This window comes from Terrapene carolina, unplaced genomic scaffold, assembly GCF_002925995.2.
Source record: "Terrapene carolina triunguis isolate 2854851 unplaced genomic scaffold, T_m_triunguis-2.0 Scaffold131, whole genome shotgun sequence".
Taxonomy (NCBI): Eukaryota; Metazoa; Chordata; order Testudines; family Emydidae; genus Terrapene; species Terrapene triunguis.
Window position 1 is genome coordinate 18,322,411 of NW_020664482.1, and position 142,695 is coordinate 18,465,105.

Genomic DNA, 142,695 nt, shown 5'->3' on the forward strand with positions numbered 1-142,695 from the left:
CTTTTTTTTGCTGCTTGGGGCAGCAAAAAAGTTAGAGCCGGCCCTGGTCAGAAGTGATATCCGACAGACATTAGCACTCTCGACCTTCCACCATGCTTGGGAGAGCAAGTGCAGTGCCAGTGTGGTTTGAATGCCCGTGCACCATGGGTAACATTTTGGTACGCAGACATGTGGTGTGTTATGGTGTCGCAATACTAAAATTCTCTAGTACAGACAGGCCAAGTTCATTTCATTCACAAGCTGTAATGATGAATGCAGTCCATCTTCCTGCAAGGAGCTACAGTGAGGACTGTGAAACCCTGCAGATAAATCTAGGAAATCTGCCCCGCAATCCATGGTCTGCTGGTTCATGTGTGGACCTGGAGAAGTTAACAGACAGCACTAATCATTTCTGCTCTCTCCACTTGAAATCCAGAGGTAAGAGGTTAGCACCACACTAGGCAATCCCTTAATAAGGATGTTAACACCATCCCTGTAATTTAAAATATCACCTTTTCATGAGCTCATTTATCATAGTGAAACTTCCAGGATGCTCTGAATATAAAATTCTATGCATGACAATCTAATACTTAAAATATTAAAGCAAATTATAAATGGTCCCAAAATTTGGCAGCATTAACTCAAACAGAATATCCAGTGTCTCTGGTAGACAGTAATCATTTATATATAAATGGTGTGTGTGTGTGTGTGTTTTGGGGGATTGTGGGAGGGACAGGGTAGGGAGCAAACTCAGAACAAAGGCAAACATTCAAAACAGACTGAAGCCTTTTAAAAATGTCAATTCTTTGCATTCCTAACACATGAGCAAATTCAATCACAGTTTACTGGATAAAAGGAGATTGCTTTGGAAGATCACAAAAGGGGAACGGAATTCTGCCTGGAGTAAAAAGTGGGCATAATTCCCCTGGAATATCTATCTAGTGCTTTACATCCATAGCTGTCAAACTGTTTTACAAAGGTTGGTAAGTGTCAATACCCCCCACCCCATTTTACATAGATGGAAACTGAGGCAGAGAGGTCACCCAGTAGTCAATTGGCAGATCCTGTAAGAGCTCAGATCAGTTCCCAGTCTAGAGCCTTATCCAGTGGTCAATGCTGCCTCTCCACTGAAGTCAGTGTTAACAATGCCTGCTTCTACAGCGTTGACTTTGAACCTGAGAACCCAAACGACGCGTGAACACTCCAAAGTCCAAGAAGTATAGTCTCCAATCCTTATGTCTGTCATGGAAAGCGAGTGTGGCAGCTGCAGGTCATTGTGTTCAGGAGTGCAAGATGTTTGATTAATTTTGTTTTAAAAATTGACTTTTTCAGTACAGTGCTGGGAGAGTATCTCCAATAAAATAATGATGGCTACCCCCAGGATCTGGATGGAAATTTTGCCGAAGCACTCACTACAAAATCGGATGCAGCCAGCTGGAGGGATGGAAGGTATGTTATGTCATTTTAAATTCCCTTCCTACCCGCTCTTTACTTTAAGATAAAGAGTGTTCCTTTATAGACCTCTGCTCTGTCACAGCCCTTCCCTTTGTAATGTTCTAGGTTGCGCATTTGTCACCATTGTCTGCAACTGGCTGAAATGCCAGTCTTGCTCAGGTGTGTGTCACAGGCCACCTAAAAGAGAACTTTTCTTTACTTCACATGCTAGAAGAAGCATTGCAGGATTTCTCTTTCTTCTTAAAATCATGAGACTCTATATGGCAAGCGTGCACAGAATGAGAATGACCACAGAGTCTTAGCTGGCCAGGGATCTGTTAAAACTTTTAATGTGTGTCTATATTATATAGAACACAAAAGCTATGTCAAAAGACCATTAAGATTGCGAAGTCAAGCACTCAAAAGTTAGGCAATGCCAGAATTAAAGTTGTTTGCGCAACTGTTATTTTGCTCCCTTGTGCATATGCATTAGGAGTCAGTTTTTATTACATGATCTCAGTACCCCTGACTCATTCAATGCACAGAATGGATGATACTCAATTAAATGACCAGCTATTCAATATTGTTTTCTCGTTATTTAATATGAGACTGTAGGTTCTCTTTATTGCACACTATAAAAACTTGGCACTGAAGACAGAATTATTAATTTTCATATGAGCTTCTCTATGGTGCTTAGCACTACAGTATCTGAGTGTTTCGCCAACATTAAATAATTTATCTTTACAACACCCCTCTGTGGTCAGGAAGTGGTATTATCCCCATGTTACAGATGGGAAGGTGAAGCACAGACAGGTAAGGACAAAAGTTTGCACTAATTTTGGGTACCTTGGTTGAGACACTAGAACAGGGGTTCTCAAACTGGGAGTCGGGACCCCTCAGGGGGTCGCAAGGTTATTACATGGGGGGTCGCGAGCTGTCAACCTCCACCCCAAATCCCGCTTTGCCTCCAGCATTTATAATGCTGTTAAATATATTTTAAAGTGTTTTTAATTTATAAGGGGGGGTCGCACTCAGAGGCTTGCTATGTGAAAGGGGTCACCAGTAAAAAAAGTTTGCGAGCCACTGACCTAGGATCTGATTTTTCAGAGTATTTAGCATCATATAACACTTCATAGGTTCACAGTACAGCTGCCATGGACGTCACTTGCCGATGAATGCTCAGCATTTCTGCAAATCAGACCCCAAATTTCAAGTTAGGCACCCAGAAAATGAAGAACACACGATTAGTGACCAGCTGTGAAAAGTTTGGTTTAAGTGATTTGCCTATCATCACAAAGGAAGTCTGTAGAAGAGCCAGGAATAGAATCCATTTCTCTAGGGCAGCATTCAACCAATTTAAGCATGACACCACTCTTCTTCTGCCTGCAGTCCCCTGCCTCATTCACTTCATACCTTCCATCTTTGGCCAAAAATGAGGCAGGGATTCTACAGACCACAGTCTCATTTCACTACACAACCCTGATTCATCTCCAGAGTAGGTCCATCCTGTGCACTGAATGAGGCAGGGGTCCTGTGGGGAAAAAAGTATACATGATCATGTCATTAAAGACTGTATCATAATCCATATGCTCCAGGGACTGCATTAAGGTTGCACAAGCAACCTTAATTCTGGCATTTCCTAACTTTTATGTGCTCCTTTGCAACTTCAATAATGGTCTATTGCCTCCCTCACCCCCCAAAGTTATCATTTCCTGTTTTTTTTAAAAAAGCAAACCAAGCGAAAAATTCCATCATGTGGCACCATATTGACATCCATGTGTCACCAATGGGGTTGGAACCTTTAGATCCACCAGACTGACCTCTACCACTTAAGCTAACTGCTAGCAGTATTAGATTGTCATCTTCTACGTGGACCAGCAGTTGAGGGAGATGGGACACTTTGGCAGTGGGTTTCACAGGTTATTTGCTGACAGCAGAGGAATGGTGAGGTGAGACTCGGGAATTGTGTGTTCTATTCCTGGCTCTGGAGGGGAGTATCCTCTAGTGAGCACAGACTCTTCTATCCCCTCCTCTAACCTGTTCCAGTCCTGTCTCTTGAGCATTAGCCTGCTAAACCCAGGGTTGTGAGTTCAATCCCTGAGGGAGCCATTTAGGGATCTGGGGCAAAAAAATAAAAACAAAACTGTCAGGGACAGTACTTGGCAGGGGACTAGACTCAATGATTTTCAAGGCCCCTTCCAGTTCTATGAAATAGGTATATCTCCGTATATTTTTTTTTCCTCACTGCTGGCTCCTCATTCCAGTCCCATTCTCCTCACCTAGCCAGTCCCAGTCACCACTCATCAAGTGTCACACTTGCCCAGCAAGTCCTAGTCTTACCCCTTTGGGCTCCTCATCCCAGTCTGCCCTACAACTCCTAGTCCCCTAGCCTTGCCCATCCCAATTTCCCCCCTCCCAGCTTTAAAACATCCCATCTTACAGGTTTTTCCATTACAACATAGTTCTCTTTCTGCCCTTAACCAACTCCTTTAATGAAACAATGTGTTCTACTGGAGAACTAAGTACTTATAGCTGGTACTGATGGATCTGGTTAAATTTTATTAAATCAGATTTTTGGTTTGGGGAGTGAGGGGGTTGGCATTTAACTAGCACTGAGTGGCTATACCCTGGTGGGGTCAAGAGAATAAGAAGTTGCTAGAGGAAGGGTGGTCCGGTGTTGAAGGCATTGGCCTGAGACTCATGAGACCTGGGTCCATTTCCTAGCTCTGCCACAGATTTCCTGGATGACCTTGGGCAAGGCACTTAATCTCTGTGCTCCATTTTTCCTCATAGGTAAAATAGTGATTCCTTGCCTCCCAGGGTGGAGTGGTAAGAATAATGTCATTGGTATTTGGGGATGCTCAGGTATAACTATAATGAAGAGGGCCATAAAAGTACCTAGACAGAAAATATTGAGGAGTCAGTCAGTCAGTCTCTCTGTGTCTGACATTACGGTACATTTTGGTCTTGCATGGATCAGGTTTTATTCCCCTGTATTCACATGCAAGTTGTTCTCTTCAGTAAATCTTTGTCCTTCAAGAGGTAGAGGCTGCGCTGTGGCTGGCCCTTGGGTAGATGTGTGAAAGGAAGAGCCAAGGTGCTTTCTCCACCTTACACACTCCCAGTCCTCACACTCTCCTTAGCAAAGGGACTGTCCCTGCTAGTGTCTCTGAGGGTGACTGTCCCTTAAATGGGACAAGGAATGTAGAAAGAAGGCAGAGTCAGAGACCATCTGCATCTACTAGCCTGTGTGGTAATGGAGGGGAACGTAACATGGACCTTTCTAAGGGATACGGCAGTGGCTGTTCTCCCCCAGGCATTCCAGTAGGCACTGTGGGTACATTTCAGAACTGCACTACTGACCTGAACAGCCACTAGCTGGGCCAAAGGCTGTTAATAGGAAACTGGGCAGCCCACACACTGCACCCCTGTGGGGTACCAGTGGGGAGATAGGACAGTTAAGTGAATGTTTATAAAGCGTTTTCATAGAATCATAGAATATCAGGGTTGGAAGGGACCTCAGGAGGTCATCTAGTCCAAGCCCCTGCTCAAAGCAGGACCAATTCCCAACTAAATCATCCCAGCCAGGGCTTTGTCAAGCCAGGCCTTAAAAACCTCCAAGGAAGGAGACTCTACCACCTCCCTAGGTAATGCATTCCAGTGCTTCACCACCCTCCTAGTGAAATAGTGTTTCCTATTTTCCAACCTAGACCTCCCCCACTGCAACTTGAGACCATTGCTCCTTGTTCTGTCATCTGCCACCATTGAGAACAGCCGAGTTCCATCCTCTTTGGAACCCCCCTTCAGGTAGTTGTAGGCTGCTATCAAATCCCCCCTTATTCTTCTCTTCTGGAAACTAAACAATCCCAGTTCCCTCAGCCTCTCCTCATAAGTCATGCACCCCAGACCCCTAATCATTTTTGTTGCCCTCCGCTGGACTCTTTCCAATTTTTCCACATCCTTCTTGTAGTGTGGGGCCCAAAACTGGACACAGTACTCCAGATGAGGCCTCACCAATGTCAAATAAAGGGGAACGATCACGTCCCTTGATCTGCTGGCAATGCCCCTACTTATACAGCCCAAAATGCCGTTAGCCTTCTTGGCAACAAGAGCACACTGTTGACTCATATCCAGCTTCTCGTCCACTGTGACCCCTAGGTCCTTTTCTGCAGAACTGCTACCTAGCCATTCGGTCCCTAGTCTGTAGCTGTGCATGGGATTCTTCCGTCCTAAGTGCAGGACTCTGCACTTGTCCTTGTTGAACCTCATCAGGTTTCTTTTGGCCCAATCCTCTAATTTGTCTAGGTCCCTCTGCATCCGATCCCTACCCTCTAGTGTATCTACCACGCCTCCTAGTTTAGTGTCATCGGCAAATTTGCTGAGAATGCAGTCCACTCCATCCTCCAGATCATTAATAAAGATATTAAACAAAACCGGCCCCAGGACCGACCCTTGGGGCACTCCGCTTGAAACTGGCTGCCAACTAGACATGGAGCCATTGATCACTACCCGTTGAGCCCGACGATCTAGCCAGCTTTCTATCCTCCTTACAGTCCATTCATCCAGCCCATACTTCTTTAACTTGGCAGCAAGAATACTGTGGGAGACCGTAGAAGATGTAGAAGTGCTAGGCAGCATTAATTACATGTGGCAATAATAATAATAATGTATTGGGCTAGTTGATAATCCGTCTGGCATAATTTTCTAAAAGTGCTCTGCTGGGAAAAATGGGGTTCTACAATGAACGCACCCTAAACCTTTCACACATCAGCTTAACCCCAGTCAGCCAGACTTTCAAGAGATAGCCAACCAATTTCTACTCCTGGGACCAAATCTTGTGGTCTTTATTCAGCAAAATTCCCAGTGACTTGTAAGGACTGACAGATTTGCTGCTTACACATAGAAGAGAAGCTGTGAGGACTGAGAGGAGCAATAGAGGTTGCGAGATTACCAATACCTGGGAAAAGAAACAATGAGCTGGTACAGCCTGTTATCCTACAAATAACATGTGGCCGCACTGGACAAGCGTCATCAATATGCCTAAGCACAGAACAAGCTCCAGACATTTCTCCAACTCGAAAAAATCACAGGCCACCCAAAACACCCTCAGTTAAGAGTTAATCTCAATCCCTACCCCCTAGTATTTCACATGGTTGCAACTGCGAGTATGTAAGTGCCCCAAATTCTGAGACTCTGTTCAGTGCAAGAAACAATTGTTAGCAACAGAGATACACACACTCACAATCCACCAGCCCACACTCTCCCCGGCACAGAAAACCCACAGATACCTAGTGATCACAGGAGGTCCCTTTAATTTGAGGGCTTTGATTGCTTTTGAACAAAACAGCTTTGAAATAGTTGTACAGCAGATGAGTATGAGAGGAAGGATCGGAAGGGCAAGTGCTTTTTCTTCATTAAGTGCAGCTGCATTGAAAGCCGTAGTTAAAGATCCAAAGTACAGCATGTTTCACCCTGTTCATAGGATAAATTAGTTCAGATGGTAGAAGATCCCACACAGAAACATTCTGTACATACCTACTAACCAGCATACTAAAACTTTGATTTAATAAAGAGCAAACAAAGATTTCAAGACTGGAGTGGGACCGTGGTGAACGCATGAAATGACTGGTTTACCCAGGAAGCAGTTTAATTGCACATCTGTTTTTATAGTTAAGTATTACAGTTGAAAGAAGTAAGAGCCTAACCAGACCCTCAAGCCTCTGCCCCAAAATTCAGAACAGCTGTTTGAAAAATGGCTGTGACTGGGCATATCTCTATTTCTCCAAGAGGATTTGAACACTTTTTTTTTTTAAATGTACAATTTTATTATTGGTCAGCTCAACAAAAGTACAGAAGAAGAAAGTCTTACATGCTACTCAGAGATTAAGAGGTCATTCAGCCAGCTGAGCAATTTCCCAGCTGGGGCTGATAAATGCAGCATTGTCTAGAATTCATCTGTCTTTATTACACCCTGCCACAGAGGTAAATGAGAAATATAGGATTGTCTGTCCAGCAAACACTGGTGCTGTCCTGCAAGGGGACAGATGATTTACTGCAACGTCAACAAAGAGAAAATAAGCCAAGCGGGGAAGAGTAGATATACGGATAGGGAGAAAAGGCATTTCATTTCAGCGGTGCTCACCAGCACTGTTAGAGTCAGGGGTGTCTCAGCATTTCAATTATACACTTTCATTTTCCCAGGTCTGTAAAAGTTTCATTCCTGGCTAAAACTAGGCCCACACACTTTCTAAGAGGATGTCTGCTCAGGATTTTGAAAGTTTACAGATAGTTTATATATGACCATTTTTAAGAAAATAGTACAAATCAACTTAATAAATTACATATGAATCTATGAATCTATATATTCTTTTTCCCCCAGATTCAGTTTCTTACACTCCTTACTGCAGGCTTATCAGGGAGCTCAGTATCCATGATACAGGCTGTGTGGATGCAACGCTGGACAGCCTGGATAATAATGCAATCAAGGAAATGGGAAACTAAATTAAAATAATAGTAATTTTATATGGCTTGCCTTTCAGAGGGTGTGGCCTGCAGAGAAAGTGTAGGAGAATTTTAGCTTTTCAGAGGGCTACGTTTTTCATTGTCAGCACTGGAGACTGAAACCCCCAGAAGAATGGGTATAATATGGGCAGCAAATACTTTCCCATACTGCCCTGCAGGTGTGCCTCAGGGACCACTTGTAGGGGTGAGTGAGTAGTCCAGTCCCTATTGCCCCTTCAGCCCTCAGCCACTCTGCTCAGACTGCCAACATGGGCGCCAGTAGTTGGCACTTGCTTTTTTGAAGTGGGCAACCATCCACTAGGAACTAGTCTGAAGATGCAAAGCTAAATTTTCATTACATTCTTAAAGGGAAATGGCTCACTGAGGCATGGACATAGGGAATGTAAGAAAATCTCTCTCTCTCCCCCCTCCCAAATTAACATTGTTAGCACAAAACTTTCGTAGTCATTATTTGGAGAGTGAGGCAGATAAAGCTTCTATTTCCCCCTGGTTTATTCACTGTGTATTCCCTACCATACCTCTTCACTTTCTTGCTGAGAGGTAGTGTGTGGCCCTTCTGCTAGGCCTCCTGTGACCCATGTGCATAGGAGACAAGTGCTACTTTATCACAGCCTTACCTTTTCTTGCCATACTACCTCCCACCTGCGTGGACTTGTCCCAGACTGATCCTTACCGAGATGCTGGAACTATTTGTATACTGAGCCCTGGTCTACACTGGGGGGAGAGGGGGAAGGGTCGACCTAAGATACGCCGACTTCAGCTACGCGAATAGCGTAGCTGAAGTCGGCGTATCTTAGTTCAACTTACCTGGCTGTGAGGATGGCGGCCAGTCGACCGCTGCCGCTCCCCCTTTGACTCCGCTTCCGCCTCTTGCGAGCTGGAGTTCCAGAGTTGATGGGGAGCACGTTCGGGGATCGATTTATCCACATCTAGATGAGACGTGATAAATCGATCCCCGATAGATCGATCTCTACCCGCCGATCCAGTGGGTAGTGAAGACCTGCCCTACGGGTGCTGAGAGCCAATGGACCAAACTGTAAACCCTGTATATAATGGAAACCACTTCAAGCCGGGGGTGAAGCAGCACCCCTACTTCCAGCACCTATGATCCTTACCCCTACTATAAGCAGAGGAAGCAGCCCCTCCCAGTACAGTCCTTCTCTCTGCAGTGTGGAGGAGTGAGATGGTTTTCCAGTGCAAGCTTTCACAACTTGTGTGTCACCATCCCCCCGGGGGTCATGAAAGTTAATGGTGGGGGATATTGCAAAGCATTGAAAATTGTATTACAATCAAATCTCACCCCCCCACTCCCTGCACACCGTTACCCTTCAAGCTCAAGTATGCTGTGTCAACCTTTTGAAACACACACACACAAATTAGATAGGCTTATTGTTATCACGGATGCATTTTTACATGTACAGTAAACATAAGGAGTTGAAAAGATTAGACTTTGAACAAGAGGCCACCACTCTGAAAAGGGTTGAGAAACACTGGCCTGCTGGCTAGAGCAGTGAACTGAGATTTCTGGTTCTTGTCCTGACTCACTGTGCGATCTTGGGTAAATCACTTAAAACTTTCGGTGCTTCCATTTCCACATTCGTCAAGTGGTGAAAAGACTTACCTACCTCACAGAGGGTCTGTGGAGCTTAATTTGTGTTTGTAAAATGCTTTGAGCTCCTCAGAGGAGAGGTGCTATGTAAGTGCTAACTAAGGCATTATACCATAGCTTTGCCTCTGTTCTCACAGAAAAGAGCCAATAGAAAGTCACTAGATACCAAGCGTAGAAATGACATTTCTCATTCCAATCCACAGTATGGTGAAGCCAGGGATGCTTAGGTACAATTACAATGTTCTCATCTTGTAAATGACACTGATTCTAGAGACAAAAGGAATCATTAGATTACTACTCAAGAAGACAGTGGAGATTTTTTTGTAGCAAAAACACCTTTGGGCATTAAATAAAAACTTGTGCACTCTCCAAAGAAACTAAGTTAACCAATCTCTCCTCCACGGTTAAGACTTCTTATCTGGCAGCATGGTCAAATGGCAGGACTGGTTTACAGCCCATGGGCTCTAAAGAGTTAAAGAAAGGCTTGCACAAACTTTGCTCACAGTGTAGCTTGCAGCCTCTTTGCTCTTGGTCTCTCCTCCCTCTCTCCCTATTGAGGAGAGGTAGAAGCAGTGCTGGAGAGCTACCTTTCCTTCTACAATCTAACAACTGCCAGCAGCAGCTGAAGGAGGGAACTGTCTGGCTAAGGCTGTTTCCATTCAAGCGTTCAGGCACATGAATAGAAGACTCCCCGCACCCTCCCTTGCTGAATGAAGGAAGAATATCAGCATTTATGCTGTTAAATCAGTCTGTCAGCTGGCATCTCAAGAGCTGGAATAAGAGTCGCCTCTGCCTATCACGCAGCAAAACATTTACTTCAAGAGCAGAGAAGGAGAAAGTGCACTTCGCATGCTTGTTCGAAAGAAGATATTCTAGCTCCAACAGTAAGACAGCAAATATTTCTTCCAGAGACCTAGCTAGTGGGGGGAGATGTTCCTAGACAAATTCTCAGCAAGTCCAAGGTCTGAACCAGATGCTCGAATGATTAGCCCCACCAATCCTGCTTGCTAGGAAAGGTAATTATGCTTTTTAAATTCTCTATTATTTTCCTACATGTTGGCACAGCTGAGGCTAGACACATTAGTTTACACTCTGGCGTCAAAACAAAAGTATACCATCTGCCAACGAAAGAAGAGACCCCTGCCCCCAAATTCCCACTGGGGAAAATGCAAGAAATGGGTGGAAATGGCATTTCAATGCTTTTTTGTGCTTATTTGACTTTTTTTTTTAAAGTGTAACTTATAAAGCACACTGTGCTCTGTACCAGGGTCTTTCTGCTTCTGCCAGCCAAGCAAACGAGGATTGAACTACTAGCTTAGGAAAGCCCACGGTGGTGGTTTCAAACTGCGCCTCTTACTGTAATAATTGTCCTGATCAATCCTGTTCTCATCTCTCTGTGGTAGTTTTAGTACTGGATGGAACAGCAACACAACACAACAGTTGTCCTCAGTTTCAATGATCGTTTGCTACCTATTAAAACTTAAACTGACAGTGGAAAGAAAGTAAAGGAATGGAAGCATCTAGCTAAGATAAGAGCATTTACTGCAGTTGTCTAGCTATGCATTGGTTTTATCCTAGCCGTACTTACTGTGTTGCAGGGTTTGAACATCATTATTTCTCTTCCTTTGCTATATAAGCAAGGCAAACAAACTAAATCCTGAGCGTGCTGAGACCCCTCCACTCCTATTGGCTTCATTGGGAGGTGAATGAGTTTAGCACCTTGGCCCTCTGTATGTCTGTTACGTATGATGAGGGAAAGTGCTCTGATGTTAGTTTGTTTTAAGCCTCCATTTCCATTATTGATTTTTTTTATTAAACTACAGAACTTGCTTGATTTAAATAATTTCTCAAAAATAATTATAAAATTGTTATCTGTTTGGAATCAAGGGGCCTCATCCACTAACATCAATGGGGAGCTGAGGGCGTGAGCAGCTCTCAGGATTGGACCATATTTTCCAAGTAGGTCAGAACCTGTTCTGAATTAACAAATATTGATCAGCATCTTAGATCTTAGGGACTTTGGTTTCTACTTCTGATGCACTGCACTTTAATAAATGTCTGTTAGTCTGACGATTAATTTGGAGGCTCCCAAGGCAGGGCAGGGAGGGTCTTTGCCTACTCAGTTCTGAATCAGACAGTTCAGATCTTAACCTGCTTTGGAAATTGGCTTTGTGCAGCATCTTTGCATATCAGATTTGCTTACCTGCTGTTACACAACCCAGCCTCCATGGCTAGCTAGCGGGATGAAACGGCTATAGAAAATACCTTGAAATTCTGTTCCTGTGCCTTTTCTGCTAATAACAGAGTCTTTGTAAAACTAAAGCAAGTGTCCAAAGAGATCTGCACATTAAAATACCTGCTAGTCATTTCAAATTCTTATATTTAGCAGTGAAATGCTCTTTGGCTGACCTTGGTAACTGAATCCTTTCTGGAAAAGATATAGGTAATTTCCCTACTTTCAACAGTCCAAATGAAGCTGAAGTCTCCTGATGTTACCTGCAATTCTATATTAATCAGACAAAAGTAATAAAAATCCATGCTAAATCTCCACTATTAATCTCTTACTTTTATTAATTCAAACTCTTGGCTTGGAATTAATTGTTGCACTTGAACTCCTAATGTGCTTAGCATTATACAGTCTAATTTTCAGAAGCAGGTAAAGCCATTAGCCACTCTGGTCCTTAGGGAGAGAAGCAGACTTCAGTTTTCTCTACCAGCTGAGACAGCTGCAGACATGGGGTAAGGACAATGTTCTGCGCTTTACTCATAGCATATCAGACTACACATTGATTTCACTTCGGCAGCGGCAGAGAAATCATATAGTATTAAAGCAGGTGTACTTAAACAAGCTCCCTCCATATCTTGTATTTCCTACTAGCTACATTGAGTCTGTTCTTTACGGAGAAAATTCATGCTTTACTCAGGCAAAGTGTGGGAATTATGGGAGTGAAATTTACTGCCCCCAGCCACTCAGAGCCAAAGTGCATGGCTGTAGCACAGCCTCATTCCTCAAGTCCTCTGCTGCAGCCTGTGTGCTGAAATAGCAGCGGCAGCCCCCACAATCACCACACCAATACCACTTAGTGTGGTAAGATGCCAGCATCCTTGGGAACAGAGACTCTTGGCCCCGCCCCTGCTCTTCATGCTGGCCTATGTGGGGACAGCACTGAGACCGCGTGGCACATAGGGGAGTGGTTCCAGCATGGAGCTCACATAGTCCAGGGTGCTTCTGCTGGCAGTCTCCACCAATGTGAACTTCACCCCATACTGGATAGGAATTCATTTGTACTATCACCGCCCAGATGTCTCCTCTCTTTCTGTTTTTCATATGAAGGATAAAGAGGCACGCCTCAGATTAAGAATGGAAAAGTACTGAGTTTTTTAATAATGTGTGAGCGGTGTTACTAACCACTTTGTTTTAGAGAAAGGCACCCATATTATATTTTACATATATATTTGAGGTGGTCCAAATAATTAGAAATGTGGGCCTCACAAGTCTTTATATAGTATTTTATACAGATACAGGCTTATGAAAACACATTTCCAAAGTCACCAGTGATTTTGGCTGCCTCAAGTTTTGGGTGCTCAATTTGAGACAACATAAAGCAGTCTGATATTCAGAAAGTGCTGAGCACCTGCCCTCTGGAAGAAAGCCCCTTTAGGGCATCATTTTGGGCTCCAAAACCAAGGCACCCAATATCACTAGCTACTCCTGAAAATCTAGGCCTTGTTCTTTACATTTTTACATTCTGGTTTTCCAGGAGTGTTGAAGTATTTAAAAAACATGGAATGGACCAGATTTCTCTCTGGTGCAACTGCACTAATTCCAGGGGAATTGCATCAGCAACAGCTTTGCCCCAGTCTGCCTGGACAGGTTAATAAGTAATAAGAATGGAAGAAACTTCGGAAGAGAAAAAAGCTGGGAATCCACCAAAATATCACAAGAACTCCTGCTTTCAAAAGTGGATTTCAAAATTGGAGGTGGAGAGTATCATTTGCATAGGTGTAAACTTAAACTGAAGGAGTTACTCTGGATATACACTAATGTAGCACATCTGGCCCATGGACTGCTCCTGAAGTTTAAATGTCATCCTTATGCTCCTAATTCAATTAAAATAATATGTGCCAATGCTACGTAAAACCAGACTCAAACACAGGGATCACAATCTGCAGAAGTCCAAGGGGTTTGTTTGTTTTCAGTGGAGCTTTTTTGCTGAAGCCATCTGGGAAGTCTGGAGATCGATAGAAAATGGTTGGGGGAGAGAAAAAGGAATAATAAAGCCTGTTTGAAACTTTCAGCAATAATATCTTTCTAAGGACAATCCAAACACTTTGAAAATACATACCATTTTATTTTATCCTCTGCCCTCAGGAAGGCCTACAGTTATGTGCTGATAAACCAGCCTTGTTTTAAAACTGCATTTATTAGAACAATGCTGTCTGTGCCAATGTGAGTGAGCATTTCTCAGCATTTCCTATAAACCTTTGATTTCTTGTAACTTGGCCATGAGAAATTCATTTGGCATAAAATGTGATCGTCTACAATGCAAATTAATTATTTTAGCTACTTGGGCAAAACAAGCTTTTGCTATCCTGACGGCCCAAAGGTTGTGTCCTACACTGCTGATGAGAGAATTTCAAAGGAGATTTTCAAGAGCACCGAGGGGATTTAGATGCACAAATTCATTGACTTTTAAAGGGACTTTGTCTCTTAAGTCTTTTAGGTGCTTTTTGAAAATCCCACCTTTCATTCCTAGTGCCATCCCTTCACATGCCAGTGCCACAGAAATGCAACTTGCTGGGGATGTTGCATGCTTACTCCCCAGGGATTTGCACTATTCAGCAGTAACCATCACTACGCTGCCTCCACCTCTAATCTGGTCTACTGTGAAGCAGCATTCAATAGACAAAGAGAAATTGCACTGCATAAATATTAAAGTTAACACTGATCTGAAACATTCTGCCCATTGCAAATAGCCCTAGAACAATCAAACTCCCAGGTGTGCTGGAAAAATGGTTTTATTCCATTTTTCCTTCCCCCAGATCATGGGGCCGATGGGGGCTGGTTTAGGGCCACTTAGGAGCTGGCTCAAGGCCTGACAGGACTCACAGCAGCATGCTCTGACCATGCCCCTTCCTGCCCCTACGCCCCAGTGGGTGGAACACAGCCTGATACCCAACTCAGGAATTACTCCAGGGGAATCCCCAGCTGACTGTTTAAGCCAGCAGTACAGCCCTGTTTGACCATTCTATCTTCCAGCAGGATCTGGCCCACCATTCCTTAAGTTATCTTTTTTCTGTTTTTAAACTGTTTGAAACAAAGGGGGATGCTAGCAAATGCTGGGAGTGGTGTGGAGACAGTGTGTTCAGCCCTTCGATAACCCCCGAGCCAGCAAAGTGGTAGTACTGATGGGACCCACAGTGAATTAGAGCTAGCCTTTTTCCCTCCAGAGAAGAATATGGCACTGACTTGTCGGCAGAACTGGTTAATAAATAAATAAATAAATAAATAAATAAACTTTTCCCTCTGAAAATGTATTTATATCAAAATTAAGATGTTTCACTTCGTTTTGTTTCAATAATCTTGAAATTAGGGCCATCAAGCGATTAAAAAAAGTAATCGCGATTAATCACACTGTTAAACAATAGAATATCATTTATTTAAATATTTTGAATGTTTTCTACATTTTCAAATATATTGATTTCAATTACAACACAGAATACAAAGTGTACAGTGCTCACTTTATATTTATTTTTTATTACAAGTATTTGCACTGTAAAAAAAACAAAAGAAATAGTATCTTTCAATTCATCTTTATCATGAAAGTTGAACATACAAATGTAGAATTATGTACAAAAAAACCTGCATTCAAAAATAAAACAATGTAAAATTTTAGAGCTTGCAAGTCCACTCAGTCCTACTTCTTGGCAGGGCCGGCTCCAGGCACCAGCCTGGCAAGCAGGTGCTTGGGGCGGCCACTCCGGAGAGGGGCGGCAGGTCCAGCTTTTCGGCGGCAATTCGGCGGACGGTCCCTCACTCCCGCTTAGAGTGAAGGACCTTCCGCCAAATTGCCACCGCAGCTCGCGATCGCAGCTTTTTTTTTTTTTTTTTGCTTCGTGGGGCGGCCAAAACCCTGGAGCCGGCCCTGCTTCTTGGTCAGCCAATCACTCAGACAAACAAGTTTGTTTACATTTTCAGGAGATAATACTGCCTGCTTCTTGTTTACAATGTCACCTGAAAGTGAGAACAGGTGTTCTCGTGGCACCATTGTAGCCGGCATCGCAAGATATTTACGTGCCAGATGCGCTAAAGATTTGCATGTCCCTTCATGCTTCAACCACCCTTCCAGGGGACATGTATCCATGCTGATGACAGGTTTTGCTCGATAACAATCCAAAGCAGTGTGGATCGACGCATGTTCATTTTCATTCTCTGAGTCAGATGCGACTAGGAGAAGGTAGATTTTCTTTTTTGGTGGTTTGGGTTCTGTAGTTTCTGTATCGGAGTGTTGTTCTTTTAAGACACCTGAAAGCATGCTCCACACCTCGTCCCTCTCAGATTTTGGAAGGCGCTTCAAATTCTTAAACCTTGGGTTGAGTGCTATAGCTATCTTCAGAAACATCACATTGGTACCTTTTTTGCGTTTTGTCAAATCTGCAGTGAAAGTGTTCTTAAAATGAACAAGTTGTGCTGGGTCATCATCCAAGACTGCTATAACAGGAAATACATGGCAGAATGTGGGTAAAACAGAGCAGGGATCATACAATTCTCCCCCCAGGAGTTCAGTTACAAATTTAATTAATGCCTTATTTTTTTAACTAGTGTCATCAGCATGGAAGCATGTCCTCTGGAATGGTGGCCGAAGCATGAAGGGGCATACGAATGTTTAGCATATCTGGCACGTAAATACCTTGCAATGCCAGCTACAAAAGTGTCATGCAAATGCCTGTTCTCACTTTCTGGTGACATTGTAAATAAGAAGAGGGCAGCATTATCTCCTGTAAATGTAAACAAACTTCTTCTTCTTCAGCCAATCACTAAGACAAAGTAGGACTGAGTGGACTTGTAAGCTCTGAAGTTTTACATTGTTTTGTTTTTGAATCCAGTTATGTAACAAACAAAAAATCTACATTTGTAAGTTACACTTTCACAACAAAGATTGCACTACAGTACTTGTATGAGGCGAACTGAAAAATACTATTTCTTTTGTTTATTGTTTTTACAGTGCAAATATTTATAATCAAAACTTTGATTTCAATTACAACTCAGAATGTCAATATATATGAAAACGTAGAAAAAGTCCAAAATATTTAATAAATTTAAATTGGTATTCTATTGTTTAACAGTGTGATTAAAACTGCAATTAATGATTATTAATTTTTTGAATCACGATTAATTTTTTTGAGTTAATCACGTGTGCTAACTGTGATTAATCGACAGCCCTCGTTGAAATGTTTTCTTTCAACTTTGTTTCATTTAGACTTTTACATTTTAATATTTAATGTGTGCATATTAGATATTTTACATTGCGTTTCAGCATTAACAAAAAAATTTTACCTCATCAAAACAAAACATTTTGAGGTTTCCTAAGAGAAATATTTTTGGAATTTCTGTTGCATGAGAAATTTTTAATTGTTACAATTTGGAATGAGATCAGGTTTTGAAATGTCAGAATTTCCCACGGGATGGAAATCCCTTTTTTGACCAGCTTTGCTTGTGGGAGGTAAGTGGGCATTTTCACACAGGACCCAGTCCACATTGGCAGAGCTTCAGCAGTCTTCTTCACAGTGCTCATAGGACACTCTGTGCCACCAGTATCCGAGTTCTCGAGTTATAGTTGAGACATGCAGAGTTTTATGTGTAGGAAGGCTGTGGAGTTCATATCTTTTCCTCCATTAGTTTTAATGGCCCACATCAGTGTAATCAGTGGCTGTTTCCCTAACCCACAAACAGGGCCGGCTCCAGGCATCAGCGTAGGAAGCAGATGCTTGGGGCGGCCAATTCAAAGGGGCGGCACTCCGTCCAGTATTGGGGTGGCATGTCTGGGTCTTCGGCGGCAGGTCCCTCATTCCCTCTCTTACTCTTTGAGCTGCCGCCGAAGTGCCGCCGCTCGTCTTTTTTTTGGGGGGGGGGCCGCTTGGGGCAGCAGAAAAGCTGGAGCCGGCCCTGCCCACAAAGCACAGAATACTAGAATAGGAAACAAAAGTGAATTCTGCAGGGTAACAGTACCCTTCCTCTAAAGGTGTAAAGAGCCTTTGTAAACACATAATGCTCTTCTGGATTGCCAAATGGCTCACAGGACCACGTCAGCAAATTCACTTAGTACCCCTGGAAATGCAATGCTCTAATAGCGATCAGATCAGATATCAGTTTCATATTATCCCTTTATCTGTCAGGTTGGTATGATGAGAGTACAGTACAAACTGGGTTTAATAATTCTTTTTGTTCTCTCTTTCCCTTTTAGAAAGGAAGAGTTTTTAACTGATCCTAATGACAGAATCAGTTCAATGTGGAAAGTGGAAAAGACCCCGTTTTTTTCCAAACTCTCCTTCATCTAATCACTGACACCCATAACTCTGGAGAGTGGAGATCATCAACCATATTAGCAAGAGATAAAACAAGCTTGCCAGATCACCCAGGAATAAATCATCTGCAATGTGATAGGTTGGCAGAAAATTCACTTCCTTTGTTCAAAAACGAAAGCCTGTATAGAGCTAAGCCTGGCAGCAACTCAGATCTGTCAGTTCCAGAAGAGGACTAAAGAGATTTGGGCAAATTAAAATTCTGACAGCATAAGAAGTTATAACAACAAAAAATAGTCTCTAACAGGGGCATGTGAGAAGTGACTTCCAAAGGCTCCTGTAGAGCAGTTTGCTTACCCAAGAGGAGTGAAGGTCTCACAACCAACACAACTGTGCTTTCTCTACAGAACTCTGGTCAGAATCCACTTTCAGGTGTAAATTCCCTTTCTGGATTTTCTTCATGAAATGGGTGAAGGAAGGCAACATTTTAACGGTGAATAGAGAAAGTGGACAAAACCTGAGAGTGAGCAATGACTGAGATTTATTTTAAATACCGTGGAAATCTTACTGGCCGTGTCCACTTGCCAACCCTGTCTACAGAAGTAAACACAACAGCAGATAAATATGCCAACCTGTACATGTACGTTGGTTTGTTCCTAACGCTCCTGGCCATCCTTCTCATACTACTCTTCACCATGCTCTTGCGCTTGAAGCACGTGATCTCCCCAATCACCACCTCTCCAGAAAGCACAGAAAATGTTCAGCAGTTTACAGATGTAGAAATGCACAGCAGGATTCCTAGCATTCAGTGAGACAGAAGCAAAAGGCAGGAAGAAGGAGCTGCATGGTTCACCAAGCACCTTTTGTTTGGCAAAATAGGCGTGTGCTTTGTGGGGAGGAGAACCCCCACCTGCCCACTCTGCTCTGCAATGTACTGCACCTGACAGGGCAGGATCATTTGACTCATTTGTGAATTGACAGTCATAAAATATCCAGTAGGCTTAGGACACTCCTGCCCCCTGAAGACTGCAAGCAATGTGTGTTGAGAAGTTTGGTTTCTAGGAGAATATAGAGCACATGTCCTAAATAAAATCTAGACCACAGAAGTCCCGTTGCTCTCAGGAGAGACTCAGCTCCTCCTGAAAAGATTTAATGCAAATGATAAAAGCTACTATAATGACAGCCAAAAAACCAAAAACTTACAAGAATATTTTCTGAAAGATGTATTTGCTGAGTTATCTTCCCCTCTATTGCTAGAGGAGAGTCCTCGCCTGATAAGAGACTTGAACTCAAAGTTAATTTGTGGCGCAGGCTCAAAGAGCCCACAGGGCACATATGAAAAATGAATAGTGGTGTGAAAATCCCCAGACATCCATCCCATTCAAGAAGGAAAATCTTAAATGGTGTTTTTTTCCACTTGGAATAGCACATTTGCAAAATGCAATTTTGGAAATAGAGACGTGTTCCTGCTATAAGGCCAATGTGCATCATATACTGGGGCTATTACTTTCAAACATTAAGAATCAAACAAACAGTGAATAGTGCATTCCAATTATCAGAAGGCGGCAGTTCATTCAGAATGAAAGAAAATAAAAGGTAAAGGTATGTGCATGAAACAAGCAGCATGAGTCATATTCAGAAGAGACACTGCCTCTGGGTCCCTGCCCTTCCTTTGCAGGAATTGCATTCCCTAAAACTAGGTTCATTTCTTTCAGCTTTCCCAATGCCACTCAGTAATTAAAATACTATTTAATGTTACTGAATTAAGTGGACATTGCTAACAGTGATAAGGTTGTTCTGAATTTGGACCTCTCTCTCGTCTCCATGTAGTTTCCCCCCCCAGAAACACGCCAAAACTCCCAATACTTTTCTCCCAAGGATACAGGGACAGGGGAGAAGGGGAAGGGAAGAGAATGCCAAGACCTGACACTGCAATAATAAATCAGCATGCACAGCTCTGTACTCTGGAGTTATCCTAAATGACCAACTAGTGTGCTTACAAAATTAAAGGAAAATATGAGCACTGAAATAGGAGAGCAAGATTCCAACTGATCAACTGAAACAGTAAGAAAAAAATGTCTAAAATTATGAAATGATATGCTGGGAACGTCCTTTTAACGTCTCTCTATATAAACATATAATACCTTATGTAAAAAAATAAGGACTTTCTTCACATGGATCAGAAAGATGGCAATCAAATATAGCATCTCACTTCTGTTGGGCCACTATCTCGTGTAACAACACTTTTTAGACAGGGATAATTTTAAACTCATATGTACTGGGCAGGTGCTTCCCCATGGATTTTAACTAGCACATCTTACCTCCTTTGCTCCTGTCTAAATCTAACCTTGTGATAAAGCTCCCTTGTGCTTTCCACTTTATATACAATTATTTGCCAATTCTGCTCTCTCCAAGGGCCTGGAAAGTGAAAACTCCCCACACACAAACAGTGCTAAAATTAGCAATGGCACTGACTCTACAGACCTGTAACAACAATAAGAACTTGTTCTTCCAATGCTTCGGGAATTGTGGTTTCTTTATCCTTATGGGTCGGTTGTTCGGTGGGTTGTTTTTGAGTAGGAGTCTGGCTTCTTTATCTCTCTATGGGGAAGAACAAGATGCTAAAACCACACTGGTCATGAATAGTCTACTGCAAGGATTAGCAGTATTGTCACTGCTGTTTTGACTGGAAGACTGTTTAAAGACTCTTTCTCCATATAGAATAGCACCTTTTGTACTCAATGTACTCCATGAGATGCAGGCTCAACATGGAAAACGGTTAGTGCAGTAACTATGTAAGCAAACAAAACATCCAATATATTTCAGCAATATCTCCCACTGTATTTGCCTGGAAGATAAATGTAGGCCAGGTCATAGGTTATCCTGTACTCTTGTGCCATGGGATCATCACTTGAGCATCTACTAGACCAGTGGTTTTCAAACTTTTTTTTCTGGCGATGCAGTTGAAGAAAATTGTTGATGCCAATGAGCAATTCAGGGTGTAGGAGGGGGCTCTAGGCTGGGGCAGGGGGTTGGGAGGAGGGGGTCAGGGCTCTGGGCTGGGGGTGCTGGCTCTGGGGTGGGGCCAGGGATGAGGGGTCTGGGGTGCAGGAAGGGGCTCTGGGTTTGGGAGGGGTCTTAGGGCTGGGGCAGGGGCTTGGGGCGTGGGTTTGGGGTGTGGGCTTACCTCCGGCGGCTCTGAGTCAGTGGCACAGCCGGGGTGCAGAAGCAGGCTTCCCGCCTGTCCTGGCACCACAGACCTCGCTGTGCCCCAGAAGCGGCTAGCAGGTCCAGCGCCTAGGTGGAGTGTGAAAAATCGGGATGGGGGTGGGGGGTAATAGGAGCCTATATAAGAAAAAGACCCAAAAATCAGGACTGTCCCTATAAAATCGGGACATCTGGTCACCCTAGTGGAGGTGCACAAGCAGCTCCGCGTGCCTCTTGCGCGCAGCCACCAGACCCCCCAAGCTCCCATTGGCCGTCTGGTGCTCAGGGCAGGGGCAGTGTGCAGAGCCCCATGGCCCCCCTACCTACGAGCCGGACCTGCTTCTGGCCACTTCCGGGGCGCAGCGCAGTGTCAGAACACATAGGGACTACTAGTTTTTACTGGCCAGCCGCCAGGGTCCCTGGGTGCTGAGCAAGGTGACCCAGTGCCTTGCATTCCGCGACTCAGTACTGGGTGGTGACCCGAACTTTGAAAACCACTGTACTAGACAGGACCTTGGCTTAACAGTTCATCTGAGGGATGGTACCTCTAAGAGTGCAGCACTCTCCCTGTTGTGATGCTCTATCAACACTGCTTAGGAGTCCAGATTCTACTTGTTGTAGGATTTAAACCTAAATCCTGCTAAGACAGATTGCTACTAACTGAGCCATGCTGTCATGTATGTTTAAGGATATAAAAATAGGTTTACTTGATACAGTTTCATTCTTTCAGCAGCAAAAGCACAGAATACTGGCTAGTCCACCACCATCTTTTTCAGGACCCTTTTAAAAGTGTACAAGAGCCATAGGATTCTGACATTCCTTAACCCATGTGGCAATTAATAGTCTCTATGAAATAATAATCTTCTATCACAACCACCCAGAGAAGGAAAAGTTTTGCTCCCAAGAAACAGAGAGAGCTGCAGATATATCTATTTAATGAAGATATTTTAGTACAAAGAAAAATGACACACAAATTGATTTTGGGCCCAATCCTAATAGCAATTAATTCAGTGGCAGACTGGGACCCTTAATTTTCTGTTAAAATATTTTAACTCATAAAAGTACTCTTATTCAAAAATTATATTTATTCAATATATTGTAAATGAAAGGTTGATCCATTTATATTTAATCATATATTATATTTGGGCAGATAATATATTTCTATACAATACTGCCAGGAAAGGCAGCCAGAGCTACCAACATACAGCATCACTTTTCCCTTCCGATGTTTTGTGTCTCCATTTCAGACAGCAAGTAGCTGTTCAGCTCAGTATGCCCTATGCCCTGGTATGCTCCCTCAATAGGCTATTTACATAAGACCTATATATATTTTTGTTAGAAAACACATATTCACACTGTATGCACTACTTGTCTTTTTCAAGGCTAGCAAATTTTAAAGTCTGCATTTCTCAAAGAAACAAATAAAATATATGTTCTCCATTTGTAGTCTTTTTGTTCCTATTTGTAATTTTCAGGAGCCTGGGCCTTCTGGGGAAAGGCTTTATTTGTTTGCTTCCCACTTGTCCATCTGCTAAAAATTATTTTTATAAAACCTAAGAGAAATACTATAAATCAATTCTGAATCAGCTGGCTGCTTTATACTATTACCATAATGTGCACAGGGCCAGCAGCTCATAGTAGGGCTCACATGGAGGAGTCATATACTCCTCCAGTGGTCCCACTGACTTCAACTGAATCATTAGGACTGCTGGAGAATCACAGAAGTAAGGAACTACTAGATGAGATTAAATGTAAGCCCGGCTGTGCACCCATGCAGGAGAATAAGGGAATGTAAGGAGCCCCCAGACTCTGTGTGGGCTACCTGTATTGCCAGAGCCTTTGCAGATCACTTCCACCCTAGAGCAAAGGACCAGGCTTCACTGACTGAGTCCTAATTTGGTTCCAACCCTTCTCCTGATAGAGGGCAACTACACATTGCTCCTTCCTTAGGCTGGATTGTAAGGTTACAGTCCAGCCCTGTTCGAATCTGATAACCTTACTCAAACTCACAATCATCGGGAAACAGAAGCCATCACAACTGCCCTTCATAGTCCTCAAAAATTCTCCCATCATATTTAGTCTAAAGGTTGCCAAGAATCCTCCTCCCACCCCACACACAAATTGGACATAACTGGACATCTAACTTCTTATGGGATTTATTGTTCTCTTTCCCATATGCATAACTCCCATCGACATTACTGATAACACTGCATTAATAAACCCTTGAGTGGGGAATAGGGCAAGAATGGTTTACAGTATATGCTCTTAAACAAACAGACATCTTCCCATCATTTTTATATAATATATGATGGGATATACCTATCTCATAGAACTGGAAGGGACCTTGAAAGGTCATTGAGTCCAGCCCCCTGCCTTCACTAGCAGGACCAAGTACTGATTTTGCCCCAGATCCCTAAATGGCCCCCTCAAGGACTGAACTCACAACCCTTGGTTTAATAGGCCAATGCTCAAACCACTGAGCTATCCCTCCCCTCATCACAGGCCTCCAGAGGTGAATTTAACTTTGTAACAGCAAAGGGTAACCATCAGACTTCAGGAAAGGAAAGCTTTCTTTTTTTAGATGGGACAAGGCCAAAAACACGCTCTTCCCAACTCTGGTTGAGAAAAGCAAATGGTATGAAATCGCCCATTAGCTTAGTTGCCTTAATCAGGGATGAAGACTTTGCTTTGCTCTTGGGCCTGGTCTTCACAAGGAAAAAAGGAGTGTTCTTTCCTGGTGTTAGCTAACATATGGTAAAATCTGAGATCATCCACCCTGAAGGCTGTCCCTCGTCATGACAAACATGACTGTAAATTCTAATATAGAGAGGACACACATGCTTGTTCATAATCATGTTTAATCCTGTGTCCAGCAAAAAAACGTGTGTCCTGTCTACAGTCATGTTTCACCACATAATGAATGTATTTTAAAACAGCAAAAGATTCAAATACAAACATACCTTCAGGGCTAAAAATCCTGATTCACAATCTGTCCAATCACCCTCTATGAACTTTCATGGTGGGGGGTCTCTGATGGGAAAAAATCCACAAGTGATGGTGGCTGCTTGATACATTTAGCATGCTTGGAAAGGATTGTAAAAATGACACATAAAAAGCATTCAAGTGTATTCTTATACATACTGATAAATACACAAGAGCTGCTGAGAAAGGATTTAGGACCTCTTCCTCTATAGGAATCAAGCAAAGCTAGGGGATCTCCCATATCAGTTTTCAGCTGCTATCTATCTACCTGTGAAGATCTGGGTATGAATTTAATATTTTACAGCAGCATTCATTCATGACACAAACATTACACATGCACTGGTGCTGTTTTACAGTCGTGGCTTCAAGACATTGAGCATAAAGTTTAGACTCTATGATGGGCTGTGTGTCCTTCATCACCCTCAGATCTGTAGAGACAATGAAGGTCCAAAAGGAATATGAGAAGTTTACAGATATTAAAGTTCACCTGGGTGCTTATAAAAAAAATTACCATTTGCCTAGGCTTCAAAATGAACAAGCAAAGAGCGGAATGAAAAGTTAACTCCTAGATTACTAGATTCTCCTCCCTGGATTGCTTTATATGCAGATTTCCCTTAGTCCTTTCACAACAGAGGAAGATTAAGTCCATCTTCCAAGGCAGTTAACGTTCTGTATGAACAATAACATTAAACTCGTTTTTGGCAGAGTGATTTTTATCGAAGGTGTTCTGGGATCTTCTTAGATGTAGGCAGAAGGAACTCGTTCGGCAGTAGATTATATTTAGCTAATAGTGGAGGTGGGTCAATGACAATCAGGAAGGCGTCTATCCAATTCAGATACAATTTATAAATACCTATATGGACATCAATGTGAATTTAGTTTTATGTAAATTTATAACTGGGGGGTGGGGGATTAATCACATGGTACTAGCCATCACATGGATAAGACCTCAGGAATGGTCTTTGTTACTTTCTCTGATTATTTTATTGTTTGCAAGCTATAAGTGTCTTTCGCTTATTCTAGGGTGGTCACTTTAAAATTATTTCTCCAATAAGGTCCAGAATGACTTTGTACTCCTAGCAGCCAACCAGTTGACACTCACTCTCATGGTTTTACAGACACAGGGATCTATCCAGATGACCCATTTAATGGTTTGGTGCTATTGGACTTACCTAGTATAACAATTTCTAATAGACTACAAACTTACTAAGACAGCCACATTTTTAGATTGCAAACTATTAATGGAAAATAAATAACTAGGACATACCCTGGTTTCAATTTCTGGCCTCATTTTCTCAGTGTCTGCCCTATCAACTGCAAGCACTAGAGAGGCAGTGAACCCAACCCTGGAAATGTGGAGTGTCCCTCTGACTAACCTAGACAGAGGCACTGATGGCCCCTACAGGAAGCCCAATCCAGTTCTAAGCTAGAGGGAGGTGACACCTAACTTCAAGGATCAAGTAGAAGTTCAGGGATCTGGCTAGAATAAGGACTCCTGAGAAATAAATTTTATAGGAACTTCATGATTCCAGTCATTCTTTCAGTCACTTTTCTGCATAAGTGAGTCAAACCCACCCAGGCACAGAGCCTCTGTTCTCTCTCCACCCTGCACTGAGGCTCAAAGTCTGTGGCGCACTAATGTGGCCACATATGGTTTGAGAAAGGTTACCTCCCTCACAGCCATGTTAGGTCCTAGACATTTGATCCAAATCATTGGCCCATTCACTATAAAATATTTTAAACTTGGCATTTGAATGAAAAAAATGATACCTGAAATCCTTGAACTAACTCAAGTCCCACCTTGAGTCCCTCTTCGCTGCAGAGTGAACCTGGGCAGATGTTGCCCCTCATTCCCCGCCCCGAACCACACATACAAGAACCACATCCCGGATTTTGGTGATGCTTTAAATCTAAGCTGGCTAGCTTGTCTATGGCCATAGGCTAAAGCCTGAGTGTCACCACACCCACTCAGCAGCGAGAACACAGGCTAGATTACTTGAGAGCCAAAAGTCCTCCAATTCCTTCCCACAATTCCCCCTGGTGCCCAGAGAGACAGACAAGTTCTTCCACAATTCACTGGGAAAGAATCATAGGGCTGCTTAGCCTACTGCATGGTTCATGAGATATGCCCCCAGAAGTCTTAGCAAGACCCAGGTGAGTGGAGCACCAGTGAGGACACAGTAACTTTAGTGCCACTTTGTAGTGTGGCTGCTTAGACCCAGGCTAGGCAAACACGGGTGCCAATTAAGCAAATAAGACATACCTATAGTTAAGACATACTATAGTTTCTAATCCCTTAGCAACTTTAATTCAAACTAATTCAAGTTGATTGCAAACCAAAACAAAAAACAAAACATTGTTCTGTCAACATACGTCTGGTTTGTCTGATGCTGAAGCACATTTAAATGCACAGAAAGCTCCCATTTGGGTCATTGATGGACTGCTGCTATACAGAGACTGGCAGCCAGGGGAATTTCCTCCCCACCCCAACTGGCAACAAGAGTGAAACTAATGTGAGTTTCACAGTTGCTCACAGATTTTTTCACCCTACTGCAGCTTTGAAAAATTCTGAGCAGCCCTAGATGCACTGAACCTGCCAGTCTGTGAATTCATGAAGACAACACTACACTGGGTTTCACTTGGCTCATGTTGGAAAGGTTATTTTCACAACCATGCAAAAGAAAAACTTTTTTTATTTTGCGCTGTTGCTGTTAAATACATAGACATGAAAAGGAAGAAAATGAGAGTTCTAAACATGCCTCATTTTCGTTGATGTACTATTGTAGCATGTACTGAATTTCAAAGCTCTTTGCAGTTCTACTGTAGAAGCAACACTGAAATGACAGCTGGCAGATAAGCACAGCAGAGACAGACTCTCCACACACAGACCTGCAACTAGAAGAGCCATAATCGGAGAAAAAGGCTGGCCAGGATCAGAATGCCAAGACTGCTTTGCCTTTGTTTCACTTCTGCTGGTAACTCCATCAAGTTACAACCTGATTCAACATTTCCCAACCTTACCGCCTGCCTCTGGATCCAGAATGAAGTTATTTGCAACAAAACAATCAGAAAACTGTGTGTATGTAGTGTACTGGTTAAGTGTGTGGTTACTAAGGCTAGGAGATTGTTAAAAAATAATAATTGCAAGATGGGATTTTTCCTCCCTGATGACTTTTGCCTGGTTGAGAGTTCGTGAACCAACCCCAAAATATAAACCATTTCTGAAAATTCAGTTTTCATTGAAAATTTTGAACAAAAAATAGATTCACTCTTGTGGTGTTTGAAAAAAGTCTTTTCACTCAATTCTGAAACAAGCTACCTAAGGGAGAGTTCATGTGTTAGGCCGAGGGCATGGAGACTAATCCTTGAGCTCTATTACCACTCTGGCTACTGAGGAGCCTTAATAGTTCAACATCATTGCCCCTTTTTTCCAAGTTGGGGAAACGGAAGCTCTCAGATGTGACTTGCCCAAGATCACCCACTAAGGAGCAGCCAGCATTGCGATACGCACACATTGACAACCAAGCCTTCTAGGTCAGAGTGTGGATTCTACACTTGTGTAGAAGAAACACCAGGTAAAAGAGACAGACTAGTAATATGTACAGTGATGGTTGCACAAAAAAGGTGCATCTCTGTGGACATTTGTGTTCAAAGATGTGCAACATCTAGCTTCCTCCTGTAGGCTATGTGCTTTACTAACTCAACGCAGACTGCTGGCAAGACATGCATGATAGGTCATCGGAATGATTCATCACAGAGCACAAGATACACACGTGTAATCAAAGGGTACGTCTATACTTACCCGCTGGTTCGGCGGCAAGCAATCGATCTTCTGGGATCGATTTATCGCGTCTTGTCTAGACGCGATAAATCGATCCCGGAAGTGCTCGCCGTCGACGCCGGTAATCCTGCTCTGCGAGAGGAGTAGGCGGAGTCGACGGGGAAGCCTGCCTGCCATGTGTGGACCCGCGGTAAGTACCTTTAAGTTCGAACTAAGATACTTCGACTTCAGCTACGTTATTCACGTAGCTGAAGTTGCGTATCTTAGTTCGAACTGGGGGCTTAGTGTGGTCCAGCCCTAAGAAGACAAAGCTAGAGCCCAGATGTCCTTTTCCTCGGTCACAAAGAAAGAAAGCCAGAAACAAAACAGGGACCAAACCAAAGCTTTTTTAGTATGTGTATTTGTGCTGAATATAAAAAGACAGATGTAAAACTTACATAGCATGGTAAGTGCCCTATAAAATCAGTGGGAGTCAATTCAATTAATAAGACTCAAAACTCAGAATTTTAATGAGAATCCATTGTATGCCTAAATGTGCTACTGTTTTTTTGCCCTAGTGCTTAGCTTTGCGCAATATTTATCTCATCATAAACTGCACCCTCCCCAGAAATGGTCCACTAAGTAGATGAGGATAAATACCTGTTGAGAAATTATAATACATTTTCTTTTTTAACACTGGCTGGCCTAACAGACCAGTGAAATATGGGACTAATCTTGGACTAGACAGCACTATTCACGGGCAGTCCTTTTTCCATCACAAAAAGAAACCACCACCATAAGTGGCAGTCGCAACAAAGAGCCAAAGGACTGAATAGTCATGACACTCAGTTACCCTCTTACTGCAAGAGATGGTTCTTCCAGGTCAGGGTTTGAACACAGGAGTGGGCCAACTTTGGGGTAGCTTGCACTCTGGCTGCCCATATCATACTTATTGTGTCTCCCCATTTAACCTCATGGACCTTAACATATCTACTCTGGAAGGATGAAGCACAGAGTCAGCCCAGCTGGGAATGGAACGTGTGGTTCCAGAGACTGTAGGCATTTCTCACTTGTTACTTAGATTTATGTTACCTCTCTAGCAGTGGAATCTGAGAAACAAGCAATATGTAAACCAAATTACAGCAGAAAGCAAATAAGAAACTATAGCCTATTACCAGGCAAAGTCTTCTGAATGCAGAGAGCCTGAGATGTCTTTTCTCCCAGGAGCAACCAATTTTTAACAAGTCCCCTTTAGCAAGCTGTCCCTTGGGCTAGGATCAACTACAGCAGGTGCCTGGTTTATCCATAAACCTTTATATAAACATTCAAATGCATGTGTGTATGTATGTAGAGAGAGACTGTCTTGAATACATCTCCCCTCGCAATTACGTTGACATATCAGTGCTCTGGCAACAATCACTTACATAGAAAAATTAATACCAGGAAGATATTTAATATAATTTTGGCTTCTTTGAATGTGATTTAAAGATGAAAGGAGGAGGAGCCAGGCCCATGTGATCAGTCAGCACTCCATGGGCCATCACCACATGCTCAGGGACCAATTTGAGAGCCACTTTCATAGGGGCACTTTTCAGTTACTGGGTTTGTCTTTTTTTTTTTTTTTAAGGGTAGAGAGATAGGCAAAAAAAATGGCTTACTTTTTGTAGCCTCATGCATAGGTGTGTACTAGTTCTTTTACCTTTTCCTCCCCCACCCACCAAGAAAAGCTAAACCCAGTAAACAACATCCCCATCTACTTGGATCATTGGGAGCTACTGTCCGACTCCCAGGAGATTTCATACATTGTCACTGTGGTGATTATCATTTGTATTATCATAACGGGCAAATGCCCACTTATGTGGAAATCGGGGTGGCTTGCTAATCTAAAATGAGCTGTGTGTTTATTTATACTGGCCTGTTCCTGGAGTAAGTCAGGTGTCATTTCAGCTAGTAATTATCTTTTCTTAAAAAAAAAAAAATCTGTAAATAAATACAACATGCAGTACACCTCCTGGGAAGGCTGCTTATCCTCTCTCTTTAGTAAGTCTGGAAGATCCTTCACTCGGTGTTTGTGAGTAAGCAAGGCCTTTCTCAGGAGTGAAGAGTTATAATTAGCTTTCACCAGAGAGGTAGATATGGGAATACAGGTTTCAGGAAATTTTCACATTAACAGTGTCTCTTTAATAAGTGCTGCTAGTTTAGAAACGCAGAACAGAACACTGTATTGACTACACTGGTGTCTAGGAATATGTTTAAGTACAGTGATCTCATTCTTACCCTGTTCTTTAGGAGTACTCTAATCTTTCTTTTCTATAACCACCCTCTGCTGAGTTGAATTTGGAAAGACTTGCGGCTGTATTCCCTACTCGTTTATTTTCTTTTTAGTCATTGCCGTCTTTTGACTAATCCACAGCACAGATTTGAAATGTAACTGTCATTTTCAATCTCCTCAATAGCACCAACCAAGTCTGTGCTGGATATTGGAGAGAAGAAGAGGTCTGAAGCACAGGACTGACAGTCGGGAAATCTGGGTTCTCTTCCCATCTTGGTCACAGACTTACTATGTCATCTTTCTCCCCATCTGTAAAAGGGGGGAGATACTACCTCCCAGTGGTGGTTTGAGGCTTACCTCATTATTTTTTATATCTGTTGTTGGAAGACATATTGTAGATGTGGAGAGAAAAATGTTAAATGTAAACAGTCTGCAATGCAGACGTGCTCCTGGGAATGAAGAAAAGAGGCAAGCAAACAAAACCTCACAGACCCTGCAGAGATGGTTGATTTCAGAAGGGGAAATATTGATTTCATTCTAAGCTTTGCTTCCCCTAGCCTGGCTTCACCAAAACAGATTTAAGCATGCCTGCTTTTCAGGTGCAAGAACATAAATTCTGCCCTCGGGTGGCTCTCAATGATATCACAGTGTGCGCTGTACAAGCCCCAGAGCAAAGAATGTGGCCTGTGGAGCTGTGGCTAAGAATACATTCAGTGTATGCCCTTGTTTGCCTTCATAGTTGCCTGTCTAAAGTTAACAGCCAGTTGATTTTTATTTTACTGTTTGCCAGCGCTGCATACTAAGTGCATTTAATGTTGCTGAAAGCTGCTAAATTGGCAGCAATGGGAACTGAAGTCCTTTCTACACAGAACAAGTTCAGTATGGGCTTCTCCCTTACTGCCGCATCCCGATGCTGAGACACTTCTGTGGTCAGAGCAATTCAGGGCCCAGGAACATCCTGTCTTTGCCTCTCAGTTGGGACTGGCAACAAACGTGCTAAAAGTAGTATTGACTGTGATGTGGTTTTATGATATGACTATATTGACATCAGTACAGCTATTCCCTACAGAACGGGGAATAACTATTCTAGTCTAAATCAGCTTTATAACAGTACCTGCAGCCATATTAGGGCTTTTAACTGTGTTTTTTACCAAAAGTTATATAAAGTCATACCTCTAGCCAAAATAGTTATGTCAGTTAAATTAAGTGTAAAGTTATACTAGTATAACTGCATCTACGATAGAGCTTTTACCAACACAGCTATGTCAGGGGGAAAAAATAAAATCATACCCTAACTGCCATAGCTATGCTGATAAAACTCCTACCGTAAGTGTAGACCAGGCCTTAAACTTAATAAAAGCCCATAGTGAGGCTGAGAGGAGGTCAAATAAGTTATTTGATATTCTCTTTTGTCTCCTATGATAGCAGTTTCTCCCTCTCATGCCCAGAGCATTTTAATGTAGTGAGTGGATGGCATATACTTTCTCTGGCTGGCTAATGTATTAAGAAATGCATTATAATTGGAGTTGTTTAAGATTTTTAGGATTTCTATTCGGAATTAGTTCTTTACAGAATGAGGGATTTTTCCATTGTGGGATTCATACCATAATTAGACAAAATGATGGACTAAGCCCCAGTGGAAAGAATACACTGTAATTGGTGTTCATTTGTGCTAGATAAACCCACAGAGACAACTCTCTGGTTCTTTTTATCATAGCCGCTTTTGAAGCGCAGTGTTCAGCTTGAAATCGGTATATCATTGTTACTTAAGTATCTACAATTCTCCTTAAAACTTGATCCCTCTAACTATGTTTTTAGGCTAATAGTTTAACAGGAAGTAAGCAATCTTGTCTTCTACCACAAGATGTCCTGAAGAAAATACAATCCTGTCAATGGCTATCCTCAGAAGCACCATATTGGACTAGGACCACCATTGGTCTGTTTCAATATTCCTGTGTTCCTCTGTGTCCTAGAGCTAACGTCCCTGGGGAAACTTTTCACATGCTCCAAATCCTATTTGTCTGTGTGATCTAATCAAAGCAGACTATGCGAGAGTATGCTCCAATATACACAATATAGAATCAAGCCAAAAGCCAACTGAGTATGGTTGTTGACAAAGACCACCCCTGTTTAATCTAAGCAAATGCTACGTGTGGTCATGTTCTACTGAAAGAAGATAACATACGGTACCAATATTGAAACTTATTTATTGCATCTGGCATAGTATCAAGAATGACTGTTATCGAGGAATTAACCTTCAATACCTATAGTCCAAGCCTAAATAAAGTAGAACTTAGTTTAAGATGAAAAACTTGTCTCAGAAATCTTTGCAATCATGCTGTTAGTGTCCTAGATAGCTGGAAACAACAAGTAACCCGGTAACATTCACCTTGACCACAAATGTATTTGTATAGAAAAAACACAACCATATTGTTTGTATATGCAGTTCTTGTAGCTAATTAGCACCTGGGGGCAGGTTGTGTATAAACAGAAAACAATAAGGGACCTGAAATATATCCCCAGCTGAACTCTGCACACTATCAGCTGCAGCACCAGGCAGGACTTTTATATGCCTCTTCATCAATCTTCCACCTTTTAAATAAAAGGAAGATTCAGATAAAGAGAATCGAAATGGAACAATTTTATGCATCGTGACAGAGCCATGAGACTTAGTGCCCTAGAGAAATAAAGAAATGTAACACCGTCTGCTCTGAGACAAGGTTAGGCAGTTTTCTTGTGATTTTACATACAAATAATTTCTTTGACATCAAAAAAGTCACCATTAAAAAAAAATGAACTTACTAGTAACTGTGCCAACAGTGTCTTCATCAGAACTCCTCTTCAGCAGGCACTTACAGATGTATCCTCTGTATGATGCCTCTTCCTTACCACATACAGCACTTATAGGGAATCAGCAACTGACCAGGGGACTAGTAATTGGACATGGATCATTTCACAGAGGCGGCTGATCAATTTCAGATCTGGCTGATAGTGATCTAAAGTTGTTAGAATCTGATCGTTTTTCAGTGGTCTGTGTGATGGTGATCTCAGACCAGTTCCTAGTGGACAAATGTCTATTTCCCAAAGCCAAATGTAGTGGCATTGTCTCTGCAAAGTAGCCAAGGACTGATAACACCACAGGGAATGGAGAATCCGGTCACTCCTAGTGGTAGTCCCTCTGGAGTACAGCTGAGGCACACTCCCATTTCTATTCCTACTGCCCAGGCTGTACCTTTGCATAGATTAAACACCTAAGTCTATCCACATCTGTCAATCCATTATTTTCACACAGACTGCAACTCACTTAAAAATCAAATAAACCAGTAACTAAGCTTCAGTTGGTGGCAATTTCCCTTTACTTGGCATGACCGTACAATTTTTCCACAGTTGATCAGTATTTTAAATATGGTACTGTGACAAGAACAATGGTTTTTTCCACACTGAAAGCGAGAAGTGAAGTTACTGTAGTTGGAAGTGTAGGTAAATAGGCAGCCATGCTTGTTTTAGGCTGAGACAAACAGGACAACTGTGAGTTCAGCAATGTTCACTCTAGGGAAAGAGTAATGCAAAATAGTCTTGTTTTGACATTAGCACATCTAGCAGGAATCACTCTCCCAAATATAACAGACTTCTGTTTTAGATCTAAACTGGTTAAGCTACACCATGTCTGAATTTGACCCTATATGTTTGAGTGAATTCTAGCAAGACTGATCATTAGACAGATGACTGTCTGGAATTGCAACACATTTGCTGATTTCTGACTGAGAGAGAACACCATATTTGTAAAGTACACACAGAGCTTTCCAAATTCATTACATATATAAATGGACTTATCTGGATTATTTCTCCTTCCTCTTCCAAAAAAAAAAAAAAAAACCTGCCTACAGCTCAAAACTTCATAATTCCCTATTTATGTGAAATTTATGTTGCGCTATCCACCATCTGGTTTGCCTCCACATAACTGATATTTTTGACATTGCTGGTGATGAAAATTATTAAAATTTAAAGAAACACAAGAAGTGAGTAGAAATATTTTTTAGCACAGATTCTGTTTGGATCAGAATCTCTAAACATATATAAAAAAAAGAGCGCTGGCACAGACTGGATAGTTCGAAGATCCTCAGTTTGAGATGCCTGAGTGAGGCTCATACAGAAGTACCAAAAATCGCCACTTTCTATTGATGTTAGACTGCCTTTGTGGAAGAGTTAGTGGTTACAGGGCAGACCCCACCTGGACAGATAAATACATCACAAAGCTGTCATTGCTATTGGCACCCTTGGTGGCAACTTCATAGGCCCAGGAATGAATGGACGGGCCCACCAAGCTCTCCTCTCATCTCAGCGAGGAAAAGGCAGTGATGGGGGAGCTGGTGCCACCAATACCTGTCTGGTACTTGTTCTGTAGATAAAACGAACTTAAATTCCTCAGTGCCACGAGACTGGGACTTTTCATAAGAATTATATTCACTAAAAGAAAACACAGTATCAGGTTCAAGCCCAATTTAAAAATTAAAAGAAGAGGACAAGCAGAGTTCAAAATAATTAATGTCCACCTTAGATGTCACGTTGAAGTGTACATCCCTCAGGCAGTTTTTGCTGTCACCAGACAAGCTCTCAGTCAGAACATAGCACAATTCTCAAAGTCTCGTGCAGATCCCAATATCTGTCTGTAACTTTCTTGAGCACCTCCCAGTGGCTGGGTGTGGCATGGCAGTCCTTTTCTCATCCCCTGGTGCCTCTTGCAGCAGCAGGCTGTTGAACTTGGTTGACAGGTCTTCGGTGGCTCAGTCCTCTAGCCTGGTTACAGTCAAAATGAACCCCTTCCAAGATAGCAGAGTCCAACAAAAACTGTCTATCTGTCCTCACCAGGGTCTTCAGCCCCGACTCTGGACCCTTTAAATTCAGCTCTTTGCTCAGGCTTTTAAAGGAGCCTTGTCCCCTGCTCAGAGGTTACACCACTTTGCTGATGGGGGAACCCAGCCCCACTCACTATTCCAGGTTCCAACACCCACTACATATCACTCACTTCAATTAGTTGCTGCTGTTTCCCTGGACCTCTTCCCAACTGGCCCCTTTATCTTCACCCCTGATCTTAAGGTTAAAGTTCTCACGTCCTCTCTCCCCCAAACTTAAGCAAATGCAGCCAGTCAAGCTTCTGTGGCCAGAGAGAAGCCCCTTTCCTTGCCCCTTTGGTCCCTGCCCAGAACTGCCCTGCTAAAACCATGCAGCTCCTTTTATCTGAGCCTGCTGGGCTGCTGATTGGCTGCTTCCATGAGACCGCCCTAGCTGGCCTGGAGGACCCACCTTTGCTGGGGCAGGATGTAGTAGGACCACAGAATCTCCTGTAGGGAGCCACAAAGGCCAGGTACAACCCATCACACTGTCCATCCACCGTGAAATGAATGTAAAACACATTCAGATTCTCTCTACATTTTGTTTTTACAATGAGCTTGGAAATAACAAATGGATGACAGCTAATGAAAGGGACTGAAAAGAGTAAAAAATAGTCTATTTGATGCCTTTTGAGCCTGGTGTAATGTCTGTCTGAATGTGCAGCACTGCCCTCTATTGGCTACACAATGTATCATACTTGTTCAGTGCTTTGCTACTTTTTCAGTTTCCTCCTCAGGCATTTAGCGGCACTTTTAGTTAACTAGATGCTTAAGCTATTTCCACACTGCATGTACATTGTATAGTCAACAGTGGTGATGTCTATACCTCTCTATAGGTAGGGTTATACTGAAAGGAGGAACAGAATATTTTAGATGTACAGCAGGTCTTTGTGCCTGTGAAAATGCACATATACCACCTCAGGATCTGATTACACTTATACTAACACAGCTGCCTTTGGAGAATAAAGCACTGAGATTTCAGAGAATGTGATTTGCCTGGATGAAAATTAATTTAAAATAAAATAGGTATATCCAAGGGATTGTGTGAAAACCTGAACTGGTATTGGACTCACATCGTGGATTGCTGCTGATGTATTTTCTGGTAGCTGGGATACAGGAATATCATTTCACAGAGAGCAAGAAACAGTGCCAAAGTGTCACCAGCTGAGGTTCCCTAGAGGATATGCAAGAGACTGGTTGCCAGGAAACGTCAGCCATATTGAACCTTCACAGCCAGGATAGCTCTCCTTATGTTACAGACTCCCTTTCAGCCCTTTGCAGAGGCCTGTATTTTGACCACTATCCAAACTATTTTGTTTCCTTTTCAATTTTATGCATGTCTCTTACACGGACTGTAAGTTATTGTTTTCTCTTGGTTTATTTGAGGCCCATTTTCCATTTCTGTAATACAGCATTTTTATCTACATGTTTGAGAGGAAACTACGCATCATGTGTATGCCCCAAACCAGATCCTCAGCTGGTATAAATCAGCATAGCTCCATCGCAGTCAGTGGAGTTACACCAATATACATTAGTTGAGGATCTGACCAAGTACAGGCTAAATACCAACTTCTGTTCACGTGAGCCAAGTCAGAATAAAGGGGAATACCCCAATCCATTGGCAGGGCACAGAGCACCAGCACAGCTGTACTGTACTATGGATTATACTTCAGCCCATGGACTCAGCCCCAGGCATTCAAGAGTCATGAGACAGGCCTCAGAAAAAAAAATAACTAAATTGATTTAAAAATCATACTTTTTAAAAATTATTTCATTCTTTTTATTTGCTCGTCTTGGAGCTTTCGGGGGCACTCAGTCACATTTCAAGCTTTTCTCTGCAGCCATAAGGGCGAGAAACCAACTTTAAAAAAATAATTTTCACATGAATCCAGGAGCTGGGGATATAACATAGACACCAAATATTGCAAGACTCACAGTAAAAGTCATGAGTTGGCAACACTGTGGACTATAATAGTGGTCACACTATCTAAATCCCCTCCTTATGTGGAGGATTAATCCAATCAATGCACTATCCCTCTGCCACTGCCCAGTTCCCTCATGCACCTTCTCCCATCCTCATCCCCCCACACAGCATTCCCACTGTTTTTGGGGCCCTGTACAAGAAGGAAAGGATTTGTACCTGTTTTCTGATGTAAAGCTCTCCATGGAAATGTACCCACCTATTTTCATTTATTTATAATATTTTTAATTTGTAATATGTTTACAGTTAGATAAGTATGCAGATTTCCTCCCCTATTTCAATTTCCTTCCTGCATGCAATATTTCATACATAGACTATTAAATGCACTCCAGAGTAGTAAGGGCTCCATGGTGATAGGCCATCAATCTTGGGTGTTTTAGATTAAATAAATTGAGGACAGATTATCTTTGACAGGCTGGTGATGTAAGGTCAGGTCTTGCAAGGTGCTGAGTACACGCAACACACATAGAAAATGAAGGTGATTAGCATTAAAAAAAGTATCAGGCCCATTTTATATGGGAAGAACTCTGCTGTGCTTTCCTAACTTTGAAACATGTTTTGATAACAGAGCTTTGGTTAATAACTACAATGGAATAAAAGTTATGTACATTTGGGATCAAAGTTAGTTCAAAACTCATAACACATATGGGGCTTACCAAGAGGTCAACATACTAGCTTTTTCTTTAGCAACGTGTAATATTTATTCTTACTTAACATGGCATACTCCTGAGAAGCCCTAGGGGAGTCACAATTCAAGCCAAATATAGACCACCGACAGGTATCATTCAGAAGGTTTTAGAATACAGCATAAAATGATATCTGGATGAGCATACGCTATAGCTTTTTGGGACACGGACACACAGATGGCCAAAGCAATCTTTGATAATAAGGAAGGAGGGCTTATTCATTCCCACAACACTAACAGCACGTATGCCAAACCTCAGCACTACCAGTCATCTGAATAATAGACAGTCTGAGACTAGTGAAAACTCTCAATTTTTCTGAATATGCATTTTAATCTACTGATATGAAGTTTTAGGAGGCAACTAACAAGACTGAGCATCAATATTTTGTTTCTGCTTACTAATGTATTGGAGTGGCTTCGTGTCTGTACCTTTATTTTAGAAAAGACTTTCCCCCACCTACCTTTACATGATATTTCACAACTATTAGAATGTTCTATTGAAAGGTTGTTTTTGTTTTGTTTTTTAAAAATATCACTTATGTATTCTGAAAACGATTTAGAGACTTACGGACTCCGATGCAGAATCTGATCTCAATCACACCTGTGTAAATCCAGAGTATTAACATTCAACCTAAACTCTGGCTTCCCCACATCCATGCCAATATTGTATCACATCATAATATATACTACATTCAAATACAACCTTCCTAAATATCCATTAATCAGTACAGTCTGCTTTTTTAAAGTTAAACAATTTGCAGTTTGGCTTGTGCTAAATTAAAGCAATGGGGCATTAATTATCATTGCCAATGAACCATCAACATGACAAACATTTGTATAATCAGATTCACTAAATCTTTTGTGCATCTTCCTAAAAAACTAGTTGTTGTGTGTGACCTTGTCATATTAACTAACACAGGAAATAAATAGGATTAGTGCTTATTTTTGATAGTTCCTTCTCACATGTACAACTGTATATTGCATTAGGCTTAAGATAGTGTATTTGTGGTTCAGTTTCTGTGGCCAATAAAGGATTATTCTTTGCTACAAGGGTTGAGACTTGTATATATGTATTAGATATAGGGTTTTTGTTTGAATAAAAAAATTAAAAAAAACCACACTACCCAAGAAGAATTTTGACCCCCAACAAGGGAGAGGTGCCAAAGACTTCATGAAGTCCATTAGGTCTTCACTGATTTTATGTGGAAATCACTCTGATACTGCAATGATGGGCGGCAGTAAAAAATCCTAAGGTAGATAGAATTCCTCCTGCCCTGCAGGAAGTAAGAGTCATAGCTAGAGGAACTTGGGGACATTCAATGGAAGTCACCCATTCCTACAGGCAGGAAATCTCCAACAGAAGCAATTTTAAAGTGCCAGGATTCTCATCCTGCAAAAGCTTATGCATATGACTAGCCCCACTGTACTCAGTTTTCAGTTAATATTGCTCCTCTCAGCAGTAGAATTGCCATGTAAATAGGATAAAAATAATTTTCATCATAGTTTTAAAATGATTATTTATAGTTTTCTCCATAAACACTCCTGCTATCCTTGCTCATGTAAGTAGTCCCATTGACTTCAATGGCATTTGACACATGAATAAATGTCACAAGCTCAATCCCTATAAAAGTAAGATATGAGGAAACAAAAATTTTACCACATTCTCAGATGCTAGCTGTACTCGGTTAGCATTCCATGTGCTAACTCATGCTTATCTACAGTGACTGACGCATCATCAGCACAGGTTGTACTGGAACAGGGTACATAGAGTGGGATGTTTGCGTCATGGGCGCTGCTCTTCAGAGCCCTACAAAACAAAATTAAGACATTGTAAAACTTTTTGAAAACATTCCCATGTTCTGTGCTCATATGATAATATTACTGCTTTTCAGGAAGGTTTTAATTAGGAGACTGCTTAGCACATATGGAAATCTAATGCTCTGTACAGTACTGTATAAACAGTAAAGGGATGTGATTATCTTGAAAATCTCATTTAAATCTGACCATTTTGATATTGTTACAAGTTAACTCCGAAAAGGACTATAATTTGAAAGACAGAGGGGAAAACTATTTTCCCTCTGTTTATCTGTAAGTTTCCTTTGTGCTTTGACAGCACTTTGTGTGTGGCCCATTGCACTTCCTCCACTAACACAATGACCTCACTCTTGCCAGAGGAAGACAGTATCAGATTGCACTGTCCCATAAATAGGGCTTCTGATTTTCAGTTTTTATAAACACCAATAAAACACCCCCACTTAAAAAAAATAAATAAACTGGAGTTTATCCAATAAACACCAGCAATGGTTACTTGTACCTAAGGCTCGTCTACACAGAGCAGTAATGCAGACTACAAGGGAGTGATTTCTAAAGCATATACTATAGTAGAAGCAAATATAATAGAAGCCCTACCCATATACCATATGTGTAAGATAGTCCTCTCAGAGCACCCCCTTGTGGTACAACATGGCCCTGCAGATACTGGCTTTAGCTCCAGCTGGGGCTTTGTAAGAAGTCACCCACAGACAAGAATACCGTAAACTAAGATTTCTGCTTTGTAAGGTTTTATTTATTAAGTCTCTAACAGCAAATCAAACCACTCCTTCACTCCTCCAGTCCAGCCCTTGTTCCCAGGATCCTATAGCCCTCCTCCTACGATCTGCTGCACTGTTAACTCACATAGGTTTTTCCCTTCTTAAGTCAGAAATGCCACAGCTCTCCTTTTGGGCTCTGTACTGATCATTCAGGCCAGCTGCAGCCTTTACACAGCTCCATCAAAGCTAGCCCCTTTCAACTCTATAAAGCAAAACAGGCCTCATCTCCCTTTCTGGAAGCTTCGCTTTTATTACCAGGCCTGAACTAATTTACTCATATGACCTCCCAGTCATAGAGCTACTCTAATTTTCTGCACCTGGGGAGGCAGACGAGTCACAGGTGGGAAAAGGGCCAGTCAAGCTGTTACCTTGTGACAATGCAAAGCACAGTTGTGCACAAGTTTGCCTGCTGTTTTGTACTGCGGGTCACTTTGTAAAAAAAAGTCTGTAATGTGGACTCATCTCCCATCCCAACACCTCTCTAAACCCACTTCTTGGTTCTCATAGGATTGTATTCTATGAGGCCATCAGGAGGTATGCTTTTCCACAGGCCTTGCAAGAGGATGGTAAAAAAGCAGAGGCAAAGCTGAAACTGAAGGCAGGAAAGTGCTTAGACAGAAAAGCAGATGCGTAACTCTGACCATGTCTGGTGATGATAATCACAAACCTTCCAAGAGGCCCTTCTAAACATCAGCCGGGGCCAGAGGGGTGAGAGCAGAAAAACCCTTTTACAGTTATTTTTCCTTTTAAAATTACAATTTGCAATTTAAAGAGAATGTTTTAAAATTATTTAATTTCCCTTTGATTTGTTAATCCTCACACCTCTCTTCCTCCCCCTCGCCCCCCTGCAAGCATACATAGGTAAGTAGAAGTAATCCCATTTTTCAGGGGAAGACACAGAAAAGGTAAATAGTTTGCCCAAGGTGCAATAGCCTGTCAGTGATAGAGGCAAGATTAAAACTCAGGAGCACAATAGATCCTAGCCTGGTGCTCAGTCCACTAGGCAATGCTTGCTGTCTCATTGCTGTTAATTTTTAAGCTCTTTGCAGAGTTACATGTCAAGGTAACGTGCATTCTTGGCTCTCCTGAAAGGTTTGCCTTTTATAACCTGAAGCATTTAAAATCTTTTATGTCTCCTTTGTGCACAGGATTTTTTTGAGGTCAACAAAGGGTCACCAGACACTAATTTCCAGGAGAATATGCATCATTTCTGGGATTTATTTTTAGTTAATGCTCTCTATCTGCAAGACCACATACAGAGCCAGAGTTATTTATGCTTACAGGATTCTAAATAAAATATAAACCCAAGAATTGAAACCACATTTGTCTCTTTTCCTTCTGTCTCTCATATCATGATAGTTTTAAGTGTGTGCTGTTTTGGTATTGGTGAAAGGCTTTGCTTTATTTGACTTTCAGGTAGTGGGTGAAGCCCCAGAGGAACAATAATGGCTGTTACAAAAAAAAAAAAAAAGAGGGGCCGGAAAGACAGAGGTCAGCTAAAGGGATTGTTGCCAACTCTTGTGGTTTTAGTGCAAGTCTCACAATATTTGGTATTTTTCTTAAAGCCCCAGCTACTGGAATAAGGCATTGCAAAAGAATCTCAGCTTTCATTTTAAAATGAAGTAATTTTATTTATTTTGCAGAGAAGAGCTTGAAAAATTGGCCCAAGAACACTTTGAAGGCTCAAAAATCATTACACAAAGAAAAAGAAAACAAAAATGTATGATTTAAAAAAAAACTGTGATTTTTAAGTCAATATGATTTTTGGGGGCTTGATTCATGATTATTTAACAGGGTTGGCCATATTGTAAATGCCTTTGGACAAATATAAAGGGCTGAAGTTTCGGGTTCACTCAAAGGGTACCAGAAGAGGACAGATAGCAGAGACCTCTGGACAAGACCCACTGCTCTGAGGTGTCAAGGAAGACAGTGAATGCTACTGAAGGGAAACTATGGTCATTCTGCTTATTTTCTTATCTGTACTTAACTTCCTTATTTTACTTTCATATCTCTACTAAAACTACACTTCGAATATGCATTATCTTGCTCTTCTAGATACTCTGGATTTTCTTCATACACAACAAGTCTCAGAAACTGCTCCACTAAGAACCTTTTATGGTGTTGGTTTGTTCCCGTGGGCTCTTACAACTGTCACTGCACCAAACTCTTTCATCCACTGACAGAGAAGGGAGGAATTCACCTGGTTTTGAGAAATTGATGCTCACCAGAATGTATCTATTAAAAGCTCATCCTTTCCTACATATACATGCAAATATAATATTACTATTATTTTAGTATACAGTTCCACCCCCAAGTTTCTGATTGGATGGTGGAGGAGAATGACATCTGAACTAACTGTGTGTTTGGTTAGCATTTTCCTTTAGAAACATTGTACTAGTGAGGTAGTTTAGCTCCTCCCCAGAGAATAGGTAGTTTGCTCTGGAGAGAGACAACTGGAGACAGGTATCAGATGGGACCTCCAGAGGAAAAAAAAACGGGAAGGAAATTAAAAGAAACAAAGTAATCAAGAAGTAGATAGTAGCAAGTTCCAGTGGGAGCAGGAGCAATAGAATTAAAGGGTGTCTACACTTCAAGCTGAAGGGTGATTCCCAGCTTGAGGAGACATATTCGTGTTAGCTCTGATCAAGCAAATGCACTAAAAAGAGAGAAACCAGGTATGTACTTGTGGTGGCTAGCCCATCCCGCCGCTCACGCTGCCATGGCTACATTCTGTTTTTAGCACACTAGTTCACTGAGAGCTAGCCCAAGTATGTCTCCTTAAGCTAGGAATCTCACCCTCAGCTCAACATGTAGACATACTCAAATGTGAGCAGCCCCACCTTGAAGTCATACATACCTGAGCTAATGTGTCCTCACTGGTGCTGCACAACATTTATTTCAGGGTTTACACGTGATGGGCAGGGGTTACACTGGGGGCGTCTGTTTGTGGGTAACGTGTGTGATGGACCATGACCATTTGTCACGGGGTGACACTGGCCCCTGAGGGAGCTGGCTCGGGGCTTGCCCAGTGTGGGACTCGCCGCCTGCAGGTCCCTTGCTCGGGTCAGGCCCGGCTTTGCTGAACCGAGGGCGCCCCCTAGCGGCCGCTCGCAGCCCGGCTTTCCGGGAGAGACGCCGCTTGGCCGCCCCCGGCCCGGCTCAGGCGAAGCGGCCGGCCTGGAGCCGGCCATGAAATCGGCCTTTGTCACCGTGGGGACGACCAGCTTCGAGGAGCTGATCGCCGCGGTGACCGCCCCGGAGACTCTCCAGGTGAGGCCGAGGCGCCCTTCCCGCAGGCGGCGGGGCCTAGTGCGACCTTGGGCCTGCCGCGGCTCCCGGCTCGCGCCGCAGGCCCCTAGCCGCCCTGGCTGCTCCCTGCCCGCGCGGGCAGTGTCGGCTGCGCCCCGGGGCTGGCTCCCGCGCTGGGGGGACGTTCCCCTCACCCGGCGCCGGCTCGGCGCGGGACTCGTGCGCCCGAGGAGAGAAGCGGTGCTGGCCCCCGGGCCGGCCCAACCCAGCCCGCCTCGTCCCCGGGCCAGGCGGCGCAGAGCCCAGGGCGATGTAACCTCCCCTCCCCCCGTCTCGCTGTAGGTCTTGCGGAGCCTCGGCTACGGCCGACTCGTCCTGCAGGTTGGCCTAGGGGCGGCGGCCCCGGCCCCGTTCCGCACGGCGGCGTTTACACTGGACGTGTTCCGGTTCAAGGAGTCGCTGGCTGAGGAGCTTGAGAGAGCAGATCTGGTGATCAGCCACGCAGGTAACGCGGCTTCGGGGGGGGCGTTTGAGCGTCTGGCGGAGGCAGGTGCCCGGGGTCAGGGAGGCGAGCTCTGCTCTCTGCTGCGGAGAGGCTGCCTGCTTTGGGCCAGAGCAGGGCCACTCTGGTGAGCTGAAGTGCTGGGTTTGCTGGATTTGCTCTAGGGCAGGGGTCAGGAAAACTGACAGCCTGAGGGGCCACTGACAAGTTTTAGAGCTTTTAGCTTTGTCCCTGTGATGAAGTGGGGATTGTCTGTAATAGTTTCATGACACCGGTGCGTGCCTCAGTTTCCCCAGTATGCTGCATTATTACCCAATGGGTGGAAAGGGGCTATTTGCTCTCAGGGCAGGCTAACAGGCATCGGTATGAATATCACCTGGCTGTCTGAGCTTCAGTGGGGCATTGGAAAAGGACTGGCAGACATTGACCCCATGTCAATGGAGAATTTGAGAAGATAGTGGCAAATCCAATCACTGGGATAGTGACAACTAGCAGCCAATGACCCAGAAGGAGAGAGATTTCCCCACCTCTGCAGGGTAGCTCAGCAACATACCAGCTCAAGGACAAAGGATGGGAAAGCTGTGAGGTGGGGGATAAGAATTGATGGCTGAAAGGAGACATCTCTTACCTGGGAACTGACTAAGGAGGTCAGAGAGAGAGAGAGCTTGAACCCTGTGGGTCACTACAGCTTGGCTGGACTCTGAGTTAACTAGAATGGTGTGTGCCATGGTTTAAGCTTCATTTCTCTATGCTGACCTAAAAACGTCCTATGCTGTGTTCCAGTTGACTAATAAACCCTAATGTTTTAACAATGCAGTTGGAGTATGTCTGCAAATGCTTGGTGAGGTGCATTAATTCCCGAAGAGTGGACAAGTCCCCACCAGGACTCTAGCTCAGTTGGACTCACTGAACAGAGCTCACAGTGTGAAACGGGAGTGCTGGAGCCCCAGAGGTCGAGTCTAAGGAGGCGGTGAGGCCACAAGGCCTACCCTGTGCAGGAGGAGTGAGACCCCTTGGGGGACTGGCGTGCTGAAGGTGTTCCTCCTAGAGAGTTTTCCAAAGCTAGAGGCACAGCACCAATTCTAGGGATCCGTGACAGTCTCCCAGTTAAAATTTTGTAAAATTTTAGTTAAAACTCCCATTCAAACCAAATGACAGTGGAATCATACAGCATAATGGGAGTATGGCCTGAGTAAATACTTAAGGGTTAATTGTTTTTTACTGCAAGAGTGCAAGGTGAAACTTGGATGCATATGTGCAAATACTGTTCATGTTACTGATTTCTTCTGTAGGTGCAGGCACTTGTTTGGAGACACTGGAAAAAGGAAAACCACTGTTGGTGGTTGTAAATGAAAAGCTGATGAACAATCATCAGCTAGAATTAGCCAGGCAACTATACAGAGATGGACACCTCTTCTACTGTACTTGTAGGTATGGCACATATTTTCATATCATTTGTGCCTCCTCCTAAGGGTACAGCCAACTGTTCTCACTTTGTTCCCTTAGAAGAAATTGACAGCAGCCATCCTGACTGAATGAGTATTATTATTAGTAGTATTAAGGTAGTGCATAGGACCCCTAGTCATGGCCCAGGACCCCATTGTGCTAGATATAGTTTTCACAGTTTTATTTTACAGTATCACTTACAACACATAGATTTATTGGGGGGGTGGGAGGGATCTCTTCTCTGCAACTGTACATCAAAGGCAAAAATCAGTAACTCTTCCTCAAACAGACAATGACTAGATTGGGCATAGCTCCCTCTAGAGCTACCACTGCTACATATTTTTCCCAGGGTAGATTACTACTAGAGTTACGCTTGGTGCTACTTTCACCAAATAGTTGAAAATCTGGTTCCAAGGTTATCATTTTTAAGGGCACTACTGATTCTGATTAAATAACAACACTCTAAACAGAGCAAAAGTGAAGGAGTTTGAGTTGTAGTTATTCAAACTGTTCAGAAAAACAAACAAACAAACAAATCCAAACCTCTGAAGTTGGTAGAAAGCAGCACTGGCCAATAGATCTAAGTAACATACCTTGTAAGGTCAATTTAATAAAAGGCCCTGTCTCTTCAGAAGCTTCTGTTTGAACTTATTTAGGTCTTCATGTTGAATACAGCCTTAAAACAACATCAGAAGTTTGGGTTGATCAACCACTATCCTACCCAGAAGGAGAGTTGTTGAATAACCATTTAGATCTGACACAAGCTCTCTTGTCTTGCACACTGATTGCTCCTGCTGTCTAACACCTGGTCAAGACTCTATATGGCTGTCTGTAGTCAGGAGATCTTAGGAAGGTAAAAACAGGATACAGATTGGATAATGTGAAATGCATTCACAAGTGTCTTAAATTTAAGTAATCTTATTACTTATATAATGCATGGTACTATTAATGAATAAAATAAGATGAAGTCCCTCCCTCAAGGATCTTAAACTTAATATAAACACAGATAACACAATGAATATTATTGTCCTTCATAAGTGAAAATCATTCAGGAAAAATTAAGAAGGGAGAGTGGGAAGGCTTTAGGATACATGTTATATGTTTTATGATTCATGTTTGGGAACTTTGGGTTATCATAGTAATTTCTTATGTTTTGGTAAATTTAAATCTATTTCATGAGACATAAATAACCAAGTGAAAATGTTTAGTGGAAGAAGAATTTTGAGAAGGGATCTGAAGGGCAGACAAAAAAGGGAGTGTACGGTGGCTTTTGACCTGGGACAGCACCTAACCCACTCTGAATCTGGGTCCACATTGAAAGGAAAAACCATTGGTCATGTTACTCCTGGGGGAATTCTACAACAAAAAATCCAAAATTCTGCATATTTTGTCAAAATAATGCAATATAATCACACCAGTTTCATTTATTTTGGTAATTTATTTAAACTACTATACAGGAAAAAAAATCACAATAACTGTTCAGCATTTCCTAAACACATGAAAGTTAAGTTACAACTACTTGGTAACCAAGACCCTGCATTCCAGTTATAATCCTGGATTTTCATTTACATTACTTTTATTTTGGTGTTCTGTAAAGTAGACTGCCACTTTAAATTGCTCAGACTTTCACACATGAGAGTCACACAGTTTGCTAATCATTGTCCTGCATTTATTTTAAATGGATAAGTAAAATAGATCCTGAGCTGTAATCTAACCCCATTGTGCCTCTCTGCCAGAGGAAAAAAAGTGAGAAAGCCCATAGACCTTCCTAGCTGAGGATTCTGTTACTGTCATTTACAATAAGGCTCCTTTACACCACTCTGACAAGGTAAAGGAGCCTTAATTGACTAAGACAATGGAAACATTAGCAGCCTGCCTCAGGGACAGAGCTTACTTCACACTGCCCTATGCCAGTCCAAGCCCAGGATGCAGCAATAGCGAAGAGAGGGACAGAGTGAGTCTCTCTCACTCATTTGCACCACCTTACTCTCTCTCCACGGACACACACACGCATATCCAGCCTCCCTTCCCTCCCCTCAACCCCCCACGGTGATCTGCTCTCTGCTGCCAGCTGCTCCCAGCAGATGCCCCCGGGCTGCTGCAGAAGGGGCATGTGTTCCCCATAGATTTCTTTGCTCCCCCATTTTTCTGCGGGGGAGTCAATAAATCTGCGGAAGGTATGAATTCTGCGCCCCCCCCCACGGCACAGAATTCCCCCAGGAATAGTCGTGCTGAAATAGTATCATTTTCATTATGCTAATTCTCTTTCCACCTATGGTGTCTCTTTTCCCTCTAATGTGTGTTCTTGTTCCTAATCTAATGCCAAAGGGACTCATGTGCATGCATGCTTTAAGGCAGGATTAGAAAAAATAGTGAAAGACAAAATACCCCCATGTGAAGTATTTAATCGTTCATGTTGCCTTTGTTTTTGCTTTGTTTTTATAGCACCCTTTTGGAGTCATTGAAGTCAATCGATTTGTCAACACTGAAACCCTTTCCTCCTGGACAGCCAGAAAAGTTTGCTGCATTCTTGGACAGAGTTATTGGATTTGAATAATCCAGAAAAATGAAAACGTTAGTATGTGATCAAATTCTTCTAATGTCACTTCCTTAATAGGAAAATCCACTTATTCGAACCAACACTTTTTGTATCAACTGAACATAAATATGCCTGTTCAATTTCAACTGACATTAAATATTTTCCCATTTAATGCCAATTTAAAATCTACTGGCATCATGCTTCAAGTAACACAGTAGAGGTATAGGGTTATTTTTTGTTTGACAGCTCTATCTAAAGGACTTATCTAGCAAGAGCCAAGGAGAGCCAGAAACTAAAGACCCACAACTTGACTCTTGCAGACAAGGTCTAGATGGCAAATCCAGCTAACAGACAAAAAGATGTTTCCTTGCAATTTTCAGTCTCAACTGTGTGTAAGATCTTAAAGAGAAAGAGAGAAATCCTAAACGAGTAGCACAGTAGTTCAGACTACAATCAAAAATGGCAATGGGTGGGGAAAAAGAGCGGGGTAGAGGAGGCACTTCTGCGCTGGTTTGTTCATTCACATCATCAGAACACATCAATTACAGGCAAGTTTCTGATCAGGAAAGCATAAAACTTTGCAACAGAAATGGGACTGGAAAATTTTGAACCAGTCAACAGGTGGCTTTACTGGCAGAAAGCGTGAACTAACATTGCATTTAAATGGAGCCATGGTGAGAGAGATACTGGTATCTGAACTCAAGCACTGGACAACAGATGTCTTACCCTCAGTCTTGGCCAAATTCTCTTTGAAGGACATTTATAGCTGATTTACTTTACAGCAATCCCAGAGGAAATTCTGGCCTTTAAAAAGTCATAATTAGCAGCAAAATAGCAAAGGAAAGAGTCACTGTTCTTGTGTGTGCAAGCCAAACTGGCAAAGATAAAATGAAAATTCTTGTGATTGAAAAAAGGAAAATGCCATGTTGTTTTCCTGGTGTCCCCTCCCTGTCTACGATCTATAAAGCAAACAGGAATGCATGAATGATTGTCATCAGATTCACTGAATGGCTTATGAACATTGACCAAGAGATGGGGGGGAAAACAAAAGGAAAATTGCAGTGATTCTCAATTGTTCAGCCCATCCTATACCGGAATTTACAAATGTGAAACTGAACTTTCTGCTGCCCGGTACAATTTCTCTACACCAGATTACAACTGAAGGGGTCATTCACAATTTAAAGCTCCATTATAGAAAGATCATGGTGCATAAAATCTTCATGCAAACTGATGGTGGCACAGCAAATGTGAGAAAGTCCACAAAAGATCTTGGTGTTTTGGATGGTGTTTATGTTGCATAGTACCAGGCTGGAGGTAACAACTTTGTCAGTTGTAACTGAAAAGTTGGTTTTGCAGCTGACATCAAGGAAATCACACTCTTATCTTGGAGGACTTTTCAGCTGAACTTGGTGAGAGTTATGTCCTGGGCTGATTTACATGAATACTCTAATACAGATGCTGACCTTGAATGCTTAAGTCAGATGACATAGTTAAGATCTTTGTAGATCAGTTTTGGAGCCTACTGAAGTGAACAAAACTGGGGAGGAAGATGCAGTCCTAAAACTAACCAAAGAAGTTGTTTTTAGAACAAGCTTTTGGTTGTAGTGAAGTGAATAAAATTATTACTAAATCCATTCTACAGTTTGATAAAGCCCTAATCTCTGTCAGGTACTAACAGCATCATCTGATCCCATCTACAAGGCCAAATAGTGTTTTAACCATATTGGGAATTAATGTGAAACCAGGTCCTCCACCACAGCAGCTTCTTTTATAATATAGCCTGGTCCACACTTGGAACAGAACTGTACTAGTTACACTTATGTTGATACATAGTTTTTATCAAAGTTCTAACCACTTCTCCCAGATCACTGCAGTGTGGTTGGGTTTTGTTTTATACTAACAGTCAGATGCAGTGGTACACTGCTAAAAAGTTAGTCTTTGACAAAATTCACTAGCACAATTTTCAGGAGGAAAAAAAATCCCTGTCCACACTGACTGACACCCTGCTAGTTACACCCATATCAACAACCACGTTTTAGTGTGGTTCTGATCACTGTAAGTAGGATACAAGCCAACCTAAGCCTAAATTAATGTGCTCTTCCTCTAAATGTTCTTTAAATGTGTTTGTATGTGAAAGCTGACAGTGATGCGGTTCCAAATGTCACAGTATATGTGAACACAAACGATTGAAACAAATTAGTTTTATTTCATTAATGCCTATTGAGCTAGGCAGCATACATACTTAATAAAAAGACAGTCCCTCCTCCTAAACATTTATAATTTGTTTTGATATTTCCCCCCAAATTTAGCTGTGTGATTTTGGACATGCAACAAATATGTGAAAGGGACAGAGCAGAACAGAAGCTTTTGTTTGGAGTATTAAAGAGCTGAAAAGAGGAAAATTGGCTCAACTTAATAATTTCCTAAAAAAAGTATGAACACACTCTGCAACAGATTTCAGAATTCTTCATTTCAATTATGTGAACAACTAGTTTTTTTACATGTCATAGCATCAAAAAAGCAAGGCAAGGCATCTGATGTATTTATTCACAAAAATGTACAGTGAAGTAAGGTTTGTATTAGGGCTGTCAAGCAATTAAAAAAATTAATCGTGATTAATCACATTGTTAATAAAATACCATTTATTTTAAATATTTTTGGCTGCTTACTACATTTTCAAATACATTAATTTAAATTACAATACAGAATACAAAGTGTGCAGTGCTCACTTTATTTAGTTTTTATGACCATTTTTTTTACAGTGCAAATATTTGTATTTTTCAGTTCACCTTATATAAGTACTGTAGTGCAATCTCTTTATCATGAAAGTTGAACTTACAAATGTAGAATTATGTACCAAAAAAACTGCATTCAAAAATAAAACAGTGTAAAACTTTAGAGCCTACAAGTCCACTCAGTCCTACTTCTTGGTCAGCCAATCACTCAGACAAAATAAGGTTGGTTACAATTTGCAGGAGATAATGCTGCCTGCTTCTTGTTTACAATGTCACCTGAAAGTGAGAACAGGCATTTGCATGGCACTGTTGTAGCAGGCTTTGCAAGAGATTTACGTGCCAGATACGATAAAGATTCATATGTCCCTTCATGCTTCAACCACCATTCCAGAATACATGCTTCCATGCTGATGATGGGTTCTGCTTGATAACGATCCAAAGCAGTGCAGACTGACACATGTTCATTTTAATCATCTGAGGCAGATGCCACTAGCAGAAGGTTGATTTTCTTTTTTGGTGGTTTGATTCTGTAGTTTCCGCATCAGAGTGTTGCTCTTTTAAGACTTCTAAAAGCATGCTCCACACCTCGTCCTCAGATTTTGGATGGCATTTCAACATCCCCAACAGTAATTTTCTGGTCTGGGAAGTAAGTCCTTTCTTGCAGCTGTTCAAACAGCCTGGAGTTCCTAAAGATACGAGCGTCATGCACCTTTCCCGGCTATCCCACGTTAATGTCGGTGAAACGTCCCTTGTGATCTGCCAGTGCTTGCAGCACCATTGAGAAATACCCCTTGCGGTTTATGTACTGGTTGGCAAGGTGGTCTAGTGCCAAGATAGGGATATGCATTCCATCTATTGCCCCACCACAGTTAGGGAACCCCATTGCAGCAGCCATCCACTATGGCCTGCACATTTCCCAGAGTCACTACCCTTGCTAGCAGAAGGTTAGTGATTGCCTTAGCTACTTGGATCATAGCAGCCCCCACAGTAGATTTACCCACTCCAAATTGATTCCAGACTAACCGGTAGCAGTCAGGCATTGCAAGCTTCCAGAGGGCTATCGCCACTCGCTTCTCAACTGTCAGGGCAGCTCTCATCTTGGTATTCCTGCGCGTCAGGGTGGGGGAAAGCAACTCACAAAGTTCCAGGAAAGTGGTCTTATGCATGTGAAAGTTTCACAGCCACTGGGAATCATCCCATACCTGCAACACTATGCAGTCCCACCAGTCTGTGCTTGTTTTCCGGGCCCAGAATCGGCGTTCCACTATATCAACCTGCCCCACTGCTGCCATGATGTCCCAATTGCCACATCCTGTGCTTTCAGGAACGTCTGTGTCCGTGTCCTCACAATCGTCCTCGTGCTGGCGGCTCCTAGCCAGGTTCTGCACATACTGCAGGATAATGCGCAAGGTGTTTACTATGCTCACAACAGCAACAGTGAGCTGAGTGGGCTCCATGCTTGCCCTGCTATGGCATCTGCACGGGTAACCCAGGAAAAAAGGCACAAAATGATTGTCTGCCATTGCTTTCACGGAGGGAGGGAGGGAAGACTTGACGACATGTACCCAAAACCACCCGCGACAATGTTTTTGCCCCATAAGGCATTGGGAGCTTAACCCAGAATTCCAATGGGCAGCAGAGACTGCGGGGACTGTCGGATAGCTACCCACAGTGCCCAGCTCCGTGAGTCAAAGCTAGCCATGGTATTGAGGACGCACTCTGCCGACTTAATGCGCTTAGTGGGGACGTACACGATCGACTGTATAAAATCGCTTTCTAAAGATCGACTTCTATAAAATCGATCTAATTTCATAGTGTAGACATACCCTTAAACTCCTGTTTTTCTACTCCAGACATAGCCTAAATGTTTTCTAGACTCCAGGTTTGATTTATTTATACAGCTGCAAGTCCGTGTCAGAGTTCATGCAGGTTGAAATGTAAAAGTGCCAATAATTCCACCAAACAGAGAACAGAAAGTACACCTATATCAAATAAATAAAACATTGTTTTGAGAGTCTCAGTATAATGTATACATATGCACACATATACACAAAGCACCAATGAAATGCAGCATCCTCTAAGGTGGGAGGGTGGTAACCAACTAGTATACCACACAGTGCACAACAGCTGAGGATGGAAATTTTAGTCCAAGCACACCAGGAAAAATCACTGCTATTTCAAGAAGTGTAATTGGTTATTTAATGTCTATGGAGAGAAAACAGGACTTTGTTTTAAAAAAAAGGTTTAATTTAAAATAAACTATATTTTAAAATAATTTTAACCAGGGCTAAACAAGTTTTGTTAAACTCTTGGTCTCATATCCACAGACACCAACATTGTTAGATGCGATCAAACCCAGCACTAAAAGAAGCTATCACTTGTACTAAGGCAGGCTGCCTCTAGTCTAAGGACTTGGCTTCACTGCAGAGTTAACCTGAGTTATAACTTGAGTGTTGCCCTCAGATCAAATCCCATCCACACACAAAAACTATTAACTCAAGCATGGTAGTTCTTTTAACTTGATTTGGCTGTCCAGTCAATGGAGCTCAAGTGAACACAACTCAGCTGGCAATTCAATCACTACAATCTGAATGTTATTTCACAGTGTGGCTGCTCTCATTTGAGTTAGGCTAATTTGAGGCTTTAACTGCAGTGAAAACCTGAGTTAGAAATTAACAGACTGTACAGTCACTGTGGCCAGCCAGTAGGGGTGGACACATGAAGTAGGCTATCTTATTACTAGAGCTAGGTGGGAAATGGTTTTCCCATCCCATGAAAGTTTTAAAGATCTTCAAATTTATCCTGCCACAAATTGTGACAAATTATAAATCTCATATTTTTATGGGTTTTTTTGGATTAGGTAAAATGAAATATGTTTCACTCTATATGCATCCGAAGAAGTGGGTTGTAGCCCACGAAAGCTTATGCTCTAATAAATTTGTTAGTCTCTAAGGTGCCACAAGTACTCCTGTTCTTTTTGCGGATACAGACTAACACGGCTGCTACTCTGAAACCTGTAAAATGAAATGTTTCCTTTTGATAATTCCAAAACTTTTTATTTTTATTTCAACCTTTTTTAACCTTTCTTTTTGGGGATTATAAATTAACAGAAATTTTCAAAACAAAAAGTTGTTTCAAACCAAAAATGAAACTTTTTGTTTAGAAAATGTTGAAACAGAACATTTTGACAATTTGAAACCATTTTTTAAAATAAAAAATTCAGTTTGGGAAATTTGTCAAAGCCAACCCTTTCCCACAGTTTCAGTTTTGACAAATTAGCATTTTCCAGTGAAAAATATTTAGTTGGAAAACTCAGATCATCTCTACTTATTACTTAATTGTTCAAATGTCACAAAAAAGAAAAATACTGTTTGTATATCATTCTAATATACTGTATCATATATTCTCCTCCTTGCTCTGACCTGAGCTTTAGGTTGGGATGGAGACGGAAAAGATTTGAGATGATTCATTAACACTTTATAAAAAATGAAGTTATGTGCTTTACAATGTTTTTAGTACCTGCTCCTCCAAAATTGTTCAGGTCTTTAACTGCTGGGGACACTGTTCATATTTCATCCTGGATCATCTAAAGACTTGTAACCTTCTGATTTCTTGTTATATGAATCTCTGTACAAGTCACCATTTATCTTCTATTGATCAGACACTCTAGTCTTTTCTGAGCACTAGTATTTTTATGTCCAGGGCATGGCATTTTCATCATTTTTAAAGGAACAGTCTTTGATACGTTTTTACAGTACTAATATTAATGTTTTTCATTTTTTAGGTAAAAGGACTGGTTTGCTTTCTATTGTAGGATTCTGGTAATCTTTTTGTAGTGTTTTCTACTAAACCATCAGAGGCCTCTACATTTGGGGGGAATCATGGCTTGTGGGATCTGGAAGTGCATTTAGTTTGCCAGTTCAAATCCAGCCCAAATCAATAGTAAACAAAAGTTTCAAAGAGGGTTATTTACTTTAATTTAAAGAAAAACAAAACCAGCAGAATAAAAGCATGCCCATCCAGGCTCTAGGTGATCTTAGCAACAATTAAAAGCACAATCCAAAAATAATTACAAAGAAAATAACCAAATCAAAGTTCCAACCTGCAAGTTGCTCCCAGTGGTCTAGCCTCCTATGCCTCCTTGGAGCAGCTGGCAAAATCAGCCCATAGCAGCCATCAGTCAGCAAAATTATTAAAGTTCCTACTCAACCCTTTCTCTTCAAATGAATCTCACTCCTCCTCAGATGTCTTCTCAGACAGGCTTTGCAATATACCTATTGCAAAGGAGTTTTTAGTCCACAACAGGAAGAGGGGCCCTCAGAGAACATATTAAAAATCCCCATTCAAATTGGTAGTATCAACATGGAGACCAAGGATAGAATAGGCATGCACACTAATGTTCTTCCACCTGGTGAAAGTACATTGTTAGTGTGGTGTAAGGCTTGCACGTCCATTGCCCCTGCAGTATTTGTTCTGCAAATAAATAGAACTCTTCAGCACTTTCACCATAGGCACTTACAGGAGCATGGAAAAAGAGAATAAGAATGACAAAAATACCAGCAAGAGGGCTTTTAGAGGGGTTTCCCCCAAAGGCAGGGGAGAGGGATTGGCAATACCACCCATCAATTACACGATACTACTCTGCCATTATTTTGTCCTGTAAATGTCAAGCAGATAAAAAATGGGGCAGGTTTAATTGTAAGTAAGAGTTGTAAGCCTTGACAATAGCCACATAGACTATTTTGTTTCTACTACTAAATAATCAAGTAATTGTGCAATTGGTATTAAATGTCACTCCTTTAAATACCGTTCTGCCTAAAATAAGTTTTTGTTTTTTTTTAAAAGTTCTGCATGTAGGTGTTTGATGTCGTTACATCCCTTATTAACACCCGAGAAACACAAATGACAGCTGTCTTCATAATCAAACAATTTGTATTCAAATACTGCACTGTAACCAGTTTATCTGGTGTCCAATGGCACAACAGTGAATTTTTCTAATCCCCAAACATTTTCTTCAATGAGATTTTCACTTCCTAAATTGGAAAAGAAAACACTGTTTGGTTACCACTTTAGGCCCAACTCTTGCAATACCTAGTTCAAAGTCCCTATGAAACTACTTAACAGTTTTGGCTGAGTAGGGACTGAAGGATTTAACCCCTAATTTGCCACATGCTATTTATAGTCATATACAGGCACATCAGAAAAAAACCTCTAAATAATCAATATGAACTCAGCCTAACAAGAAATCCCTTCTCTTCCTGGGGTGGGATGAAGAACTAGACAGTATCTCTTGTCAGTATTTTATTAATCTTTTAGTCAAAGAACAATCAATTTTAAGAAAAAAAAAAACCAGATACACACATGGACTCTGAACCTACATATGAGTAATTTTACATGGGAACAGTCCCACTGAGTTCAAGGATTTTCAGGATTGGGGCCTACAAATATAAACAAGAAAGACAAATGCTTATTACTAATTTACACTACATCTAAAGGAGTCTAGTAAAACAGATAAATTTTCATGTTCTCCTCTCTGATGCCTCATTGGTTAATTGTCACTAGCTCTGTGTATTAAGCACCTGTTTTTGAAAAGGAGCAGAAGAGCCTTTGCACCTGCCAAGAAACCACCCAAATCTGAACGGGGGGCACAGAAAGGGCAATATAACCTACGAAAGACAAACCAGAGCAACTAATAGTGGAATTCCGAGGAAATAAAGTCTCTCTCTGTATTTTAAACTTTATTACATTTTGATGCATTACAACAGACAAGTTAGACCACATATGCAAATCAGTCCTACATTATCTTCTATTATAGGCATATAATACAATACTACTTCACGCGTAAGCTAAGCAGCATGCATTTTAACACTACTAACAGTCCCTGGAGCAGAAACAGCTACAAGGAAACACATTTACGGAAACACAGGACCATCCCCCAGAATCAACAGCGATTCTTTGTGTAGCTTTGGATTCTAAGCCTGTCCTTGGGGGCTGGTTCGGTTTTTAAACACTTGTGATTGTTTCCCCTCCCTTAGGATGTTATGCATGGCGAAGAGGGGTGAGCAGTCCCCAGGCCCGGACGCCAGTTCTGTAACGTTTACACTTTGCTCCTCTGAGCAGCGCCACGGGGCTCGAGGCACCGACTGATTCCCTGGCCCGCTGCCCCCAGGGCCGGCTCGCTTTGCTATATGAGGCACGAGACCAGGGCCGATCACCAAAACGGGTGCAGGAGCATGGGCAGCCCGGGCTCATTGGCCGCAGCTGGGCTCCCAGCGAGCGACGCCACGCGCAGCCCCGTGCGCCCCGGGGACTGCCGCGCGCCCCCTCCCCACTCAGCGCATCCCCGCCCCACCGCCGTCTCCCCTGCAGCCTCCCCAGCGAGCCCCTCCTCCTTCCCCCAGCCCCACGGCTCCAAAGCCCCCGGGGCCACAATGCAGCTATCCTCCCACCAGCCTGGTGCCTGCTCCTAGTCCTCAGGCTGGACCCGGGGGCTCTTGCCTCGCAGAAGTAGGAGTTCCCCCCTTCGCCCCAACCCGCCCCCGGTCGGAAGATGCAGAAAGGCTGGAAGAAATACTTCGGCCAGAAATCCCTCAGCGAGGTCACCATGGATGAGTATCTGGCCAGCCTGGGGCTGTACCGCAAGCTCACCGCCAAAGACGCCTCTTGTCTCTTTCGGGCTATTTCCGAGCAGGTAAAAGGAGTTTCAGTCCCACCCCTGCTCCCCACGGGGGTGAAGTTGGGGGGCTCCAGGGGCCGCCCCTCAAGGCTTCTCGAGGGCTGAGCTTGTTCCCCTCATAGGCCTGACCTGGTCGTTTTCCCACCACCTCCTAGCTCTACTAGCTGGAGTTAAATACAATTTATGCCTTTGGGGAGATAATTTCACCTCTCCCTTCCCCCAGTTTTCCCGTCCCTTCTCTCCTAAAAAGAGCCAGATGAGCTTGTAAGTGGGGTTCGACTTGTTTTCTTTTGGGGGCAGAGGGTGGATGGGGTTGGTTGAGGTAAGGCATCATTTGCTAAAGTTATATTTTTGGCTTTGAAGTATCGGTGTTGGAGTAATCTTCATCTTTCTCTCCATTCCCAAAGCTGGAGCAGCAGGAGTTGGATAAAAGTTTCTAGTTCTGCTCTGTCCCTTACACAATTGTGGGTTAGTTCTAGTTTTGCAAAATGAGCTGTGGCTGGGGTCTAGTTTACCTTTTATCCCAGCTGCCAAAGGTTGGGTTAAAGGTTCTCGTTTGCACTAATATTCTACCCATGGTTACCTAATTAACAATCCCTTATTTTCCTTTAGCATCTTCAAATTCTTCCACTTTAAAATGTATGGGCAAATAACATAAGGCACAGATGTGCTGCCAAAAAGGATCATGCTACATATTGAGGTTCTATTTGAGTAGCTTATAAAGGGTTTTATTAAATGACTAATCACTTCCCATACACTGTTAGTCCAATGGGTCTAGAGCAGTGGTTCCCAAATTTCAACAACCCGTGAACCCCTTTCACTAGCACGTCAAGTCTCACGAACCCCCTCTTAAAAATGAATATTTGCAGGGATTTTCTCCTTTACCTGAGTATAAATTATAAAAGCAGTGATCTTGGAAATATAAAATTTGTTTTTATGACATGATTATTACACACTATTTATTATTTATTATTTATCATTACAGTATTTTTATTACATTATGAAAACGGCAACACTCTTCCAAGATCTCACTTTCGTAGCTTGTATCACTTTGAATAAGCCTCTTATAAGACAAGGCTCCTATGTTTCATCAAGGAGTATCAGATGTGAAACAGCATGAAGGTATTTAAGAAGCCAACTCAAGAGTTCCTCCTACACAAGCATTCAGGTCTTGAGCAGTGTAGGCAAACAACGCACTTTACAACAAAGCTTAAACTTGTTCTTCATAATTTAAAAACAATACTAGCTGCCTATTTAATTTTAAAAACAGCAAAAAATATCCACCTCCCTTTCCATTTCTTATAAGGAGTCTTGAAGTTTAAAGCTCTTCAGTGTAATAGATATGCTTTCTTTGATCTGCTTAGCTCTTGGAAGTCCAGAGGCTCCAGGCTGCTGGCCCCATGCTGCCCAGGGTCCCTAGGGACAGCTCTGTCCGCCATTAGGGAATTTTTTCCTGAGAACCCCCTGTAACATTTCGCGAACCCCCAGGGGTTCACGAACCCCAGTTTGGGAACCACTGGTCTAGAGGTTGATTACGACTATCTATCACCTAATGGTGTGCTTATAATTACCTATAGTATGTGTTGTTCAGGTCTGTAACATGCTTATAATATAGTCATCTTGTAATGTAAACCAGGGGTTCTTAACCTTTTTCTTTCAGAGCCATCCCTCCTCTCCCCTCCTCTGCCCCCAACATGATATAAAAACTTCATGGCCCACCTGTGCCACAACAACTGATTTTCTGCATATAAAAGCCAGGGCTGGCGTTAGGGGGTAGCAAGCAGGGCAATTGCCTGGGGCCCCATGCCATAGGGACCTGCAAAGCTAAGTTGCTCAGGCTTTGGCTTCAATCCCAGGTGGCGGGGCTCAGGGCCCTAGGCTTCAGCCCCAGGCAGTGAGCCTTCGGCTTTCTGCCCTGGGCCCCAGCAAATCTAATGCTGGCCCTGCTTGGCGGACCCCCTGAAACCTGCTCATGGCCCTCTAGGGGGCCCTGGACCGCTGGTTAAGAACCACTGATGTAAACTATATGTAAAGGGAGCCTTAGAGTAAAGTGTAATTTAAAATTAGCTGCAAACCTTTCATTTCAGTGCTTTTAAACACCTTTTTTATTTTCTAGCTGTTTTCTTGTCAGATTCATCATACGGAAGTCAGGAAGGCTTGTGTTTCATTTATGAGGGAAAACCAACATAACTTTGAGTCTGTAAGTAGACTTGTGTATTTATGATATGCAAAGTTTTATGTGTACACTTAGGAAATAACAGTGGTGTTTATACATAAACATATTATTTATGTAGATCTGTGCACTGAAAACCTACATCTCACTGTGCTTTGTTTTGTTTTTAGTTTATAAGTTTTGACCAAGCACAGGTTTAAAATAGTACTAAACAAGATGAGAAGTTGAGGGTAAAATGCTTGCTCATTTGCCTTCCTCTGTATACTGTCCATTAGTTTCTAGTCAACTTTAGATTTGTTTCTAAACCTTGGAAATATATTTATATGGCACCACATTTTTATTTGTAAAAGGTAATACACATTTATTCTAAACATCTGATCTCTCATCTTAAGTAACTGTGATTACAGTACCGTATAGACATTAATAAGCTATCTTTGTGAAACTGGAAACTTCTTGTGTCTGTGAAACAATACATTTTGAAGTAAAACATGCATCTCTAAGGACAGTGAAATACTGCATGGCTCTTTAACCGTGGTTTTATACGTGCTTTAATGTCACTGTACACTTTCAGTGGATGACTTCAACAACTGTAGAAGCCTGCTATTTTCACCCAGTGAAGACTCTACTTTAACTGAAGTGATAGAGGTCTGTGGTTTTCATTCAGAAGATCACAAATTCAATCCCTGCCAACAACTGCAGTGTCTTTATATACCTAGCCTCAAGTTTGTTACAATACTGCTGAATATTAGGAAATGTACTTGTTGCTCATGATGTACAATGGATCAGTGGTTGTCAGCAACAGGTAAACTTACCAGTATAGACAGGTCCTGTGACTGCTTTGAAACAACTTGGTTCTGGAAGAGCATTCTGAATACTCTACTGGCTGTTTGAACTCTAATTCACAAATGGCTTTCCCTGCATCCTAAGGGAACAATTCTAAATGTTTTATCCACAAAATAGATAGCAATAAACTAGCTTATTTTAGTATTATAATACAGTCTTTCTCATCAAGTGATATTTAAGTGCTTTGTACATTGTATACATACCCCCACTTAAATGCAGCTACCATTGGGGTGGAGGGAGACATCCAGCTGGCTCAGAACATGCTGCATAATAGTGAGATAAGAGACTTTTTTGGTGACAGGCACTTGCACAAGTTACTACTCACAATTATTGCTGTGGTATTTTAACTTCCATACAGAGCAGCCAAGATTTTTTACTGTCTCTCTCTTTTATTGGATAAGGCAAACAACGTGGCATTTAACATATTGGGCTCAGGAGGAAGGGCTGGGGTGAGCAATGCTAGTATTTGCATGCTCACATAGGATATCTACCTTTCCCAACCTTAAGCTATCCCTTTTCAACTAGAGGAGTAGATATAAAATTTGATGATAGCTAAAATTGTTACCTTGCAACTTAAAAACAAACATGCTTGAAAAGTCACTTCTGCAATGCACTGAATGGGAGCAGATGGGGCAAACTGTTAAAATTAAACTATTTTCAGACCGAAGTATTAGACCCAGATATAACCAAATTGTACACTTAGTTGTGCATGTGCATGAGATATCTGGACCTTCTATATGATACAAGACATTCCCACATGCTTCCTTAATATGTTTGAAGAAACACTGCTATAATTCTGACTTTGTGGGGGGGTGGTGTTATTTTTCTGTTTGATCTACTGTGTATAGATTAAAATAGCTTTTCAGCAAGAAGTTACCTCCTTTACTAAGCACATACATATGCAATTGTTCCTAAATGTAGGGGAGAGGGAGAAATCATTCATGATCAGGAAGGCTACTTGTCTTATGAACATGAAAGCTGTTGTGCTAAGACCACTGCTTATATGCTGACCAATATGGTCTCATTGTTTCCTTGTTGTCCTCCTGTCCCCAATTGTCTATATCCATCTGTTGTCTTACTTAGATGGTCCCTGCTCCAAGGAGCTTACAATCTGTTGTTTGTACATCACCTAGCACAATGTGGTCCTGATCCATGACTTGGTTCCTAAGCACGATGGTAATACAAATAAGAGAAAAATTTTCAGTTTTCCTCTAAATTCTTTAAATACAAAGAGCAAATTCTGACTCTTAATGTTTCCAGCAGATTTAGTAATGATATGCAACTGATTTAAATCAATTATATCTTCTTTTTAAGTATGTGGAAGGCTCATTTGAAAAATACCTGGAACGCCTGGGAGATCCAAAGGTAAGGCTAGATTCATATTCCTGAGGCTGAGCCCAAAAAGCTCATGATGTTTGCTGGAATGTGGGTCTGAATGTTGTTTCTGTTCTCCCTGCTAACTTTTACCTCAGTCCTGCTGTCAGATCCACATAGGCGGACCCTTGCACCTGAACAGAGCCCTGTTGATTTCAATAGGACTTTGTGTGGGTGCAGTAGGACTCTGGATCTGATGGCAGGATCAGGACCTTGGTTCTTGCTTGTGGGTAAAAAAAGGACAATGTCAAACCACAACAATGTAATTTAAGCTGAGGGAACCAAACGTTGGTCCTGTCAGCCTGGACCTTTAAAAGGCTGTTACAAAACTGGTGCATAATTCCTAGCAAATGTTTGACAAATTTTGCATTTTTTTCCCCAGATTTGGAAAAAAAAACCTGCTTTCTTTCTTAAACTTATTGTTTCTTTGAAGATTTTTAACTAGTGAACATGAGCAGGATACAAGAGTATCTAAAGCAAATTTAGCATGTTTATCAAAGAAATATTTTGAGACTGCTACAGGTCTAGCTATTAGAGCTTAGCTGCAACTTTGCCCAGGATTATTGGGCCAAAAATTGAGTACTTCATTGTCCCGTGTCAGTGATCTTCTCTTCAGGAATCCTCATGCCTTACAAATTTCCAGATGCAGAAGGAATCAGAATTTTGCAAAAGATGGAACTGAAGTATTTGAGGAGTACATCATCACTTCACATTGATATTCTCTCTCTCTCTCTCTTGGTGGGTTTTCTTTATTGCCCACATAAATATTTTTAAGGCAGTCTCTGAGGGGTTTTACAGTTACCACTAACTTTTAAGGATTGAGTTGTAGACCCTTCTTCTCCTTGTCCCTATAAAACAGTTATTGCAGAGGGCAGTATATTCAGATGTACTCCTTTATAGAGCTTGGTTTGAGACTTTTTAGAGCTTTAAAGATAGGGGCTAAGAATTTTACCCAGTAGTTAGAGCTGTTCAGAAAATGCTTTTTAAAAAAAAAAAAAAAGTTGACTAGCTCTATTAATGGTATAGGGAGAGCCAGTATAGAGTTCCAAGTACTGCAGTGCAGGCTCAGTGGTCAGCTCCATTACAGATTTGATGAAGAACAGTTATTTTCCTACCTTCTAACATGATATCAAAATATTTTTATACACTTAGGAAAGTGCTGGCCAATTGGAAATAAGCGCTCTATCATTAATCTATAAGTAAGTCTCTTCCTTTTTTTTTTTTTTTTTTTTATTTTAATTAAAATCTAATTTTGTAATGTGCTGTGAATGGTTAAGGGTGCTAACTGTGGGGCCCAGAATCTCTTGATTAATAGATTTTTAAGGTTAGAAGGGACCATGATCATCTAGTTTTGATGCCAGCTTGGCTTAGGAGTGACTGCCATTCAATGTTTATTACATGAATGGGTGGCTGCAGACCAGTTCCAGGTAAAGAGGATCCCACATCCTGAAATGTACTGAATTGGCATCCTTGTTAAGTCTCACAAGAGGACAAAGACCTGGTGGCCATGGAGATTGAGCTAACCCTGACTACTGGAGGTTTCATTGCTGCTGCCCAGGCAGTACTGGCTTTGTGAATTATCAGAGGGCTTCAGTCTCTAGTGATGTCTATTTGGCATTTTTCATAACTATTAAAATCTTTATTTAAAAAAAAAAGTTTACAGTGAGAGACTTACTGATGGGAAGTGATGTGGAGTTGTGTGCACTGGAAACATCTGATGCTAGCTATAAAAGTTAACTGCCAACACACAAGTAAAACGCTGTGCTCACTATATGGGGTGTCCTTGAAAATTCAGGAAGTGAGAAGTGCTGCTCGCAGTGTAAGCCTGGAAATGCATTTAAAATAAATTATAATTTCAATTGACATTTGAATCTACTGCAAGCACTGTCTGTCTTGCTAAAAAAAAAAAAAAAAAAACCTGCCACTCCTGAACAAACAGTTTAGGAGCCTAATGGCAGACACACTAAAACACTTTGCATCCTGTTCCAGTCCAAAATGAACAATTAGACTTCTACAAGGTTCTAATGGCACCCTGTACTGAGATTAACCCTTTCGGAACTACTTCATTTAGGGTTAATTGCCTCACTATCAGAGCAATCTGTCTTGAGATCAGAAATACCTGACCTAATAAGATGCATCTTTTTATTATCTGAAACCAGACATAGTAGGTTTTACCAGATATTTCTTATTTCAAGTAGATGGTTCCACTTTGTGAATTTAGTTATTGCTTAAATTTTATATTGACATTCACTTGTTAGGAAAAATATTCTGCTCCCATTCTCTGTTAACCAACAGTGGATTCTCCAAACTATTCTCTTCAAACGTCTTCATAACAAGTATTTGCATTAAATGCGTGCTCTTTCAATTCTCTTGATTTTTCCTCTTCTTGCCTAGTCGAGACTTTATTCTGTACCGGTACCCTGGAAAGCCACCTACCTATGCTACAAACAATGGCTTTGAAGACAAGGTAAGGAGATGTGAGCCAATTTTCTACCCTCCCACTCTTAGATAACTCTAATTTCACTCAGTTCTAATGAGCTTGTCACTTCAGTTTTGCTCTTGTAACTCCAGTGAAGTCTCTGCACATTTGGCACACTTAAAAAACAAAACCAAAGCTAACTTCAACAAGGCTAATGCTCCACAAATGAATTATTTCACAGTTGAATACTCTCATTGCACGGTAGTTAACCTTTTGCTAGACTAAGTTCCTGTTGGCTGCAGGAGTTATAATATTACAGCCCAGGAATCTTCCCATTTGATCAACTTGAGCTTTTCTGGGGTGAGGGTGCTTGAATACAGTTCCCTGTGGCTATTTTTTTTTTAATCTCACTAGCTAGAATGAGACACTTGGATTGAGTTGCTAATGAGCAAAGGGAAGGTGGCAAAATTAGACAAATATGGTGAAGAAACGGCACTCTTCTCCCACCCCCAAAAGAGAGCAGACAAGATTTGGGGGTCTTTTGGGGTGTATTTTTTCCCTCCTGGATATAAATTAATTAGCTTGATTTTTGTGGGTTGTGCATTGTTATGTAAAGCAGTAGATAGTCTAAACCCACTTGAGATTTTTGACACAATTAAAGGGTGTAGGGAAAGTTCTGTATTTAGCTTTTTCTTGTGAAATAGCTTTTCCTCTAGTTTGATACTAGTGGGCCAATAAGTTTTTGCTGTTTGGGGATTCTAAATGTAAGAGTGATTGGCATTTAACTTCTAGACCATTAGTTGTTCATAAGGTAGCTGACTCACAGTAAAGTCTCTCATATTTGACCTTCAACAGTTTATGAGATGACTAAACAGTGTCCATGTGGGTAATAGGCAAACTTATTTGTACACTTGCTACAATCCCTTTTATAGGGATCAACTCTGTTTCTAACACTCTGTTTGTATTTATACTAAGCATACCCATTGTTTGGACAGCGAGTTAAAGCACTGGCCTTAGAATAAGTAAAGGATTTGTAGTCTCGAGCTAGAACATCAGATAGAAAATGTTTGGTTTTCTTTCATTTCTTCCTCAAAGCTTTTTGTTGTTTTTTGTTTTTTCAAGATCTTGCTGTGTTGTTCCAGTAACGGCCATTACGACTCTGTGTATACAAAACAATTTCAGGCAGATGCTGCTGTTTGCCAGGGTAAATTAACTCTTACACTATTTTTAATAGAGTATTTGAAGTACCGTATATACTCGTTCATAAGCCGAATTTTTTTAGTAAAAAAGGGAAGCACCAGAGAAGGGGGTCGGCTTATGAACGGGTATAGAGAGGGAGAGGTGGGACACAGCCCCTCCCCCCAACAGAGGGAGCAAGGAGAGGCAGCACAACCAGCAGAGACAAAAGGGAAGAGGCGGGGCCAGAGACTCTCTGCTTCTGGCCACGCTGCTCTCCCCGCAGCCTCCGAAGCAGGTGCAGCTCCGGGGCTGGCAGGCTGCAGCCGTGCCGCTCGGCCCCACCCCCCAGAGCAGGCTGTGGCCGTGCCACCCGGCCCGCTGGAACATGCTGCGGCCGCGCTGCCCGGTCTGGCCCGCTGGAGCAGGCTGTGGCTGCGCTGCCCAGCCTGCCGGAGCAGCTCCAGCCAGGCCAGAGACATCCTCCCCTGGCCCTCCCCAGATAAGGTGGGAAGGGATGGGATGGGGAGAGTGTGGGGGTCCTGGGCTAGGGGTGGGGTCATGTGGGGGGTGGTCACAGGGGTTACTCCCCTGACCCCCAGTTTCTCCCTCCCACCCCCCTAAAATTTCCCCACCAGTTGCTGTCCCGGCCTGTCAGGGTAAACAGCTGGCACGCCGGGACACTTTGTTTACTTAGGTTTACCTCCGTGCCTGCGGACACTCAAGGTAAACAAACCATCTCGGCCGGCAGCGGCTTATCCTGATGGCCTGCGAGCCAAAGTTTGCAGATCCCTGAATTATAGGGTTGGCTTATGAACGGGTCATAAAAATTTTCCATTTTTACTTATCCATCTTTGGGGGGTTGACTTATAAATGAACCGGCTTATGATGGAGTATATATGGTACTTATCAACAACGTCTCTTTCTTGGGAGGAGAGGGGTCCTGAAGGGAGAAGAAAGTGGAAAGCTCATTAACCATTATTAATGGAGTTTAGTGTAATTGGTATGTTGTGAAAGTCTACAATGCGCACATCTGCTACTCTAAAGTCACCTGTCTCGCACCAAGTCAAAATCATTGGGTTCTGTGTGCTTTGTTTGCCCAGCTGTCTTGTACGAGATCCTGTACAAAGATGTGTTTGACATGGACGAGGAGGAATTGAGAACTGCAGTTGAGATGTTTCGAAGTGGGGCCAAAAAGAACCGAAACAGTGTCTCTGTTGGAAGTGAGGATGCAAGCTTTGATTGCCTTCCCGAGAAAGTGTCCAAAACTTCATCAGAAAGGAGGTATTAGATTAAAAACAAAATATCCTGTGAATGGTAGCTGATCACTTAAAGGTGTTGGAGGGACTAGCCTACTAGTTGTGTTCTGAGCTGTCACGTGGAACATCTGCGTCCATTCTCCAATGTCATGGTACTGAGCCAGAGTATGAGCATATTGTGGAAAAAGCAGCGTGCTTTCCCTGGGACTGGGAAGTGAGGTGGTTGAGCAGCAACCTCTCCCACTGGCTATAGTCAACTGGTACTATCAGATGGCACCTTCTTACTGAACAAACCATGAGTAATCAGAATCACTGGCTTACTTTAGCGAAAAACTATTATACTTGAATTCCTATTAGTATGGCAGCAGCAACGCTGCTATGAGAAAATGAGCTGGATTCTATTCTGGCTTGTATATCATTAACAAAACTATGCCCTAAGTTTAGGACCAAACCCTACCATCATTCGCAGTGCCACTGTGTAGCCCTTTTGTTTCTGATTGGGTAGTAACCAATGGGATTGTACAGATGAGAGGACAACATTTGACCTTATTAATGGTGATGAAGTGCAAGCCAGAAAGAATCCAACTTAAGTTGCTGGCTCTGACAGTTCTTAAACACTTGTAAATTAGACACACTTGTTATGGAGTCCTTGAGATTAAAAAAAAAAGGGGGGGGGGGGGCGGGGGAACTCCATAATGCCCATGAGTGGAGCAACTGAAGGAGTGTTTAAGTTTGCAGAATGGAACTGGGCTGACCCTTCCTTAAACATAAAACAATGTTAGCTGCCACTGCATGGAAGACCTGAATTGAAGGGGGTGGGGGAGAGAGCATTTTATTTACAATCAGGAAAAGGTTTAGTGCGCTTGAGTGCCGCACGTGCGAAACTTCATATTTGTACTACATTATAATAGTGTTAGGTTCTGGCTTGTATCTTATCACTTGATGGCGCCATGGTTCTTCTATAAGTCATTCAACCAGTTTGATCTTGTTGATTTCAGTGCTGGCCAGAAATCTTGCCCTGTATTTTGTAATCCTATTTTTAAATTGCTTAGAGTGGAAGACTGGGAAGGCAACGATACTGACAACCCACCTGAAGATAAACTCAAACAAGGCACTGAAGAAGCAAAGGTTTGGCAATTAAGGGAGAATCCTTCAATTCTTTCCCATTCGTGTTCATGATACTGTGATTAAGGTTGAATCAGCCCTTCCTATTTTAAATGCTGCTGTTGGGGATTTACACCTTTTTATTTCCTCAGTCTTACATGTGCATGTTTAGTTTTTAGCCCTGGTATTCTTTATCTCTTCTTTTAAATTAATTGTTGAGCCTTTTATCATATAAAAAGCTTATTTCTGAGACTCTTGTTCTCTAGCTAGCTTAAAAAAACCCCAACAAGTTTTAAAAACAATATTTGGCAAACAGTCCCTGATCTGGACTCTTACCTAGAAACCATCTAATTTATCTTATTTAATCTACTTTTATTTTAGGCACATGAACATTGCTGCTGTTCTATTTTACCAGACCTGGCTCAAAACACTGCTCTAACTAACATTCAAGGAGCCTGGGGGGGGCAATGGCTACATTTGCAGATGTAGAGCGCTTTGAGTTAAACCAGTCTTCGTAGAGTGCAGTAGGGAAAGCGCTGCAATCTGTCCACGTTGACAGCTGCCAGCGCACTGGCGTGGCCATATTAGCAGCTCTTGCAACAGCCACAGAGAGCAGTGCATTGTGGTAGCTATCCCAGCATGCAAGTGGCTGCAACGTGCTTTTCAAATGGGGGGAATGGGGTAGAGTGTGACAGGGAGTGTGTTGTGTGTATGTGGGGGGAGAGTGGGTTTTTGGGGGGCTGAGAGCATGTCAGCATGCTGTCTTGTAAGTTCAGACAGCAGCAGACCTCACCCCTCCCTCACTCCCTCCTTCCCCCCCTCCCGCCCCTCTCTCTCTCTCACACATCATTCCACACTAATGGTTGCTTTGTCTCGGAGCAGATAAGCAGCCGGCTGTCAAACGGAGCTTTCAAAAGGCATATCCAAAACAATGACAAGAGTGGCCACTTGACTTAAGGGGATTATGGGACATTTCCGGAGGCTGATCAGAGCGCAGTAATGCAACACCTCGTTCACACTGACGCTGGGGCGCTCCAGTGGGGGCGCATCAAACATTATTCTACTCGCGGAGATGGAGTACCAGGAGTGCTCTAGCCGTGGAGTCAGAGCGCTCTAGGTGCCTTGCCAGTGTGGACGGGTAGTGAGCTAGTGCACCTGGGGCTCCTTTAATGCACTGTAACTCGCAAGTGTAGCCAAGCCCTATATATATGTATGTGTGAGTGTATATATATTACACACACACACACACACACACACACACACACACTCATTGACTTTGATTTGGAGTTGTGTGGTCAGCAGCTTCTGAAAGTCAGCCCCTAGTTAGTTTCCTTCCCTATTTTTACCTAGTAACTAAAAATTTTCTATCTTGAAATCAAGCAGATCAGTATAGAGTCTGTGGTCAACTTCTTCAACATGATTTCTGCTTTGTCCTCAAGCCTCAGAATCCATAATACCTAAAGACTTGTTCATATTCTTCTTAGATTCTGAACTTGAAACAAACTAATTACATGTCATAGTGGAACTGAAAGAGGCAGGGAAGACAACGTGTATATGCTTGTTTAAAATAATTAGAACCACTGCAAGGAAAGAAAAGTGTGCCATATATTTACAACCCTTTTAATTGTAGTCCATTTTAACTCTGTTTTAGCCTCCAGAAAATCCATCAAAGATGCCTTTTCCCTATAAAGTGCTAAAAGCCCTGGACCCTGAGATCTATCGAAATGTAGAGTTTGATGTTTGGTTGGACAGCAGAAAAGGTACCTTAAAAAAACCCTTTGTATATTCTGTAAATTCCTGGCTAAAAGTAAAAGTTATATTGAGGCTCAATGACGTTATTTTATAGACTGATTTACAAGTATGTTGGACCTGCACAGGGGCTTGAGCAAATAGACACGTACCTGAAACTTAAAGGGCATTGTCTAATCCAGCAAACATATCTGTGGAGCATACATCCTGTTACCAGCCAGAAACTTCTTATTCTCATCTCTAAGCAACCAGTAGAGTACTTCCAATGTTATATGATGTCTGTCCATGCTCCTGAAATCTGTTCTGTTGAGAAAAATATATTTGGTTCTGGACTAGAAAATGTGTGGTTTCAGGAAAGCTAAGTGCAATAGCAGAATATCGTCTTATAATGCTATTTTCAGATAGTGTTCAAATGTAAAATGGGGGCTTTATTTTTTTACTTTATGGTAGTGTCTGCACAAAGGCTCGTGTTCCATAAATGCGTTTGGATTCAAAGTAATAGTAAAGGATGGGAGTCACTTAGCAGTTAGTGTGCACTCTGAACTGCCAAATGAGACAAGTGGTCCCTTCCTCCCCACATCTCCTCTTGCATGCCAAAGAATTCCAAATTGTGAGTGCAACAATGGGTTCACTTCACTCATCACTGAAATTCAGTCCAGTCCTTTCTGGGACTAGACAGAGCAGCCAGTTCCCAGTGTGCAGCAGCGCTATACAGAAATTTAGGAGTGATAAAGGAAGAATAACTCTTCAGAATTTTCCTGTCAGGGAGATTTAAGTAGATTACAATTATCCAGATAAATCCCACCTTACAAAATGATCACAATTGGTCAGCGTTTGGTGTTTTCATCTCTTCCATCAGCACAGCAGCCCCTAATGCCCGGCTGGGCTTTTGACTCTCTCAGTATAGCTACACTGCATGCGCCTTTTGATGAGGTGTAGAATATGAATATATATATATCACACCTCTAGCGTGGGTATTAATAGTAGTGTAGACAGTGAGGCGCTGCTTAGGCAAGTAAAGGGAAGACATGCCTGAACCCTGTGTGTATGTACCCTGGATGGATCTCTACTTGCACAAGCAGTGCCTCTCCTGTCTACAATGGTGCCCGCCCCCCCCCCCCACAACTGCTAGAGTCTTTTCCCTGCTGCAGGGAACGGCTCTGGGAGCCTTTCTCTGCTGCAAGGGCCTGCCAGAGCCTTTTCTCACAGCAAGGAAAGGCTCTGGCAGGAAGGAGCTAGTAGAGAGAGACTCTGGCAATTCCCCACTGCCAAGCCTTTCCCCACTGCCTCCCCCCGCCAGAGCCTTTCACTGATGCATGTAGCTACACACCAGTGTGGATGCAGCCTGCTTTTCATTGTGATGTGTAGCTACACATACCCTACACACCACTGCAAGTGGTATGCAGTGCAGACATAGCCTCAGTGCTGAACCAGAGGAAAGGGACATTCTTTGTTTCTGGCCCAAAATTTCTATATAGTATTGCTGCACACTGATCCCAGAAAGGACTGAATTTCAGAGATGAGCAAAGTGATCCTGTTGTTGCATATGTATTTTGTAAACTCCTTTGGGATTCTTTGGCATGCAAGCCAATCTGGGAGGCACAATCTTCCTCCAGAGCCCAGCTGCCGTCAGTCATATGAGACTTGTCACTATTTGTGGCATACCAAGTTGTGGGGAGAGTGCAACGTTTCCCTAGCGCTCAAGCCTTGGAATGGACTACTTGTCTCATTTGGTAGTTCAAAGTGCTCACATAATGATGTCCAGGAAAATACAGGAGGTAATTCACTCGTTTCAGCATATAATACTTACCCAGAATTGCACTCAAGGGAACTAATAGGTAAAAATGAAGAACAGTACCTAGCTTAAACTTTCACTTTGATCTCTTGTAGAACTTCAAAAAACTGATTACATGGTGTTTGCTGGGAGACAGTACTATTTAGGAGACAAATGTCAGGTTAGTACTCGAAGCCGATTCAGTAATGATGAATTATTAAAGTTGCTTTAAATAAGTTTTATGACTTAATAGACATCTGAACTCATAGGTTCTTCAGAGATTTCTTCTCTCATTATAGCTATTAAATATGATGGGGTCATCTGAAATTATTATTATTATTTTTAAATTATAACTTTTTGTAAATTCAAAACAAGCACAGGATAATACATGGGAAAGGGTGCTTGAAAGCGGACCATGAACCAGTGCTATACATCCTGAAAGTAGAGGAGTTTAAGACTGAACTCTTGAAATACACAGACGCCACAGTGACTGGCACTGTACATGAACCTCAGCAGAACGGCGATGAAAGATGGACAATAAGAGGTTGTTGTTGTTTTTTTTTTTATTTTATTTTATTTTTTTTTGTTCTGTGTTTTGCAGTGCCTAGCGCAATGGGTCCTGTTTAGTTTAGTTGTTGAATCATACAAGGCAGTTTTGGTTCTGACCTGTCCCCTCCCTGCTTTTCTTCCATCCATGAGGCCTTCTCTTATTCATTTTTCTGGTTGTTTTGTATCTGTTCCTGCAGTGTCTCTCCCTCTGCTGCCCACTCTTCTACTGTCTCTGTTGGGTAGGGCAGGGAGTGCTGGGCTGAGGTATTCCAAGACTCTCAAGCTAACTCAGTGGTATGTGAGCAGCATGAAAACGGCTCCTATGTTACCAGCTATTGGTGGGGAACCAGAGCACCATTAACGTGTCACCATTTGTGTTTACCTACTCCCCCTTTATTTCCTCAGGTACGTCTGGAGTCTGGGGGTAAGTACTACAATGCTCATATCCAGGAAGTTGGACATGATGGCAACATGGTGACCGTGTTCATTGAAGAGCTGGCAGAAAAGTAAGCAATCTGGAGACAGCCTTAGAGCTGTCTCTCTTATTTGCTGAAATCCTCCTTTTTGTTGAGCCTGCACATACACACCTCTCTCCCAACAGATGTTTAAATTGTGGCTGTCAGAATGTTTTGAAACTCTGGGTTCAGTTTCTTTTCAGAATATAAAATAAAAACCAGACCCAGTTCTTTACCAGTTTAACAGCAGCTACCATTCCACCAGTAGCAGATGGCAGGAGTCACACCTCTTGGGTTTTCACTGAAAACATTCCAGGTATAATCTAACTATCATGCGGATAGAAAACAGAAGTCTCCTGCTGGTTGGGCTGAGTTCATGGTGAACAATGAGTCTACACAACTGGCTTCTAGAACTTCTTAGGAGTGGGACTTGCATCGCAGCTAAATAACGGGTTGGTTTTAGTCCTTGAAGTTTGTGCTGACAACTCTCATTCAAATTCTCTCCTTGTCCCTCCCCCTTAATTTTGGGAGTTTTGTAAATGCCTTAAAATAAGTCCTACATCTAGCAAAAATGCAACTTGTTGGCACATCCCAAATTTACCTCTGATCTGTCTGTATTGTTATCTGTAAGATAAAAAACGCAACTCTGGTGCTGTGTGCATGTTATAAGTAACCGGTATTGCAGTGTGCCTTTGAGTTAAACGGTGTGTAAGAGTTAAAGACTGGATTAAAGATAAATTAAAAACAATCCTGAGAGTAGCTAGCTAGCTAGTCTCTGAAAACCAAGACAATGCTGGGATCCCAAAAAAATTTAACAAAGGAAAGAAAAACATTGACTAGTGTACAAATTTTACATTAGTATGCATGTTACCAGGGATGATTCTGCCTCTGACACTGGGTCTGTCTCTAAAGGATGAAGTTGCCATTGAATGCAAGTTACATACCTATAGCAAGGGGAGTCTTGTTTCGCCCTCATCTATCTCTGAAAAATCTCAAAGTAGGATTACTATACGCATGGATTAGAATGATAAAAAGCTATATTTTAACTGTCTCCTGGGTTTGGCTAACACAGATGTACATAAACTTCTAAACTGTCTTTGTTTTTATGTGCTTCTTATTTAAAGAAAAATCTGTTCAGTAAGAACTGCTCACACTTGATGACAGCATGGCAGTCATTTTTGTCTAATGTGGCACTGTCGGGGTTCCTTCCCCACTCTGAACTCTGGGGTACAGATTTGGGGACCTGCGTGAAAGACCCCCTAAGCTTATTTTTACCAGCTTAGGTTAAAAACTTTCCCAAGGCACAAATTCCACCTTGCCTTGAACAGGTTGCTGCCACCACCAAGTGATTTTAGACAAAGAATCAGGGAAAGGACCACTTGGAGTCCTATCTCCCCCCCCCCCAATATTCCCCCAAACCCTGCACCCCCCCTTTCTTGGGGAAGGCTTGAGAATATTATCCTCACCAATTGGTACAGGTGAACACAGACCCAAACCCTTGGATCTTAAGAACAATGAAAAATTAATCGGGTTCTTAAAAGAAGAATTTTAATTAAAGAAAAGGTAAAAGAATCACCTCTGTAAAATCAGGATGGTAAGTACTTTACAGAATAACAAAAGACTCAAACACACAAAGGATTTCCCCTCTAGGCAAAACTTTAAAGTTACAAAAACAGGGATAAACCTCCCTCTTAGCACAGAGAAAATTCACAAGCTAAAACAAAAGGTAATCTAACGCATTTCTTTGTCCCAGTCTAAATACTTACTATTTTTGCAAGACTATATGCTTAGTTCAAACATGGCTTAGGGAGATGTATTTTCCCTTCCCTGTTTCCTTGTTGACTCCCAGAGACACAGACAAAAAACCTTCCCCCACAGATTTGAAAGTATCTTCTCCCCTTATTGGTCCTTTTGGTCAGGTGCCACCCAGGTTATCTGAGCTTCTTAACCCTTTACAGGTAAAAGAGGAATTAACCCTTTACAGGGTAAAGAAGGATTTTATGCTACCCTTAGTTGTATGTTTGACAGGCACTGCCTTGCATTAGCATGCATTCCTGTGGCACTACTTACACTAGTATTTTTCATGTAGGCATATTGTTCCATTGGCAAACTTAAAACCAGTGACACAGGTGACACCTGTCCCTGCATGGAATGTGGTTCCCAATCGAAAAGGAGGAAACTATCAGAAAATAACAGGCGGATATGTTTCAGAAATAGGTTTGTACACAGTTTCAATAAGAATCTTTCCATTTTTGTTTAGGGGAATGAAGGAGGTTTGTAGCAGTCTTCAAATATTGGATATGATTGAATTCAGTTGGTAATATAAAACTCACTTTAAGGGGCAAGGATTGAGGAAAACTCTTCTTTGGAGAAGGGATGAATGGAGGTAGTTGAACTGCTGATGGGTATTTTGCTGGGGCACTTACAAATAGCAAATCCATTGAGAATGTGTGTTAAAGTTAGTATTTAAAACTTCACAGACAATGTAGAAAGGCCAGGTCCCTTCACCAAAGAGATTATCTAATTTTGTTATAAGAATGATGGTAACAGCAGAGAGGGAATGAAGTGAGCAGGGGCAGGGCTACAGCGATACAGTTCCATAGTAAAGCAGTGTAGACTTGTGTGCCTCTTGATTCAGTAAAGGTTTTATAATTGATTTGTTCCCTATGGGAATCACAAAGTAAGGTCTTCAGGGAGGGGTTTGAATGATGAGTACTGGCTTGGCCTAGCCAAAACTGGGAGGCTATCCTGTGCATGGGAAGCTTATTAAACATTCTGCTCATTTACCTCTAAAGGCTTAAATTAGTATTTTAATACGCTCACACGTTTGGTTGCACTTTTATGGATGGATGAGTGTGTTGTTGTTTTTTTTGTTTTTTCCCCCCCATACTCCATATCCAAATATTAACTTACAGAATTTCTCATATGAAATTGTCTAGCACTACTTTATAATCTGAATGTACCTCTGGAGTTTGTCTTATTTCTCTATTTAAGGTAGTCATGTAGATCCGTACAGATGTTTAACTGATCTAACGCCTCTTTTCCACTCTCACCCCCATTTTTTTTTCTGTGCTGCTTTGAAATTGCAGAAATGGATATGAAATCACGGAAGAGACTGTTTAAGAAGGTCCGGGGGAAGGAAGTTTACATGACAGTGGCTTATAGTAGGGGTCAGCCAGTTCTTCCACCCCGGCTACAGCACAATGTTCCTTCAGGTCGCTCTTCTCCAATTAATTGCTCTCAAAGTTGTGGGAATATGGCATCCTATGATCACTACCGTCCTCAGAATTCTCCTCAGAGGCATAGCAGGGGATATGGAATGCCCAGGTATGAAGCCTTAGAACCCTGACAAAGACTAGTATTCATTCCCTGTTAGGCCTCCCACAGTTCTGGCCCTAGCTAATCTTCAGGTATTTAATAGATGACCCTACAGGTGAGTTTCATCTGAGAGACTCTGTAGGCACTTCTTGGTAACTGGATTTTTTTTTTATTATTATTATTATTATTATTTTTTTTTTTTACACTTTAAACTTAGGGGATCTGCCCGATTTATAAACAGGAACAACATGGTTGGCCCTCAAATAGCATTCTACCCGGGTCCAGGGAAGAGATGTTATCAGAGCTATGACAATTTTTCCTATAGGTCCCGGTAAGTGAGTATAAATTTCTTTACAAAACGTACTACAAATAAGGGGAAAATAAGCTTTTTAAAATGGCATGATATCGAACAATGGGTAAATAGCACTTCTGCCAACATATGTAAGGGCATTTCCAAAAGAAGTATAATTAAAACTTAATAATGGAAATATGCTTAAACCTGTTTGTGTGTGTCTTGATTTTTCTCTAAAGTTCATATAGCCGTAGTCGTCGGCAAATGCAGTGTGTCAATAAGGAATGTCAGTATGGATTTGTACCAGAGACTGGGGAGGAGCCTCAGGGTTTGGAAGAAACCATAACTTTCTATGAAATTGAAGAAGGAGATGAGGCTGCTTTTCCTGCTTTACCAGTAAGTCATGAGCTAGAAGTTCATTTAGAAATGTTTGCCGAATGAAAAGGAAATCCTGTACAAATGTGCAATGTTGGGGTGGGTAGTTAAAACACACAGCTTATATTTCCTGCAATAGGCTTTTCATACTTGGATGTGCAGCTTTGAAAGATGTGGAAGGGAGCTCTCCTCTTGTTTGCCATGCTCTAGTTAGAATCTCTTAGTTAAATAACTATGAAAGCTGTGAAGAGATATAGTAGAGATTCAACTCTTATGAATTTCCTGCAACTTTCTACAGAAAGTCTTGCCTCTCACCTGTTGCATCAACATCTGCATTTATGTGTGGTATTAAGTGACAAATGGTTGTGATGTTGGAGAACAACACGCTAACTCTCAGAAGCTACTTTCTTCTGCAAAAGAAAATAGCAACAACCTCCAATCTGACTTTTTCATGAACTCCTCTTTGCACAGCAAGTTTCTATAAAATGAAACATACTACAATATGTGAATCCCATTGTAGGCACAAAGCGACAGAGTCCTGTGGCACGTTATAGACTAACAGATGTATTGGAGCATAAGCTTTCGTGGGTGAATACTCACTTCGTCAATTGCGTGTAAGCACAGTTATTCCCCATACGAAGACCAATCCAAAATGAAAAGTTTTAAATTCTGCAAGTAAAATGGAAGAATGGAGCATCCAGTCTAAGTTGTGAAGCCTAGCCCCTTTGGTGTCTACTCTTTAAAAATAATCCTTTTATCAGTCTACTTGCTTTTCCAAATCCTGTTGTAGGTTTAAACTAAACCAAACTGAGTGTGCTAAAAAGTCAGTCAGTATTTAGCTGTCTGGTCTGGAGTTGAGGCATAAAACTGCTTAACTGCTGACAATTGTGAATTCAGCCGTCCTGTCTTCCAGAATTTTTTTGCCACTGCCATTTTGATATAATGAATTTCACAAACATAGATTTGGGGTATAAATTGGTATCTTCAGTGTTTAAATGCCAGAAGAGAAGGAAAAAACTCAGGATTCTGTTTCAGCAGCCATACTTTAGTCCCTTCTTCTGTTCTGGTCTCAACCTATGACCTTTGCTCAGCGTTCTTGGAAGAAAACATTCGTTAGCAACTTAGACACACTATTTTACAACTTCCTTTTCAGACTCAGAATCAGTAGCGTTTAGCAGGAGTGTGTGCATCCCATTTTCCCATCCTCCCCGTATGTTTGCCTGTAGCTATTATTGGATTATTTCTCATGTTCAGCCATCTATTTTGTATTACTTTTTCTTTCATATTTCTTTTCTCTTCGCTTGAAGTACTTAATGGTAGTGCTGCAGCACTTCAGTGTAGACACTACCTACACCGACTGTCAGTGTAGGTAGTCCGTCTCCCCGAGAGGCGGTAGCTAAGTCGATGGAAGAATTCTTCTATTGACCTAGTGCTGTTTACGGTAGCGGGGGTAGGTCACCTTAACTATGCTGCTCAGAGGGTGTGGATTTTTCACACCCCAGCATGAAGGACTTAATTTTCTAGTGTAGACCATGCCTCATTCTCCAGCCCAAATTTACACAGCTGTCTGCTAAGACAGGGAGAATAGAGATCAGAGGGACATGTCCTCTCTGGACAGAGAGGAAGAGGAAGGCCCTAACTTCGACACTCCCACCAGACCCGTTTCTCTGTCTCTCACCAGAAACGTGTCACACTCCCGCTCCTCTCTCTCCAGAGTCCTTTTAGTTACTTACTATCCCTTGGATCTCTAGGCTCCAAGCCTTGGCAAAACAGTGGTGTGACTTGGGCTGGAACCTGGAAGTGTGCCGTTGTCTTGGAATTGCCCCCCAAGTGTGTGTTTGGAAGGTTGTTTTATCTAGAGCCATGGTGTTGCTTTTCCTTTTTTTCCCCAACACCCCCTATTGAGTTTAGACAGTACATTCATACGTGAAAGTCTAATTGCCCTATATGTGGTGACTTTATCTCACTGACCATGTCCCATACAGTAGTCTATAAAATTATTACATTGCAGCTCCATGTCTGCCACAGGAAGCTAAAGCCCAGTTGCCATCGGAAAGCTGCTGACTCTCTTGTTTACTATGCAGTAGTAGTGTTTGCAGATTCAGGGTAATGAAGAACCGCTTCTGCCCAAGCCAGGGTTAATACAATTTGTAAATCTGGAATTCAGCAAAACTTTTTCTGTGAGCAGTGTGGCCCAGTTCCAGGCCTCTTGTTCTGAGTCCCAGGCTAGTGCCCAAACCACTGACCATCATTCCTCTGATCAGTAACCAGGCAGTATTGAAGGGGGTGTGTCATTACATTTGTGAGCTCCGAGTCACAAAGTGAAAGACTCGCTATGAAGGCAGCACTGGCTTTGGGCCCTGCTACATTTCAGCTGGGAGAAAAGGGAACAGGTTCCGTAACCACCAGGAGGATTTCAGGGTGGGATATTTTGATCTCGTCAATGGTGAGTGACACAAACACACACTAGTTTCAACTGAGTTTAACACTGAATTGAGGTTCATGTGAATTTAAACTCTGCTATTCCAGCTTATGTTCATCTAATATAGCTCTGAGGTGAGAGTGAAACAATTTGTATTATGGTCCACCCTGGAGACCCCAATTAGGGATCAGGGCCGTTATACTAGGCATTATATACACACAGAGGGAGAAGTTGGTCTACGTATATTACGAGAGACACCTGGTGGATACAACACGGAGGGAGCACAGGGTACCAATGAGATCATTGTATGTGTAATAAGTAGTGTTTACAGCAAAATTGTTTTGCCAAATCTGGTTTCAGGATGGTGAGAGAGCCTGGCCCATGGCGAGTTCGCTTTGTTCTAATAAAACACATTTTATCTTGTTTCCTAGAGTCAGGGTAGTCCTGCCCCAATAGTCCCTGCCCCTGCAGGATTCTGGGTAGCTAGAAGAGGCCCAAGCCCCATTCCACCCAGCAAACAGACTCTGAATTCCTCAGAGGAGGAAGTCGATGAACCAAGTGATAACGGTAAGTTCTAAATAATCAAACACATATTTGTGTTCTGATTAATCCAGAATCTCCATTTTTGTGTATTCCCGTTCAATGTTTGTTTGTGCAGCCTGCGAAAGCAGATCCCTTTAGCTCTGCTGCTGATCCACGTTGCCTTACAGTGATGTTCACTGGGTACACAGATGCCTTCCATTTTTCTCGTGGGAAGCCCAGCTTTAGGGCAAACATCTGTTTCAAGTACTTTGAGGTGTTGCACATGTGCATGCTTCTGTTTTTATTGCATGGCAAAAGTGTTAATCCATTTCATTTAATAGTTTGCCAGACTAGTGCTGATGTGACTCTGCAGGCTTGTAGCAAGACAACTCATTGCTTGAAACATACAACATAGATTCCATTTGGTGAAAGTTACTATGGCCTTTGGTGGAATGGAATAAACTAATATTTTTATTTTCTTCTGACATTCCTCACAAAGTAATAAATTTAGTCACTTTGATTTAGTTTGTATATCATTAGTATGCTTTTAGCAGTAGCCTTGGGTATTAGCATCTGCCTTATTGACAAAAAGGAGCATGTCCAAGACACCTTAGTAATCTTTCTAAAAGTGCCAATGGCTCCTTTTTTCATCAATCGCGGAAGCCAGGAAGGGCACCCAGTTTAATATCTCTTGATTAAAAATGAGCGGTATTGGAGAGTGTACCAGTATCGTTCGTTTCTCATTTCCTTATCCCTTAATCCTCTCTCAAATGCGTTGCTTATTAATTACAGTGCATAAGGAGTAAAAGGTGCATTTTCAGATACTTCATTGTAGATCTATTTATACATAAAACACTTTATAAATAGTGACTAGAGGATGATAGGAATATAGTGTTACAAATAACTATTGTTTAAAGGATTTTGCATTTAAAAGCATTATGGGAATGTAACTCTTGAAACACTTGTGGCTTTTTTCTCCATGTGTTCTTTACTTAACTATCTTACACCTCTGTGTAACAGGAGTTAAGGTTATTAAATTAAGCTATAAATTTAGCACTACTTTTCAAATGAATGTAAACTAGGGCCAAATTCTTAGATACATCTAGCTACACTTCGTTCTGCACATCTAGATTCAAATTCGGGTCTTCAGGGACTATCGATGATGTGTTTGACTTTGGACTACTTTGTTAATGTCACTTGAGCTGTGAAAGAGCTGACCACGCAATGGTAGATGTTTGTAGGAAAAAGCAGAAACGGTGCAATGTTGGTGTATCCCATTCTAATATCCTTTTTCTTAAGATGGCTCAATTCACCTTTGCTGGTGACTGAAATGTAATTCTGATCTTTTCAATGTTTAGCTTCATTTCAGAAAGAAGTTAATCCATTTCCTCTTTCTTAGGGGAATTTCATGAAGAATATATGTACACCCCTTCAGGTCAGTAAGAATTGGACTCTCCCATATTGCACACAGTGAATGTAAAACAATAGTTTATGATCTCTCACAAGTTTTTGAAGGATTAGATTTAATACTCCTGTTTCAATTAATTTTGCCCATGCCCTCCAGATCCAGACTGTGAAACTCCAACAGTATTTAGTTCAGCAGAGACTACAGCAAACTTGGTAAGCTTTAGTCACTGTTTGGATTAGGCTTCCTAGAAACACATAACATCCTTCAAAGAAATTGGCCCTGGAAGCAAGCTTAGTGTAGCTGCTCAGGGGTGGTTTTTAGGAGGAAGGAATAATAGTTCCATTTATATTTCACTTTTCTCCAACACCCTCCCTTCCCCCCTCCCCCCACCTTTTCAGCTAGATAGTGAATGCTTGTCTCTGAAGGGGATCCTATTGAAATGAGACCTCCATTACGGTATTATTGTAAGGTTGGTCTTTAAATCAATGCACAGTGCTTTATCAAGTATATGCACATCCTGGTGGTGGCTTTTACAGTCTGAATTTTATTTGTAAGAGTTCTGCTCCATGTCTGTCCTCACACTTTTGTGGGGAGAAGGGAGGTGGAAAATCATCTGTTTTTTTGTAAAGCCCTGATTCTTTCCCCTCCTAGTTCTGTTTTATATACTACTCTTCAAGTCCCACACCAGTGTATGCTAGCCTTCAGAGACAGGACTGGACCAGACCTTGCCTTTGAAATCAATCAGTTTGTTAATGGGCTTGGAGAGGCTACTGTTTAGTGAAACAAGGTGTTTTCTCTTCTCTACCCCACGCCCCTGCAGCTTGCTGGTCCACAGATCAGGTAATCAAGTGCAGTTATAGAAGACTACTCTGCACCTGCTAGTGCAGAGCGCAATTGTGAACTGGCCTAACTCCAGTTAATTTAGGGGTTTTTTAAGCAAACTGTAGGATCTTTGAGTATATTTTAGAAAATTAAAGAATAACTAGAAGAGTTTTGGGTTTCTGGCACACACACACACCCCTTGCTCCTTTTCCCCACAAATCTTGTAGCCTTGTGGCTTCTCTACATTTTAAACACACGGTTTTGCTTTGAAATCTCTTCAGGATGGAGGGACAGGCTCTGTCTCATCTCAAGATGGAGTTGCTTCATACAACTATTCCCAGAAGGTAATCTCAATCATGGACCATTAAGTCACATGTGACCATGGAAAGTTGAAAAATTAATGAAGGAAAACAAAAATGAACCTTTCTGCTATAAAGGGGTGGTCTGCCTACCTGTGTGTACAGGGTTGGGGCTAAATCCTACTTGCTTTATGATGTGAGTAGTCCCCGTTGACTTTGATAGTCCTACTTGAGTCAGCGAGGAAGCAGGATTTGGCCTTAACTGCATTAAACTTACAAACATCATTTGCCCGCTCTTTTCCCCCCCCCCCCCCCCCCCCCCCCCCCCCCCACACACACACTTTCTCTCTCTTTCTTTCTCTTGCTGGAATACTTTAAAAAAAATCACACACTACTGTAGCTTTTCACTTGATTTAAACACTAGAAGTGAAGTGATATTGGTGATTACTCAATTGCTGCATGAATTCCTTCAGAATATATATGTGAACTCTCAGTATAGCATCCCTGTGTAGTGGATGTATTGCACTTGTTCATTTAATATTGTAAGCCCTCTCGTGGAAATGGTGAAGTTTTTTGCTTAGCATTTTATGATGTAAAATGCCATGTAGAATCCTAGCACAATATAAATATTTATATAATTTAAATAAAAACTGAGGGGTTCTTGATAGCAGATGTTCATTATTCCATATTCTCTATAGTATTTTCAGCCTAACTCCTTTATGCTCCTCTGAGTATCTCAGCCTAAACATATATGAAAACTACCAGACCCAGATACAGAACCAGGACGACTTTAAGTGAGGAGTTAAACGTTGTTACGTTGCTGATCAATTAGGGAACATGCTCGTTTAAAGTTGTGTAATGCTCCCTTCTAGCATTGTTTGGCAGTCTACTGCTTGCAGGAAGAGCAGCCCCTTGCAGCTAGCCGGTGGGGGCTTGAAACCAGGGTGGACAGGCAGCTCCCCGCTCCCCTAAGTTCCCTGTGCAGCAGTTCAGCTGTGTCCCTCCCCCCACTGCCATGTGCTGCTCCTGCCCTCTGCCTTGGAGCTGCTCCCCGAGACTCCTGCTTGCTGTGCCAGGGGGAGGGAAGGAAGAGGGGGGGCTAATGTCAGGGTGTCCCCCTGCACCCCGCTTACCCCATCTTCCATAGAGCAGGGCTCAGGACGGAGGGAGCTTGCAGCAGCTGCGGTCTCAGCAAGCTGATCTAATTAACAAGGCAGTGTACTTAAGGGAAATGTGCATATCTCCCTCCATTCCTGCAGTCTTGCAGAGTGAGAGAGTTAACCCTTGAGGGCTCAGCCAATTGCTAGTTCTTCATTTAGCAGTAAGGGAAATATCCCACCCTCTGACTCCTCCACCTCAACCAAGCTTCACAATCATCATCACTGTGTACCAGTATTAAAGGAACATAACTACATTAAGTGAGGAGTTACTGTAGTATTTCAAAGACGTGTGTGGTTTTTTTTTTTTTGTTTTTTTTTTTTTTTAAATCAAAGTTGGCAGTGTATTGAAAACTCTCCTGGCTCTTTTGCAGGTGATGGTGAATTCTGCAGTGATCTCAACCTCCTCTTGTGTTAATAATGCTCCAGCAACAGTCTTTTCCTCCAGCACGGCAGCAGCCACTCAAGCCAATGTTACCACATCCATTCCCCCACAGACTGCAGTGCAGCCCATCCTGGTATCCCCTTCTTCTGCTGGAAGGCCAGGTAGAGCGTTAGAGACAAAACCGTAAATTTCAGGTTCCACTTCTGTTCTTTCTCACTTCTCCCCTCTCACCACCCAGAATACACACTGATGAGTTCTTCGAGGTATTTCCATAGAATGTGGTTCACTTTGCTATGAATCTTTATTACCCTCACTGCTGACTTTCCTCATATGGATCACATTTTGGAGGGAACACTGACAAGCAAGGTTTACATCTCCTTGGAGTCCCCCCTTCAGCAGAAACAAATATAGATGGCTCCCTAACTTGCATAGGAACTGCACCCATCTAGTCTGGTATCCTATCTTGGACAGTAGCTGGTTCCAGATGTGGGTTACTCTGCCCCCAGCATCAGGTCCCATCCTTGTCTCTAATAGAGATTGGCTTAAGCCCTTAAGCACGAAGTTTAATATTGTTGCCTCTTAGCACAAGTGTCTAGCCAATACGCAAGGCCTTGCTGGGTTACTGCTGTAAGGAGTTGAAATTGGTGACATGGGTCAGGTATTTCTTTGGTGCAGTCTCCATTTACAAAGAATGTACGCAATGTCCTGTTTCCCTGAACACAGTAGGAACAAAGTTGACACTTTGCTTGCTCACAATTTCCAAACTTACCTTTCCAGCCAACTGCATCTCTGGATTCCTGCTCACTTCCTCATTTTTCTGCCTCTCGTACACACAGCTACAACCAGTTAATGTCTCCGTGACTGTACTTGCAGTCAATCCCTGGGGAAATCCCTCAGCCCACATGGCTTAGCTGCTCATTGGCCTAGTACCTCATGTGGTGGCTTCCATTGTCTCCAGCTACCTAACTCCATAAAAGAGCTTAATTGCTTTTTCCATTTAGCCTGAATGAAGGCTGGCAGGCATACCCATCAGCATTAACATGGTCTCTGATTGCCTTGTAGATCAAACAAATGCTTGATGGCAGCCATCAACAACTTCCAACGTAACAATATCCCACCAAAGCTTTTATCATCATAATTCTGGATATTTTTATATCCATATAAATGTCTAATCCCTCTTTGAACCTTTCTGCTACTTTGCCTCAGTGACTTTCTGTGGCAATGAGTTCCACAGCCTAACTATTCATTGTGTGATGACATATTTCATTTTTATCAGTTTTAAATTTGTCACCTTTACCTTTTGTCCCTCCCCCCCCTTAAGTTATGAGACAAGGACAACAGAAGTTCCTTAACTACCTTCTCTAGATCTCTATTTTATATAGAGTGCATTAATTGTATCCACTCTGTCATCTGCTTTCTATGATAAACAATCAGAATCTTTTCAGTCTCTTCATATGAGAGTTTTTCCATGCTCTCAAATTTCTGTACGCTCTAATTTCATTCACCTTCCATGGATTCTAACTTTTGCTCTAGTCTCATTCCTTTTCCCCTCTCCCATACCAACCATCTCAATTCATAGGTTTTTTTTTTTGTTACTTTATGTAATCACTGCAGCTTGCAGTTATGATTAACATTGCATTGTGTGGGTTAGCCTCTTGGTGGTGGTGTGACAAATAAACTTATACAAACAAATACACTTTTTGTTTCAAGGGGCATGGGCCACTTGGAATCTAGTCAGTTTAAAAAAGGGTATACAGAGTTTCAACTACTACCCCACCCTGAACCTTGCAATCATTTTTTGAATTTCATAATCACACTTCCCTAACTTTTTTAAAAAAACGGCTGCTTATTCCATCCCTTGTGGCTGTGGGGAAACTAACTACTGTAACTGACTATGCAGGGGACGAAGTGAAGCTGACTATACACAAAGGCTCACGTCCTTAAAGGTATTTAGGCACCTAACTTCCACTAGGAAGCCTTAAAAAAGCACAAAATAAACTGCAGAAATTTCTTTTATTAAGTTGTTTGAGTTAGTCATGTCTCTTGTCTTGACTGTAATAAGAGTAGGTAATACATTTCAAACCAAAGTGAATTTAACTACGCAAACCATAAGACAAAAGGGGGATTTTAAAAAATCCCAAAGATGTTTTTAATTTGTCCAGAAGGAATGCTAAATCCTTACAACAGAAGCTGATAACTATACATTTAGAGAGCATGATGGCAGTTCATACTAACTGCACTGGCTAGTAGCTCACTTGTTTTAAAACCATTGAAAATCTGATTTGAGACTGAATGTTTTTTTTATTTTTATTTTTTATTTTTTTACATAGTAGTGATTCCGTCAGTGCCATACCCATATCATCCAGCTCCCCCTCCCCCTGTCAGCGAGGTGGGAGATAGTGGCAGCATTCCTCCGCCTTACTCCTGCGATCCCAGCGGCAGTGATCTACCTCGAGGTAAGAGGGATGCGTTCTCCAACATTGTGCTCTTTCCCTTGCGTCAGCTGGCGCTCTCCTGATTTGTATATCCTACAGCAGTGGTCTCCAATCTTTTTACGCACAAGATCACTTGTTAAATTTAAGTGCAACCCAGGATCTACCCCACCCCGACCCGCTCACTCCATTCTCCCTCTTCCCCCGCCTCCCCCCAGTTGCTCGCTCTCTCCCAGCCTAACTCACTTTCACCAGGCTGGGGCAGAAGATTGGGGTTCAGGAGGGGGTGCGGGTTCTGGGCTGGGGCGAGGGGTTTGGAGTGTTGGAGGGGGCTCTGGGCTGGGCCTGGGGCATGGGGGTGGGGTGCAGGAGGGGGTTTGGGGTGCTGGCTCTGGGAGGGGGCTCAGGGCTGGGGGAGGGGAGGTTCAGGGTGCATGAGGGGGTATGGGTGCTGGTTCCAGTAGGGGGTTGGGATGTGGGCTCCCGGCAGGCAGTACTTGCCTCGGGCAGCTCCTGGTCAGCAGCGCAGTGGGGCTAAGGCATGCTCCCTGCCTGCCCCAGCCCCACACTGCTCCCGGAAGGGGCCAATGTGCCCCAGTGAATCCCGGGGGGGGGGGGGGGGGGTGGCTCCGCCCCCTGCCCCTCCATGTTAAAGTCCCCCATGATTACACAGTTCTTATTAGTTTTTACTTCCCTAAAAACATTAAATAGTTCTCTGTCCACATCCAGGCTAGATCCCGGCGGTCTATAGCACACCCCAAGCACTATCCCAGGGGAGGCTCTAGTAGTTCTTTTACCCAGTGTAACTATGTAGACACCTCCGCCGCAGCTCCCATTGGCCGCAGTTCCCCATTCCCAGTCAATGGGAGCTGTGGGGGCAGTGCTTGCAGGCAAGAGCAGTGTGCAGACACTCCTGTCCCTTCACCTCACCCCACCCCACCCCCTGGGGCTGCAGGGGCATGCTGGCTGCTTCCGGGAGTGGCATGAGGCCGGGGTAGGCAGGGAGCCTGCCTTAGTGGCAGCCCCACTGTGCCACTAGGGACTTTTAGCGGCCAGAGATCGTGATAATATGGGAGAGTTTCCAGGATCAACCAGTCGATTGTGATCAACGAGTTGGTGACCACTGTCCTACAACAAGCTTAACAGAGAATACTTGTAGTGAGGAAACACAGCTCTGTACAGATGATGCAGAAGAGAAGGGAATATTAAGGTTGGTTATGGGGTTGGGGTATGCTTAATTTCACAATTTGGAAAGAAGCTTGTGCAGAGGTTTCAGGAGTGTGTTATGGAAGATTCAGCAAAGTAATTAACTTGTGGAGAAATAATGGGAAGCCCAGAGTTGTTTCAGCTGAGAGAGTCGCTTTCTGTTGTGATTTTTGTTCTTGTTCCACATAAGAAGCCAGTGAAGAATAAATTAATTGTTCCTGCCATAATTTTGACAGTAAAGTATAATATAGGGGAAATCCTGGCCTCATCAATGTGAATTTTGCCATTGTCTTTAGTGGAGCCCAGATTTCATCCTATGGCTTTATCAACTGGAGTGTATATACTTCCCAGTATACAGCATGTTCATGCTCCTGTCCCTGATTATGCTGATGTGGTGTGTGTTTTTTTTGTTTTGTTTTTTTTAATATCTGAAACTTACTACCAGTAGTAAACATGAAGAGAACATAAAGTTTGGCATCAGCCTTCAAGTTTTAGGCAGTGGTTTGCATCTTCTGGCTTCATCTCTTAAGTGGTGATGTTTACATCAGTCTGCTGTGCCCTGTCTTGAGAATTTCCATTAACTATGTGAGATCACATTATACTGAGCAGTTTGGTAAATGACATACAAAATACTCTTTTTATGTTTGGAGTTAGTACCTAATAAATATCTCTCTCCTCCCTCCTGCCCTCTCTATGCCTCTCAAAACAAAGTCAGAAATACATAATTCAAGAGCGCTTTCCTTGTTAATCCAATGAACGGCCTGCCCTCAATCTCTGGCATTGGCAAAATGCCTCACAGTCCTATTACCAAGGGTGTGAGCGCAATGGCAAGCTGTTCAGCATATATGGAAACCCTCTGGATGCCCATTTGTGCTATATACCGTAGACCATGTATATCTACAGTTGGAGGCTAATGAAGCTGATGATGAGCTGAGACACAATGTGTCTTGTCAAAGAATTCCTTTATCATCGGAGTATATAGGCTGGGCAGTTTATTTAAACTCCTCCCTTTTCTCTTACTCTTTTACACGATCCTTTGATAATGTCCTGCCTTGTCTTGTTTTGGGCTGCACAGAGGTTAAGCCTTCAGAGGAAGGGACTAGAGAAGAAAAATCTGTCAATCAAACTGCCTATCCTTTTGATACAGACCAGCTGACTCTCGTGATATAAAGAACTTAGGCTGGAGAAAGCCAGAGCTCTGTGTAAAATGCAGGCACATGAGAGAAGGGTGTGACTTGAATTATGGCTATAGCTGTACGTACGCTGATACTGCAGCACATACAATAGCTACAGCTATTTCTGCCTTCTCTGACTGGTAGTGAGCACAGAGGGGAGGCTATTTTTGGCAGTAATGAAGCCAAACTAGAGGTGAGCCGGAGTGTTCTCTAGAGAGCAACAGTGTGAGTTAGCTAGCAGCTTTTTTTTTTTTTTTTTATTCTAATAGAAAAATTCTGCTCATGGGTTGGCGTCCTCATTTTTTCTGCTGGATTTTTAATAAATACACTGGGAACCTGGGATATGTTACATCTATGGCTACCTTGGTAACATTCCTCTGATACAGGAGATGACAATAGTATAGGTTTATACCACTGAACAAGTTCAACAGTATCCAATTCTATCTCTGTGCTTCCATTGAGGTTTTGGTAGGGAAAGCGCCATGATGCTGCACCCAGATCTATCTTTGCACTGTATTGAACAATCTAATGTTGTTCAGGTCACGCAACTTCTTGTGTCTGCAGCTTCTTCCAGCTGTCCCTGAATTTCAAAGACATTTGAGTACTTTACATCAGAAATTCTGTCACTTTGGTCTCTACTAGAGAGACTGCCCTCTATGAAGACTGAGAGCTGAAGGTGAACTGGCAGTAAACGTGGCTTTCATATTATTTATCTCAACATATTGCTATCTAGGGAAGCAACTTAATTTTTTAGGTTGTTTTCCCAATCTGGCAGCCACTTTTGACAATGAAACAGACCTAGGGGGAGGAGTCCGCTTTAGGCAATTGTCAAGAGTGGCTCTTTCATCTTGAGAGAGCTGTTAATGTAATGTTCTCCTGGTTCTTGCATTCAGGCCCCGTTCTAGTGCACTGGGACCTTCAGGCCACTTGACCCTATAATATACTTTTTTTCTGAGCTGTCCTTTGCAGCAGTTTGCCAAGTGTTGAGCAGTCATGCTGCCATATTTTGCAGTGTCCATGTTCTACAATGTGGAGTGGCTGCCTCTTGGACAAGTGCCCTCTGAGGTCCTGTTTTCACTTCTTGCAGTCTTGAATTTCAACTTCTTGTTTGCTTTGTCCTTTTGCAGTACATTGCAGAATCAAGCCCATGCTTGTTGTGTCCTTTAACTCCCGTTGAAGAAAAAAGGAATTGAGGGCTAAGGGTTTTCAGCACCTTTATAGAATCAAGTATTAAGTGCGCGGAAGAGAATCGGGAGCAGATATGAGCTGAAGACCTTTTCCATAGAGGCCCAGCAGTTCTGTATTTCTCTCCCAGTTCAACCACTCCACAGAATTTTTTTTGAGCTTCCTTTGGGGAAAGGCTCCAGACTTTTTTTTTTTTTTTTTAATATAGTGTCTAGTATGGATTTTAGGGGAGAGGACTAAGAATGAGTCCTGTATAGTGTTAATATTAAGTATTGTGGTAAGTGAGCATGTTGCCTTAGTTTGTAATAGTTATGAAGCTTTCATTTAAGAACATGTTCACTTCACCTACATAAATGTGCAGTCTGGAAGGATTATAGTGCGTATGCACCAATGAGGAAATGAACGGTAAGAGGGTTTCTAAGCAGCCACTTTATGCTTGCCTGGGTAGTTTGAGGGAATATGCGGATGCCACTGCCCTTGCTGAGCACCCTGTCACTGATGTTTCTAGTCAGAACCTTTCTACACCTGTGCAATAAAGATTTAATAACTCGTGTTGCTTGCTACAGGTTGTCTGTTTATATTACAGCATGGATTTTACTTTATGAGGAGGTTTACTGTGAACACAGAAAAATAGTCAGCTGCTGGTCTAACCAAAGTTCATGTTATTGGGAACAATAGCGCTAGAGACAGGGGATTTTGTGTGGCAGGGGAGGGGAATGGGATGAGGGTAAGGGGTTGCAGCTGCAGAGGGCAATATGCATGGGTGATGGGCAGCTCTCTGGTTGTTTTGAGAACATCTGTATTTTACTAGTCCCTGGGGTGTATGGAGAGGTGGCTAATTTATTTTTGGGGCAGATTAATGTGGTGTTTCCAAAGACATGTCGTGCGGAAGTTTGGAACTGACAGCACCAATATTTTGACTGCTGAGGGGAAAAAAATGCATGCGCTGCCAAGATTGCCAGCTTATGAATCCTGGGTGGTTCCTGGATCACGAGGATGCAAAAGTTTGCAGGAGAGTGAAGAGTACCCCTTGAAATGGGGCTTGCTGACTGCAGGCTGCTTTGGCTTGGTATGCAAATTGGGGGAATGATACAGACACTGCCTAAATGACTACTAACTCCTGCCTATAATATATCTTTTTCCTGTTTAAAAAAACAAAACCAAAACAACTAGGAAATTCGGTGGCAAAAAATGATGAAAAGAGTTAATATTGGTTGGCATGTCATCCCTTTGCAAAACATTAAATTAAGCAAAACTCAAATGTCTGAAAACCAGGAAATGTGCAGTTAAGGTGGCTCTTGTAACCTTAACTCTTCCCTCTTTCAGCAGTGCCCCAATACATCCTGGTAACACGCACACCTTTACTCTGCCATCCCTGCAGTTGCTGAAATGTAAAAACTCCTCACTTCCTTTTACAGCTCATTCAGTCTCATTCACAGATTCCATCTACACTACTAAAAGACAAAACAGAAAAAAAATCTGGTTTTGCTCTATTTATTTTTGTTTAAAGCTTGACTGAACAGATGTGCATGTTACGAGTGTTCCTCTTGGTGTAGGTTGGTAGTCACTGCAAGAGTCAGAGAGAGGCCCAAGTATTCTTTAATGGCTGTTTCATACATCCACATCTCTTTGAACTTTCAGAATCTGTTCTGGATTCCCCTCCCCACAGAGTTAATTTAGGATGCTTGCATGCACACTCTCTTCCTGCATGCACCGTTATATTTATTGAAGTTGTCAATGTCTGGTTATTTTGTGAGTCCTGTGTTTGAGACAGTTTCTCCCTCCCTGCATTAGCATTCCAGACAGATCAGAGACTGCACTAGTAAAACTCTTATCCAGAAAACTATTTCTTGAGGTCTTGTAAGGTGACGCTAAATTCTTGGTGACTATTATTGTCTTGTATTTATATATGAAGCTCATTAGCCTCACAGCTGCTCTGTTTGGCAGGTGTCACATTGTGGCTATATTTTACTGACTACTATTCTGGTTTCTATAAATGTAAAAGAGCATCGTAAACAAAAATGGGCTCCCTCCTGCATTTGCTGCTGTTCCAGTGTTCCACGGACATCACTATCTTCAGTATTAGCCTGTCATTTCATTCTTCTAGTGTCTTGTGTTCTGTTATCTTCACTATGTAACGGCTGCTCCATTCAGCGCTTAGAACTGATGCTTATTTTGCATAGATTTGCATAATAATTGAAAAGTAAAATTGGATTTTTTTTAATTTTACCCTAAGTGTGAATGAGTCTGCTGCTAGATACTATAGAGAAAGCATTTATGTTGCTCTTTCAGCATACTTTAATGTTTCAGTATCGTTATGAATACTGTCACAGCCAAAGCAGTGTCACTAGGATGGCCCTCAGGGCATAAACTCATTGCCTGCAGGGATGGGGAAGATTCATGCATATGTAGAACAATAACTAGATAGATTATGGTCTGTTTTGAAATGTCAAATAATGAGGGGTGACCCTAGTGGGGATGAAGGAACTAACCATCTTTCATTCCATTCCATGGTCAGGTTTTAATTCTTTCTTTTTAAAAAACTAAACAGTCTCAAAACCCTGTAAATATCAATAAAATGAAATCCTGAAGTACAAAATTAAGTGGGGTTTTTAGCCCCATGGTCCTGCCCAAACAGATTTCCACTAATATTTCTGAAAATGTGGGAGGTGTAAAACTTTTTCAATTCACTTTTAGAGATTGGGAACAGAAGCAGTGGTTGACATTTTCTTAAAATAATCAGTAATGTGTGAATATCTTGAGATTACCTGTTTTTAGTGAGTCCATGTGGAGCTCTGCCTTCCTTTCCTTTTTGCCTATTTTCCTGGATATTGTGTGAAGCACAGAGAAATAGCCTCCTGATTGCTGCAAATCACAATAAACCAAGTGCTATGCAAGTTGGCATGCAGTGAAGAACACTGCAGATCTGAGCTGGTAATACTCTCCTGTTCACACACAGCATCTGTCTGTTTCAGATAAGTGCTATAGCTTTTTTCTTTGCTGTAGAGGGCTGAGAGACTAGAAGGAATTGTCAGTTAACTTTAATGTAGGCCCCTAATCTGGAACTAAAGTTACCCATTTCTTTCCCTAACTCTCTGAAATATAGTCAGTGAGACCAGCCAAGAATCTGTTTTACTGTTGCTCCTACCCATTTCCAAAACTGCACTGTAGAACAAAAACTGTATATTCCTGCCAGAATTGCAAATTTGAATATTCTAGACCATTTCACATTTGGGAAGAAGAGGTATGTTTGAGTTCAAAATCCGATTTATTCTTGGTGAACAGTTTGAGGTCATCCTCGCTTTTGGGATTACTCCTTAGTGTACCATATAATTGCCCAGGACTATATTATCTCTTCCCTGGGAAGGAAGCAAATAAATTGGAAAATGGAAGTTGGACGGGTGCAGAAAACTGGATGCATTCTATCCTTCCAGGTGTCAGCGTCTGTGTAGAGAGATAGGTGGCATGCTTTTTTATTGCATAGAGCTAGAAGACATGGGGGAATCCTAATTTACAACTCCACAAATCTTGGTACTTTGTGGAATGCTGCCCCACCATGCTACTTGCAGGTCCCCACTTCCTTTAGCAGCACGTATATCTTGGTAGCCCTGCAAAAAAGCCCTCAGAGTAACAACTGCAGAGCAGGAATTAATAATGGGTAGAGACAGTATTCTGTTTTGGCTCTTGTTGGGGCCTAGTCATACATGCCATAACCATATGCATTTCTGTATGTGTAGAGTGGCTGCAGATGAATTGTTGCTGGTTTATGATAAGGCAGCTTGCAATGTACTCCTTCCTCCTCTGCATGCTTCCAGACTAGCATTATGCTGTTGTCTTTTCATAGTGAAAATGGAGGGAGCACAGGCCCTTGGAGAAAGGTCTAGTGTTCTTGTTTGCAGAGAAGATGCTTATCAGTCAAATCAGTTTGGGAACATAGTATTTTAGTGACCTTTTCGTTGTTTGCATTACATAGAATGCAAAATTTAGTTTCATTGAGACACATTTTGTGAAGCAATTTTCCCATAGAATGTCACTTTCTGTCTTAAATCTATCTGTGGTAGTAAAAAATTATCAGTAAATAATTGTTGGCAACAAACCTAACCAATCTGTAATCTAGTATCTGCCAATAATATCAGTTAATGGATGCATCTTTCCATACCTTTTTACTGTGATCAGATACATGCTAAATTCTGGATTTCATATTCTGTGTGCATGGTGTTGGAAGTCCATAATAAGGAACTTTCACCTCTGCTCCTAGAGAGACAAGGTGGGTGAGGTAATGTATTTTTATTGGACCAACTTCTGTTGGTGAGAGAGATTTCGAGTTTACATAGAGCTCTTCTTCAGGTCAGGTCCACACACTCACCTCCGCTGACATTTCATAAGACTCTTGTGTCTAAAGTACTGTTTTAACAGAAGTAAAGCAGACTACAGCAGAACCCCGTTTATCCAATCTAATTGGGACCAGGGCCAGATTGGATAATCAAAAATCCGGATAAGCCGGAGAATGGGAAAGTACAATGCTGCATCGCCATCTAGTGGCCACAGCAGACATTGCCCCCTTATGGACCTGTGTGTGCTGGTTGTCCTGTTAACACTGATGGCAGGTCTACACTATGGGGTTAAGTCGACCTAAGTTATGCAACTCCAGCTACATGAATAACATAGCTGGAGTCGACAAAGCTTAAGTCAACTTATTGCAGTGTCTACACAGAGCTGGGTCGATGGGAGAAACTCTCCCATTGACTTACCTTACGCCTCTCGTTCTGGTGGAGTACCGGAGTAGACGGGAGAGTGATCTGTGGTCTATTTAACGGGTCTTCACTAGAACCGCTAAATCAACCCCCCTGGTGGATCCATTGCCGCAGCATCAATCCACGGTAAGTGTAGACATATCCTGAGAACCAGGTAATGGAGGGTCAAATAAACAGGATTCTGTTATACGTGTATAGCAGCACTTCTTACAGTTATCTCCCTTGCCCAAAGAAACAAATTAGTTAATATGTAAAAACATTAATTGTTAATTTAAATTACAAATCTTTTGGAAGTTGCTTCCAACATAAGTTTTAGGTCCACGTTTTCAAAAATGACTGTTTTGGGCCTTAAATGTTGGTTGCCTAATTTGACAAACTTTGTTAGGCTTTGATTTCCAGAAAGTGTCTGTTTGAATACTGAACCTCTGAAAATCAGGCCCTATTGAGTGCCCAAAATAGCTAGTTACTTCTGAAAAGCTAGGCCATAGTAATTTATACTTTTTAATATATCATCATTTGTTTTAAGGTTTGTAATAAGAGTTGATGGATTATAGTCATTCTGTGAAGAGCATCATTGAGCAAACAATTTATAGCAATACATTAATTTTAGTTTTGGCTTATTAATGTTACTTGTTAATGTATTACTTGTCAAAATGTTTAATCCAGTTTTTATTGTGCTAAACTACATAGCTTGTTTACATGTGTGCTAACTTCAAGAATATCACCTTTGAAAGTAGTCAGATTCTGAATTCTGTATTCTAAAAATACATTCAGAAAAAGAATTGCTGTCTGATTGAACAATTTTATTTTTATTCATTTACATAGCTTTAACAAGACCACAAACAGATGACTGTTTCTGGGTGGTTTTTGTCCACAATCCTCAATAATGATAGTATGTTTTCTAATTTCAGATACAAAGGTATTGCAGTATTATTTTAATTTGGGCTTGCAGGTAAGTGCTTGTCAGATATGGTATGGTAAACCGCTTGTACAATATCACCTGTCTTGACAGATGCATTGATGTGTCTGAACAGGGCTTTTAAGTGTTCTGAATTTGCTTCCTGTGCACTTGGCTATTAGTACATGCATGTGTGCATGGAAGAGACTAAATTTACAGTGCAGGAAGTTTGAGTTGTAAATTGTGAAACTCATAAAGAGCATCTACATGTAGTGAGTTTCATATCGGTGGCTTTATGAAGATGGATGGGTAAATCCTTGTTCTTCCCATTTATATGGAAAGGGTAGGTAAAGCAGAGAAGTTCAAGGTTAAGAGCCTGGTCAAGTGCCTGTTGAAATCAGTGGGAAAATTCTTCTGGGTTCCATGTGTTTTGCCCAAGACAATTGAGGAAGTCAGCAGGAACAGAATCCAGGTGTCAGATTTTGATCTCTACTACAACAATTAAGTCCATGGTAACTCCTCACTCCCAGCTGATGCTCAAACAGCCATGTGATCTCGTTGACTTTAGAGTTTATTAATAATCCAGGGGTGAAACTTGAGCATTATTATCTAGGTATGGGGCCCCAGTGCTCAGGGATCCTACTGACTCTATGCCCTTACCACCCACCCTATGATGGTAGAGGGTTCTTGGCACCTGTCAGGATAAGGACCTTACAGAATGCAATAAGACATTCTACATTATAGAAATTACTAATAAATGGAGTCTAAATTACTGGCAATACTTTTTCTATATTTATTAGTATGTGGCACAGCAAAAAAGGTGGTATGAGATGCTATTGCTCAGCAGGAGGGAACTCCAGTACAGGAACTCCTCACTTAAAGTCGTCCCGGTTAACGTTGTTTCGATGTTAAGTTGCTGATCAATTAGGGAACATGCTCGTTTAAAGTTGTGAAATGCTCCCTTCTAATGTCATTTGGCAGCCGCCTGTCTTTCAGGAAGAGCAACCCGTTGCAGCTAGCTGGTGGGGGCTTGGAATCAGGGTGGACCAGCAGCCCCCTATCAGCTCCCCGCTCCCCTAAGTTCCCTGTGAAGCAGCTGTCCCTCCCCCCACTGCCATGTGCTGCTCCTGCCCTCTGCCTTGGAGCTGCTCCCAGAGACTCCTGCTTGCTGTACGAGGGGAAGGGGGGATAAAGGGGGCTAATGTCAGGGTGTGTCCTCCTCCCCCCTGCTCCTGCACCCCGCTTACCCCATCTTCCATAGAGCTGGGGGGACACACGACGAGGGAGGGAGCTTCTAGGCAGTAGCTGCTGTCTCAGGACTCAGCAAGCTGATTTAATTAACAAGGCAGTGTACTTAAGCCTGGGGTCAGCTACTTAAAGGGGAAATGTGCATTTTTTTCTCTCTCACAGGGTGTGTGTCTCTGTCTGCCCTCCCTCCTTTCCTGCTGCCTTGTAGAGTGTTGTGAGAGTTAACCCTTGAGGGCTCAGTCAATTGCTAGTTCATTTAGCAGTAAGGCATTCCCTGGGAAATATCCCACCCTCTGACTCTTCCACCTCAACCAAGCTTCACAATCATCATCACTGTGTACCAGTATTAAATTGTTTGTTTGTTTAAAACTTCTACTGCGTGTGTGTGTGTGTGTGTGTGTGTGTGTGTGTGTGTACGTATATAATATACCCAAGTCTTTTGTCTGGTGAAAAAAAATTCCCTGGAACCTAATCCCCTCATTTACATTAATTCTTATGGGGAAATTGGATTCGCTTAACATCATTTTGCTTAAAGTCGTATTTTTCAGGAACATAACTACAATGTTAAGTGAGGAGTTACTGTACTAGAATTGCATCTGCCCTCTGATTCTGATGGAATAGATAATACTGATATGTTGCAGACTAAGACCTATGCCAGCCTCTTCTGCAATAGAAATGCCTCAAAATGCCTTCTCTTCCTGTATGTTAATGTGTAGAGGGAACATTTTTAATTCTTCGGGAGGGTATAATACAGTTAAGAAAAGTGCTTTGGGTGGCGGTGTTTTGGTGACTTTCTGGCAGTCTGCAAAATATAATCTGTGTACAACATTAAGTGCTACTGAGGTTGGGGGAGGAAAGTGCACATGGACCATAAAACGTCTCTCCTTACTTTGAATTTCCTAAGTATTACCATCAGAGCTATTGGCATTCCATGGTGTACATGCAACAGGTACCACCGCCATCACCTGTAGAAGCTTATTCAGCATACACTGAGCCTGCCCCCATGGTGGATCAGTCGGTACCTCAGCTGTACACTGACGTTGGGAGGAATGATGTCCGGCAAGTTCCCCTGGAAACAGCAAATGGTTAGTATTTTAGGCTGACTATTTGTGTATGTAAGTGTGAGCCATTAAGTAGAAATGGGCATCCTATTGTTGATTTACCAATTGACACAACATAATTGATATGGTCCTTTTTCCTTGCTTTGTCAACTGAAATTGCAGACCAATGTGACTAACTGCTGTAGCTCACTGGAGTAGTGTAATGGGTCTGTTTACATTTCCATTAGATGAGACAAATGATGAATTGCATATAATGGCCTCTGGAATTGATAAAAACTTGTGTGTGTAGGGAGGGTTAAAATAGAGTACTGATGTAAAATGAGGATAGTGTATGATCTGTCTAGGTGGGTGACAGGAGATATTGTCTTGTATCATTTTAAAAATGATTGTTCATTATCCACAGCCAGGGATAGATACTGGGGAAAAAATCAAAATTGACTATGTGAGCCCTGCTCCTTTATAGGTTATCTTAGGGTTAGGCGTCTGCTGTTTCTGATATATTACTTAAGTTTGTGATTTAGAATTGCTGATATTCAGGGCTAGGTAACACCATCAAGAAACAAAAATATTTTTGGCTCTACCTTGGTAGACGAGCTGCTTTTCTAGAAAGGACTTTTTTTTCAAAAGCTGTGCGGGAGGTTGAGTGTTTAAAAAGTTTACTTTTTTTTTTTTTTTTGCTGACCCACAGCCAACCAAAATGATGCTTGTATTTTTAAAAAAACAAATCCTAAATTTTGAGTACGAGTAGCTTTTTCCTTTGTTTTTTTTAAAAAGGAATACTGGAACCATGGTTAGTGGACTCTATTAGATGTCTTGGCTATCTAAACAGCCATTATCGCTGGCGCTCTCTTCCACTGTGTGTGAAGTTACAGCAGGGGTCGGCAACCTTTAAGAAGTGGTGTGCCGAGTCTTCATTTATTCACTCTGATTTAAGATTTTGCATGCCAGTAACACATTTTAATGTTTTTAGAAGGTCTCTCTCTAGAAGTCTATAATGTATAACTAAACTATTGTTGTACGTAAAGTAAATAAGGGTTTTAAAATGTTTAAGAAGCTTCATTTAAAATTAAATTAAAATGCAGAGCCCCCCAGACTAGAGGCTAGGACCCGGGCAGTGTGAGTGCCACTGAAAATCACACGTGCCATAGGTTGCCTACCCCCTGAGTTACAGCAACACTTACAAAAGTGTTGGGTTGAGCTAAGAGGTATATAGGTTTATTTGGACTTGGGGGGAGGGGAGGAAGGGGCTGTGTTAAATGAGTAGAAGATGTCAAAGGTCAGATGTCTGGCCTCATTAAAAAGTCTCTGATATTGCGCTAATTGAGTAAAAATGGTGGAAACTGGCATATCTTTGTCACAGTATCTTGCCAAAACTATTAATTGATCAATGACAGTTACACAGGCTTGCAGTTTTGCTGCAATTATAACCTATTCTATTAAGTTTCTTTACCCCATATCCATCACCATGGTATCTGGTCAGAGATTACAAAGAGAGGTGTTCTTTCATTTTGTTTTTTAAATCCCCTACTGCCCACCAGAGAAGTTCAAAAGGGGATTTGCCCTTCCTCTGAGCCTCAACAAAATGAAATACAATCAATAGGTAATGAATACTTAAACAGACATGGGACACATCTGTGAATGAGCAGGTTGCCTTCCAGACTTATTCAAGAGCTGAAATGGTCTCCTTGTCAGTGTACACATCATATGGGCATAAATTGTTATTTATCTAGATAAGTTCTGTGTTGTCAGGGTCATAAAATTGTTTTAGTTGTAATGAAGGACTGCATAAAAATGCATTGCATTTTTGCATAAAAATGGCCAGAATGTTAAAATGTCATCTGTGTGTTTTCAGGTACTTTCCAAAATGTAGAGCCTCCACCTCCATCCCATGGAACAGTATATTATCCAGTAGTGACAGATCCCTATGGCCAGCCACCATTACCTGGGTTTGACTCTTGCATCTCTTTAGTACCTGCCTATCATTATGTTAGCCCTTGGCATCCCGCAAGTCCATCGTATGGTAATTCTTCACGACTTCATAATACTGTAAATCCTGGACAGTTGCATCAAGTCAGCTATGTTACCTCACCTAATCCTGTATCACATTATGTACCTCAAAGTATGTAAGGCCAAGTGATGTAAACTCACTTCTTGCACTAAAGTTTTCTTGTTTTCTCTGTTAGTATTGTTTCAGTAGTGGCTGGTAAGCTGTTTTGTGTGTTTCATTTACATGTTTCTCTTTTGGTTTATATTAATGGTAAAACTCTGTTGTTTTAGTAGCGTATATTGGAAAGTAAAACTATTGTATAGCAAAGAACACGAAGCTTATATTCAACTGTACATAATATATAACAGTGCAATTTGTCTTTCATGCCAGTATATATAAATTATCACTTACCTTCATCAATAAGTACAATGTATGGAGGAGTTACTCTTGCACAAGAAAATGATGTATCTTACATATGTTACCAGTTTGCTTGTAATGGTAACCTACTTCATTACTTAAGCAGGAGAAAGGTTGGGTCCCAGTCCATTTGAGGAAAGTCATTACTATTGAAATAGGCTGCTTTTCTCAGTTCTGAACAAAACATATCAGCCAGGTGTGTTCTCCAATAGTAACTACTTATTTGTAATAGTTGCTCTTTCTCTGTTTAATTTTGTTCAGTATAGTCTTGAGGTGTTAGAAGGTGGGAGAGTGCTCGGCCTTGTCCTGTTCTGCTGTATACGGTTGTATTTGTGAGAGAGCCTTGGTTCACGAAAGTCACCCTGCACAAATGGTGGTAGAAGTGGTGTTTCACTTGCACTAAATAAACAAAAAAGCATCTAACCTATGGAAATGAGTCGTCTTTTCTGACCAAAAAACCTTCCTTAATGTCCCTGCGAAGTAGATTAAGAGGCTTGTGTTAAGAAATCCACATAAGCTTTTTTTTTATTCTTTTTTTTTTATGGGACATAGGAGACAACTGGACTGAACATAGTCCCCAAAATTCCTGCTTTGAGTCAGTAGTGAAATGAGGTTAACAACATCAAGCATCAGAGGGGTAGCCGTGTTAGTCTGAATCTGTAAAAAGCAACAGAGGGTCCTGTGGCACCTTTAAGACTAACAGAAGTATTGGGAGCATAAGCTTTCGTGGGTAAGAACCTCACTTCTTCAGATGCAAGTGATGCAACCTCAAGCAGAAACTTGTTCTACTGCCAAACAAAACTACTTCTGTTGCTTTTCAGATCGTAGTCCAATGAGGCGTTGCTGTACAAACGGATACTTTTCCTTGTCATACTCACTGAAGACTGTTGTGTGCGTGTGACACACGTGCTCTCTCTTACACTGAGGTCCCTGTGGTAGGGGGTCTACCCCACACAGTTGGTGAAAGGCTTAATGTGGGCTTGAGAGGCCAGTTAACCCACCTGGTTGCACTTTGAGGCTAAGCAAGGCCTCATTAAATATGAAGCCCAGCTGGGGAGGAGCTGGGTTGTGCTATAAAGAGAGGCAACCTGAAGCAGAAAGAGGTGGCAGGGAGAAAGGGAAGAACTCTGCAATCTCTCTTGGTAATGAGAAGGGAAAGACCTGCAGGAATAAGAAAGCTCCTGCAGGGTAAGGAGGAAGACCAGGGAGTGCTACCTGAAAGACACAGGATTGGAGCAAGCTCCTGTGGCTGATCCTGACACAAGGACAGGAACTGGGCCTCTGAGAAGAAATCCTGGGCGACGATGTTCATTACAAAGAGCCCAGAAAGGGGTAGCGGAAAAGGCTTGAGGGAAGGCTAATAGTAAGTAGTAGTCCAGGAAGGCAGTGGCAAGGTGTCTAACAGAGCAGAACTTGGCTGCTGTTTATAGGGTCCTTGAACTGGAACCCAGTGTAATGCAAGGGCTTTTGTTCCTTGACTAGCCCTTTGGAAGATGGCGTTAAGCTCCCTGATTTAAAGGGATGGATAAGGGCAACTTAATGTCCTGAGAGAAGGGTGTAAGCATCATGGGGCGAAGAGTTGGGGTCAAGGATCAGATGTAAGGACATTCTGTCCACCCAGAAGAGGTGGAAAAAAATGTGACTTGGTGAGAGAGCTGAGTAGTGAGAAGAGGATCCAGGGGGATCCAGAGCAACTGTTGGTGGGGAGCAGCTAGAGAGGAGTCCACTCTTTTACTGCCCCAAATTTGTGTCAATGGGAAGGTGACTTTCCACAATTGTGTTGGGGTTTGGATTTGACATGGCCTTGATGTTGAGGTGTTTGTTTCCATAAAGGCAAGAAAAATATAGGGTTTTTAATTAATTAAAAATTAGAAATGTAATTAAGTCAATTTTTAACCTTATTTACACTGTGTATACTTGTTCCCTGGTTGGGTGGTGCCACCAATTTTGAAATAATTTTATACCTTCTCTGTTGGTCCATTTTTTTCCTAAAGCTTTGAGCGTGTATTGGTTATTGATGGGCTGACACAGCTTGACATCACAACTGCAGTGAATACTACCTGGGGTATGTCCCCTTGGGAGAATTTTCATTAAGGTTCCCTGTGTAAAATTCTCTGGAAAATAGTTTCCTCTTCACCAGCCTCAGGGAAAATGTGCTTTCCACCATTAGGGGTTTTTAAAATACCCTAAATTTCTTTTGCTCTAAATTTAGCTGCTGCTAATTGAAGGTTAGTAATTGCTGAAAGTAGACATCCCACCAATAGGACATGCTACCGATCCCTATTTGGACAAAGGAGCTTAACTTTTTTTAATTGGGTGACTTTTTGCAATGTTATCCTTTTTCCCCTAGCCCCACCCCCACCACCTCAGTGCCATAGCGTACAAAGAATGGAAACTGCACTTCGAAAAGTTTGTCAAATTCTATAAGGATAGTCCTGGTGTAAGCAGATATTAGAGGACATGTCCTAGAATTAATTCAGTACATACAAACAGTTCAGAGTTGTTTATAGTTAAACTAGATAAATTTTGATTCTCTAGAATTATTTCAGAACTTCTAGGTCCTTTGATGGGTAGGAGGCTCTAACCAAGCCTTATCAGTTTTATAATGGTAAAGACTTGATTTTGAGACCTTTAAAGCTGAGATTTTAAAATAATGGGTAGTGGCTGTCTTTAAATCCCCTACTCGGATTAGAAAATCTTAACTTTAAATTCTAAACCACAGAAGTCAGTGGCTTTTTGTTTTGTTTTAATTTGTATCTGTTTTGTTGATTTTTATGGAAAACGCCTCAAGAATATAATTACTCAGACTCCTAGCAGGATAAGCTAGTACATCACTTCAGTACCTCTGCAACATCTTGTTTAGATTATAGGATTATTCTGCTTGAAAAAGGAAGATTAGTTGTGGCAAATTTAATGGCTCTTTCATTGAAGATGAGTAGAGATTTAGATTTTATCAACTCTAGTTCTAAAGAGAGTTGCCTCTGTTCCTTCTCTGGTCAACTTGCCAAGTCTTTGGACTGAAACTGTGGCAGTAGCTGCTTTGCTGCAAGAAATCATGTTGATACTTAGATCTCAAATCTTTAGTAGCTCAGAACAGTAAGATGGCATCATAAACAGGCATGGCTATGGTTTGCCATCTCTTAGTCATTTTGGTACCCTGAAATTTAGCCAATGAAGGTGCAAGCATGCTGGTTGAGCTCTCCAACGCCAGTTAGGGGATTTGGATGTCCAGTCTTCATTCCCACTAATTTTAATGGGACTTGAGTGTCCAAGTCCCCTACCAGCTTTTGAAAATCAACTGTTGAATCTTATTACTCGAAACGTAGACACCCCAACTTGAAATCTAGTCACTCTTTTTATACATAAATATGTGTATATGTTCCTGGTTACCAAACACTTGATGGAAGCTTTGTATCTTTTAACATGCAGCTTTTCCATTTTCTTCTTCCTACTTGCTTGTTTTAAAGAGCACGTTGTAATATTCAAAAAGGTACGCGCACATTCTCTCTTCCCCACCCTCCCTCATAGGAAAGGAGAAGGAAAAGAGGTTACCGCTACACAAACCATTCCTCCTTGGAACAGTTTTTTTTAGTTGTTTAACCTTTTGAGTCATGTGACTGACTTGCTCTTTTGAGTGCTTTTTTTTAACCTGCCTGATCTTTAGAACACATTGAAATGTTTGTATCATGGAGACATCAAATGCTTTTCCATGTCAGACAGCAACTCAGTCCATCGCAGACACCATCTATTGCAGCCAAAGACTGAATGGGACTCCTCGGAGCTGCTCAATTCTTGCTCTTAATGGTCATTGTTGAGCAGAATATGAAACTCCTTTACTTTGCCTTGTATCATGTACACCACCACCACCTTGCACCGTCAGTGAGGACTGAACCTGATACATCCAGCACCAAAAGCACAAGCCTTTTTCACCTTTGCTAAAGGAGTAATTGTTACTTAGTCGTGGTAATAAGCTGTTGTTCTCTCTGTGACGGGTTGGATCACAGAAACCCCCTTGGGAGCTGCCACCTGATGTGCAAAGACTACCTCTGCTCCTGTTTTCCCCGCCAGCTCAGGACTCCAGCACCCTGTCTTGCTGAGCCAGGCACTCCCGTCTGCTCCAACACAGACCCAGGGTCTGAATCACTTGCCCCGAAGCTGCAAGTTTACCTGAAAACAGCTCACAGAAGTGTGCTTGTCTTTAGCACTCAGATGCCCAACTCCCAATGGGGTCTAAACCCAGATAAATCCGTTTTACCCTGCATAAAGCTTATGCAGGGCAAACTCATAAATTGTTCGCCCTCTATAACACTGATAGAGAGAGATGCACAGTTGTTTGCTCCCCCAGGTATTAATACATACTCTGAGTAAATTACTAAATAAAAAGTGATTTTATTAAATACAGAAAAGAGGATTTAAGTGGTTCCAAGTAGTAACAGACAGAACAAAGTAAGACACCAAGCAAAATAAAATAAAATGCGCAAATCTATGTCTAATCAAACTAAATACAGATAAGTTCCTCACCAGTTCCAGAATGCTCCCTTTTACAGGCTAATCTCCTTTTAGCCTGGGTCCAGCAATCACTCACACCCCCTGTAGTTACTGTTGTTTGTTCCAGTTCCTTCAAGTATTCTGGGGGGGTGGAGAGACTCCTTCCTTTGCCAGCTGAAGACAAAATGGAGGGGTCTCCCACAGGTTTAAATAGACTCTCTCTTGTGGGGGGAGACCCCTCTCCTCCCTCCTATGCAAAGTCCAGCTCCAAGATGGAGTTCTGGAGTCACCTGGGCAAGTCACATGTCCCTGCATGACTCAGTCTTTACAGGCCAAAGCCATTGTTCACATGGTATCTTGCATGTCTGCAGGAAGACTTATGTGGATTGGAGCATTCCAAGATGCATTGTTCCCCAAGTGTTTCCTGATCAGGTACTTAACCTGGCGAATTCCTAAAGAAGCTGACCCAATGCCTCACAAAGCTTACTTAGAAACCAAGCAAGCATACAGCCCATATTCTTAACCTCAAGTAGAAAATGATATATATGTACAAATAGGATGAATAGATATAGTAGACCATAACCTTTATGGAGATATATTACATGGCACAGGCAGCACAAAACATATTCCAGTTATGTCATACAGACATTTATAAGCACCCCCCCATAAAGCCTTATGGGGTACGCTGTCACACTCTCTGTAGAGCAGTGGCTAGAAGGGGACATGAAACATCCAGCATGTTATACTTGGAAATATGTATGACTTACTACCTATGTAACTGGCATATCTAGTTATTGGAGGGGAGGCGGTTCCTTGAACATGTAGTCCAAGTCTGGGCATGAAAATAACTTGGCTTTTAACTCTTCCATAGGGTCAGACAGCACCTTCACACTTTTCTATTAGTAGGCTGGTAGCTCCTGGGGTTGGTTTGTTTGTTTGTTTTTCCTTTTAATGGAAACACAATCCCTGAGCAAGTCAGTAACCTCATTGATAGGGCACTTACTTTGAGCGCCAAACAAAACCCATATTGCAAGGTACTGACAGTTTGGGAAATGGTCATTTGGATTGCAGGGTCTGAAATTTAAAGGGACTAACAACGGAATACTACAAGTACTGAAACCTTTATTTTACTTTTGTTTGCTTTAGCTACCTTAAATATTTCAGAAATCTCACATCTTTTGTTTAGAAAATACTGATCAGCTTAGATGACCTCTTAATCTACATTAGTACCACCAGATGCCTACCTTCGAGCTGCTCCTGATCTCTACCATTCTTGTCCTCATCATACTCGTAGCCTGTGGTAACAGCCTGTTGGCCAATTCTTCCAAACCTGTTGCTACTTCAGAAGCCAGGAGATCATTCATAGGAACAACCATTTGCATGACCTTTTATTTCCTCCCTTTCACAATGTTTGTTTGATCCTAGGCGCTGTCTGGAGGTGTTCAGGACATTTGGGGTTTTTTTAGTGTGTGTTGTAGCCTGATGTGAGCCAAGAAACTGATTTAGCTCAGTCTGCCTTGGTATGTTGTTTGATTATCAACTCTGTTGCACTGTCAATACAACTGTCTTCACTGGTGAACGTAAAGTGTAGTGTAACCTGGACAGAATGTTTCGGGTATGGGTTTGTGCTTTCACCTTCGGTAGGAAGGGGAGCAGAATAACTTAGTATTGATTTTCAGCATGGGCAATTATTTTCCTTAAGATTGGCTGTCTCTTACCCGTGTGCTCTCTGAAGTACTCAGCATTATGTTGTATTTTTAAAGTGAGTAATTACACTTGACACTGGTAATAGTGTGTTTTGGGTTGTTTTTTTTATTCTGCAGCATGTTCTGGCAGAGAGTAGGACCAGAGGGCTCCAAATCTGTACGAGTTTATGCTTGCCTTGTAGTTTTTCACACTTTTATATTTAAGGCAGAAGGCCTACTGTAAATAAACTCAGCCACTTCACAAAAATTATATGTGAACAACCCTGGACCTTAAGAAAATTCAGATCCAAACATCTCTTACTAAAGTACAATGTTAAAACAAAGTGATCAACAGGGAAAGGTCCTGCATTGCTTGTACTTGAAGTAAGTACATGGTCAACCGCACATATCATATATTTGGAGTGAGCAGGCTATACTTTTGCTCTGTATCTACACCTCGTCACCAGACACTAGAATGAATTTAACCTATTAGTGGGCTCTGGGAACCAGATTCTCATTTTAGTTACTCTGGATTTACAGCAGTGTAACAATGCAGAGTAACTCCACTGATGTTACACCTAGGGTGGCCGTCCTGATTTTTAGCTGTTTGTCCCGATATTTTGCACCAGCTTTTTTTTTTTTTTTTTTTTTTTTTTTTTTTTGCCCGGCCGGTTTTTTTTTTTTTCTTTTTTCTCCTCCCCCCCCCCCCCACTCCCCAGTGTCCTGATATTTTCTTCATCTCATCTGGTCACCCTAGTTATACCCAATGTACCTTGCCCCATGCCTGTACCCTGCACAGGTGACTTTATGTGGGACCTTAGTGCTGCTTAGGCACCAGCTTTAACAGGTGTTCTGCAATCACTGATGATAGCTCAAGTCCTGGTTCGATCTTTGCACATTAACATCCATAACATTCCACACTCTTAGAGGCACATGTCTTTTCAGAAGTCTTTCCATTTTAAAATTAATCCATTATTAAAGACAATTATCATAAATACTGCAGAAAAAAAATCCCCTATGTAATTCTGTGTGCCTGTGACATTAGACTTCACTGTTATTAAAGATCAGGCTACAGCACAGTGTTGGTTTCTCCCCTCCCCCTCCCCCCCACCCCCACTGCACAGGGGCACTAAACCAAAGGTCTTACAGTAAGCAGCATTTTCAGATCAGTTACCTGTTTTGCTCTGTGCCAAGCCTTCATTTTAATTTTTCTGTCCTCATCAGTATCTCCCTGAATATGATGCAGTCTTTTCTCATTATATATTATAGAAATGTGCTCCCAGCAAAACCTTTGATCCAAACATTGAAAGGTGTTCAAATTAGAAATCCAAATCTATATTTTCCAAGTGGCTCCTTTCTTCATATTGGAAGGAGATGATAACCTTGGATCCAGACTTTGGGTGGTCTGAAATTGGGATCCAGACTCTTTTTTGCAGCTTGGGTTCCTATCTGACTGTTTTCTGTATCTATCTGAGCCTGACCATTAGGGTGTTTGGATTTCAGGGGTGAAATCCTGGCTGTATTGAAGTCAATGGGAATTTTGTCACTGACTTTGGTGCCAGGACTTCACCCCAACATACCAGTATTTGCACCCCTCATTGCATATGGTGTTACAAAATAGCTGTCATACCTACCAGACGCTCATTGGCCTAGGTGCTCAGTTCGTAAACCTAAGCACATGCACAAGTCTCCACTAGGATGACCAGACAGCAAGTGTGAAAAATCGGGACGGGGTTGGGGGGGTAATAGGAGCTTATATAAGAAAAAGACCTAAAAATCAGGACTGTCCCTATAAAATCAGGACATCTGGTCACCCTAGTCTCCACAGTATCACAGGCCTGGAGTTCTCCCAACAGCAATATACCAGAGTTGAATGTGGTTTGGTGTGTGTAAAACCTTTGCAAAGGTTCTGCTGAACATGGTACAGATATACGGATCCATTGCTGTTCATAAATATTTATTATCAATAGGCAGCTGGAAATGTTACATCTGAAAAGGTAGAAACACCTTGAATTTCATTAGACATACATTTTTGGAAAAAAGTAAATGCTTTTTATTTATTTTTCAGTTTACAATTAAGCTAAAAATACACATAAAATATTTTCATTTGTTATGTACATCATTTCTCTTAATTTTTACATGTGTTTGGGAATGATACAGAGTTTGCACTGCTGACAGAAAATAGATAAGTAGGGAAAACTAACTGTTTGTTTTTTTTCCTCCAAGGAGGCTATTATTTAATGGCCAAATCCTGAGCCCTCGCTTAGTTTTTACACAGGCAAAATTTCCACGTAAGGGCAACAAGATTTTGACCAAAAGTTTAAAAAAACCAAAATTTTCCCACCTATTGTTTTTAATCCTCTGGAGTAAAATGCCATTAAAATAAATATGTTTAGATACCAAACTGTTTCTATGATTAAACTCTGAGAAGATGCAATTGAATGATAAAGACATTGCAAAAAGATGTTATTTGTCAAAATAAGCCCATTCCCCTTGGGCCTGCCATGTAGGAAAATAGAATACTTAAACTTCCTTTACCGTCCTTTCCCCTTCAACAGATTAGTCTATAGTTCCCAGACTATATCATATAAATAAATACAGCTTAGCTTTTAAATGAAACTGCACAATACCCCCAAGTAGCTACACTTAAAAAAAGACAAACCTCAAAAACAAAGAATTTTACTCTTAATAGTCAAAAAGGCATCTCCTCTGAATTTTGTTGGCTAAAGATATCACAGTGTTTTGTTAGCTAATTGTGCTAGGAAGGGTGGTTCTCTGATCATCATTCTGTATGTGTGTGTGTGTGAGAGAGAGCAACCACATCTTGTCACTCTGTTCATGCCACCAGTGTGAAAGTGAAAAAACAAACAGTGATGGAGGAAGTATTCAGAAGTGGTCTCTGAAGACCATTAGAGGTGCTGTTTTTCATAGCTGCTAAACTGTTCACTAGAAATTGATCTCTGGAAGTTTTTCTGGAGGTCACTTTCAAGGTGGTTTCTAACAAGTGAGTTCATGTTCTTTTTCCTCTCTTTTGCTTTGCACACCTTTAAAAATCAAAGGAAGATTGATAGTCCTTTATTCAACAGAAAAACTAAGATTCTGAAAATAAGGATCCAGCACTTCCACCACATTTCAAACACCTCTTTAGATAAAAGACATTATCTTTCTTTCTGCATCATGATTTGACTTGGAACATGTCTCCTATGGAAAAACACATTATGAATAAAAACACAAATTGATTTAGCCTTGTACTAATGTTACTGTCTAAAACAGGGAAAAGAGTCCTAAGCTAATTTGTACAGGAAAGGGAATAATATAGCCAGATAATGTAATATAAAAGGAGTAAAAATGCTTGTTTTGAATGGTTAGCACAAGCCAAAAAAAAAATATTGTTTTAGTTCTGGGAAATGATTTATAGTAATTGGGTTTCATTTAACATGTTTAGTAAACTACAGACTATTTTGGTAACACTTTATTTTAGAAGTTCCATCATTGAGTTTGTTTATTATTCGCTGTAGACTCACTGATTCTAATTAATTTCTCCATTATGCATTTGAGTCTCACAGGTGCTTCCCTATGGGTGACTCTGCTTCGACATGCCAGCTACACTTGTGCTACCTCCCTCTATGACATAAGGCTGCAATATATTGGTGAGACTTGATGTCCATTGAAACCCACTCTTGTGAGAAGAGGAAGGGATAAATTATACCTTGTCTATTTCAAAATTGGCAGAAGGCATTTTTTGTTAAACAATTTCTTTTAGTAATTCCAAGGTTTTAAAAATGGTTCAGACTTGTTTTCCCATGTGCCTAACCAAACCCATCTAAAACTAGTTTTTAAATGTAACATGCCACTGGACTGGTAGAAATACTAATGTATTTATGTGGAAATCAGCCATGGAGACTGCATAATGTCTCAAAATTTACGCTTGTGGCAATGCTAATGAGCTAGGGATTAGCACCATCTTGGCACTGAACCAAATTCACCAACATTCAACCTTTTCCAGCTAACATAATATATATATATATATATATATATATTTTTCTTCTAGATTCCAGTCTTGGAGCAGAAAGGGGAAATGCTGGAAAAGCAAAAGCATTGCAATCCATCCCGAAGTAGGAAGTACTAGTAAGCTCACGAAAATAGCTGGTTCTTGCACAATTTTCCATTTCGGTTTGAAGCCCCAGGAAGAAGTCAATGCTTATCCAAACTGCTGGGCACTTATCCAAACTAAACCCAAATTCTAAGTCTTTTGCCATTTGCCCATTAGTATAATGCACTGTTCACTTCCCCATAAAAATTCTCAGCACAATCCCAGTGTGAAATGGGCCAAATCTTACAGTCCCTCTGCTCATTCAGTGTAATGGAATGCTAAACTGTATTGTACTGTTCAGCCACTAGCTGGAACTGTGTGTAAAATACCTTATTTAGAGCCAACCATAGCCATACCTGGCAGAGTATTAAAGGATCTTTAATGAAGACATCTGGTATATATAACCAAGCTCTGTAGTCAGTCCATATCTGGTACAGGAACATGACGTGGTGTCAGAAGTCAACTAAGAACAGAAAGAGAAGGAACAAAGCAACAAAGGTTGCAGGATCTCATGAAACAATGTTTTGCAAGATTTTGCATTGCTACCAAGCTCCACAAAGAAACTGGAGATATACAGGTATCTTCTTTAATTTATGCTATAGGGAAGCAGGCAGAGTATATCTTTAAAGCCTTTGACTTTACTGAAGACAGTCACAGAGATGACTATGAAAGGGTCCTGGTGCTGTGTTTGATGTGCACTATATACCCCAGAGAACTGTGGCTTATGAAAGAGTGTTTTCAACAGAGAATTCAAGAACCAGGAGCAAAGGTTGAATGTTTTATAAGAGCATTGCATACATTGGCTGAAAACCGAGATTCTGGGAATGTAAAATATGAAAATATCAGAGACAAGCTCATTATTGGGTTAACATAAAAAATCTTTCCCAACAGGTACAATTAAAGAGAGATTGAACCCTAGCCACAGCGCTGCAGATAGCAAAGCAGTCAGAATTAATCAAACAACGAAACAAAAGGCAGGAGCAACTTGAGAAACCTGAAACTAGCTTAGAAACTGTAAACAGATACTGGAGTGTTAACAGCAACAAGGTGTTAACAGTTATCATAAAACCCCTGAGGCAAGGAGAGAGAACACCCAAGCTAAGGCTACGTCTTCACTACCCGCCGATCCGGCGGGTAGCAATCGGTTTATCGGGGATCGACTTACCGCGTCTCGTGAGGACGCGGTAAAATCGATCCCTGATCGCTCTGCCGTCGACTCCGGAAATCCACCTCAGCAAGAGGCGGCAGCAGAGTCGGCGGCAGCGGTCGGCTTTCCCCCGTCCTCACCACCAGGTAAGCCGACCTAAAATACGCAACTTCAGCTATGGTATTCACGTAGCTGAAGTTGCGTATCTTAGGTCGGAACCCCGCTGTAGTGTAGACCTAGCCTAAGAGGGACAAAATCCAGCCTACATGCACAAGATGTGGAACAAGTAATATCTCAAGAGATGATGCATGTCCAGGCAGAGGCACATGGTGTAATAAATGCATGACATTTTCCAGCTGTTTGCTGCACCAAAGCAGTCAGGGAGTGCTCATATTAGAGACAATCAAGATCCATTGTTTCTGGGATCTATCATATGTGACGATGGAGAGCCTGCCTGGAGAGTGAAACTGCATATTCATGGCAAGATTATTGACTTTAAAATTGCCTCAGGAGCTGATGTCACATTCATCTCAGAAGCACTTACAATCACCTTCAACCCCTCCCAGAGATGAATTCACCTGACACAGCTCTGACTAGCCCTGGAGATATTCTGAACTGCAGGGCCCAGTTCATCACAGAAACAATTTACAGAGACAAAAGCCTTGCATTCAGAGTGCATGTGATCAGAAGATCACAGACCAACAATCTTTTTAGCTGCAGTGCAGCCAGGATAGGCCAAGTGAGAAAGGGATGGAGGATTGATGATAAGGGGCTTTTGAAAGGAGATCCAGAACAAATCAACTTAAGAGACAATTCTGAACCATACAGTGTAGAAACATCTCTACCAGAGATACCTTAGAAGAGACTAGCGGCAGATTTTGTGTGAATTCAAAGGACATTGTTACCTGGTTGTCATGGATTGTTTCTATATTATATCGCTGGAAAAATAATGTACTTGAAAGACATGTCACAGTGTTATCGAGATACTGAAGTGCACTTTTGCTCACTTCAGTATTCCAGAACAACTAGTGACAGACAACAGACCACAATTAACTGCAGCAGAATTTGTCATTCCAAATTTTGATCATATTACTAGCAGCGCACAATACCCACAAGCGAGTAGAGAGGCTGAGAGAGCTATATAGGGAGCCAAGAAAATACTACATCAGGAAGATCCGTTCTTTGCTCTTCTGAGTTACAGATCTACACACCAATAGCAGCTACTGGATGTAGTCCAGCACAACTCCTGATGGGAAAACAACTCAGAACTACTGTTCCAACTTTGGAAAAGAATCTGTCTCCAAAGTGGCCAGGCATGAAGAAAGTAGCCAAATCAGATAAAAAGGCTAAAAGAGCATATGAACATTTTTACCACAGACGTCTCTCGAAGAACTACTGGGTCTAAAACCTGGTGATACTTTGAGTAAAATTGGATGGAGAAAAGGGATGGACAACTCCAGCTGTCATAAAGAAAAAGAATTCAACACTCCGATTATAAGTAATCAAGACCAACAGTGAAGAGTTCAACAGAAACCACCGACATCTACAATTTGTTTCTCAGAAAAAGCAATCAACAAAACAAACTCTACAGATGGCAGAACAAGAACGCGATGACTCAGGGATTCTCGAATGACCACAGCCAGTTGTTGCAGCTAATGGACAGCCAGATGACGAAGTTGTTTCGTGTTCGGGTCACATAATTAGAAAACCAGTACAATTAAGAGACACTTAACACTGATACGTACTGAACTTCAAAGATAATGTGATATTGTAAACATTGTAAATGGTAGGCATGTAGAACTTAAAGGGGGAGTGTAATGGAATACTAAGCTGTTTTATACTGTTTAGCCACTAGGTGGTACTGTGAGTAAACACCTTCTTTAAAGCTAAACAGCTATACCTGGAAGAGCATTAAAAGATCTTATGATGAACATGTCTGGTGTGTATAACCAGGCTCTGTAGCTAGTCCATATCTGGTACAGGAACATAACAGTCTGCACTCAGATTAAAATCCTTTTAAAGTAGATTAGAACTTTTCCCTGAGTAAGGACTGCAGAATTTGGACCTAAGATGGAAGCAAATAAAAATAACCTCATGTAAGCTATGCCCAGGCAAATCTATGGCCACATTTGGGAGTGGTGAAGGAAGAAAAAACATGAGTTCAGTGCAATGTATGTTATATAGACAACAATAGGAAACATTGCTAGCAGGGTAGGACCTGAATCTCTTCTCATTGAAATAAATTGGTTTGCAATTGATGTCACAAGGATCAGGATGGGGCTTCACTCACAACTTCTATGGGAGTTACACAACTTTTTCCTTGTACACGATGCTGTGCTACATCTCATAATACAATTGTAAAGTGTAATTGTACAGCGGTTACACAATTCCCATACTACATGAGCATTCCCTTTTTTGTGTGCTACGTATCCCTATTGATTATGTTAACTCCATGTCAGTAATAGTGATTTTCAAACATAGCTCCCATTGCCAGCAATGGGTGATGCAGTAGACCACTCACTCTATGGGGTTAATTATATATGGTAAAAGTTATCCTATTCCTATTCAAATTGCTTGCCATGTGTACATGCAGTAATGCTAGACTGTACATGAAGCCCTCTTGTTACATGTCTAGTGCATTAACCAAGTTTAATCTCTTTAAAATGTAAGGTGTTTTATTTATACACTAATTATATATCATTTATTTAAATATTACAACTCTTGATATTTACATTTCTTTCTATTTCTGCTAAAAATATATTACATATCATACCATTAGAAAAAGAATGTGGAACACAAATAAGTACAATAAAGTAACATTAAGGGTGAGACATAATCCCATGAAAGCAAGGATGTTCAGAGTTCAGGCTGCTAGGTCACCCTGCTCTTGGTACCTGTCAACTGCAGAAATTTTCCTAAATCCTCCCGTCTGACAAGCTTTGTGGAAAACTGTCACAATTGACAGATAAATCCTTACCTGAATTAGTTGTAAGAAAATAAATTAAAATATTTTACTAATATTGTCTGCTTACTGTATACAGCGCCTTTAATCTGAGGATCTAAAGAGTGCTTACAAACATTAAATAATTAAGACTTACAGCCCCTCTCCCCTGCGAGGTAGGTATGAATATTATCCCTATTTTACAGATGGGGAAACTGAGGCATAAAGAGGCTAAGTGACTTGCCCAAGGTCACCTAGTGAATCAGTAGCAGAGCTGGGAATAGAGCCTAGGATCCTTGACTCTTGGTCCTGTGCTCTAACCACTAGATATGCTTCCTCTGTAGAGATCACTTATACAAATACTTGAATATTTACATATCTACTGATGTCTGCAATAAGAGTCTGCAAAGATGTCTTTACTTAATTTCCTGTTTCTGAAATGGGTTCTTTAATCTCTGACCGCAGTATAAAAACCTCAGTTTTACTTATACTACATCTTAAATGTAATTGTGTGGTGTCGTGATCAGTGGTTCCTTTTTTGAGAGTGTCACTTTGAAGAGTTGGGAGATGATGTGTAATTTAGGAGCAATCTCACATGAAAAGAAATCTAAAGATCTGCAGAAGGGGGTAAATCAAGTAAATATTCTTAACTTTGAGTTTCTTTGCACATGTTGAGGGTTAGTGTTGAAACACAAAGAATAAAGGCCAACCAGAGCTGTGAGTGCGGAACCAATGTGTGCAAAAAGATCTACCCCCTACTACTACTTTCCAAGGAAATTCTCAACATCACACTAAATTTTACTCTCAGTCACACCCCTGAGCAATCTAGAGAACAAAAAATGTTTCAATGAATATTTCAACTACAAAATTTCTTTTCAACCAAAACAAAATGTTTAAATGGAAAAATCTTCATTTTGGTCAAAGTTTTGGGATTCTTTGACTCAATTTTTTTTAACCAAAACCAATTTTTAAATAAGAAAATAACTTTTTTTTTCCAATTTTCACTTTTGGTTTTTATTTAAGAAAAGATTTTTTCCTCAGGAAACTTACCATAAAAAATAGTTGGTGTTTTTTAATTGGCTTTAGTACAACTAACTCCAGAGGGGTCCTACTGCCATAGTTGAAGAGAAGTTGGCCCTTTGGCTGGCAGGTAGGAGCAGGGTGAAAGTTTTATAAATGCCCAATAGGGTGCTTTACTCTTTATATAGGGTTCTTCTTTGTAATGAAATAGTTGTGTTCAGTTGAAAGACTTGATGTAATTTGCTCTTATTTAGGGAGTGAAAATTATCTGAGCCACAAAAATCCCCAGAAGACCCAGTCAAGGGGCCATGGTGGCACAACATACCGCTCTCCCTCAACTTAACTTTACCATGGATCTTTGTGACCTTTGTGGGCACAGCAAGGCAAAACATCTAATGCTGTTTGCACGGATGGGGTTTATGAATCCAGAAGTCACTATTGCATTCTGTTTATGCACTGCTACGAAGTGGCAACTACGTTGCATTGTTTGATGTGTGAACTGGCCGATACAAAAATGCCGCAGTTGAAGGACAGGCTGTAATCACAGTGTGCTCACTGTCCTGATGGAAGTATAACCCCTTTCACACTCAAAGAGCCATGAACCCTGATTGTAGCCCAGTCTCCTTGAGCTCAGCTGATAGAATCTGCATTGCCATCCCAGTAGTGATTTTTATTCTTACTTGCTAGGCAGGGAACAGCACTACGGCTGGCCAGCCCCGTTCAGAGTAAGATTCATAAAGTACAAAGTCGGTAGGTGAAGCATGAGGGGATTTCAGACACTATCTCTGCCTCCAGCTAACTGCTCTTTCAAATGCTTGCATTCCTAAACAAATGCTCGGTCAGGTTGGTTTGTAAATCTTCAGAAAGTGCTTGCTCTGGGGTGGAGATGCACCTTTCATTATTCCTCCAATCCACCCTGAATACCATCCTTGTGCATAGCTGGCTTTGGGGTATGAGTATGAAGGGAGGCTGGATTTGTTTATGAATGAGCAACAACCACCCTCTCGTCCTGGGAATTTGCACATTTTGGGTGTGCAATACTGTTAGTGCTTCGTTCCCCCCTCACAAGAAGAGAAGATGTAGCATCAAAGACAATTCAAACCACCTTGTAAGCATGAGAGCCTGAAAGCTGTTGAGCTGATGGTGAAAAGTGCTTTTCACTATGCCTTAACTGCAGGACAGGCTTAAATATTTAGGGCTGAGTGTTGCATGGGGCTCAAGTAGCATAGCCAATGCAATTTGCAATCAGGAACTCTACACCAGTGGCTCATCTTGCTGAAAACCACAGCTGGCTTAGAGCCACAAAGTCCAGACTGAACTGCACTGAAACGTTCCAGAAGGCTTGCGTGCTGAGACCCAAGGTTTTGTTTTGACCCATAATAGCGATAGAGGCTAGCTGCGAATTTCAGATTTATAGCTGCAATTTCCTGAAAGCTCTTGGGTCTAGGATCCCGGATTTTTGGTTTGGGCTCATCCGTACTGAGAGGCGACCTCATTTGTAACATATGGGTGTCCAAAGGAACCATCTGCCAAAACAGCTTTCCTACTGGCAGAGAAACTGATATTTAATAATCAGGCAAAATGTGTCATGCTTGGGCGTTTTAAAACAGGAAAAGTGCTACTGTAACTGGGAGTCCCTGGAGCTCCAGCCACTTTTCAGAAAAAATGGGTGTCACCAACTGTAGACTCAGATGTTCACCATGTTATTACAGTAAACTCTTCTCCAAACACAATCCACAGCCATGTGCAGTTAGGACCTGATCCTGGAAGTTTCAATTCCATTCCCTTCAGCAGGAACTGAGCTAGCTTAACACCTCCTAGGATCAGAACCCTGAAGATCACTGCCCTGAGCTAACCAGGGTAGCTTTCTTTTAAGGGAATCTATGTATCAAATCATGGGTGCCCCTTACATCTGTCTGTATTTCTCTTGGGGAGAATACATGCTGCCCCATGTGCTCTACTGAGCACCCTTCTTGAGCCACTACCCTCTGCACATTCAAGCCCTGATTTAAACAAATCACTTAATATCCTCCTGCAGGTCTACTTCCACCGTGATTCCTGTAAGAAACCAACTGACTAATAATGGCACGGGAGAGGGGTGATTGGTGCTAGTCTACATATCTCAGCAGCAACAACCAAGAAAGTTCTGTTATCAAGCACTGCGTTATCAGAATCACCATCTTCATCAACTGTATGTTGTATTACATCCCTTCCCCTTCGTCTGTGTGTCTCCTTAAGGCTGTGAAGCTGTTTGGGGCAGGGACAGTACCATCCTTTATGCTTACACAGTGCCTAGCATACTGTAGCACTATTGGAAACAAATACTAAGGGATATCTACTGCCGTGTTCCATTTTGGTGCAGCTAGAATAGAACCTGCAATGGGCAAAGTTCAAAGGCTGGTTTTAAGGAATGCAATTAATGAAAACAAGGCAGATGTTCTTTCTTAGCGCTTGATAGCACAGCAGGAGATCAGTTTTCTGCCTAAAGCATTGTACCATCCCGGACTGAAAAATCTGTAGATAACAAAAAGTTAAGGCAGCACTAGAGATGGGCTGAAACCACAAAATTCAGATCTGAATTTCAAACAGCAAGAGATTCAGGGCGGCTCAGATGTGGGGCTTTGGTGCAACCCATTACAAAGATATAGGAGCCATTTTTAAATTTCAGATGGCGGGTTGTATTTCAAACACAGGCAGGGATGTTTGGATCCTGGATTGTAGTTCAGTCCCATCTTTATGCAGAGCCCTATAACTATGCCAGTCCCTCAATTTCTCTTTCCGTGTAAAAGGAGTAAGTAACTCTACTTCTAATGAGAGGGATAGCAGATTACTAAATGTATCTGATAAATGAAAAATGAGATCAATATAAGCAGAGCACATAACTTAACAGGAGATGGTAACTGGCTGATAAACTTTTCTCATTTCAGTAATAGTTTACATTGAGACTATAATGTACAACCTTAAAAACACACACAAGTGAAATAATCAGAGGCTGTATTGCTTAAAAAAGAAAAAGGCCAGTTATAAGTGGAAACCCCTTCTGCCAATTCTTCCACTTTGGCTCTTAGTCTCCAGTTAAGCTACTTTTCACTAGCTGGTACCGTGGAGCAGTGAAATGAGGAGAATGTGCAACATGCAGCAAGGGTGGCTTGAGCAGCGGTCCATGAGTTCCACTGCACCCACAAAAATGAGGCCCAGATGAACTGGTGTGCACTGGGGGCACTTCTTCAGGGCCCTCAGCTCAGGTTTGGCCCGGCTGCCCCCCTTGGTAATAAGGGGGCGACTGGGACAAATTTGAGTCAGGGGTGGTGTGACCTGGTACACAGGTTCACAGACCCACTCGGATTTTGTGCTTGCCATTGATAGTGCAGGGAGTGACTCACCTACCCTGGCCAAATCCAGATCTCACTTTGGATGAGACCCAAGGTGACTGGGTCAGGGATACAGCTCCCACCAGCAGTGGGGCTGGAGCTCGAGGAGAGGCTGGACCAGCCCCCAGGCTGCATACACGGCAGAGGCCCCCCAGTCCCCATGGAGAGGAAGCAACCCCCCTAGGCCTCTGACTTCCCCCATCCCCGTGGGGGGAGAAAGGCCCCCCCCCCCGGCCCTCTTTGGGATCTCCTCCCCACCTCCCATTCCTGCAGGAAGAGCAGCGACCCCCAAAGGCCTGGGCCTACTATGATCCCCCTACTTTCTCCCCCCCAATCACTGCACCCATTGAATCAGGAGGCAACATCTGTCTCTGACAACCAGATAGTTTGGATTAGGAAAGAAACTGTACAGGTCCTTTACTCTGCCACCAAAATGTCTGAGGTTTATGGGATCTGAAGACTTGATCTGCATCAATAAAAGAACCTTGGGGTTTACAGTAAGCGCATACAGGCTGAGCATAACAATTGGTAGGGAACAGCAGTCTGCACCTCTGCTGCTTAGTATTGAACATCCTTAAAATTGGCCCAAACTGGTAAATAGTTCAGCATCGGTGAGTGTAAAAAGGCAAATAAAAAAATGTGGTAAAGGTGGCTATAAAACAGGCTAAAATAACTAGAGTTCTACACTCGATGCTAGGGACCGAAAGGGAATCCTGACTCTGAATCATCGGTGATAGCAAACAATTACAAATATTTAGCTATGTTCTATAGCAGGTGTTTAATAGCTTTACTTATAGCCGAGTTGTAATATGATCTTCCTGCCCATCTTTCCACTGGTTTATAAGCAAGTCACAGGTCTCTCCCCAGGAGTCAAACACATCCTCGGTGGAGTCTATAAGTTTGGAATTAGAGGAACAAATATTGGAAGCACAGTGAAGAGAGCTGGTACAAACCATAGGACATTCCTTGCTCTGTCCGGTAAGTCTCATGTTCCCACTGTAGTCCACCTCACTGAGGTTAATTTCACTTTTGGAACAGTTCTCTTCTCTCTCTTTATCGATCTGAGAATATTTAATGTCTTGCCACATGTAATGCGGCTGAATAACTCCATCTGAAATAGTGTACATAGGCTCTGAATTTGGCTCAGGCACATGTCCATTCATCTTCGAGAAGAGGAGACCCAGTCTTTTGAAAGACTCTTTCTTGGAGCTCGAAAGTCTCTGAACCCTATTCCCATTTCGGACAAAAGAGCGCTTATTTATTCCGTTGCTTTTTGGTTTCTCTTCCACAATTTCGATCCCAGACATAGTTTTAATCAGAGCTGACACATTGAAATCTTTTTTCTTGTTGTCTATATTGAAAGAAACACTCTTGGCTTTAGCTTTTTCTCCAGCACCATCCTCGTTGGTTTCATCCTTTTGGGACACCTCTGTGCTGCTAGTAGAGTAACTTCTCCTCTGGGGTTTCCTGTTTCCCAAGAGGTCAAGAACTTCATAGCGAAAGCTAGATATGTCCTGCTTTAATTCCTAAGGCAAGAGGGAAAATGAGTTACACTCAGAAGCTTCATCTGTGACATGAAAGAATGATTGTATTCCCCTGAGAGGAGTGTTCAAAGTTATGCAAATGTCTGATACCAAATCACTATGTACAAGAATACCAGATAAATCTTTCATTATTCAGCGGCTGAAGGAACATTTTAGTAATTCTGTGCCTAGAGAGAGAGCCTCTCTAGATCTCTATGTCTCTAACAGCCATTAGGCCAGCCCTCTTGACACCAAGAAAAAAAAAGGAATAATTGTTTTTTAAAAACCTAATGAAGATGTTTACGCAAGGGGTGAATGGGGGCGGGAGGGGGCTCTGCTGAAATTTACAAGCATTAATCTGACTCTGTCTTAGTTGATGGGCCCCACATTTAACTTGGGTGACAAATGTTTTCCTCTTTGGGGCTGACTCCCCCAGAAACTCAAGCATACTAAGGAAAAGACATAGCCCATCTGTCACACACACAATGTGATGTTTAATCCGTTGATTGTCATCTAAGGGCTTGTCTACACTGGGGGAGGGGGGGGATTGATCTAAGATACGCAACTTCAGCTACGCGAAGTATCTTAGTTCGACTTACATGGCCGTCCTCTCGGCGGCAAGTCGACCGCTGTGGCTCCCCCATCGACTCCACTTACTCCTCCCACCGAGGTGGAGTATGGGCGTCGATTCAGTGATCGATTTATCGCATCTAGACGAGACGCAATAAATCGATCCCCGATAGATCGATTACTATCCGCCGATCCGGCGGGTAGTGTAGACGTGGCCTAAGTCTGTCTCTTTATGGCTGCCTTTGATTGGTCTGCGACCTTGCATAATCATATTCCTTGCCACTGGTGTTATTGTTCATACACACAATCTTTGGTCTTATCTAGACTAGCATTTAAAAGAGTGATGTTAAATGAAATTAGTTCAATCTGATTAACACCTTCTAAAATTCTAGTCCAGACAAACCGATTGCACTTTAGAACAAGCTAAACTGCTAAAGCCTAGAGGGAACTTGAGTGGGACGGGGACCTTGCCTGCTCACAAGAATGCACATAGACATACATGTCACAGGTATGCTCAGAACAAATAATACTGAATAATCCTTTCATCAGTAGGTCTCAAAGTGCTTTACAAAGGAGGTGGCATCACTGAGTGTAGCAAAAGGAATTGTTATGAGAGGCAACTGTATTACAGAATAATGGATTACCTTAAAATTTTCTTCAGTTAATCCCTCGTTGGTTTTGGAATTTCGTATCATTGCTGCAACATATCTTTTCACTAGATTTCTGATCACTTCCTGAAACATAAAAGAACATGAATGATTCAGCTACCTACTTATTGAGGCCAAACGGGGCAGTCTCATTGTGTTTTCACTATCTGTGACGTCTCTGTCCCACTGTTTGCGGAGTCACAGACCTGCCTTTGGTGTTGAAAAATGGGACATGTTCTTTCAAACATAATGAAGCATTATAAAGAGCTATAGATCTTGCATCTTGAAAGCTCAGCAGTTAAGCATAATAAGTCAAAGTCCTGTACTTGCGTTGTGTGTATGTAACAATGCTTGTGTGAGAAGAGATTTCATGCCTCAGCCTTCTTAATTCGACACATGACTTCAAGCCACTTAACTTCTCTGCCTTGCTTTCCCCATTTGTAATATGAGGATAATTACCCACATCGCGGGGATAATATGAGTCTTAATTGGCTAAAGAATGTCAGGTATTATGGAACTGTTAAATATGTCACTTGGAGATTTGTTTTTCCCACACTCATGAGTCATGGACATCTCCATAGCTAAACAAATACATTTACTGAAGAACAGCCAAAACTTGCTGGATTCATTTAGAGCCACATTAGCCCACATGGATATAAACTGGGGTCCCACTGAAGTAAATGGGCACCACGGACATCTATCCAAGGTAATAGTCTATCCTGAGGGTGATCAGTCTAACATATGTTAACGGCTCCATCCTGCGAGGCTCCCAGACCTTGAGCACCTATTACTGGTACTGGGATCTGAGGATGCTCTCCACTTCACAGGATAAGCTCTTAGTGACTTGCCCCAGGTCTCTGACTCCTTCTGTGGTCCTGGGCTATTCAATTCAGATGGAATTTTTGGTGGGAAGAGATCCATTTGTGCAAATAAAAGTATGTGCCCATTTGCCCCTGCCTTTGTGCACATCATTGCTATAATTACATAAGCAAATTGGTTTTTAGCCACTGTAGCTGTGTTCACAAACACAGGTGTGCAATTGAACACACATTTTTCAGCCTGCCCACTCCAAATGTTGCCCTCAACCTCTCTGTGCCTGTAAGTGGGGAGAGTAAATCTAGGATGCGCGTCCCTCAGGCAGATTGTCAAGGTGAATGATTTAGGGCAGGATGTTCAAAGGAAGCCTTAACTCCAGGGGCATCTTTGAAAATCCTCTTTGCCAACAGCCCGGTGAAGTCAAAAAGCTCTGAGAACTACATTTTCAAGAATGACCCTGGATGCCTTGACTTTGTGGTGCCCAGCTTCAGACATATAAGAGAGGCCTAAGTTTCAGAAAAGTACCAAGCGCCTGTTCTCTGAAAACGAAGCCCTTTTAAGGCGTCTCAATTTTAGACACCTAAAAAGCGAAGCACCCAAAAGCATGAAGCAACAGAGGGTCCTGTGGCACCTTTAAGACTAACAGAAGTATTGGGAGCATAAGCTTTCGTGGGTAAGAACCTCACTTCTTCAGATGCAAGTAATGGAAATTTCCAGAGGCAGGTATAAATCAGTATGAAGATAACGAAGTTAGTTCAATCAGGGAGGGTGAGGTGCTCTGCTAGCAGTTCAGGTGTGAACACCAAGGGAGGAGAAACTGCTTCTGTAGTTGGCTAGCCATTCACAGTCTTTGTCTAATCCTGATCTGATGGTGTCAAATTTGCAAATGAACTGGAGCTCAGCAGTTTCTCTTTGGAGTCTGGTCCTGAAGTTTTTTTGCTGTAAGATGGCTACCTTTACATCTGCTATTGTGTGGCCAGGGAGGTTGAAGTGTTCTCCTACAGGTTTTTGTATATTGCCATTCCTGATATCTGACTTGTGTCCATTTATCCTCTTGCGTAGTGACTGTCCAGTTTGGCCAATGTACATAGCAGAGGGGCATAGCTGGCACATGATGGCATATATAACATAGGTCACTTGTGAAAATGTAGGCCTGATGTACTATGTAACAACATTCAGGGGATTTATTATTATTATTGTTTTTCCTTCCAGAATACTGGTATAATGCATTCAATTGGGTTCAAGCAATTGTATTGTAAATACACGTTCATCCTGTTATAATTTGAATCTGATGAAATCTTGAACCCGGGCAGGCTAAGAATAAATAGAAGCTACAAAAGTCTTTGCAGCAGAAGAAAACATTCCTCTCATCTGAGCCTTCCTCAGTCATAAAAAGACCCCAATTGCTCCTTATTTGTGATGAATCTCTGAATTTGTTGCAAAAATAAGGCTAAGCTTTTTGACTTTTTAAAGCAGCAATTTTGATGAGGATTTCACTTCACCGTGTGACCAGGCATGAAATCTTGGCTCCACTGAAGTCAATGGGAATTTCACCCAGCTTTTGCACTGTATTTGAAAAGGTGAAAGGCCACAAGTGAGTCGCTGACCTGAGCCGCACAGACCGTTTGGAAGAAGCCATGCATATTTTATTCCACAATGAGCCGAAACCTCTTAGCGCTTGTACACGTGTCAAAATACATTACAGCACTTTGCAGCCAGCAAGGTGTCACAGATCAAGCACGAGCAAGAAATAGGCAATAAATGACTTAATGTACTGGAGGCTTTACCTGGTAATGTTGATTCTGAATCAGGTTGTCAGCATGCCGTTCCTGCAATTAAATAGGTACATGTATATTACATGGGCATCAGTCACGTCTCCATGTCTCCCACTGGCTCTTTGGAAGCTGTGGCACAGCAGTAGCCCACTACTAAAAGCAAAGGGATACTGGAATCTGTGAGCCTGAATTAATAAATAATACTCTGGGCAAATGAAATACTAAAATATACGGCTCCTTACTGTGAATGTTTTTAGGTTTTCATGCCTCTTCTGTTCATCCTCAGAGTCCATGTCTGGGCACAGTTGATTGTGGATCCACTTGCAAAGGTACCAGATTGACTTGGGACTTGGAATAATATTAAATGGAGGTGGCAGAGTGCCACCTTCATCAAAGTAACTCATCCACAGCTTTGTCCGTGCAAACTTCCACTCAATATCCGCGTGGTCCTGGGAAAGATGGAAACAAAATGTTACTAGCTTCAGGCAAGCTGCATTAGAGGGCACATTGACAACCACTGGATATGTATCAGCTTAAAGGTTGAGTCCTGCGAGAAGGTATCTGTATTAATTCACATGTACTGAAGGGGATCTCACATGATGAATGAGAGACGAATTCAGTTCCTCTATAGCCCTTGTCCGTGTAAATACAAAATTGGTATGAAATGTAGCACAATACTGAGAAATGCAGCAACACCAACATTTAGTGAAAAGTGTTCCCCATGTCAAAACCTGGGTTCGTCACTTAAGATTTGTCCTGCCACTATTAATGGTTTCATTGACACCTAAAGCTGAGCAAGGAAAGCCATTCCTTAGGCTGAGCTAGCACCAGTGAAGTCATCCACTATGAGAGGAGAAAAAAGAACTTTTCAACTCTTCTTTTCAAATATCATTGTTTTTCCTTTCCTAGTCTGCAGGGGTGTAGAGACACTTCTCTGGGAAAGGATCTTAAACAGTTGTTGTGTTTTGTTTTTAAAGCTACTCTTATTCTAGCTCTTATAAATTTTAGATACAATAAAATCAATCTTGATAAAAAGGATATGTTTTATTGTGCACTAGAGTCTGCATCATACTTATGCAACGTTAAAACTCAATTAGATGCATTTTGCCTATTTTTCCATTTTCATCCTCATTGGAATAGTTCACATGTATCTAGTGCATTACATCCAAAGACCTCAAAGCGCTCCACAAAGATAGGTAAGTTATTAGTCCCATTTTCCTGCTGCACAGAGAGGTGACCTGACTGGCCCAAGGTCACAATCAAGAATGAGGGGCCTACTTTGCTGGGTACTGTATTAACACGTAACACAAAGATGATTCCTGAGCCAAAGAGCTTAAAAACTAAATCTGTGAAATGTCTATCCATAAAAGGGGTTTGGAAGCATTGTTTCCTGTCTATGGTAACAAATCTCACATTATCTGCGGAGAGACACATCTGACTTGAGCCAGGATTTATAGACACCCTCCAGCTTTTCAAACCAGATCATGTGCTATGTCTTTTGTACTTTAATTTAAAAAGTGTCACTGTTTCATATGCTATGTAGAAATCATACTACTGGGCACAAAAGGAAGAAGATTGCTTGAGTCCTTCGCTCAGAACAGTACTCAACACAGCTTACAACGTGACTCTGAATTGCAATGGTGAGGATGTACGTTATGTATTGTTATCCACACAGGGTACAGCACTGGGCCGAGAGCTGTGACACTGAAGCTGTTTGGCTGTTTAGCATTTATGTTAACACTACCTGACATCAGATGACAATATGGCCTGATTCACACTGCGCTGGGAGGGGGCAGCCATGGAATTTTCTGCTTGTGCAGCCATTTCCATGAAGGGTGGCGTCTGCATACCCATCGGACTGGGATGCTGGTCCCCAGAGCTGAACACTGGAGGAAAAGTGTAGGGTGAGGTGATGTGATTGGTTGCATGTGAGCATGTTTGTACTAAGCATTCACTAACTACAGCACAGCACTGATGCTGGCTAAGGTTCCACCTACACTATGAAAATGGGCACACTGGGTTCTTGGCTACATGGCATTGCCCTGACTTGGTTAAAATACAACCAGGTCTTGCCAGTTGAGATGGAACAGAACCATGTTTTGATCACGTATCCACATCATGCTACCGCTCTGGATTTCAATAGGGCTGCAGCATAAGTCAGGAACACGTTCAGTTCAGCCCACACAGGAAGCATGTCAGATCAGCACCACACTGTAGCAGGGGCGTTGAGACCATTGAACCAAACTGCAAACCCCGTATATGATGGAAACCACTTCAAGCCGCAGCACCCCTATTTCCAGCACCTATGCACTGTAGCCAGGTTTTCCGCACTGGTAGCTTTCTAAACATAGGTGGGATCATAGAGGCAGTTTGCCTTGCCTTTTGGCCTATGTTACATTTTGGCCAGATCCTCTGGATGGGCATAACAATAAGTAGCACCAAAAGGCATTAAAAGAAACAGCATCTTAACTTAACAGACAAGCTGGAGCCGAGATATATGCAGCCGCATGAAAGCTTTGTAGGCAGCCTTCTCCCAGGGAATCTACTGGAGCTGTGCAGGAGGGTTGCCAGAAAGTAACCAGACCCACATAACCCTGGCTACTACAATAGCCAACAAAGATTTCTCTTCCTCATTGTCCAGAAGGGCTCTACTATCCGGAGTACAGAGATGCTAGAACAGCAGCCTGAGCGATGCTAATACTTTTAAATGGCCTCCGTTTATTGGGGAAATAAACTTTGCACTGTATGATGATGAATTTTAAAGGCAAGACAAATTTTTGGAAAGGAAAGGTGGGAGAGAATCCTTTTCCCGGCGCACGTCTGTGTGTGCATAAGTGCACAGACATTCACAGTATCACAGATCCACTTCCTGCACTTTGCAACATTTTGTTATATGTTTGCAAAACTTTCATGCTGATACCTAATCCCCCCCAGCAAAACTCAGCACAAGGCCGAACATACTAAACACTTACACGGTTAAAATCATCCCAAGTGCTCTTTTATTAGCCTTTTTATCCATGTGGCTGATCCCAGGTATTTTAGTAAATATAGCAATGTGGTAAAGAGCTAGCAAGTCTTTATTTATTATTGGACAACTGCTTTGCCTAGTGTTATATTTTAGGCCAGGCACTGAAGTGTTAGTTATTTCACAGAGCAGGCACATGGACGGAGTTGAAATCCATGAAAATTGCTGTTTTCCTGTGGACTAGAAGAGACCAAAGTTGATATGTTGTTGCAACTACTATTCTAATTTGCCTCTATGTGTTTCTAGCTCAGAGACAGGAATGGGAAAAGAGACTAGCTTCAGAGATACTAGAGAGAAGGCTGTCAGGAACTGCTGATCAGCTTGTGTCCTATAACAGGAGATTTGATAGCCCTTGTATAGGTTACCCTAGTTTGTGTCATTGCAATTTCTATTCTTATTCATGTGTCTAATTTTCTTTAATGTCACTAAGTTATTTGTTTCAATAATGTTCTGCAGTTGCAAGTTGCACAGGTTAGTCATATGTTGTACAGAGAAGTATTTCTTGATTCACAAACCCAAGTCTCTTTTGCTACAGCTTCTGGTTCTTCCCTTGTGCTATTTTCTTGCTTCTTGTGGGTCACTCTAATCTTCTGGCCACTGGTGCATCAGCATTCAAAATAAACACAAGAATGGCTAGAAGATGGGATTGTTCTGCATTTTTCTTTCCATTTTTAATGGTTTTCTGTATATTTTGAGTATGACCTTTGAATCTGTATGTAGCTTAGTGTTCAAACCCCCTCCAGGGATTGGCAGACAGCTCTCTCTCTCTCTCTCTCTCTCTCTCTCACACACACACACAAGATCACAATTACCCACTCTGGCTTGCAAGGTTTGATAGGGTAGCAGGGCTTGGCCAGCTGTGGTGAATTGGTGGTACCTAATTTCCTCCAGCATGTTATAAGAAGGCTGAATGCTGGCTGAAGGACCTAGTTGGTAGTGGGAGATAAGTGGTTGTTGCAGGGAAGAGTTATTAGGAAGGAGGCAAACAGCTAGTTTTTTGTTGCTGTTTTGTTCGGGGTGTGGTTTTTTAACCAAACTGACATTTTGTCTGAATTAAGCCTTTTTGATTTCTCCATTTCAGACCAGAATAGGGCCCGGGGTGTGTGTGGGTGTAAAGTTTTGGGGTAATTTTGCGTGGCCCCTGTAAAACTAAATGTGCCCATCTCTTGGGCTGGGAGAACCCTGGTCCCAAATCCATGTAAGCTTCACCTGATTTGTCACACACATGCAACTCTAGTATGATTTCTTTTAAAAAGACAAACAACTTGCTAAAATCTAACTCAGATTACCCAATCTTGTCCTCATTTGCTGCTGTGAATTCCCCGGAGATTCCAAATCAAGCTTGTTTCAGTTATTTGCACAGCTGTTTTGAGAACCAGAATGATGAGGGCACAGCTATTTTGGTGGTAGTTTTACACTGGGACTGTGCAATGGAAAGACTACTTATTTTACTGAGAGCATTTGTGTGTGCCAGGCAACTACCCTTTCCGCATTCGAATCCCTCCTTAGAACACGGGTCAGAGGCAAAGTTGTTCGGTGATCACCCACCACAAAGCAAAGTACTTCTTAAAAAACCATCTGTCCTGCTTTGAGTTTTGTGCTTCACTGATCACTCAGTGCATTATAGGCCAAACTCATTCCTTCAGCGCACTGAAGTTAGCGCAGCTACCCCAGGGATGAATATGGCCCTATGTATTTGACGTTGTGATCAGCTCAGTCTTGAGTGTAAGTTCCTCAGGGAAGGGACCGTAGCTTTCTCTGTGTTGTACAGGGCTCAGACCACAATTGGCATTTAATAAGTAAGAAAAACCCCTAATAAAGCAAGTTGATAGCATTTCTCTGAGACGTGTGTTTATGTGAGGGAGAAGGGTGCTGCTGTTTCACAGAGGAATATTAAAAGAGAGCAACTTGGATAAAATGTCACTCTCGGTAGCATCAGTCATATTCCAGGTATCTCAACATACCATCCAGAGCAATTCACATAATGCAACCTGTAGTGACAGTAGACAACAGGAGTATTCTGTACTTCGCACTGACAGCTCATCTAGGCTTTGGCATTGTCACCACTTCTACTGAGAGAGAGAGGGGAGATTGGCCAGGATATGAAGCTTATCCCCTAACCTTTCACCACAGCCAGGCAGAGCAGAGAACTGACCATGGGGGGCCACGTTCAGCAGGCACAACTCCAGTGGAGGTGCTGCACCTCCCCCACCTTGTATTGCAATGTCAGCCTGGGCTAGGAGCTCAGGTCTTGCGGGGACCCATGCCACTCTCGCCCCCCCCCCATGTGGACATCCTACTCATCCAACTCTGATTCCCAGCTCATTTGTCATTTTTAGATGATTGTTTTTTCCATCCGCTAGTTCCACATGTGCTCTGCAACATGCCCTTGTTGCCATAGCAATTCTGTATTCATATCAAGATTAGATTTCACTGCCCTTTCTGCGGGCCACGTCCGTGCCACTTATCCCGTCCTCCCTCCAGGTCATCACTCGCTGTTGTAGCCTTAGCACATTTTAGCTCTTCTGACTGAGTCAAAACCGCTTAGCCCAGTCAGTCCCCAAAAACGCAGGGCACGGCACACAGATATTTTTTTTCTTCCAAAGAAATGTTATCAGGATCCACTGCAATGAGGCTACACGGTAGTGTCTGCACAATCCTTTGGCAAATCCCTGCCAGTTAAAGGGGTAATTAATCTTGTCTAGAGATCCCCATGTGGAATTGCCGCGGCCATCTTATTTTAGTGGCCACGAGGATTTTCTAATTCAATAGCAGTGCTGTATTCGCAGATGTGCCAGATCTGAAATAATTACCTACTACACTAATTATCCAGCATAATTCAAGCACTAATCTCAAGCTTTATCGCTGGGTAGAAAACCTGTTATTTACATTTTTTTTAATGTTTTATAAAGATTCCTATTACCATCTCCCCTTCTCCCATCCCCTCCCCCCAGCCACATGGTTTGAATCATGCTTTATCAAATAATGGGCCTGATCCTTAGCTGGTATAAATTTAGCATACATCCATCAATGGACGTCTGCCTTATCTAGCTATCTTAACTGGCCCCATTAACACGCTACCTGAGCACCTCACAATCTTTAAGGTATTTATCATCACAATTCTTCTGATAGGTAGGAAAGTGCTTTTATTTCCATTTTACAGATGAGGCCCAGATCCACAAAGGCATCTAACCCCCAGACTTGGTTACCTAAGTCCCAGTTTTGGTTCCAGTGCAATCCACAAAATTCCCACTAAACCAGGGGTCGGCAACCTTTCAGAAGTGGTGTGCAGAGTCTTCGTTTATTCACTCTGATTTAAGGTTTCACGTGCCAGTAATACATTTAAACATTTTTAGAAGGTTTATTTCTATAAGTCTATAATATATAACTAAACTATTGTTGTATGTAAAGTAAATAAGGTTTTTAAAATGTTTAAGAAGCTTCATTTAAAATTAAATTAAAATGCAGAGCCCCCCAGACTGGTGGCCAGGACCCGGGCAGTGTGAGTGCCACTGAAAATCAGCTCGCGTGCAGCCTTCAGCACACGTGCCATAGGTTGCCTACCCCTGCACTAAACCCTATAGGTGCTTACTCACTTGGTGCCTATGTTTTCAAGGTAGAAGTTCCCTAGGTGCCTATGTTTCTGCCTCTGGGCTTGTGGACAGCTGCCTCACTCTAGGCATCTGGACACCTATCTCCCACCTAAGCCCGAGGCGGTGGGTTCTCCCATTCGTGGATCACTAAGCAGAGATAGGCACCTAAGTCCAGGCTATAGGGAGGCACCTATCTCAGACATAAACCCCCTGTCATTGGCAGCTCCCATTGGCTAGTTTAGGTGGCTCCCCGCCTAGCATAACATACCTATCTCTCCCCTTTCATTGTATAACGAGACTAGACGCCTAACTCGGGCTTTGTCGATCTCAGCGGTGTTCCTGTGAGTTTCTACGTGCTGCAGTGCTCAGCGTTGCAAGACCGAGGCCCCTTTGTGGATCTGGGCCAGAGAAACCAAGTGACTTGTGCAGGTTTGCCCCAGTTTCCTGAGTCCCAGGCTAGTGGCCTAATCACAGCACCACCTTCCCTCTCAAGTCAATAGAGTGATTCCAAATTTACACCCACTGAAGATCTTGTATCTTAGTACATGAATGAGCTGCTTGTAGGTCAAGTCAGGCTACGTCAGCACATTGTGTCAATACAACCCATCAGCTACAATATCACCCAAAGAGAATACACTCAGCACACGGGCCGTCAAGCACTCCGACATCTTCAAATTTCATTTTACTGTACGTACAATAATGAATCCCCACTAACTTCATCCTCTCCCTGCTAGGCTGAGGTGCACGAGTGTCTTTGCTCCCATTTTTATGACAAGGGGAAGAAAATGTGTTCCAAGAACACCCACCTTTCTGCAGAAAAGGGGAGAGATCGTTATCAATCTAGCCTCTTCCTGTTCGGCCCCCAAAAGGCTCTGTGTGCTGCTCCCATTATGTCGTTACACAGCAGCAGCTAGTGGGCTAAGTTGGAATCAGGCTGCCTGGCAGGGATAGTTTTCTGCTTGTCACAACACCCTTTGCTTGAGTATGTCACAGGGAAGGTGCAAGGTGGCTCCCCCTTCCCACAAGGGCCATTAGCAATTACAATCCCTGCACCCAGAGTGTAGGGGGACTGCTCTCTGCTAGTGCCCCAAGAAGCACCAGACTCCTCAACAGGTCACTGAGATGGTGTGGCATCACACAACCACCAACACAGGCCTGAGTCTACTACACCCAATCCAGCCCTCAGTTTGGGGGACAGAAATAGCACTCCTCGTGTGTTAAGCTGCCTGGGCATAAAATAAAATGGAAGCCATCTTCAGTATAAGCCCTACATTTGAAAGTACCTAAAATTCTGCCAAGGCTTTAGCATGAGTCTAATTGCAGCTTATTATTAACTGCAGGTCTGCCTCAGTCACACGTCACTCCCTGGAAAGGCAATTGTTACTATGAACATGTCCATCAATTATAAATATTTATTGCAAGTGCCTTTGGGGATTACAGTGCCACGCACATACTCAGTGCCCAGTAAATAAGAAGAAGAACTAATTATCTTTGTTTCATTGATCAGTCTTTCATAGAAATGGATGTGTCCATTTGGCAAGTCGGCTGATTTTGCCAACTTAAGGGAAGCATTTGGTGTATGTTTGGAAAATGCACACTCCAGCATCTCTGCTATTTATATCTTCCGTGGATAGGATACATTTGGTAATTAAAATCTTTATTCTAGCTTACACTGCAATACATTCCACAAGGTATTTGGGTTATACACACTAATTACCTCTCATCTCCCAGTAGCATATCTAATGGAAACAATGACAGCTAATGAGGAGGCCTGGGACTATAATATTTGGGGAAAATATAGAACCACGTTCCGTGCTGTCCTTTGTGCTGTTCGATTATTTTGGGCTGACAAGCGAGATGCATGTGGCACGGCTCTTTTCTTTTCCTCACTAACATGCCAACAAGTTCAGTTTTGATTTGAATACCCACATAAATCAGAGCAGTATGAAGGTGATCAAGCCAAACAGCCCCCTGAAAAACACCAGCAGGAAGAAATGCTGGGAACGATATCAACAAAGGCTTTGTTAATCCTGCTTCCCATTGTTTCTCCGATAGCGCAGTCTGAAAAGCATACCGGCTAGGCTGATAGCATTACCAACACAAATACATGTTACCTCACTACCTGCTGCTGTGTCAGATTGAGTCATCCACACCAATCAGCAGCAAACAACTGAAGAGCTGTGGCGATGCATCTAAACGACGCTAACGCTGCTGAATGTATTACGTGCATGGTAAAAATGAATCTGCGATGCTTCAGTTCTCCGCGTGCCCCCCCATACATAAAACCTTGCCTTTGCTTCATGTACATAGTATGTTGGATTTGGATCTTAATGATCCAGTGGAGAAGAAAGCTGATGCATTTTGCTATTGAGCAGGTGGGACCCAGAAGCAAGGGGGAGATAGAAACCACATTTTTCCACTCTGGATTAAAATATGGATTTCAAACACACCAAAATGTGTGGTGTTTGCATCCTAGGATCCAATTATGGCCTATTATAAAGGCATAAGACATTTTCAAAATTGGGATTCCGGTTTCCAGCACTCCCAAGATTCAAGGGTATTTTGGGTCTCAGGCTTTGGTTCATCTTGTTCTAAAGGTAGTGGCCATTTGTAATGTTTAGTTCTGGATTCTGATTATGGATAACCCCAAAGTACATTTGAGGTTTTTTGCCATCATCTTCTACAGTCGGTAAATGTTTACTAGTAGATTTCGCACTTAATCGACCAGAAAGGTAGCGATACAGTAACCTCCTTGTAAGCCTAACCCTGGGAGATGTTTTCTCAAATTGCTGGGATTTTCTTGACTCAAAGCAAAGAGATTCGGTATGAGATTTGTTACTCATCCATCTACCTCTTCCCGCTCCTCTGCATTCCATATTCCCTTTTTGGTTTTTTATGACTTCATCTCCTCCCATATACTCCTACCCCATCCTGGCATTCCCATCCCAAATAATAAATAAGCAAACAAATACATAATTAGCAAGAAGCCTGAGTCATTAACCAAAACAAACATATAGTGTTATTGCGGTAACCCATGTGCTATGATTCCCCTCCCCTCCAATTGTCTGTCTTCGCTTGCTACAATTTGCTTATATTTAGGTGGTAAGGTCACTGGGGCAGGACTATATCTCTGGTATATTTTGTAAAGTGCCTAGCACCAGTGGGAGCTCAATGCCTGCTTACTGAGGTCCTTACGCACGGATTTAGGTGACTAACTGTAAACTCCCTATGTTTGAAAAATATTAGCCTAAATGCCAGGATCATTTAAAAATACCTCCTTAAGTCAAAGGAAAGGAGATTATTATAAATTAATAACTGATCAAATATGTTCTTTTGCTGACCTTTGAGCTGCAGATGTGGCATCGAGCCGTGGGAGTGGGAAAGCCTTTATTTTTCTACAAACTCTGATACTAGGGGCTATAATGAAGGGGCTGACAGAGCCTTAACTATAGTGTGGCAACAACTTCATGCTGTAATCACATTAATCCAGAGCGATATTTACACCATAGAATTCTGTTTCATTAGACATTCTTCAGCTTGTTTTATCTGGTGGGGGCTATCCTGCTTTACCTTATTAACATTGATTTAGTTGGTAGACTGCAGCTTGTTGAAAAATGAGTCCCTAGAGATTTGGAATCCTTTAAAAAAAGCCATGTTTCCGAGGGCTCTTAATGCATCTGTTCGAATTGCCTCCTCATCAGCTGGGAATTCCCCCGCCCCCATTAAATCCCATTTGATTTCTTTTCCCCAGATAAAGCTCCTTTAATATATATATTAGGAATATGTTGGAGGGAAAAGAAAGAAAAAAGACAGTAAGAGAAGCAGAGAGAATATTTTCCCTCTACTTTTTGATTATGTTGTTGTTACTCTTTTAACTAAAGGCTCTTTAACGCAGCAGCCTGAGATAATGTTAATTCAGCTTGTCAGGTCTGAATAAAGAACAGGAGATTGCGGCAGGTTGCAACCTCTGTGGTTCCATCTGGATATTTTGACTTCCATCATGTAGCTATAAGGAAACCTTGCTGTGCTGTAGTGGGCACAGAGCCACAGACTTGTCATATGGGGCTCTGGCAGGCTGAATGCAACAGGGAAAAGAGAACCCATCAATATTGTACTTGTGAATGTCTCTTTATCAACAAAGCAAACTGGGAGTCATGGGTGGGTTTTGAGCTCATCCTGATCCTTGGCTTGCCATTTAACGCTTTCGTTCCCCTCAAGAAGCCATGAGCTGGGTGGCTAGAATGCTACAAGGGGGTTGGCTTTGAGATCAAAAGCAACTGGAAGGATTTAATCGCCTGCTCCTGCTGGGCCCTCTCAAGGGTATAAGGGTTTACAGGGTTGGGCCCTAGGACGGAAGCATTCTATTTGCTTATTCTTGCAACAAAAGAAGAATGCAGCATCTGAAGTCAGAGCACATAAACTAGATCCATCTGGAGGCCCGGCAACAGCAGATGAATATTAACAGCGTGATTCAAGTCCACAGGTGATATGTAATTAGGCCAAAGCCAGGGAAAACACAAACAGTTCTACATCTTCAAACGAATATTTTAGCTTGCTAGCAAACAAACAGTTAAACTCCCCTGCACTGCACAGATAGGCTCAGAGTCTGATTTTACACACGGCCTCCTGTCGCTGCATTGTGGAAGCACCACACACCTTTGCTGCGCCAACCTTCCCTTCAGTTCCACATGACGCCTTACAAGGTGTCCCCCACCAAGCCTCAAGTACTAGAGATATACTAGTGGGCCCTGTGAATCATGCAGCTTCTCACAAGCTTCTTTTCTTACTGCTAAGGAAAACAAAGGCTCACCATCCAACTTTCCCTACATCTCATGTACAGAGATGGGGCTACAATGCAAACTTGATTATCCCAGTATCGTAGGAGACATTTAACACACATGGATAACTGGGAGAATTTTCAATGTAGTGAATAGGCATCAGAGGACGTGACCCACTTTTGGATAGCAGAGTAGCAGCTAACTGAGGTTTGGGTAATTGCGATTATGTTGTAGCTAAAAAGATTCCTGGGCTAAAAATGCACTTGTGCACAGAACACAGGAAGTTGGTTTGCAAATTGGAATTGCATGCACAATGGTATGTGCGTGCACGGATCCCCGAGCTGCATGTGCACACTGGATGTTTTGGGTGCCCGGATTGTGTGTGTACTTTAAACATGTCGGCCTCAGTATCTATAGCATCTTACCATCATAGTCCTTCCTGAGGCCTAAGTCCACAAACTGTGTCAATTCCACTTTCTACATTATTGTGCATAATTATTACCACAGCATCATAACGGAATACACCACTCAACAAGGACAAAGTTACATGGTCTTTGCCCAGGGGATCTTACCATCTAAGTAAAATTAATGCAAAATAAAATTGGGGGACACATAATGATAAAAAAGAGACTGACAATTCATTTGCAGAGCAAAGCTAAAGGAGAGGTGTACACATCCCCCTTTAAAACTCAGTTGCTTTGCTACTAGGCACATATGCAGCTTCGAGAAACACCTGTCCAAATCCGCATGTACAAGAAGAGCATAACTTCATTTCCTGCTCTACCTCAAGGTACATAAACAAATGCAAGCCTCGATTTGTCCTTGATAACAAAGAATAGGTGGACCCAAAACAAAATCCCAGATCCAAACACTTCTCCACTCTTTGGGGAAGCTTGGATACTGATCTAAACATTGCAGCTGACCTCACTTCTCTTACGGACCGATTCACAATGTCTAAACACATCCTCATTCAGGGGCAGTTTGGATCCAGATTTAGATCCAAGTTTTGTGGCTTGGACCATTTCCTGAAAAACCCATGAGAAGAATCAACAAAATTGACAAGTTTCTGGTCCCCTAGAATGCCAGAAAGAATATCTTGGCTTGAAGTAAAAACCTGGAAGTTCTTGTTATCTATTGAATGGTTACCAATACTAGCATTCAGTTATGCAAACTAGGGCATGGAGAATGACATCTCATGTTTTGTGCCATTAACCATGTATTGCCGGAGTCAGAAAGGAGTCTTTCCCTTCTCCCCAAAAACAACGTTTCACAATTCCCTAGGTGCATTATGGAGGTTTTACACCTTCCTTAGAAGCAACAAGTGTTTGTCACTATTGGACTTGCTGAATGGGTGGTCTGATTCTATGGGTCTATGAGGTATAATGTATGTCGCATAAATGACTCTCAAGAAATGGGAGGCTGGTTTTATTTTTGGACTTTTCTATGGATGTTGTGGACAGACTCATAGTGGACATTGAGAAGTATACAACTATCTAAGATGGAAACTGTGGTATCTTGAGAAGTGTCTCATAAAACCTGTTCCCGTACATACACCTGCATTCTTCAGAACCCTCAACCCTCTTGGCATGACTCATACAAAGCCTCTCTGTGTCATCTTTAGGTCTTCTTGGGAGAAGCTGCAATATGAGGCAGGCACACACAGAGAACCGATTTTGAACTAACTTTAAAACTAACAAGCAGGAAGATCAACATGCAAGAAAACTCTCTAACTTGATACATGCCATTATTCATTCCAATACATTCCGAACTCCTTTTCCCCACTCTAAGAAAATGTAAATTGACACAATGCAGCAATATCCACAATGTGTCACAGTCAGAATGATGAACCTAAGCAATATGCAGTTGATGCGAGCAGAGAAGGTTAAAGTTTTCATCAAGCCTGCAGGTAGCAAACCATTGTGACAAGTGAAATTCTGACACACATTACAGTAGGCAGTAGTTACAATTGTGGCACTGAAGGAGTTAAATTAATGCACAGAACCAGAGGAACAAAAAGCCAGAGAGGTCAGAGGTAGGAGAACTTCTTGTGGGAAATCCACTGCTGTGCTATGAGCAATGCAATAGGTGGCTGAAAAATCTCTTAAATTTATCTGTGTCGTAATTACTATGCTGTCTGCTGCTGGCAAAGCAAGAAAATTCCATCTAAAATGCTCCTAGATTTGTAGTCAGAATTTCCTGGTAGTATTAATTTATTTTTAGCCACCCATACCAGCTGTCCTTGTTTACTACACATAGACCCTATATTTTTAAGGAGAATATTTGCCATTTTGTCACCCTGTCTCTCCAATAACAATGTCCTAATCCAATGTATTCCAATCCAGAGTTTAAAAGTATGTTCCTATTTTTCTGCCCAATGTCCTAATTTGTATTGCTCAAGCATTGGCAGGTACGTTTTTACTAGGTCAGCCAATCTGCTGTCAGTGATACACGTGCATTTGGCCGTGATTTTCAAGTGTAACAAACACTTGAGATGACACAGCCAGTCACTGCAATCCTCATTTTTGTGGGAAATGTTTCTTAAATCTCCTATGGCTTGATTATCTCTATGGGGGAATAATCATCTTCCATTTTAGCCTGCAAGATCCCAGAGCACTGTCCCAAATGTATACTGTGTATAGATATTAGCCACCTCTCAAAAGAGTGGAACACAACAGCTGCCTCGCAGAGCACCACAGCACTACATAAAAGGAGGTGAGGGAAAACATCCTACCCCGTGAACAATGCAGGAGTGATTCACAAAGACTGGCTGCAAGAAGCCAGTTGAATTTGGCCTGGGTGCTGGGAAGAACTCTCCAATTCTTGCTAAAATTGCATAGTTTATTAAATGGCTATAAATGCTCAACATCCTATTTTATAAAACAGCCAGTAAACCCATGCTGGAGTGTTGGCTCAGTGCCACTGGCTGAATCACCAACACTACTTCTTACAGATTCCTAGATTTTTCTTGGAGGCTTCCCATCCAAATACTAACCAGCCCAGAACCAGCTTAGCTCAGAAGATCACAGCCCCAGGATTTTCTGAGTGCAGACAAGTGATGGCTTCAGCTGTTAAATGTATCTTTGGCTCACGTTGCTTTTGCTGTCTGCACAAGGTTAAGATAACTGTTGATATAGCTCCTGTGAGGAACTCCCACAGGGTATCACAAAACACCTAGAATCTGAATCCATCTGGGCCATGATTTCACAAACCATGCTGAATGTTTACCCTTGCAAAATGTATGTGCATCTTTGGTCCCAGAAAAAAATGCATTCCTGTGTATTAATTGGACCTATAGAATTGTATTACACCTTTCACAAGCATCAAGGTGCTTTGCAGAATTACCATCTATACATGCAGAAGGACTCCTTCACTTCAGACGCAACCAAGCGGTGACAATATGAGAAATAACTTATCACATAAACTGACCTCATTACCCACCCTGTTACTTTATGCCACTCATGAATGATGGAGCTACCTGGCCACCCCAGTCTCATGAAGATCAATTTCATTGTCCTTCTACTTGTCATCAAGGCATATTCCTTGTGCATTCATAACTTGATGCTATTTCTGTCACTTCTGGACAGGAATTTAGATGAGGGAGCCAATCGTGCGAGACGTACAGTAGTGTTCTGTGCTGCTATATAGAACATTCTGATCCTCAGAAGTTGATGAGGCCCAGAAATGTATTGAAACGTAATGAGGTGTTTGGATTTTGTCTGCCTTCTTGTTTGTGAAGTGTAGTGACTCCCATGATCAGATATTGACAATGGTTTGGCAAACTGGAAAAGCATGCGGGCTGTGCAGTGAAAAATCAATATCTAAATTGCCACCGGGTGCTCCCCAGGGAACAGACAGTTACTGAAGTCTGAAATAAATTGGTCCAAAAATCGTAAAATTCTTGCAGCTCAGTAGATTGTGAGTCCCCTTAAGCTGTGCAGAGGTTATGCCATGTGCTTGCCTTACTGTGTCTTCTGCAGTTATTCTATGGCTTCATGTTGTGCTTTTTCTAACAACCAAGAACTAAACCCTGTCTCTGGGAGAACTGACTGAAAGCAAGGAAGACCTAGATTCTCCCTCTTCTAGCCTCACCACAAATGCAGATGCAGAGATGAAACACGCAGGGAAAGATTTATCACGGTGATATTATTTGGTTTTTTGCTCCTCAGGTCTGCGAATGCTGCTGAGGCAGCAGCGCACTCACATGTGGGAGGCGAGGAGGGGAAGAACGAGCTGATGGCGTTGCTGAGGGGCTCATTAACAAGTGGTGTGGATGAGCTCTGATTGGAATGCTGCCCATTCCATCTCTGGGACGCGGTCATGCTAAGACATACTCCCTCACCCGGTCGTTTTGTCAGGGTTCACTCTTCTGTGGGAACTTGACTGTGACAGAAAGCTTTTCACTGGGGGATGTATAAAATGGACTCCACAACTCTCCAGGTCTCCTGATCCTCATGCAGTGGGCTGCTGTTATCTAATATGCTTTATGTCACCAGCAAAGATAGCATTAAGATAAGAAAAGCTGCCCAATTCAGCAGCCAACCCAAAAAGGGGGTTTCTGTGAAGGCGGGTTAAGAAAATGAACCACGATCATAAAACTCAACCAATATTAATTAATAGCAGTTAGGGAACATATTTATTCATCTCTAACCCTTAGAAGAGGCGGGGGAAATTTTCTAGCCATGAGGAATGCTGTAAGCCACCAATGCAGAAATGCCAGCTTTAAGAATTGAGCTCTTTGCAGGTTCAGTTTGTGCTGCATCGGGACAGCCAGTAGCTGATTATCTCTTGCCTTCCAGGCAAATGTCACTGCGCTGTATGGGAATTTCTGTATTACATATTAGGTGACAAGGAAATCATCTACCATCCCCATCCAGTCACTGTCACAAGCTATGGTAGGAAGCGACCAGTCCACTCAGCGACAGCTTGACAAATTTGTCAGTGTGAATAGCTTATCTGAGCCCTTTGTCTGCTGATCTTTCCCAGACAGACATAGATTTTGATGCAAGAGTTCACTGTTCATGATTGTTCCGTAAACCATTTATACCAACAGTTTGCAGTGTACGGGTTGTTCAAACTGTGCACCTCAGCTAACTGTTATTCCTTATTGATGGTGTCTGCCTGGCTATCTAAATCACGTGGTGGTGTTTCTGGTTTTTGATAGGATGGGCCTTTAGACAGGAGAATAATGAATAGGAAATAACAATAGTGATAGTAAATACCACGGTTCTCATGACAATCTTTGGTTTTGGCTTTGTGTCATCCACAAGCCTATCTGAAGCCAAGTAAGGAAGAGGACTGGAAAAGCATGTCAATGAGGCTGTCTGGGTTCCCCACATCTCCTCCCAGAATCTGAAGGGTCAGCGCTGTTCAGAGAGCACTGAAAGCACTGACACAGGCTGAAAACATTTATGCCTTTGTAGTGATCTATTTTCCAAGTGGCTGGCAAGATTAAGGGCCCGAGTCTTTCCATAGGCTTTAATGTGAGTTACATCCCTAGAGCAATGTAGTTCTGCCCTGGTGGCTAGAGGCTGTTTTCAACTTAGCTAGCTAGTTGGGATTGGCATGAAGCTGCCGTTGAGTTTGGAACAGGAAGATGCAAGCAGACAAACAAGGTCCAGACGCTCCTTTGTATACAGGCAGGGATTAAAGTATAGTGAGAGCTCCCTCTCCTTGCCCTGTTTTGGGGAAGCACTGCTCCCATACACCTTCCCTCCTCTGGCTGGTAAGGTGAGAACTCACCAGCCAGGGGAGTCTGACGTGGGAGCAGCAGAAGCTGAGGTGAATTTCCTTTTTCTCTTTTTTGATTCTTCATCCTCGTCCAGAGTAAATAATGGCATTGATAGAAAGGAAGGTGGGAAGCCCAGCAAGGGATGTGTCAGACTTCTGTGTCACTGGCCAGCTTGGGGGCAAACATTTCTTTCATTTCAGATACTTCTTGACTTTTGTTCCCATTCCCAGATGATCCAACACTGCATCATCCCATAATGTCAAGCTCCATGATGACAGCAGCCAAAATTGTCACACACACCCTCCCGCCGAATCTAACCTACTTTAAACACTGTGTACACAAGGTTTAGGCTCCCTTCAGGCTTATTTACTTAAGGGCCTTAATAAAATATAGAATGATGCCTTCCCAGGATCACAGACTGAGGCCTTCTTTTTCCTCTCAACCTGCAGTGCCTAACTCCTCCTGCTCAAATATCAAATGTCATTCAGAGTCCAGTTTTCATAACATTGACAATGTGTCCCCAGTTCTGCCTTTGGGTGTTCAAATGGGCCCTTCGGTGCTTAAAATGAGGGTATGGTTTTAAAGCCCAATTTGAACACTCAAATACAGAGTTGGTCAAGTTTGAAAGTGGACCCACAATGCCAGACATAACTGAGCTCAGATCCTGCGTTCTGGATGGGCGTTATCCTAGACTCAGTGACTTCAGCATTGCAGGATCAGGCAATTACAGGATTGGTTTGCAGTTCAGTTGAGAATTAACTGATTTCAGTTGGTCCATTTTGGAATCAAAAGTTACAGAAGTGGCTCATTGCACATATGAGGAAAGAGGGTTTGGATAATAAATGATAGGACTGAGGAGAAAAGACACCAGAAAACATTTAAAAATGAAACAAAAAGCAGGGAAAAAAACAAACCCTTTCAAATAAAACCACCCAGTTGCATTGGGTTTCCTGTGTGCTCTAAGGTAAGTAAGTAAGCTGTTGATGGCAAGGTGATTAATACTCCTGATGGCAGAGTTTAAGAAAAGATAGGACAGTTAATAGCTGATAACCTCTACATTCAAGAAGCATTACAGTCTAGCAAAGCATCATCCATGAGCACAGTCTAGTGACTGGAAACTCCACCACACCGGCTGTGGAGTTGTTGAGGAAATAGCCCCAACCATCCTGGAAGAAACCATGGGACACAAATGCTGCATGTAAAGCAGATAGAGCTTGCAGAGAAAATCGGAACGGAAGATGGAGGGACAACTTACAGCGATGAGCTGGTAGGAGTTGTTCATCATGGCTATGAGCATGTTCAGCAGCACGACCAGGGAGATGACATTGTACGTTCCGAACATGGTGGCCCCGACAAACTCCGTGAACTCATGCCTAGCCTTCACGTTGGTGACGTAGAGATTCAACAGACCAAACACGGACCAGAAGAGCGACTGGAGGGTCTCAAAAAGTCTGCAAAAGACAAACTGCACTTTACTACTTAGGTCTGGGGGGACAAGAAAAACAACTGGGTCTCTCTGAGCCGTGTCTGTGATGAGGGTGAGTACAATGGTGCACTGCAGCATAGGGCTTTCTGCACCATAGCCATGGTGAGGGTGGGGATTGCCATAAGGAAGATGGGTACTGTGGTGCACTGCACTATAGGGCTCTATGCACCCTAGCCATGGGGAGGGC

General features: G+C 42.1%; 3 protein-coding genes across 3 annotated transcripts in view; 2 read left to right on the forward strand and 1 right to left on the reverse strand.

The window, feature by feature from the left end:
* The first annotated feature begins 10,167 nt into the window (after positions 1 to 10,167).
* SERTM2 (serine rich and transmembrane domain containing 2) lies at positions 10,168 to 21,059 on the forward strand. The gene is made up of 2 exons (XM_024217407.2): positions 10,168 to 10,560; positions 18,010 to 21,059. The coding sequence occupies exon 2, from the start codon at positions 18,598 to 18,600 to the stop codon at positions 18,877 to 18,879; it is 282 nt and encodes a 93-aa protein (XP_024073175.1). The 5' UTR covers positions 10,168 to 10,560; positions 18,010 to 18,597; the 3' UTR covers positions 18,880 to 21,059.
* A 22,497-nt stretch (positions 21,060 to 43,556) lies between these two features.
* Positions 43,557 to 100,155, forward strand: ALG13 (ALG13 UDP-N-acetylglucosaminyltransferase subunit). The gene is made up of 28 exons (XM_024217395.2): positions 43,557 to 43,707; positions 44,029 to 44,191; positions 45,481 to 45,619; positions 48,080 to 48,188; positions 57,459 to 57,599; positions 59,701 to 59,784; positions 61,915 to 61,965; positions 63,127 to 63,173; positions 64,369 to 64,441; positions 65,516 to 65,597; positions 66,673 to 66,853; positions 67,881 to 67,956; positions 69,584 to 69,692; positions 71,572 to 71,636; positions 72,410 to 72,510; positions 74,549 to 74,676; positions 75,549 to 75,786; positions 75,995 to 76,108; positions 76,309 to 76,465; positions 79,298 to 79,433; positions 80,788 to 80,823; positions 80,953 to 81,007; positions 81,890 to 81,962; positions 83,449 to 83,620; positions 85,790 to 85,915; positions 95,123 to 95,163; positions 97,262 to 97,442; positions 99,271 to 100,155. The coding sequence occupies exons 1-28, from the start codon at positions 43,627 to 43,629 to the stop codon at positions 99,543 to 99,545; spliced, it is 3,234 nt and encodes a 1,077-aa protein (XP_024073163.2). The 5' UTR covers positions 43,557 to 43,626; the 3' UTR covers positions 99,546 to 100,155.
* Positions 100,156 to 119,358: 19,203 nt separating this feature from the next.
* Positions 119,359 to 142,695, reverse strand: part of TRPC5 (transient receptor potential cation channel subfamily C member 5) — a 100,334-nt gene continuing 76,997 nt past the window's right edge. Inside the window, exons 6-10 of the mRNA XM_024217409.2 lie at positions 142,278 to 142,473; positions 124,141 to 124,347; positions 123,911 to 123,952; positions 121,305 to 121,394; positions 119,359 to 120,093 (exon numbers count right to left, since the gene is read on the reverse strand). Of these exons, the coding sequence (XP_024073177.2) occupies positions 119,359 to 120,093; positions 121,305 to 121,394; positions 123,911 to 123,952; positions 124,141 to 124,347; positions 142,278 to 142,473 (1,270 nt within the window). The remainder of the gene's footprint in view (positions 120,094 to 121,304; positions 121,395 to 123,910; positions 123,953 to 124,140; positions 124,348 to 142,277; positions 142,474 to 142,695) is intronic.

Excerpts from the sequence above, each read along its gene's own strand:
- SERTM2 (XM_024217407.2), top strand. The coding sequence starts at position 18,598 with ATGACTGAGATTTATTTTAAATACCGTGGAAATCTTACTGGCCGTGTC.
- ALG13 (XM_024217395.2), top strand. The coding sequence starts at position 43,627 with ATGAAATCGGCCTTTGTCACCGTGGGGACGACCAGCTTCGAGGAGCTG. Across the intron at positions 64,442-65,515 it reads ACAATGGCTTTGAAGACAAG|ATCTTGCTGTGTTGTTCCAG; the intron begins GTAAGGAGATGT and ends TGTTTTTTCAAG. Across the intron at positions 76,109-76,308 it reads AATTTTTCCTATAGGTCCCG|TTCATATAGCCGTAGTCGTC; the intron begins GTAAGTGAGTAT and ends TTTTCTCTAAAG.